The sequence below is a fragment of the Artibeus jamaicensis genome, unplaced genomic scaffold, assembly GCF_021234435.1.
Source record: "Artibeus jamaicensis isolate MK-2021 breed Jamaican fruit bat unplaced genomic scaffold, CSHL_Jam_final contig_3176, whole genome shotgun sequence".
Lineage (NCBI taxonomy): Eukaryota > Metazoa > Chordata > Mammalia > Chiroptera > Phyllostomidae > Artibeus > Artibeus jamaicensis.
In genome coordinates this window covers 7521508-7665686 of record NW_026521740.1, presented here as the reverse complement: position 1 = coordinate 7665686, position 144179 = coordinate 7521508, and the positions used below count along the sequence as shown (strand labels likewise).

Below are 144179 nucleotides of genomic sequence, written 5' to 3'. Positions count from 1 at the left end.
ACCGCAGACTGGGCGGGTCAGAACAACAGGAACTTAATTCTCATGGTTTTGGAGGCTGGAAGTCCAAAGTCAATGTGTGGACAGGCCCTGCGCCCTCTGAAGGCTCCAGGGAAGAATCCTGCCCCTTCCCCGCTCCCCGTGATGTCCCCTGGCTGACAGTCGCATCGCTCCTGTCTCTGCCTCTCTTTACCTGGCCTTCTTCCCTGCGGCTCTTCTGGGTCTCTGAATCCACATTCCCTTCTCCTTTCTCTTATAAAGACACTAGTCACTGGGTTGAGGGCCCAGCCTAGTCTGGTATGGCAGCATTTAACTTGATTACATCTGCAAAGGCCCTCTGTCCAACTAAGGTCATCTTCACGGATACTGGACGTTGGGACTGGAACACATCTTTTGGTGGGGGCACAATTCAACCCACTTCAAAGGGCGAAGTATCTGCAAAGTTCAAGACAAGCTGCCGCAGCACTTTGGCCAGAGGCCAGCAAAGAACACTGAGGGGAGCCTCAGGGCACATGTTTCTAGACACGAATGTTGTGAGTGTTCAAAGGTGACCACTTACAATCCGCTGCCCTTAGCCCAGGAGCCAGGGCTGTTTTAACTCCTGTATCGTCCACCGCTCAGCCTGTGCCCTCGGCCTCCACCTTTCGCCCCCAGGGCACATGCCTTCTGATTCATCGTCTGTCTTCCTAGCGGTGGGTAGAGCGTTAGACCACCTCTTCCCTCCCTTGGGGCTTTTTGTGAGAAAATTAGACTCCAGAAAATATCACTTCCCCAGAGCCGGCGTTAATCCTAGGAGCTGGGAGCTGCCACAGTTTTAGGGAGATTTTCCAAAATGCCAACTTATTCAGGTTATATAGACACGATCTCACTGTCTCGGTAGATATGTCTCCAGGGCCAAACACCATGGCATTGGGGCCCAAAGTTAACAAGTCAGATACTAGCAACGGGGTGGTGAATTCAGTAGCCGAGGTTCAGAAAGAATAGACTAGGTTTGAGAGCACCCTGAAAACTCATTACTTTTCTTACCATTGGTTGATACAAAGGCCTGAGATCTTTCAAAGGGCAGACAACCTTTGGGAAGTCAGGCCCCTCCCTTGATTAGGGTTCGTTTGTCCACCAACCCGGTAGCCAGCACTCTGGGACGGTCCATGTCCCCAACCTTGTGATGAGCCTTGTGATGGCTCAGAGACAAATTATTTTGACTAAAGAACTCCACAGCCTTTGTTGAAAGAATGCATTCATTAATGACTCAATCATTTTAAAAATGAAAATAATTTTGTTGAAAAAAGCTTTTCAAGTTATTCTTGAGCTGACATGCTTAAGGTGACAATTCACCTTAAGTCTTGCTGAGCCCCAGACATAAGGATCATGTCATGCCTGCTTGGGCCTGAGCCTGTGCCTGACTCTCTCCTTCCCCCCAGAACGTCCCTGAGCCCCAGACATCTCCTGGAACCACTCCTTGAAAGCCAGCAGAGCCACCATGTCCTCCCCAAGGCCTCCTCTGCCTCTGTACACAGATTGGCACTTCCTCTCTGATGGAACCTCTAGTACGGCCACTCTCAGTTGGGCGATTTTGACCCCAGACTTGACAACGTATGGGAACATTCTTAGTTGCTACAATGACACGTGGTTGTGCTACTGGTAGTGGACAGAGACCGGTGATGCTGCTGAACCTCCTACAATGACGGGGACAGTTGCCACAGCAAAGGGTTATCCAGCCCAAACGTCCACAGCGCTGCGGTTGAGGAACCCTGCTTTAGTCTAACAGGTACTGTGTGACTGTGGCTCTTGGTTCACAGTCGTGTCTCCACTTGCTTGGGGCAGAAACTTCTTCAGCTGGTGCTGTTCAGCCTGGTGCAGGGTGTGACCTGACATTGAAATGTACTCAACAGAAGTTTCATTACTGGGACCCCTGCAGTTGTTTAAGATAACATCCCAGGGGGAACTCAGAGGAAGTGACACATAGATTTTATTTAATAAGGTAAAGGTGTTTTAAATTACATTGTGGGGCTAAGCCAGTAACAATGGCAATTGGATTATTGGCTAAGCCACTGTAGCAGTGACAGCTGCTTCTGTACTTGCTTTTCTTTGTGGATCATGGGTGCACTTGTTCCTAGTGATGACCGAGAGGGTTGTTGTACTTGTCCCTGTGGCCCTCTGACATTTTTTTTTTTTTTAGTGTTTTCTGGGTGTGAAACATTGCCGCAGTAAGTTCTAATAGTTCTATCCTCATAAAATTGTGTTTATAGTAATAATAATAATATAGTGTTGAGCACTTACTATATGCCAGGCACTGTTCTAAGTACTTTATGTGCATTAATATAATTCTTAAAATATCCTTACGAGATAGATAGGATTATTATTCCTATTTCACATATAAGGACACTGAGGCACAGAGAGGTTAAATGATTTGCTCAAGGTTACACAGCCAGTAAGTGACAGGGCAGGCTGATTTGGAGTTTATGACACCTAGTACAGCCACTCTCACAATTGCCTGTCACAATAACCTTAGATCCTCTTGGGGTTCTAGTCAGGCCACCCCAAAATATGCCACTATGGCATCGACACACTGACCACCCTGTCCCCCAGACTTCCTCCTAAAAACAGGAAATAAGTCTTCCAGGTGAAAATATCCCCCTATACCAGGAGGACAGAAGGCATTCTTGTCACCAGAATTGGGAACTCAAGACTGAGAAAGCTGTGTGAACAAGCTTTGCTGCTTTCCTCATTAGTTTGCTACCCCAAATAAAGCCCTTTGTTTTGTCCCATCTTCACAAATAATGCTATCTTTGTCTAAAAGTAGTGTATAAACAGCCTGCTTTAGCCACTTTGGGGTCCTATTTTCATGAGACCTCTGTGTGTGTGAATTTGACTTGTTGTTTTTCTCCAATTACTGTCTTGTGTCAATTTAATTGTCAGCCAGCCAACAAGAAATAAGAACTAAGAATTTCCCCCTCACCTGACAATCCTTTCTCATATGATTCAGCAAAATAAATTTCAGATCATGATTAAAAACCTGGTTATAAAAAATAAAAACTTCAACTTTATAGAAAATATGGGAAGCTGTCTTTAAAACCTCAGGATAGGGAAGAATTTCTCAAATGAAATTCAAACAGCATTAAGTGACGAAGAAAAATGAGCAGTCTTTTTTCTATTTTGTTTGTTTATTTTGTTCTTTAGATTCCACATGCATGTGAAATCATGTTTATCTGTCTCTAATTTTACTTAGCATGGTACCCTCTAGGTCCACCCATGTTGTCATGAATGGTAAAGCTAAGATTTCATTCTTTTGATGGCCAACCAGTATTCTGTTGTATATATGCACCGCAACTTTTTTATCTACTTGTCTATCAATCCAATAGTTTTGACTACACAGAAGTATGCATACCTGCAGGCCCAGACCATCATAAACAAACTAGGAGATAAGTATCAGACCTGGAGTGGGTAGTCCGGGCATGTACAAAGAGTAAAGAATCAGTATGAAAGAGGTATAAAAATTAATATCGATTAATAAGAAAAACACTATACAATAGGAAAGTGAGTAGAGGAGGGAAAAAAGAGGACACTTGCATGGCCATTCAACATATGAAACAATCCTCAAGTTCACTAGCAACCAGGGAAATGAAAGTTAAAATAACCATGAGAAATGACACACCATTTCTTACACATTACATAGGCAAAAAGCAGAGTGTCTCCTACTCCCAAAGGTTGGTGGGGAGACAGAAACAAGAAGTCCCCCATGCTGCTGGCGGAAGAGTCTCTGGGGAGCAGCCGGGGGGTATCCAAGAGGGCTGGACCTTCGCAGGTCCGTTCCGCCAGTGCAAATGCCCTTGTTTCGTTTAGCTCCCTGAGAAAATGAATTGTACTCGGAGAGATCATTCCTGGTACTCATTATGGAGGGAAGGTGGCCAAGCCAGGGGTCCTGGCCTGGGACCATGCATGGGCTTCCAGGGCTTCATGAACCACTAAAAAGGCATCACATGCCACCTATCTGTGAGTCTGTGTACTCCTCCCTGGGGGCAGGTCTGAACACTGGCATTTAGGATTTGCTGTCTCAGCACCTCCAGGCTGCTTTCTGAGAGCACAGACCTCTGCCTCACCCACAAAAGCCTGAGGGGCAGAAACAGCCTCGGGGTAGACTCAAGACCACTCTACACTGAGCAGGAGGGTGCGGTCCCACTCCACTCGCCTCCCTCTAACTGCTTTTACAGCTGTGTAGGCAGACCCTCCCCCTTCAAGGGCAAAGTTGCTGCCATCTCTTGACCCTCTCAGTGGCAGACTCTACTTTTGGGTCAGCAATATTTTAAGTAAAATCGTTACCTCTGGCAGACCTTATTTCTTGTTTATTTGGAAACAAATAGCCTAAATCATAGTCTATTGTATTCGGCTTCCCAGAGTCATGGCAGCTAAGTCATTTTTTTTGTTTTGTTTTGTTTTTTAATATATTTTTTTATTTTATTGATTATGTCATTACATTTCTTCTATTTCCCCCCTCTGTTCCCCTCCACCCTGCACACCCCTCCCCCACCATTCCCCCCCTTTAGTTCATGAACACGTGTCTCAAGTTCTTTAGATTCTATATTTTCCCTACTATTCTTGCCCTCCTCCCATCTATTTTCTATCTACTGTCTATGCTACTTATTTTCTGTACCTTCTCCCCCCTTCTCCTTCTCCCACTCCCCTGTTGCTAACCCTCTACATGATCTTCATTTCTATGGTTCACTCCTGATCTAGCTGTCCTCTTAATTTGCTTTTGTTTTAGGTGTGGTTGTTAATAACTGTGAGTTTGCAGTCCTTTCACTGTTCATCTTTTTTATCTTCTTTTTCTTAGATAAGTCTCTTTAACATTTCATATAATAAGGGCTTGGTGATGATGAACTCCTTGAACTTGATCTTATCTGAGAAGCACTTTATCTGCCCTTCCATTCTAAATGAAAGCTTTGCTGGATAGAGCAATCTTGGTTGTAGGCCTTTGGTTTTCATGACTTAAAATACTTCTTTCCAGCTTCTCCTTGCCTGTAAGGTCTCTTTTGAGAAATCTGCTGACAGTCTGATGGGAAGTCCTTGGTAGGTGACTGTCCCCTTATCTCTTGCTGCTTCTAGGATTCTCTCATTCATTTTAATCTTGGCTAATGTAATTATGATGTGCCTTGGTGTGTTCCTTCTTGGGTCCAACTTCTTTGGGACTCTCTGAGCTTCCTGGATTTCCTGGAAGTCTATTTTCTTTGCCAGAACGGGGAAGTTCTCTTTTATTATTTGTTCAAATAAGGTTTTCACTTGTTGCTGTTCCTCTTCCCCTTCTGGTACCCCTATAATTCGGATGTTGGAGCATTTAAAGATGTCCTGGAGGTTCCTAAGCCTCTCCTCATTTTAAAAAAAATTTTATTTTGTTATTTTTTAAGTACAGTTTTTTGTCTATTTCTCCCATCCCAGCCCCCCTGCCCCATCTCCCTACCTCCCTCCCATCCCCCCCCCCCCCAGTCCTCATCCCTGTGTCTTTCATACTTGTTCCTCAAAATCCCTCCCCATTTTTCCCCCTTAAATTCCCTTCCCTCTCCCCTCTGGTTGCTGCCCACTTGTTCTCTATTTCAGTGTCTTTGTTTTTACTCTGTTTGCTTGTTTGTTTTGTTGTTTAGCTTCCTGTTAAAGGTGAGATCATATGGTATTTGTCTTTCAATGCCTGGCCTATTTCACTCAGCATAATGCTTTCCAGTTCCATCCATGTTGTTGCAAAGGGTAGTAGCTCCTTCTTTCTCTCTGCTGCATAGAATTCCTCTCCTCATTTTTTTGAATTCTTGTTTCTTCATCTTTTTCTGTTTGGTCATTTTTTTTCCTCTTTCTGGTCCACTCCTTTGATTTGAGTCCCAATTTCCTTTCCATTACTATTGGTTTCCTGTGCATTTCCCTTCATTTCAGTTAGTTTAGCATTCATATGTTCCTCTAATTTGTGACTAAAATCAACCAGTTCTGTGAGCATCCTGATCACCAGTGTTTTGAACTGTGCATCTGAAAGTTTGGCTATTTCTTCATCACTTAGATTTATTAGCTCGGGGGCTCTGAGTTGTTCTTGAGCCATGTTTTGATCTGTTTGTGCCTGTTACGTGTGAGGAGAGGTGCCTTAGATGTTCACCAGGGCGGGGCCACCCAGGTCGCTGGTTTGTGACGCTGTATGTGGTGGCAGGGTCAGACTGGGAGCAATGGCAGTCCTCTCTGCTCGCCCAGTCTTCCTCACCGCTCACCCCCGCCAGTTTATCTGAGCGCAAATGTACGAGCCCACTGCCCTGCCCCGCTGGGGCCTTCACGATCTGTCTCAATGCTTGCCTCTTCACTGGTTTATCTGCACGCAAATGCGCAACCAACTGCAGACAGCCAGCCTCTGCCTCTTCCCTGGGTCCCCCCGTAACTAGCCCGCACCTGGGATCTGCGCCCTAGGCTGCCTGTGCACCACCTGGGTTAGGGGATCTTTTTTGCTCAACCCACTCCGCTGCTGGCTTTGCCCCTCTTCACCAGTTTAGCTGAGCAGTTTGTTCTTTTCAGACTCTGTATTGTTCGATTTTCTGTGTGGTTTGGTTGCTTTTATTGTTGTTAAAACTTTATTGTTTTTAGATTTGGCTGTGCGAGGAGGCAAAGTATTTCCACCTATGCCTCCACCTTGGCGGAAGTCCGCAGCTAAGTCATTTTAGCTGTAGTGGAATCACAATGGGGTTTCTGTAAATCACATACTGTAAAGGCAGCATACGTTGATTCCTATGCAGACAACCGAGCAATAACTGGTCAATATAGTGTCTCCAAGATTTCAGACACAGAATTCTGGGGCCTCTGCCAAATACTTGCTTGTCTGTTAGTTGAGCAGGTTCAAATGTGTCTTTGCAAAGCAGTTTGGTGATGGCCACCATAGTGTCTGTCCTGTACAGAGATGCTAGTCACCTGGGGTTGAATATAAATCGGGATTCTTGAGTTTCATTTCCTGGGTCTGTCTTTTATTGAGTGCGCAGCATGGTGGCCCTTGGCCCTCTCCTCAGAATTCCTTCCTTACTAGCCTAGGACTAAAAAATATGGGACTTAGTCATGTGGCATTTGGAAGAGACCATCCAAGGTGCCCATTGGCAGTGTCTGTAAATTCTGTTGCTTAATCGGCTAGGTGATCAGAGAACAAGGCTCCCAGACTACGTTATAGTACATTTCCCCATAGAAACACCTTCCCCAAGTTGAGGTGTAACAACTCAGCTTTCACTGAGGCTTCTGATGAAGAATGGGCATTTGAAGACCCGCCTTCCAACACCTATAGGATTGGATCTGATATGTTATTCATTGTAGATTTCTACTAAAATTTAATACCAGGATATCTCCTAAAAGCCCAGCATGCTCTATGAGGGGTTTGGAAGCTGAGAGGCCCTGTGCTGGTATAAAGAGTGTATTTTGGAGCCCACTGGGTGGTCCTGGGTTTCTATCCTGCCTTGGAGTGAACTTGGGCAGTTTAGTTTCTTTTTCTCAGCCCCAAAGACCTACCTCAAAAATGGAAATAATTTCTATGCCTCCCTGGAGATTAGGACACTTTGATGGAAAGTACTGAATATACTGTAGATGCTGATGAATGGTAGCTGTTATTAGAAAATCCATCAAAGTTCAAATCAGTGCTTAAAGTGACAATTTTAACATAGGTTTCTAGTAAAATATTCTTCTTTTTTCTGTCTTTTTTTCCCCCCTTTTCTTTCTTTATTTTGGACAGGTCCTGCCTCAGGTTTATTTGCACAAATAGCACAGGAGGTCACCAGTCCCATGCAGACAGAGCTGAGGGGTCAACCAGTCCTTCCATCCTGGTCAGCAGACAGAGTCCTCTACCGTGGAGCCTTTGTGGGGTCCTGGGCACTTTGGAAGCCTGAGCCTGACTTGGAGCCTGAGCTGGAGGCTGAGCTGCAACCACATCTGTAGCCTGGGCCTTGGTTTGAGCCTTGGTCTTGGCCTTTGACCAGCAGAGCTGGAGATCCTTGACAGTGCAGGCACAAGCATGTTTCTCAAGCTTGGGGCCAACTGAACTGTGGCTGCTGCCCTTTGGGATCTTGGGGGCCTGAGTTCCTTGCACTTTACTAGAGCCTTGACAGCTTCAGCATATGCATTCATGGCCTTGACATTGTTGGCCTGCATCTTCGTCAGGCCCTTCTTATTGTGCTTCTTGGAAAAGTGAATGCCCCTCAGGAACTTGGGGTCTGCCCCCTTAAGAGACTTGTATCTTCACGACCAGGGTTTCTTGATGCCATTTCTGTGCCATTTGGGGGACTGGGTTTTGCGTGGTATGGTTCTTATACTTGGCCTTGTCCTCACCAAAGCCTGCAGCTCCTGAAGCACCTGGGACTGGAAGCTCTTCTTTTTTCTAATGATTTCAGATTGTACTTTTAATTTTTATGTCAACTCTCCCATTCTATATTGCAGGTGGCCTCAACTCTTCTGTGGGAGACAGATGGGGAATAAAGAAAGAAGAGGAGCACATCCCGGTTCACGTGTGCCCTTCTTATTTCCTCAGCACCAGCTCTAGTTTTTAAACCCAGCCCAGTCAATTGGCTGATGTGTATCCTTGGACTAGTCAATATGGAGGAGAGACAGTTCCATGATGTGACTGCCAGTGGACCCTCAGTTAGATCCAAGCCAAAACAGAGTCTGCTTCCTGTAAATCCCCTCAGAAACTGCCTGATGGGCCCCTGGCCTGTGCGGCAGGCGTGCTGGTTCCCAGATTCCTGGAACAGCCCATTGCCCTACCCCCTGCAAGTCTGTCAGGCGATTCCCCTGTATCGGGGGCAGGTCACATCCAGGACTCCTACCCACCGCTCTGTTATACATCATTCTTCAGCACCTGCCACAAGGGGAGGAGGATATTACTTCATCTTGCCAAGATGCACCTCGTAAGTTCCCTGGAAAAAACCTTGATGCAGTGATGGAATAGTCAGTCTCTTTCTTCGGTCCCGGGCCCTGGGAAATTTTCCCAACAGTCACTTCAAAGACATTGTCATTTGTTGGGAGGCGGGCTGCTGTATGATTTGATTGTGTTCTTTGTCTTATCCTGACCCCTGATGGGCATCCTCAAGTGCAGGAAATAAACATAGAGATCGGGGTCTGTTGCCCATACCCATGGAGGCTAATGGCAGGCCAGACTGCAGAATGGGTCTGGGGTCAGGTTCCTCAGGCACGGTGACAGAGAAGCAGCTGCCCACCCCATACGGGGCTGCAGCGAGGGGAGCCCAAGGTCATAGCCCTGACAAAGGCAAGTGCCCTAGTCCCCCAGCCCAAAGGACTTGGTGACTTTCTTGGGACTCTGCACATTTATCTATACATTCATTTCTGGTTTCTCCCTTGCTCTGACACTCTTCACTCCTACATGCTGTATTCTTCTTATAAAGTTAGTTGTGAGCCCTGACCCTCCCCCCCCCCTTAGGAGTATCAGGGATCAGTGGCTCTTAGCTGGAGGCCTGAGTGGGACCTTGGAACCAAAGTTTCCACCCTTGGACTGTTCATGGTTTGTGCTTTGCCATCTGTGAGTCCCTCCTGGCTTTGCTGTGCAGCCAGCCAGTGCCCTCATTGAGAGTCCCTTTTGCATGTGGTGGTTAAACTTTGATTCAGTGACTCATGCTGGGGCTCAGGCTTGAAATCTCCCTCCCTCATTTGATTGCTTTCTTCCTTTTCCTTTTTTTTTTCAACCCAAAGCAAAAGTACCTTTGCAGCTGAACGTGACTCTGGCATCCAGGAAGTGGGGCTGTGGCATAAAGTTTCTCCTAACGGCCATGTGGCCCAGCTGGGCACTCCCCTGGCTTTAGTGACACCTGGTCTGCTGGGCGGAGAGGAGCAGTGCAGCAGCTGCTGGCAGCTGGGCGAGCCGAGGGGAGCACAGGAGTCACTCTGCTGTGAGGACCGGAGCAACACACTCTGCTGGTGAGTGCATGTCCCCTGACCATCGGTCTGTCTCAAACACTGTACAGACTTGTGTGAAGAAAGACAGAACTATGTGGGGGAGGGGTGTGAAGTTTGAAGAGCAGTTCTTGGATGGGGACTCTGATTTCCCATGCCTTAAATTGTAAGTGCTCAGATAAAAAAATAGTAAGCACTTTAAATTTTCCTTAGGTGAGATCCTTGTTCATTTTAGCAAACATCTTTAATTTCAAGATGGCTTTTGTGGGAAAAAGATTAATTGGAGAAAGCTCCTTGGTTTAAGTAAGAAATTCTGCTGTAGTCTTTGAAGGGGTTTTAAAATTTTATTCAATCAAAAGGCATAGGATCTCAGGCACATTTGAAGCCTGTCTCCATACTCCTGAAAGCATCTTCTAGGCTAGAGACTGGCGTGGGGGCGCCCAGTCTCCTGGCAGACCAGGAACACAGAGCAGCAGCTCCAGACACCGTCTCCTCTAGAGGCTGCTTGGTAGGCTTTGAGAAGGCGTATGAGCACAGTGAAACCAATCTTCATCTGATGGCTGTGAAGACCCTTTTGGCTAGTTCTTTGCTACCACTGGAAACCTCAGCCATAGCCCCCCAAGTCATAAACTCTTCTTCAAGGACCAGTGATGCCAGCTCAGGGGTGCCAACATGTGAATAGGTTGGGAGTGAAATATAGTAGAGGGTTTTTTTTTTTAAAACTTTGGTTTGGAGTTGCCCAGGGCTCTGGATCAGGGCTGTAAATTCTCATGTGTGCACCTGGAGTAGTCCATAGTGGCACAGAAGAGCAGGGGACAAGTTTGAGGCAAAAACAAAAGGCCAGGCCAGTCCATCCACACTCATAGCTGTGTTATTCATAAAAGCCCAAAGATGGCAGCAACCCAAGTATCCATTCATCATCGGATGAATGGACAAACAAAATGTGGTATATATAGTACACGTAATGGAATATTATTCAACCTTAAAATGGAAGGAAATTCTGACACATGCTACAACAAAGGTGAATCTTGAAGACAAGGTGCTGAGTGAAATAAGCCGGTTACAGAAGGACAGATACTATATGATTCCATGAGAGACAGAAAGTAGAATGATGGTTGCCAGGGGATGAGGGAGAGGGGATAAAGAATTAGTGTTTAATTTGTATGGAGTTTCCACTGGGGAAAATGAAGAAGTTCTACAGATGGCTGGTACCAATGGTTGCTTAATGCCACTGAACTGCACTCTTAAAAATAGTTAAAATGGTAAATTTTATGTTATGTACATTTTACCACAATTAAAAAATTTGTTCATTCTCTTAAAAAATAAAATAAAAGCCCAGGCATGGGCTGAAGTCTCTGCCTCTCTGTAACCTCCCCAAAATCCATCTGAGTCCACTGAGGGGCTCCAGAGCTGAGCTGAACCACAAAACTTCTGCCTGGACTCTATTTAGAAGAAGTTTCTCGGCATCACGGTGGGTGAGCTCTGGAAGCCGTGTGTGGTGGATTTCTCTGGAGCTGGCAGAGGGGGCTCAGGGATATGGGTTGAATGTGCTCATTCTGGGGCTGATGTCTGGGTTCACCCTGCCCTGTGGCCCTGAGGGGCCCTCGGTAGCCCCTCGGACCTGGGAGAAGGCGGGAATCACTGCTCTTGGGAGTCTAGTCTCCCCAGTTTATCAGCTGTGGGACCTAGGGTATGTCAGCAAAACTCTTTTCCTCAGTTTTCTCACCTGCAGCAGGAGTAATGAGGTAGCTCTTCCTACCTCGCAGGGATGTTAGGATTTCCAAAGATAACGCATAAGGAAGCACCTTGCAAGAATGAAATCCTGTCCACACGTCGAGTTACTGGCCTTCCACAGGTCTCACTCTCACTTCCTCCTTCTTGTTTCCCTTTTATCCTTTTCCTGTGGGGAGCTCTTGTAGTCAGCGTTTGCAGACCTTTGGTCTGGACTGGTTGATTCTAGAAGGATTCAGATTCGGCCCGGTTCTCACCGTTCCACACTGTGAGGTTCCACTTTCCTCCCTCTGGGTCCCTGCCTTCCCTCCACGCTGTTTGGTTAGGTCGCCTCGAACTCCGGCTTCACTGCGAACACGCCGCCACAGTCCTGGGGGGCGGACCCCCAAAAGCTGCCGACCGTGGGGCGAGCTCATGAGGAGACTTTGAAGATTTGCAACGAGTCACCCATCACCGGTGCTGTCTGTGACTTCCAGTCAAGATTGCGGAAGAAAACTAAAATGAACTTGCTCACACTGTCAGGTCTTAAAAATAGAAAGGAAAAAGAAGCCGCGGGCAGGGCTGCTGGTCCAACTCTGAGACCCGCAGGTCCGGAGGTGGGCGGGCTGTCCTACGAGGGCCTCAGCAGGCTCCGGAGAACAGCCCCAGGTTTCTCCCTTATTTAGAAGAAGTTTGAAAAGGAAATGAAATTGACTTCGATGTCTCAGGGGGGGAGAAAAAGCCTCTGAAGTGGGAGGATTATTTTCAGTTAATTCTCTTCAGCAAAGTAGCTCTGTCGGAACCTGAGGGCCCCTGTGCCCAGCGCTGCGGATGGGGCCTTAAGTGGCCACGTGCTCCCCACTCCGCCCCCTGCCCCCGGGTGAAACCACCAGAGGGTTTTTTTTTTTTTTTTGCATTTATTTTATTTTGAAAACGTTCAGGTTTCGTCCCACCAGAATGCAAAGTTATAAAAACTGACACGGACTCTCCTCGCAGCTACTTGTGACCAGAGAGAAGTCACCTGACCCAGTCATGTTTTGGATTTTCCGCCTCTGCAGTGACGAGATGTTGCCTCCGTCCTGAACGCGGCTCAGAGCCACACGTGGTTTTCGGCATCGCTTTCCTGTCTGTCGCCGCCAACTGGCTCTGTCACCCTCACTCTGTACCGCTCGGAGCCTCGTCGGTCTCTTCGCCCCGCCAGAGATCCCGGGAGGTCCAAGGAAGAGTCTCGATGTGAGAGCGACGTGGAAGCACTGAGGACCCATGTGAAATGAACTTTTATGTTCGTGCTGCCTGTTTCTGCCTTTCTGCTCCTTCCTTCTCTCCGACTTCAGTTCCTTCTCTTTTCTCTTTCTCCCAGTCTTCCTTTCTCCTCCCTTCTCCCTCACGCATCCCTGCTGAAATAGGTGCTCCCGCGCATGCGTCAGGGGGCGGGGCGAGAGCGGACCGGAGCTGGAGCGTTGGACTCTGGGAAGGCTCCAGGGAAGACAGGGCGGTCGGGTTAGGTGGAGGGGAGGAGGGTCGGCGCTCCAGGCAGAGGGAGCCGAGAGACCACAGGCCTTTCAGGGACAGTGAGCAAGTCCTGATGTGAGGCTGGGCCGCCAGATCAGGGGAGTGACCTCTTCCTCTGTGGAGATTGGACCCCAGCCCGACCCCAGCCCAAGGGAATGGTGTTCTGAGAAGGGACTGGTCACTAGTTAAGAGAAAAAGGAGAGGCTGGACTGGAGGTATGTGACCAAGGAGATTGGAAAGTGGTGGCGGATGTTGTCGCTGCCGAGTGTTGACCCTCACTCTGCAGAGGATGGAGGCACATGGACGTTTTGGAGAAGACACAGAGCTTTTTGATCAGTGCACTAACTTGACTGGAGATGTGGGTGAGCCTTTGGTAAGGGGGCCCTCCGGGAGCCCTCCGGGAGCCCTGGGAGAGAGGTTGTGGCCCTGCTGGGATTGGGAAGGGCCACTTCCTCCTTTGCTGTCCAGGTCGGTGAGGGCCCTTCTGGTCTCTCCTTTTCCCCAAAGGATGATAAATCATTCCTCACCTGTGTTTTGAAAACACGTGTTTATACCAGAACTGTTGTGCCTATCATCATAACTTATGGCTTATTTTTTATGTTTTTTCCCTCTGTTTTCCCAAATAGGTTGTAAATGAATTGAAATGAGACTGTATTATTTTGTTTTTATAGAACTGGGTTGCAGCTCAGTGCTGGGTGCCTCCTGTGTGATCAGTATTTGTTACACGAGTGAGTGAGTGAGTGAATGAATGAATGAATGAACAAACTAGGATGGTGGTGCTGTGAGTGTAAAGGAGACGATGGTTATGGAAAATGTCCAGGAAGTAGAATTAATGGCCAATTGGATGTAGAAGTGAGAGAAAGGAACAGTCAAAGGTGACTGAGGTTTCTTCTCTGGGTGGATGCCATTCAATGAGATTCAGAACCCAAGAAAAAAAGTATATGAGGAGAAAAGATAATTTCAGCTTTGGACATTTATGAAAGAAAAATCTATTAAACTCCTCAGCTAGACTAGGCACTATGCCAGATATTGCTGATTCTGAGGCAAGTAAGTCAGAATGCAGTTCACAGGTTCTTGAAAAATATTTAGATAAATGACAATTCACTGAGTCATAACAGGTGTGAGCAAAGTGGCTAGTGGAGTTGTAACTCATTCTGTCTGTGGAGTTAGCAATGACCACTTTGAGTTGCATTTGAGCTGAATCTTGAAGTTTGCCAAACCAGAGCACATTCCAGGTAGAGAGGAAAGCACAAACAGAAGCACAGTGGTGAGAATGTTCTAGAATACTTGGGGAGCAGGGAGAGATTCAGCATGGCTCTAGAAAGAGCGGGTGGGCAGTGAGGTGGACAGGGACCCACACTGCTTTGGGATAGCTCAGCAGCCTGCTCAGCAACTGGTGCCTTTCCTGTCGACACGGGCTCAGAGGGTATTTGTAAGCAGTAGGCGACATGGTCAGACTTGTTCTAGAAATACAGTGCTGGCTACAAATGGGGGTGGCACCAGATGGGATTTCGGAAGGGAGACCTTTGGAGGTGGCTGCTGGGCACTGTGCATGGGATGAAGAAGGCAAGACTGAGGCTCGGGTGGGGCAGGTGGGCAGTAGGAGATGAGTATGACAGGGGCCAGACTCAGCGAGGGAGGACACTGGGCCTCTGTCCTGGGCCCTGGGTGACATGTCTTTAGGCCACCCACACAGACCCATCTATGTGGAAATACTTACTGGAAAACTCTGAAGTTAAGAAAAAACCTTTTTAGTTTTCAATCAACCTTTCACTCTTAAAAACTGTTAAGGACCCCAAAGAGTTTCTGTTTATGTGGGTTCATCTGTCTATCTGTCTGTCTGTCTATCTATCTATCTGTCTAATCTATCCATTATTAGAAACTAAACTAAGAAATTAAAACATATTCATTCATTTTAAAATAATAAACCAATGACATTAATATAAATGGCATATTTCTATGAAAAATAACTACTTTCCAAAACAAAAAATTTATAAGAAGACCGGTACCAATGTACATTTTTGTAAATCTCTTTACTATCTGGCCTAATAGAAGAGAGCTAGAATCTCATAGCTGCTTCTGCATCAAACTATCAGAGTATCACAGATGTGTAGTCTCTGGAATACTTCATGGTACACTCTCGAGAGGAGGGCATTGTTATGGAAACAGATTTTAACTTTGCAAATTCCCTGAAAGGGTCCTGGGTGCTTCCCGGTTTCCCTGGACCACACTTTGAGAACCACACTGAAGTAGACTCAGCAAATGTCTGGTAAATTACAGTGTTCTGAGTCCCCATAACATTTGATTCAAATAACACATGTGACAGTTATTTCACAGATAACCGTGTGTGCCTGGTGCTTAGTAAGGGACCTGAGCCAGAAGAGCAGTTGTGGGCTCATTTATGTAGGGGCTGGGGAGACATGAGAGGGAAGAGAAGAGGCCTGGGCAGGACCTCACCATTGAACAAGTGAGCAGAGGTCAAGGAAAGAACTGGAAAGACTTAGGAAGAGACTCGGGACAAGTTGTGCAACCTAAGGGAGAAGAGAGAGTTTCAAGCAGGAGGTTTTACAAACATTTTTGATTTAAAATAACAAGGTAGAGAGTTGTCCACAGTGTCAAAAGCAATGGAGAGGTTGTACAAGGTAGGGAATGGGAAGCCGCTATTGGACTTGGCAGGGAGGGGGTCACTCGTGACTGTGGAGGGCCGTTTGGGGGTTCCGGCAGTCAGTGGGCCCAGGCAGAATTGGGGGTGGCAAATGGGGGCAGCAGAGGCCTCTCTGTCTAGGAGGTTGGCTGAGAAATGCTCTTCCCCTTCCAGCCCCTGTCCCTGTCAGTTCTGTTTGGGTGCTAGCACTGTAGGGGGACGTTCGGCGTGAGGATGAGAAGCCAAGCTGGGAACCTAGAGGAGAGATGGGAATACTGCAGGGGGCTCCAGTGGGAGACTAGGAATTGAAGGTCAAGACCAAGATCGATGGGCACAAATGTTCCATGGTCCATGGTTTGTAACCAGAGAAAATGGAGGACAATTTAAATTTTCATCATTTGGCATGTGACTAAACTCCATCTATCCATCCATCCATCCATCCATCCATCCATCCATCCATCCATCCATCCAACAAATGCACTGAAGTTCAGGTGTTCCAAGCTTCTGTTCTAAATGCTGGAGATACAGGGACTGCAGCACAGATAAACAGGTGTGGAAAGAGTTACCAAACTCATTTTTATTAAGAAAAGCAAGTTGCTCAACATCACATACAGTATTACACTTTATGTAAAAACAATCCCCCTAAATAATATATGTGTGTATCTGTTACATATGCAAGGAAATGCATAGAAGAAATGCTGGAGGGTGTGGACAAGTACTCAGCAGGAGGGACAGGTGGGATTGGGGTGTATATGGAGAGACAGTATGTCCCTTTAGTCTTACACTTCTGCATTGTTTCAGGTTTTCAGTCAATTTAATTTCATGAATTTTCTAAATGGTTTTTCAAAAATGTTGTTCTTTGTGAGTAGATAAGAAGGGGACCCAGTCTGTCCACAGTGTTCCCGCTGGTTTGATCATCTTTTTGTAAACATCTGGCTGCAGGCCCTGCCTGCACAACACTCCCCTGCCCCCCCCCTCCAAAATGTAGGCCAGGCAGTGATGCCTGGAGGAATGGATCACATTTGAGTTAGGACCTTTCATTCTAGTGGTTCAGTATGGTCTGAATGAATTGCTAGGGAGAGCTGAGCCAGTACACAGAGCTGAATTTGGGCACATTTGCTGGGAATAAAATTTACTAGGGGACACTTTCCCCTGTTTAAGCCAAGGAACTGTATTAGTTTATTAGGGCCGCCATAACAAAACACCGCAGACTTGGTTATCTTGGAGATATACATATGGTATTTTATATAATAATATATACTATTCTATAATAATATTTTATGTTATTATTATTGTATCACAGTTCTGGAGGCTGGAATTCTGAGACCAAGGTGTGGGCAGGGTCGATTTCTTCTGAGGCCTCTCTCCTTTGCTTGTAGACGGCTGCCTTCTCCTTGTTTCTGCACTTGGTCCTCCCTCTGTACCCACCCGTGTCTAAATCTCCTTTTCTTACAAGGACGCCAGTCCTGTTGGATCAGGGCCCACCTTAATGACCTCATTTTAACTTAATTACCTCTTTAAAGATGCCATCTCCAAGTATAGTCACATTCTGAGGCATTGGAGGTTAGGGCTTCAAAATATGAATTGGGGTGGACACAAATCATCCCACAACAGAGCCTCAGAAACATTTCTTCGGCCTGTGTACAAGTGTCCTGAGCCCTGGGTGGCCTTCTCAGAGGCCCTTGGTGCCTCTGGCTGTGTTGGGGGGTGGCTCTGTGTGGGGTGAAGGCCTGGGAAAGAGTGCGCTAGTAGAAGCAGTGTGACTGCATCTGTGGCTGCTCAACCACACTGAGCAACTGAAAATCCCCACGGGGACCAGGCGTCCTCAACACGATTTCCTGACAGATAAGGTGTGGAGGGAGCACAGATCGATTGCCCTCAGTAACCTGACAGCCAGGCTGCCCAGAAAACAACTGATGGATGCTCTTTCTCTTTAGCTCATGCTGGTGGGGCTCTGCCAGGAGGAAGCAGACAGCAGGACCCTTGCCAGGGGCCTGGCTGGCACAGCATGGAGCACTCAAGCAAGATGGAGTTTTTCCTGAAGCTAGGCTACAACCGGGAGGACGTGCTCAGGGTGCTGGACAAACTGGGCGAGGGCGCCCTGGTCAACGACATGCTGCAGGAGCTGATCCAGACAGGCAGCCGCCCCGGAGCCCACCAAGGCAGCCCTGCACCCCTGCTGGTTCCCCGGGGCTCCTGCGGGACCCCGGACTCCACCCAGCGTGGGCTGAGGACTGACCCTGAGGAAGACTGCGGAGACCTAGCCAGTTCCTTGAGACCCATTGTGATTGATGGCAGCAACGTGGCAATGAGGTATAGCTTTCTTCATTCCATAGTGGAGGGGTGGGAGAACTGCCCCTCTTTTCAGTGGTTTGGTCCAAACAACTTGGGGCCGGTGGATGGGGCTTTGAATCCCTCTTCTACCTCTTAGTAGCTGTGTGGCCTTAAGTCTGTCACTTAACCTGTCTGAGCCTCACTTTTTCCATCAGTACTGTTAGTATAAAACCTCCCTAGAAGGGAGCTGCCCAACATGCCTAGGACAGTACCTGCCACACAGCAAGGGCTCAGCAAGTGGTAGCTGTTATCATATTAACCCCAGGAGAGGCCCTTTTGTGGGGAAGGCAGTGGATGGCTGCGGAGGAGCGGCTTCTTGTCTGGATTCTGTCCCTGACCAGCTGTGTGATTCTGGGAAAGCTGTGTTTCTTAAGTTTCCGGTTCTGAGACACAGGCCACTAGATAGGACTTCTGCTTCCTTTTGAGGGTGTGAGAATCAGACGGGAAAATGTACTTGAACTTCGTTGGAAGCCCTCTGCTGGGGTTATGTGAGAAGGGGTGGTGGTGTGGTTTCCTAGCTGGGTTGGAGAGGTGAGCTCATGGCCCGAGCCTGCAGACTTGGTGGTTAATAGTTGTGTGTTTTGGTGATCAGAAGGTCATGCCCTGCCTCATTGTCTTTCCTGGAGGCCAAGTTTAGCTGTCAGAGAATCTCTGCAGCCTCCCCAACACTCCTCGCTGGGCAGCCTCACCCAAACAAGTGCATTATTCTACTACTTGGCTTAGTGACAAGGGGGCAAAGGGCAGAGCCATAGGAAATTGGTCACTCACAGCTGCAAATAGATACGCTTCCCTTTTCAAAAGCTCAGCCGTGGGTGGGAATCGAGAAAAACCGTGTTACAGCAGCACTGAAGGTGTCAAGAGGGCCCCCTTTGTCTGACAGGCCGGGTGGTTTTCTCTGGGGACTTGGTCACACTTAGCATTTGTCACGGCAGGACCTAAGTTTGGAATGGCTCACCCCAAGATGGCTCAGCCTCAGGGGCTGCTCCTACATGGCCTGCCTGGCGTGTGTGGGGTCCGCCTTAGCCAGCCGGGGCTCCCTGGGCTTGGTTAGGTCTAATGAGCCCTTCCTTCTCCAGGGCTTAGAAACTGGTCCTCGGGGGTTTCTAGGACCTTCAAGCACAGGCTCTTAGCCAGCCTGTGGGATCTTGTTTTACTCAAGATCTCCGGGGGAGATAAGGGACTTTTAAGAATCCAGTAGGTTTTGAAGGTCCTAGATAGAAGGTCTAAGGGTTGTGAGAGGGGCCCTGGCCACTGTCTGGTCTGGCACAGCTCCCTCTGAGCATTGATAGAAATGTAAGAGGATATGGCTGCAACCGAAGACCTTTGCAGGCCAGGGTTTTCAGAAGCGCTGAGATTCCAGATCAAAGGAGTAGAATGGCTGTAGGAGGAAAAGACTCCTTCAGGTGCTGCAGGAAAGTGTAGGCGTTCTCTCTCTGAGGACCAGATGGTTTTTAGGAATTGCTGTGCTGGGGTGGCGGTGGAGGGTTTCCTTTTGATGAAAGTCTCTGTTGCTGCTTGGAATTCAAATTGCAACCACATCCTCTATTTGCACATGAGCACGCCACGTCCTGGTTGCATCCACTTGGTCCCCCCTCTCATAGCTCCCACGATTGTAATCAGATTGATCCCTTCCAGCTGAGTCTGTGCAAGGTACAAATGACAGTCATCCCTCCAGATATTATTAAAGGTCTGTCACACCTGCTGCCTACAAGTCTCCTCAATCAACCAGAACACGTGCATTTGTAATGTGTTCTCAGAAGTCCAGCATAGACCTCGATGGGCTGAAATCAAGAGCCATGTTCCCTCTGGAAGCTTCTTGCTTTTTCTAGCTTCTAGAGGCCGTCTGCATTCCTTGGCTCATGGCCCCTTTTATTGCCAAAGCCAGCAGTGTCCTGAAATGATACATAAATGTGGCATGTGTGTTCATGTGTGTATTTCTCTGGGCAAAAGATCCACAGCTTTCAGTAGGTACTTAAACTGTCTGTGATGCCCCACATGAGAAGAACCACTGATGTCGAATGAGAAATTACAGATAATGCCACGCTTTATGGGAGGCACTGAGCATGGGTCCTCCATTGGCACAGAGAATGTTAGAGCTTGGACACCTGACCTTGGCTGAGTGAGGAAGAAGCTCAGGAAGGGACTAGATGGGCTTGGCCAAGGTCAACACTGGCTCTGTCAGGTCCTGGCCTCCACCCCTGTGCTCCAACCATCCCATGTTGTGTAGAAGCTTCCATGGGCTTCTCTCCTCAGAGCTTCAGAATGTGCAGCCTGAGGCTGTGTGTAGTGGCTGAACCCAGTGGGCCTGGGGCGACTGCTTGGCAGCTGGGTCACTGGCCAAGTGCCTTGTAAAAGAAGTGGAGTCTATGTGTTTGGGGCACACAGATGGGCCTGCTTTATGAAACACGTACTGTCGTCAGCCCATTTAAATAGAACAGCACCACCAAACTAAAAACCTTCCATCTCTTCGTCGTAACAGCAGAGGGAGTCCATTCGGCTCTGGTGAGCCCGACGGATGGCTTTGTTTGTTGTTTCAGAAAGGATGGGTCAGCTTCAGTGAGGATTCTAAGTTGCAGTGTTGGGAGTGCACAGACGGGACCCGGGAAGCCAGACCTTCTGCCTGCCCCATAGTTTGGGTGAATCTCTCGTGTTTCATGTAGACAGCCAGGTCAGAGGCAGGGGGTGGAGCAGGGAGCTGAGAGTAGGAAGACCTGAGTTGTGACCCCAAACCTGGGGCTGTCCCGTGAAGCCCCCTGGAATGAACAGAAGCTCTGTACCTGCGCTGCTCGTTATGGTGGCCACTTGCCGCTTTCGACTCCCTAGCACCTGCAGGGTGGCTGATGTGACTGAATGGATGCATTTTCATTTTTTGAATTAACTTGAAATGAAGTGCCAATAGCCTCCTGTAGGGAGTGCGTATTGGGCAGCTCTAGCCCTTCAGCTTGACAGCCATGTGACTGTGGTGTGACTCGCCTTTTTTGAACCCTATTTATGTGATTATGAGGTCAGACTAAATACTAATAATCTTAAAGGGTTTTTATCTCTAACATTCTAGGAATTAAGGTGATTATTTTATGCATGGCTTGAAAGAAATGAATGCATTTTTCTCCTTCGACAGAGGTTCAGAGAGAGCAAATAACTGGGCCAAGGTCACAGAGCATTAAGTATGGACTCTGGATTCCTTGCTGTTTCCAAAGTCCTGCATTTCCTGCAGCACTGTGTACCTCTGGCTTTCCACATGTCCAGCCCTGGAAAGGGTCTCACCCAGGCGGGAGACCCTGACGCACACAGGCATTTATCCTGGGGCCAGAGTCTGCCCATGGTGACCCCTGGACTTGGACTTGCCGGCTCCTGACAGGATGTGCTAAGCCTCCCATCCTTCACCAGGGCCCAGGGGCCTTCTGCAGGACTGGTGCCAAGGATACCTCTCCTGCTGCTGCCCACCTTCTGGGGACCCTCAGGGCATCAGGGTGTATTGCATGATGGCTCTGAGCGGGTAGCATCACAGAGACTGGCTTCCAAGTACAATCCTCACACCTTCAGGGTGTGTACATGTTGCATGTGTGTGTGTCTGCATGACAGAGGGAGATTGAGCTGCATACTGTATACCTGGACTTTAGAAGAATGTCTGGGAGGTTTTAAAAATAAGGTGGCTTTCATTGAAAGCACATTACAAGCCACATCACGGTGACTGGGAAGGACACTGGTTCTCACGTGACAGCCGTCACCAGCATTTCCGTGCTTGGGGCAGGCAGGGGCACAAGTGTTGCATATTCCGTAGGCAAATTTAGGAGAGGCATGATGTGAAGGATCAGTGTGGGGGAAATCCACCTGATAATTTCACATCCTCTTACTGCCTTGGGCAAGGGTTTCATTTGAATGTATCTTCATTTGGGGTAGAGGGATTTTTTTGGGGGGTGCTGTTTATGTTTCTAACCTCAGCAGAATCTGGCTCTTTTGGAAGGGAGTAGTCTTCCATGGGAGAAGCAGGCCCACTGTGGGAGGTCTTGGTCTGGCCCCTCTCAATGGGTTCCCAGTGGCTGGTGTGCTCCCGGGCTGGGGGCCAGTTCCCTCTGACCAACGCTGGCCTTGGCCTCCGACCTAAGTCTGCACCCAGTCCTCCGTGTGTAGGGTGATGGTGCTCACAGCAGTGCCCACTGCCCCGTCTCTTCCTTCCGACCTGGGCTGGGGGGGGGGATCTCTCGGTGAGAAGGGCCATCACTCCAGGTGCAGAGTGCTTACAACTTGACCCCAAATAAGAAACAGACAGTGGGGGTCCCTCCCATGTCATACCTTGAAGGGCCCGTTCCGTGAGCCGCTAACTTCTGCAGAGACTTCTTGGGCAATAGTTGAGGACGAAGTGGTGTCCCAATTAGGCTGTCTGGTTACTGTAAATGGTGACACCCTGATTGTGGCTGTCCTGCACACGACTGTCGTGTAGGCAAAATTTGTCTCAGGCACCACCCCACTTCCCCTTACCGCTCTCCCTTTATTCAAAACCTGCCACTCTTGTTTTCTTTTCCCAGGGCCTGGCTCTCAGCCTGTTGCCTGATAAACTGGTTCACGGGGACTAGTAATAAGCACTGAGCTCCCTCCCCAAAGCGCAAGCCTTTGAGCAGCAGCTAAACTTAGGCCTCAAGGAAGCTGCTGCCTGGGTCGCAGGGGCAGAGACTGGGGAGGGGCAGGGATAAGTGGAATCCATGTGGGCAGGGGAGCAAGCGTTTGCAGCCCCGAGAATGAGGCTCTGAGGTCTGCTGCCGGGTCAGCGAGCTGGGCACCTTCTTTGCTTCAGTTTCCTCAAGGGTGAAATGGGACGAAGGTCACTTTCTCAAGGGCTTGTTGTAATGATTAAATGAGGATCATGTGCAAAGTGGCCAGGTACACTGGGCTCTCTGCCAGTATTAAGGATGAGCTCCAAGAAGCAGGGGTGAGCCCTGTCTCGTTCACCTTTCTCCCAGCGCCCCTCCCAGAGCCACGTGAAGTAGATGTGCACAAACAGACTTGGGGTGCGTGGGGAAGCACAGGTGGAGGGCTGCCTTTGGGTTGGGTACTTCTCTGTGTGCGGGGAGTGGGCTCCCGGGGTGGCCACGAGTGTTATTGCTTGACCGGGGTCTTCGCTGGCTCCTCTTAGAGACGGACCCCCCCATGGCGGGAGCTGACTCCTGCCTAGGGCATTGAGCTGGCAATTGCCCAGAGCTTTCTGTGGCCTGAAATAGGGGTCGCCATAATGGGGTTTGAGGTTGGCAAAAAAAAAAAAAAATGTGGCAAGGATGGAATAGACCATCTTCCCATCTCAAAGGATACCAGAGGCTTATGAGTAGGGTGTGTGGGAATTCAGTTCTGCAGAGCAATGGACCCGCATGTAAACCTTCTATTCCATGCAGACCAACTTAGGGGGCGGGAGGGTCAGCTTGGACTCCCCTGTGCCTGGAACCAAAGCTGGAGGAGAGGACACGTCCTCGGGAGGGAGGGAAGAGTGGGCTGTGATGGGCTACGGGCTTCCCCTGGTCTTAGCGCAACTCATCTGCCCTTTGGAGACTCTTGGCTGAAGGTCTGCATCGTGGAGTCTGGTGTGAGAGAGGCCACGGGGCCAGTGCTTGCTGCACAAGGCTAACGGGGGCGGCTCTTCCTGAACTCTTGAACTCCCGAACCTCCGAACCCTCCCGTCTACATGCCCCCAGCCAGGGCCACTGCCAGCTGGGGTCCTGACTGGAGTCCCCAGGACCCACACCGGCTCGCCTCTGCCCCCTCACAGGGATTGGGGTCAGTTTCTCTCCCTGTCCCCCAACCACATGCCCATCAAAGGTATTAGGGGGAAAAGGTGGGCTTTTCAATGGTGTAGTCACAGAACAGAGAACAATCAAGAAGCAGTTTTTGAAAGAAATCGTGGTAGTGACATTTTACTTGAGAACGGACTGAGGACAGACTTCTCTGCAGCCACAGATGCATGTGTTTGGGGTGGGGGGTGTCAGTTGTTCACATTACTGCTTCAGTGTGCTCAGGCAATAGATCCTATTTTCTAGGGCAGATATAATCTCTTCCCCACCTTTTAGGTGTGGGGAGGGGCAAACTTTAAATTTGCCAGTTTGGGATGTTTCGGCATCTCTGAATTCTTGGAGACTCAGGCTCTGTGTTTCCTCCCCCTCCCCTTGTCCTCTCCCAAATGGCATCTGGGGGCTTTGAGACCTGGTGTTGGCTGGGAGAGGGCGTCTCAGGGTCTCCCTCTGTTGCAGAGTGGCAGGGCTGGCCTGGCTTCCAGGTGGCTTTTGAGTCATACTGGCATAAAGGGCTGTCTCTCCCATGGGCCTCTTTTTCCATCGCCAAGCCTCAGGCACCCCACCAGGTCTGCGGGTGTGCAAGGGAGCAGGCGTGTTGCCTTTGATCACCTGTCAGCCACTGTGGCGCTGTGGGGTGCTGTGCCCACCAAGACCATGATTTCTGAGAGGCTTGCAGCCTGCCCAGGCTGTGCTGAGGCTCGAGCCTTCGGCCTCCTCTTCACATCCGTCCTGATGTTCTGCCATTTCCCCTCTCCTCATGGCCCAGTTCGGGGGAGCAGGCCTGGGGGATGCAGGGCTGAGGACCCTGTGTGTGACCCGCTGTCCTTCTCCCTCCATCTCCTTTGTTTTTTCAACTTCCGCTGGGAGGAAGGGGCTAGCTTCCCACTTCCTCTTTTTACTTTATTTTTTAACAACAGAGACAGCTCCACTGATGTTTTCTCCTTACCGTTTGCCTCACAGCTCAGCCGCAATGGCCAAAGCGCTGTTTTCTCTAAACTGGAAGGCACAGCAGACGCAGGCAGCCAGGCCTGGTTCCTGATCTCCCGGAGCGGAAGGAGCTTAGAATTCTGTCTCCATCGAGCCCGACTTCCAATACTGTTTGGTCATGTTCCCAAACACTCCCTTTTCCTCTTCACAAACCTGGACCTCCCCTAATCCCCTCTGAGGGAACAGCAGGAGAGGCCACAGACTAAAGAAAGCACAGAAATGAAAATCCGAAGTGGCATCCTCATTCAGACTTGGGCTGTTTCTGCAGGCCAGGCCTCTTGGGAGCGTCTGAGGGTCCTGGTGACCCCTGGCTCTCCACATTCCTACCCTGCCTCTCCCATCTCACCTCTACGACTGTCCCCTTTGCTCACCCCACAGGCTACAGTCACACAGTCCCGTTTTTGGTTCCAAAACACGCCAAGTCTTGCCTGCATCAGGTTTTCCAGCCAGCTCTTTCCTTTGCCTGGGTGGTTTCTCCTCCAGTTGCTCACAAGACCAGCTTCTTCTCAGTCATTTATTTATTCAGCACATTTTTATTCAGTCTGTACCAATTGTCAGGCCCTGTGCTAGGTGCTGGGAGCTCACTGGAGACCAGAGGAACCGTGTGACTTAGGGAGGGCCAGACCTGATTCCTCCCCTGGTGAGCGTGACCGTCCAGTGTAATGAGCACCAGAAAGGAAGGAGGAGTCTGGTGCTGGAGGACTCATAACAGGGAATCCCACGGGCTTTAGAGTTGGGGAGGTGCCTTTTTAGAGCAAGCAGAGAAGAAGCCAAGGCCTGAGGGAGGAGAGGGATGGACTGGCCAAGAGGAGAGGACAGGCTGGTGAGGCAGCTCTGTCGGGGGAGTGGAGGAAGGTGCAAGGGCAGGACAAGGTCCGGATGAGGTGCAGGTGGCTGAGCCTGAGGCAGTGAGCACCTAGTGATCTCATCTTGAGGCCAGGCTGCGTCCCATTCACAGCTAAGTCCAAGTGGCTTTGCGTTCTCAGTCATTCAAATCGATCCAGCAGAACACCACTGACCTCACTAAGTCCAAGGGTTGTTTCCAGACCTCCTCGGTCCTTTGCAGCAGCATTCGGCTGCCTCCTTCCTGTGGCTTCCACGATGCAGCACTCTTCTGGTTCACATCCTTTCTCTCTTTCTGCAAGATTGCCCTCCTCTACCTGTGACCAGCTGTTGAGTTCTAGAGTGTCTCCAGGGCCAGCTCTAGGCCTCCCACTCTATCTCCACGCAACTGTTTCCATGCTGCGGCTTCAGCTGCTGCTTGCACCCACTGTTTCCACACTCATCTCCAACTCAATATTTGTCCACAACCAAACTTGGGATCTTTCCCTGTAAACCCTGTCCTCCAGAATTCCCTGTCTCAGTGAAAAGTTCACTGTCCAGTTACACAAGCCAGATGTCTATATCCAATCACCACGTTCTGGAGATTTTGCCTTCTAAATATCTCTCAAGTTCACCTACTCCCTTATGCACCAACACACACTTGGCCCAAGTCACATCCATTTTTGTCTTGATGAATACAACAGCTTCTTAATTGGTGGTACCCCATGCCCACTCTTGCTCCCTCCCAACTTATTGTGTTCTGTGCTGCCAGATTGAACTTTCTGAAACATACAGTGGATCACATCATATCATATCACATGTACCCCCAATCTTAAAGCCCTTCTATGACTTCTTGTCCCTCTTAGGAGCAATCAAAGTCTTCAATAAGGCTCACAGGCTCTGCCTGGTCTTGAACCTCTTCTCACACCCCTCCCTCCTTCCTGCCATCATCAGTGTCTTTGATGGAGTTTATGGGGCATGTTGACCTCCTTGATTGGACATGAGGAGACCAATAGCATAGTCACAAACCTCTCTTAGTGTGAGTGTTCTGAAGATGACAACTCACATCCATGTTATGTTGATTCTTATTAGCTTCAGTTAGTAAGAGAATCTGGTCAATTAGTCCTTGGAATGCTGTCACCCTGGAGTGCAAGACCCTCTATAAACCATCAGAAGCTACGTGGTTCCAGTTAAGAGATGTATTTTGTGCAAAGAATTAACTATTTTTAAAAATGTAGCGTTGTCTGATTCCCATTGATTATGACACCACGATTCAGGATATTCCTGGGGGAAATCACTCTCTAGAACCCCTTTCTATGTCTCTACAGATTCTTTGTTTTCTCATTGTAGCCATGGAAATAAAGAAGCCTTCTCTTGCCGTGGCATCCAGCTGGCTGTGGACTGGTTCAGGGAAAGAGGACACACCTACATCAAAGTTTTTGTCCCGTCCTGGAGGAAAGAACCACCGAGAGCTGATACCCCTATTAGAGGTATGCGGGGGCAGATACATGCTCACGAGGTACCAGTCACCTTTCCTTGGTAGCACTCCTGACTGTTATTTACAGTCTGTTTTCCACGTGGCTATTTGTTCGCTGATGTCCATCTTCCTTACTGTTGTTCTAGGAGCGCCGTGAAGGCACGGACTCTGTGTGCTCACCTAGCATAACACCTGGCATTGAGTAGGTGCTCAGTACCTCGTTGTTGAGTAGATGAATGAACAAATTGCTTTATTTTTTAATGTGAATTTACGTTTCAAAAATAATTATGTTTTACAACTGTTAACACTACAGGAAGATCGGATCTGTATCTACCCCTCATAGGATCTGAAAGAGACATTCATTTGGCCTGGTGATGCCATATTTATTTATTGAATCCATAGTCTAGTTTCTTCATTTAAAAAAAAAATGGGAGACAGAGTCCAGGGAATTCTTTATTTTTAGTTCTTAGGTAGGATTATTTAAAAGTATATAACAAGAAGTCAGATGCTGCGCCATTAGCCTTGTTTCAGCCAAGTCCGTGAGGGCAGGGTTCACCTCCTGGTGATTCTGGGAGATTTCTCTGACTTTGTCTTCCAGCCTTTTTACCCCAAATTTTTGCTTTTAATACCATAAATGGTTACCAATTGCTTCTACTTCTCTTTTGGAGTCTCTATTTTGTAGATAAAATGCTATTCTTATCTTATGGATACAGTATCTTTTTCACCGTCTCTGTGATAATTCTTTACTATTTCTATAGACCTTCACAAATTATCTTAGGTTCCACAAATTACATTTATTTTCTCTCTGGTCAGTTCCCTTCGTTCACCTCTGCTTGTAGCTCTTTCTTTTTTGTGCTGTTGTGTCTTCCTCTCAAAAATCTGGTGATCTTTTGGTTTCCAGTTTTTACTTCTGAGTAAAAAACCAGATTGGTTAACTAACTATTTATATACATACATATCTGTGCAGTTGCCGTCGGCTTTCTCTCTTAGAATGCGGACCTTTCGCTGACGGTGGCGCCGCCCGCTGGTGCAGGGTGGGCAGGCAGCTGGGCGCCCACAGCCACCACACTTCCGGTGCCACGGTGATGACGCTTTTGCTCTAGGGCAGCAATTTTCAACCAGCGTGATGCAAGCAGTTTTAAACACGCCATACCTGACACCCACTAGTCATCCAGTGTGTCATGGCACACCCATGTTTTAAAAATTCTTGCAGCCCATTGGTCAGAAATTACTGCTCTAGGTGGTCAAAGGCCACCTGGGAACCTCCGCTTCCCTTTTCCTCGGGCGTAGGGAAAGGGGGGTGCAGCTGCCCACGGGCAGCCCTTCCGTTAGCCCCCTTTGGTTTTGCGGACTCCCTTCCCCCTTCGTGGTGCCTGGAGCCCGGGGGCTTTTCAGAGAAAATGGCTCCAGCTCCTCTTCAGCCTTCTTCACACATTCCTGTCTGTGGCTCCTTTGCACTGCAGGGTCAATACGATTCTATCTGCTTCCTATCTTCCAAAAATGTGTCCAAATCCTCGGTTTGCTACTGTCCCCAAGCCCATTAAAAAAAAAAGATTTTATTTACTTATTTTTAGAGAGAGGGGAAAAGAGGGAGAAAGAGAGGAGAGAAACATCGGTTGGTTGCCCTTTGCACATGGCCCATATAGGGGTGGACCCCCCAACCCAGGCATTTGCCCTGACTGGGAATTGAACCCGTGACTTTTTGCTTTTGGAAGGAGACCCAACCGACTGAACCACGCCAGTCAGAGCTCCCAACCCATTTTTAATGTGATCGAGGGTCCCCTCCCGCTTTGTACTTTTTTACTGCCATTTCAGTGGGATTATGAGGAGCAGGGCGTGAGTACTTGCATCCAGTTCTCCATCATGAACTGGTCGCCCCAGACTACTCTGCATGGTTTGGACGTGGGGACTATTCTGTATGGTCTGAGCAGCTGTCAGCAGCTGTGCAATATTTAAATCTAGTGTGGGTGAAGAGTGGGGAAATCATTTTGGGGTAGGGAAGGAATTTTTAAACAAGCTACAGCAAGTGCAAATGTGTGGGAGAAAGATTCATAAATTTGACTACATTAAAATAAAAGCTTCTGTTCATTAGTGTTACCACAAGAACAGTAAAATGAAAAGGCGCGCCTCCAACTGGAGATGCTAGACATCACATATTCCCGATAAAGGATGACTGTCCAGAATTGACAGAGAATGTTAGGGAATATCTCCAGATTAATAAGACAAAGACAAAGGACCAATAAAAAGATGAGCAAAATGCATGGATAGGTTTTTCAGAGAAAACATAAATTGGCCAATAAACATGAAAAGATGCTCAATCTTGTTAGTAACTACAGAAATGCAAAATCAAACCACAACAAGAAGACACTTACACCCACCAAGTTGGCTAAAATTAAAAAACCTGAGAATGCCTAGTGTTGACAAGGTCGTCTTGATGCTGGGTTGGGCTGTTGGGTATAACCTGGTGTAACCACTCTGGAGGACCACCTGGCATTATCTTGTAAAGCACCTTTCCCTGTCACTCAGTCATATCACTCCCAGAGTGACACCCTTGTATTTCTATACCCAGAGACTTACGTGCAAAGCTGACAGCAGTGACTGTGTCACTGTGGCCAAACCTCACCGACACAGTGTTAAATGACTGAGGCAGAGAGAAGCCAAGAGCCCTCTTGACCTGCGGCAGCTGGCTTATTCTGCTCAAGACCTCCCCCCTCTTCTGATGTGTTGAGTTATAGGGCAGGGGAGGCGGGATTTGGCTCAGAGGGGATCCCCGAGTTGCCAAATGTGCTCTGTGATCTTACAGTGATTCTTAGGGGTGGGCAGTCCTCTGGGAAAGCTGCTACATGCTGTCCCCCGCCCTGTGGCCCCCAGAGCAGCACGTGCTGGAGGAGCTGGAGAGGCAGGAGGTGCTCGTGTACACGCCGTCTCGCAAGGTGAACGGCAAGCGCGTGGTCTGCTACGATGACCGCTACATTGTGAAGGTGGCCTACGAATGGGACGGCATCATCGTCTCCAATGACAACTACCGTGACCTGCAAAGCGAGAACCCTGAGTGGAAGTGGTTCATTGAGCAGAGGCTGCTCATGTTCTCCTTCGTCAACGACCGGTACGTGGTGGCCGAGGGGGCCTGGCACGGCTGGGGTAGGGGGTGACGGGAAGAAAACCATTTCACCTAGTGAGGCCCCGCGGGGCTGGCCGTCACAGGCACACCGTGCTGGAAGCAAAGGATGCCCAGGCACAGGGACAGCTGGTCCCTGGTCGCCCTCTCCGCGCCCCCAGGCTGCACAGCCTCAGTGTCTCTGCGTCTCCTCACTTTTGTGACCAGCTTTCTCCGACAGGGCCATGTTGCCCCAGCTGTCCGTGACCCTTCTGCTCCCTTGTCCACATCGGGCTGGTCCAGCACAGAGGTGTCCAGCAGGTGGGCCAAGCATGGGCTTGGGGGCACCGTAAACTTTTTGTTTTTATCTTGAAAGAATCTAATACTTCCAATAAAAGCACTAGAACAGATATTAGGGGAGAAATCTGAATTTTGTTGTACTTTCTCCCGCTGTTTTTGTTTTCCTTTTTTTTTTTAAGTTTTCAATTTTAGAGTGCAGTAGGCAGCAACGTCTTGGGGCTGTCAGGATCTTGGAACTGACTCTGTTTCAGTACCTCTTGGTAGAAATTTTCAAGAGGATCTGCTTGGTGCATCTAACTCCTAGCTTGGTTCCCCTGCGTCAGGTCCATCCTGGACTCACCAGCTACTCGAGAGCCACAAGGCACAAGTGCATTAGCAGATGTTGGGCGAGGGCCCCTAGACCGAGCTAAGCTGGGGAGAAAGCAGTGACTGATCCACTACAAACGTGCTCAGGCACGTGGAGGGCACGGCCTAGGGCCCCGCAAGGGTGGTGCGGGTCTGAGACTAGCACAGGGTGGGGTGAGGTGCGGAGGGCGAGCAAGCCGGGACTTCACTCCCACCTTATTTGTGTTCCAGGCCATGAGGGCTCGGTCCTCATTTTGGGCTCTCCCACTGGCTTTTGGGAATGTGGTTTGAGACAAGCTCCCCGACTCTGTAAAGGCAGGCACTGTATCTCATGTGCCGTGGCCCACACATGCTTGGCACATCACGGGCACTCAGTAACTGGTTATAGATGAGGGAGTGGCCACAGTCTGGGGAAGGGAGAAAGGGGAGGGAGGAGGCGACATGTCAGCTGGGTCCGGCCACTTGCACACGGCAGACCAGCCCCTGACCCAGAAGCCCGGGAAGCAGCCTGGTGTGGTGGAAAGAGCTGGGGCCTTGGGAGGCAGGAGGTGAGGCTTCAGACTGAAGCTCTACCATTACTGGCTGTGTCATGGGGAAATCACTGAGCCTCACTGAGCTGAATGTTCTTTATACTGCATGAACTGTACTTGGATTAATCACATGTCTGAGATGGTTGTGGGGTCGAGAGAGAATTGTACCCAGTTATTCTCAGGCTAGGCCAGGAGGCAGGCCTCCAGGGGATGCTGTGGCCCCCACTAGCCCGTGGCCACTACAATTGTAGAGGTGGAATACGCCCTGAGCCCCAGGCCAATGCTCGTGGCAGCTACCCTGTGGTAGCCCCTGTGGTCATTTGCACATACACAAGGCTGGTGGCTCCCTCCCCCTGGCTTAGGCCTGGAGGACTCTGGCAAGTCTGGTCTCTGTGGGTTCCAGAAAACCCTCACTGAGGTCGGAGAGATCATGGCTGCCTCTGGCCTGCTGACAGCCCGGGGCCCAGGCCAAGGTTTTTTTGACGCACAGGCCTCTGCTGAGGGTCTGCCAGAAGGTCGCTTGGCTGCCAGAGGCAGAGCCCGCCGGCTTGCCTGTGGGCGCGGATGCCTGCCCCAGCGCCTTGGGCACGTCCGTAGGGCCCTCTTAACCCGCTGGCAGCTGTGAGGCCGGGAGAGAGCAGGAGGTGAAGCCTTTGAGAACTTTTAATAACCGCAGTGGGCGGCTCCCCAGATTCTTGGTTGGGGCCCAACTCGGAGAAGCCAGCTGTGTAGCTGGGATCTGAGCTGCAGAGGCTGCTCAGGATCGCCCAGCTCCAGGCCAGCCTGGTGGACAGGGTCTGCAGGGTGGGACCCTAGGGGGACACAAGCTTGTAAACACAGACCCTCCATTTAGAATCCCCAACCCCTCCAGCAGAGCCTGTTTGCGACCTGGGCGTGTCCCCTGGGGAACAAAAGTATTCCTATAAAAAGTGGGTGGCACTCAGCCAGGGGAGTTTTCCTCCTCAGGAATGTTGTTTTCCCCTTTGAGCTGTGAGCCCCTTGAAGATGCACTCCCTTCCTTGTTAGACCAATGCCAGGGAAGAGGGAAGGGGCAGGCAGGGTCAGGGTGGGTCAGAGGTCATGGTCCAGGTCAGGCAGCTGGGAGCTGAGGCCTAACCCACCCAGAGCCCCAGCTTTGCAAAGGAGGCGTAGGCCTGCCGGGGGGCGGGGCTGGGATTCGTAGCTCTGTGGACTCCTAGAGGGTGTTCCAAACTCTGTAAATAGTGATCCTCACCCTGTATGTGCCACAGCTGTGGGGGCGACGCTGCAGAAATGGGGTGTGAGCCTCCGGGAGCTCAGAGGATGAGGGCTGTTGGTAGCCCCTCGGAGGTCTCCGACCTTCTCTGTCGAGGACAAGGGGAGGCAGCTCAGAGTGGCTTTCAGAGTACGACCCAGGGGACCCAGAGCAATTATGCCTCTGTTTGAGAAGATAAAAATCACATGGGCATCGTTGACATGCAGATTACCGAACAACTCGAGATTCCGAGTAGGTGGGTCTGGTAGGAAGCCAGGGACCTGCATTTGAAAAGGACTTGCTGGGTGATCCCAGTCCTGCCGGCTGGAACCTCAGTGGGAGAAAGTCTTGGAGGAGGCCCAGGGGCTGCTGTCCTGAGGTTGGTGAGAGGAAGGGTTGTGCTGCTTCAGCTCCCCATGACCCCCTGGGGGCAGGGAGAGCCCTGGCCGGTAGCCTGCCTGAGGCTGTGTCTAGGGCTGCCGCCCCCTCGCTGGGTGCTCACCACGCAGGTGGAATTGTTCAGTCCCCGTTGCCCCCCCTGTGCTTGTTTTCCAGGTTCATGCCTCCTGACGACCCCCTGGGCCGCCGGGGACCCACCCTGAGCAACTTCCTGAGCCGGAAGCCAAAGCCCCCAGAGCCGTCCTGGCAGCACTGCCCCTACGGTAGGTGACACCCTGCGCCTCGTGGGCCCTGCTCAGGGCCTTGGGTCTTAATGGCAGTTTCCTGGCAGGGCTGTTCTAAGGATGATCGACATCCGCATGCCTGTCGCATGGAAGTATTTTTTGGGGGCGGGATACAGGGGTCACACACAGGGCAAAGCCTGTCTGGGAAGCAGGGAGGTTTTGTGCTCCCCTGGTCCCCTTTCTCCGTCCCTGCACCCTGGTTCTGTTCTGTCCCGTGAAGCTCCACCCCCAACCCTGCCCCTTATGGACGTAGGTCAGTGCTTTCTGTTCAGAGGCTTTTGTCCAGAGCCCTTCCAGGAGCCGGCCTTCTCGGCAGCTCTCACAAACTTGCTTTGGCAAGTTACCTAATGTCCCCAGGCCTTGGCTTCTGTGCCCACAGAAGTTCAAAAAGCCGTAGGTGATAGGTAGAGTCACTTCATGTGAGAATTAAGGTGACATACATTTAGGTCTGTGCATTCTGCTGCCTTTCACCCTCAGAGGTGCCCAGGTTGTGATGAGAATTGTTTGATCACCTGTTAGGACAGTCTGTCGGGAGAGGGCAATGGTTAGCACAGGGATGTGGACACACAGGGAAACTGAGGCAGCACTGGAGACACAATCCTAGGCCATAAGTGCCCACTGCCCTCTTCCTCCTCCACCCCAAGCTTGGCATTATCCACAGGTTCCTGGGAGAGTGGAGGTGGTGGCCATTGGATCGAGACATTGGTCTCAGTCCCTGGCCAGAGGGAGTTTCTCAGATGAACACTGGCCCACCTGATACGGAGTCACTGTGCCCAGCGCCCCATAACGCAGGAGGCGGGCACTGCGCCCTGGTGCGGGTCCACAGGGTGCAGTGCCCGCGCACCGTCCCCAACCCCGTCCTGCCTAATCCTGATAACTCTGAGGCCTGGGAGCTTTACCCGCACCATCTTGGAGAAGAAAGGCTGCAGGGCCCCCGCACCAGGCCACACAGCCTCTCCTGCCTTGGGTCTCACCCAGCGCCCTGTCTCTGCCCTGCCCCTTCCAGGCAAAAAATGCACCTACGGCATCAAGTGCAAGTTCTACCACCCTGAGAGGCCGCACCACGCGCAGCTGGCAGTAGCTGACGAGCTTCGCGCCCAAACTCGGACCTGGCGGGGCGCGAGCGCCAACGAGGAGCGGCCAAGGGGCCGGAGGGAGCACCAGGGAGTCCCCGCGGCTGCCTGGCCCGGCCCTCGGGAGCCTGGCACTCGCAGCCTACCCTCAGCCAGGCGGCCTGCCGATGTGGTGGACCTCGAGGACGGCCTCTCGCGGCTTGCCTTCAGCGATGATCCGGGAATCCTCAGGGCGCCCTCGCCAGGCCCCGGCTGCGGCCTCGCACCCGGGTTGCGGGACTGGGTGGCCCCTAGGCCTTCGTTGTGCCTGCCAGTCTCTCCTGGCCTCCTGAATCCCCAGAGCCAGTCAGGCCCGCTGGTCCAGGCGCAGGCTGGGGATCCGGCTGGGGACCGCCCTCGGGACCCGCAGAGTGACCTGCTAGCCCACCGAAGGGGGCCTACCGATCCATGGGCCCTCCATCATGGGGCCACTCGGTTCCCGGGACGCTCAGCCTGGGCGCAACTGGGCTGGGGTGAAGGTGCCTTGTGGGGGCCCTTGGGGTCAGCAACAGGGGCCCCAGCCAGTGAGCAGGACTCACGGGCGCATGCGTACACAGCGCTCTGCAGCATCTTCCCGCCCCACCAAGTGGACCGGGTCATGGCCCTGTTCCCCGCTGTCTCTGACGTCACCAGGCTCATTGACCTCATCCAGAGATGCCAACAGTCTGGTTCGCCCATGGGAAACCCCTAAAGAGTGAATCCAAGCCACCGCCAGTGATGTCCCTGACCAACCACTTGGCCTGTGGTTGCCCGCTTAACACCTGAGTCGTCCCACCTGCGGTGAGCGGCCTTTTTTTAAGGACGGTCAGGGAAGCCAGCCTCTTCACCGTCACCCATGCTCACCATGGCACTTGGTGATTTGTTGACGACGTAGGGCTGCTGCTGGAGTTCCATGACCTCCAGGGAACTTGGCTACCTCTGTGGGGGTGTGATTTCTCCTCCTGCCAGAGGACTGAGTCCCACCCGGCTCCCAGGGCTCGTCTGGACGACTCCGGGCTGTTTCCGTCAGCCTGCAGTTGGGACCCACAGACCAGTCACTAGATCAGTGTAGCGGGTCCCACCAGAAATGCAGTGGAGCAGGCAGTCTGGGAGCATACACCATATAATCAGGCTGAGCACACATGAAACTCATTTGTTATGTGTGTGTGCCTGTGTACCCATGTGAATGTAATGTGCGTCATGGGCAAAAGTTTGAGAGAGCCTGATAAGTGGTCTTGAATTTCATTGCATCAGATTGTGTTCAAAGCTGGTAGTCAGTTGGCCAGTGGAGGCTTTGGTGTTTGTGGTTGTCACATGACCTTTTTCCCTTACAACATCATGCGGGCAGCACAGAGTTCCAGCCTGGTGTTTGGGGAGCCACTTGTCACTCTGATGTGCCAGTGCTGGTCTTTGGAGGTGTGGCAGGGGCACATCGTCCCGACGTCCTGCCGGCACGGCCTTCACCCCCTGCACACAGCATACACACATGGACACAGCTGGATACCTCATCTGACTCAGGGACAGGGGGTCCAGCACAGGCCCTCCACTGACGGAGGCTTCTGAACCACACCTCACAACCCGGACCCTTTTGCTCAGAAACCTCCAGATTGGTTGGAGGCGAGCTGGGATGAGACTCAGTAGTGGAGGCTTACTGCCACCTCGCACTGTGACTGTTTTTTCCAGCAGCTACTGCTTTGAATTTTGGGGAGAAGTGATTCACCCATGTGCAATGGACATGAAATTACCATTGCACATGATGTTGCTGGAGCATGGACCCTGTGTCCTCCGGCATCTCTGAGCGGCATCCGCCCTTTGGTTCTGGGTTACGAGTCCAGCTCTGCAGGTCTGGGCTGGCTTGTTCGTGAAGGAACTTGGTGGCTGGGCCATGGCAGAGACTGTGAGGCATCTCCCATTGGAAAACCAGCTCCAACTCCTGCAAGCTTCCTGCAGACTGTCAAGAACGGGGGAAGCTCTTCTTGGTGTGTTACTGGCTGCACTGTTGGTGTAGCCCAGGACGCACCCCAGGAGAATCTACTCCTGGCCCTCTAATTCATGGTCATTGCTGCCATTGGAGATATGGTGATGTTGTGTCTGTCTGAACCCATGCACCCTTTTAAACTGGATTCTTAACATGGCTTCAGACAGACCTGTCCCTTGCCTCCCCCCCCACCCAAACTACCTTGTTATATGGGAATCCAGGCCTGAAGAGGGGCCATCACTCTCTCTAGATAAATTGGATTTCCTCTTGGTCTTTCTTTCTTTTGGCAATTTCTTTTATTTTACTTTATTATTTTTGGTGTTTTTGATTATTTTTTCTTGTGACATGACAAGCTTATTTTAGAGCTGCGTTTGTCTCCTGATGTGGACTCATTGCATTGCTGATTTACAGGTAGAAGTGTGTAAACTCCTTCCTGAGAGGACAAGTTTGAGTTTTAGTAAGCTGTAAAGCTATTTCATTTGGTTGCTGTGACTAAGACAAGCACAAAACAAGTGAAGAAACAGCACATTTCAATGTAATCCCCTTTGGAATTTTTTCCAAAGTCTTGGTATGTCTTTGTGACACAAAACATGGATGAACCCTGACTGGTGTGGCTCAATGGATTAAGCACTGGCCTCTGAACCAAAGGGTCGTCAGTTCGATTCCCAGTCAGGGCACATGCCTGGGTTGCGGGCTAGGTCCCCAGTAGGGGGCACATGGGAGGCAACCACTGATGTTTCTCCCCCTCTCTTTCACTGTCCCTTCCCCTCCGTCTGAAAATTAATAATAAAATCTTTAAAAAAACATGGATGGGACGGGCGAATGAAATGTTCTAAGCTGCATGGCTCTTACTGTGCTCCAGAAATAAATCACTTTTACCCACACCTGGACTCTTCACGGTCAAACGGCATACCAGTTCTTCCCAGGGCGCCTTTTCCCCCAGGCTGGTTTTTTGTGTTCAATATTGTGGGTGTGGAGACTGAGGTTATTTTACGGCTGCTTTATTCCGTGTTACTCCACCCCTGGGGGGTGGGGAGGAGGCCGGAATCTGCCTTTTCTAGGAGCAGCAGCGAGGCCCAAGGCAAGGACATGCCTCTGCTGGCTGTTCTGCAGGCTGTTTCCCGGGACACGGGCTGCTCGGCTGTGTCTTCACAGAACGACGCTCCTCTTGTGTGAGCCTGCAGCGGGTCCCTTGGCTGCTCTGGTCTCAGGAGGTGTGGCTGCCACGTTTACACTGGTGCCGCTTCCCCACGGCCGGGCGGGGGGGGGGGGGGCGGGGAGGTGGTTCCAGGCAGGACTGCAGAAGGTTGGGGTTGAGGGGTGGAAGCCAAAGAAGCCACTTGTGTGGGCTTCCTTCCAGATAAAATGAATCCCAGTTCCCAGGATTTTGCAGAGCACTCAGAGAGGGAGCCGGGAGCTGGCTGCCAGCTGGCTGCCTGTGTGACTGTCTCCCTGCCTCTGGGAGAAATGTCCCCTGAGAGGGGAAAAGGAGTTGTTCTTAACCAGACGTTAAGGGATGGGGCATGGGGGAGGGGGCTCTGGGAAACAGGGCAATTAATTGGAATCACAAATGCCACCAGGAGGGAATGAATGGAGCCAGAACCTATTACACGTGGGCCCCATGCAAAATTAGAATGGAAAGCCCCTTGTTCAACAGTGATTGAGAATTTCAGGACGGTGACAGCAGGGCCTTCAAACAGCTGTGAGGTTCTTCTAAGTGCAGGGCCCTGTGTGACTGACTGCACAGGTCACAGCCCATGGAACCGCCCTGTGGGACAAGCAAGAATCTTCCCCCTTCGGAGTGTGTGTTAGTAACAAACACTGAGTGAAAGGGGTTGAAGCCCCAGAGGAGCCACGTACACTTTATAGCAGATGCTGGTCCCCTGGGCCTCACCCTACTGCATCTGCTGAGGACTGAGTGGGCCTCCTGGTTTTTTTCTGCTGGCCTGTCACGCAAGAAGGTAAAAAGGGGAAGTCAAGGGTCTTGGGCAAACCACACACTGAGTCGGCCTCTTCCAAATGGCTACAAGATGTCAGTAGGGGTAGCTCTAACGAGGCAGCAAGTACACTGGTCTGTATGAGGCCAGGCGCTCAGGTTACAAACCAGGTGGCAGGAGGCCAGGTGAGGAGTGGAGGCTGCTGCGGGGTTGGCTGCAATTAGGAGCTTGAACTCTGTCAGGACTCTCCTGTTTTCTTCTGCGTGTGGGATTATTCTCTTTCAAAGGTGGGCAGGCCTAGGCACAGGTCCCTCTAGCTAAAGTACTCAAGAAGCGGCTTCCGGAAAATCCTGGGGAGAATTCTGATTGGCTGGCTTGGGTCATGTGCCCACCCCTGGACCAATCAAATCACTGTGAGGTGCTACCCTCGGTCCTTTCGGGTCTCAAGCCCAGGCCTCTGGCAGCATGGGGGCACACACTGTGACTGTCAGCTTCCCCCTGACCCCCAGAGTTGGTGGGGGTTCAGGGCTTGATGAGGATGGTGAGCAGTTCCTTCAGAGAAGTGGAGACAGTATCTAGGCGGACCAAACAAATGCCCACAATAATGTTCAAATCTGGGGATGCACCAGGGTTAAGGATGCTCCCCCCACAACTGTGGTTCTAGCTAAGAAAATTGCTACTGTGTTTATTCTCTTTTTCCCTTAGGAAAAAAACCTGCGTTGCCCACACACAGACAACAGAGCTTTCCCCAGAGGCAGTTGGAAGGGCCTGCAGCTACAGGGACCGAGGTGTCCCCGTGGGAGTCTGGTCAGTGCTGAGCTTGTGCCCACACCAGCACTTGGTGTGAGGCTGACAAAACCCACTGGGGAGCGGCCTGTCCCTTCAGGGTCCACAGGCGACCGTGTTTCCTTTGACTCACTTCTGAACTGATGTCCTCTAGAGCTCAGAAGCTCCCAGAGCCAGCAGCCCAGCCCTGCAGCTGACGTAGCTGAAGTGAGGGGGCCAAGGCCCCGACCCAGCTTAGCCATCCCTTTGTTCTGAGTTCCCCAGGCAACGACATCCGCTCTCTGTCCTCCTGCAGGGATGCCACACCCACCTCTGGGTGCAAACGCAGGACAGGTGCTGGGAACGAACAGAGAGGCAGACGGACACACTGCCCAGGAGCAGCCCAGTGCTGTGCTCGCCGACGAGCTACCGGACTGACAGCCCCGGACTGACACTGACCGACTGACAGTGATCGACAGAGGGAACGAGGCCGACTGCAGGCCTCACGAGGTCGGAAGTGCAGCCCACACCTGTAGCTGCTGGGAGTGATTGCTCAAGCCAGATCAGCAAACCACGAGAGTTTTGACTGTATCTGAAGTCAGACCCGCTCTTGAAAACAGCATTCGTGTGATTGAAACAAAACACTTTCGGCCTCCCAAGGCAGTTTCAGCGATGCCATTCCTGGCCAGGCGGCTCACAGAGGCACCCTCCCCCGCAGGAAGGGCGGGGCCCAGGGCGGAGGCGAGGTTCCTCTCCACGCGGTGGCGGTTTCTCCCAGCCTGGCCCCTCTCTCTCTCCGGGCCTGCCTCCAGCTCTCACTCTCCAAACCCCTGCTTCACACAAAATCACCTACTCAGCAGTCCTCTGGGCTCCCTGTTTTGCTTGTTTGTAAGGCCTTTGCTCTGCTACCCTCCTGGATCTCTTGTTCCCATCCCTGCCCTCGAATGCCCCCAACCTTCAAAGGCCTCCGCGGCAGTCCTCCTGCAGGAAGTCAGCCCAGGCCGCCCCAGTGCCCAGGAGCCGTCCTTCTGCTCCGGCCGCCCCTCTCAGTGGCGGCCTGCCAGGGCCGGACCTGTCGACTCTGCGTGCGACCGTGCAACAGCTCCGCTTTGAATGCCGATTTGCTGCTCTGTATTGGACCCTTTCCTTGTGTTTAGGCTTCTAGTTAAGACCACACACACTTGGAGGATTGGGACTCTTTTTTTTAAATTGAATTTATGGGGGTGACTGGTTGATAAAATTATATAGACTTTAGGTGTATAATTCTATTAATACATGTCTATATCGTACTGTGCGTTCTGCTCCTTTCCCCCTTTCTCTTCCCCTTTGGTAATCGCCACACTATTGTCTGTGTCTATGAAATTTTTTTTGCTTAATCTCTTCATCTCTTTCATCCAGTCCCTCTCCCCCTTCCCTTCTGACAGCTGTCAGTCTGCTCTCTATCTATGAGTCTGTTTCTATTTTGTTACTTTATTTTGTTCATCAGATTCCACACGTGGATGGGACTCTTTAACCTTGTCTCTCCATCAGCCCCGAGGCCAGTCCATTACACGGTTGTCACAGAAACCAAACAGTCCCCCATCCCAACAGCTGAGACCAGAGTCGGCTGCCCCATTGTGCTGCACACCCATTGTTGGTTGGCTGGGGCTGGGCTGGCAGAGACCAGGCTGCAGGAGGCTCTGTCTCCAGCTCCTCTGTGGGCTGAAGCAGGAAAAGAGAGAACGTTCTCAAACGTCATTGGCTCTTAAAGCTTCTGTGTGGATATTATCTCTGCTCATATTCCACTGGCCAAAACAAGTGACATGGCATTATTAACTCAGGGGCAAGAAAGTGCAGTCCTACTGTGCGTCTGCACAGGGCAGGTGTATTGGGAGGATGGCAGTATGATAACCTGCCTGTGGTGGGCTAGCGAGAGATAGTTATTGACTGAAAACCTGGAAGGAAGGGGTGAGTTACTTGAAGCATGGCTCATTCATTTAGCAGAATCCTGCGAACCATAGTACAGTGGCGTTGCAGGAGGAGGCCAGTGACATATGAATGTCCAGTACATGTTATGAAGTATAAAAGTAGATTCAATAGAATATATGTGGGTGGGGGCATTATAATTCCAGGTGAGCATCTCCCCCTTTTGGGCTCTCTCTATTTTTCTAAATCTTCTACAGTTAGTAACTTTGGTAACAGGAAAAAATTTTTTGCTCAACAATGCTGCCTTTTAAAAATGATAAAATATTCATGCATTATGAAAGATTGGGAAATTCAGGCCCCTTGCGTTGACATCCGATCACTTCAAAGCTCAGGCTTTCAGGACCTCTTTCCGTGGATGTGGGTGTATATCACTGAAAGAGAACACCCGCTGGCCAGGGCTGACTCAGTGGCCTCACAGCCCATGCATGAGAGCCTCAAGCTGGTTCCAGAGCCAGAGACAAAGCCCTGTGCAGGCCCTGGTTCCTGGGCAGGTTGGAGGTTGCCGGGGGCCCCTCTTCCCTCATGCATGACTGCTGGCGGCAGTGGCTGTTCTGTGGAAGACCCTGTCACCTTGGGGCGGGGGAAGGAGGCAGCCCTCCCTGGGTACAGCCCAGCCCTGGGGCCTCATGCCCTCATCTTCTCAGCCTTATCACTCAGGAGAGGAGGGAAACGAACATTTCCCTATTCTCTGTTTATGTTCTTAGGTTGATTCAGTTCCAGAGAATTTTTTTTGGGGTCAAGTCATGTTCAAAATAACTCTTCAGGATCTGTTTGGTGCAAATGCAATTGATTTATGATTCCGCTGCCTTCTGGTTGGTTGGCAAAGCCTGGCTGGGCCCCCGGGGAGGTTTTCCTTTGCGTGTTTACCCAGCATGATTTAGGAGCAGCAGGGCCAAGAAGGTCTCCCTGTTCCTTCCGCCCCAGAACCTGCCCTTGTGACTCCTGCCCTCAGGGCTCACGCCCTGGTCGCCCAGCTTCATATTTTACACAGAGTGGCAGTTATCCCTTGGATGCCCTGGGCCGCGTCACTCACATCTCCGGCTTGAAATCCTTTTCAGAAGCCCCCAGGGAGGGCCTGTCTGGTTGACTGCTGCCTGCCTCTCTCCGGGCTCCTGCTGCTTTGTTGCAAGGGTGGGGGAGGGGGAGGGAGGCCTGACCCAGAGACTGCGGGGTTATTCACGGTGATTCTGAAGGGTTGGCCCGGTGAGTCCGAGCACAGCCAGACCTGCAGTGTGAAAGGAGGAACTGCTGTGCGTGCAACAGGACTGAATCTCCAAATAATGATGCTGAGGGAAAGAAGCCAGTCAACCCCAAGTTCGAACAGACTGTGCGATTCCATTGGTCTCAGTCTCTAGAACGTTAACACATCTGTAGTGCCAGAGAGCAGGTGAGAGGCTGCAGGGAGGTAAGGAAGTGGGAGGGGGCAGGAGGGGGTTTCCGAAGGGCAGGAGGAAGCTTGGGCCGATAATATATCATCATCCCGATTACGGTGGTAGTTTCATGGTGTAGGCACATGCTGAAACTCATCACTTGTACCTTTTAAATATGTGCAGTTTATAGTGGTCAATTACACCTTCGTAAAGCTCTTTCTTTAGAAGAAGAATAAAAAAACCTGCGTGAAAAACGTGCTCCCAGAACAACTGACTCGCAGGGTTTGATGTGGACGCGCTTTTGCTGTGAGTCCTGTGAGCTAGGTCCCAGCTTCTCCCTGACACCATTCCGCCCAGTGCCAAGCCCAGCAGGAGGTCTCCCTGCCCTGTCTGTCCCCATCCAGTGTGCTGCCCTCGTGTGGGGTGGACCCACCTCAGCCTCAGATGCAGGTGTGGGGAGGCCTGTGGACAGACCCTGGGGCTGTGCTGGCTGTTCCAGGGCTGTCCGGCCTTGGGGCGGGTCCGCTCATGGCTGGGCTTCACAGTTAGGCTGCTGACCTGATCCAGGCCCTGCTCTGGTATCCAAGGCCTTCATCCCTGCCCTGTCTCGGACACCCAGGGGGAGTGGGGAATCCAGAGTGTGGCAGCCCCTCCCAGTTCACTCCAGCTCCCAGAGACCCCTGGAGGATGTTTAGGGGAGAGGCAAGAAGGAAACACAGAGAGCTCCCTAAAGAAGTGCCTGAACAGTGGACAAATGGGGTGGGGGAGGGAGAAGGCAGGAGCACAGGGAAGCAGCCCCTTCCGGGCGGGCTGTGGGCTGCGGGCTGTGCCGGCCTCCTCCTCGGCTTTGCTTGCCATTTCTCCCTAACTGGTTCCATACCTACCCATTTCTACCTAGCCCTTTTCAAGTAGTAGTGTCTGTGAGGAGCTGGATGCATATGCTAGCTGTATTTTCCCCAGTACATGTTAGAATAAGTAAGTAGTGGAAGCTATTGGTAAAGAGACAGAAAGTGGATTAGTGGTTTCCTAGGGCTGGGGGGTGGGGTTGCTGAGAGAAGAAAAGAAATGATGAGCAAAGCTTGTGGGGTTTCTTTCGGGGGTGATAAAAATGTTCTAGATTTGATCGTGGTTTTGTTTGTACAACTCTGTGAATGTATTAAAAACCATTGCATTGTACACTTTAAATGGGTGAATCATACTTCAATAAAGCTGTTTCAAATTTGAAAAAGAAAAGAAAGCTGAATCTTCCCTGCACCTCTCAGTGGAGCAAGGGTCAGGCTTCGGCAACACTTGGCTTCCTGGTCCCTCCAGTCGTAGCATCTCAGAGCTGCACGCTGGGCGAGAGGTGGGCGGGGCCAGCGCGTTGCATTGGGAGGGAACTGACCGTGCTCAGCTTTCCGAGGTAAGTCAGCAGCAGCCCGCTGTCTGGCAGCAGCAGAGGGCACAGTCTGTCCTGCCCAGGCAGGGCACCTTGCCAGCAATCACCTGAGCCTGGCCGTGGGTTTGTGGGAGTCGTGCCCCACAGCAGTGTGGTGGCCACCCCAGGGCCGCAGACGCAGGGTCCCAAAGCAGCTGCCCAAATCCATGGTTGCTGCACCATGGAGAAGAACCCTTGGGACCCAGAGCTGCAGCAGACCCTGGCCATGGAGCCGTTCCGCCATAAAACTGTAGGGCACTTGTATGTCCAGGGCAGACTTGTTATCTACGTGGAGGGAGGCAAAGAAACTGGGCCCCCTGAAGCCCTTGAGACAGGGCAGGGATCCTTGGATGATAATCGTCCAGGTTGCTCAAATACAGCACTGAAAGTCCCACATCCCAGGGAAACCCTGCAATCCTGGGTCACTGGACCGCTGGTTCCCTGATTCCTCACCAACCCCTGGAGGCACATGGCCAGGCTGAAAGGCTGCAGGAACTGGCTTCCACCCTCCTTCCGCTCTAATAGCTACAGTGACTGCAGCATCTCCTGCAGAGGAGAGGAAAAGGGGCCTAGCCACAAGCCTGGCAACCCATTTTCCAGGAGCACGAAACAGCGAGAAGCCAGACTGTCGGGAATCAGGCCCCTGGCCAGGGCAGTGTGGTCACTCTGAGGTCTGGGGAGGGTCCACGGAACAGAGCCATCTGTGGGGCCCGGCGGGCCCTTGCCTTCCTCAGCGCCTATCCTCACCCTCGAGGAGGTTAAGCAGCCCTCATTGTGATGGTTAATTTTCATGTATCAACTTGACTGGGCCCCAGGGGGCCCAAATAGTTGGTCAAATATTATTCCGGGGTGTCTGTCGTGGTGTCTGTGGATGATTAACATGTGAATTGATAGGTTGAGTAAAGCAGATTGGTCTCCCCAGTGTGGCTTGAGCAGTACCCCAAAGCTGGCCCTCTCAGTTGGAGGGAGTTCTTCCTGCCCGGTCGCTGTCAAGCAGAAACTCTGGCTCTTCCTGGATGTCAAGCCTGCTGGGCCTTGGACAGTCACTAAGTGGTCAGCTCTCCTGGGTCCCCAGCTTGCCAACTCATTCTGCAGATCTCAAGGCTTCCCAACCCCAGAATTGCGACAGCCAGTTCTGTGCAATATTTCTCTCGCCTTCTCTCATTTGTTCTGTTTCTCTGGGGAACCCTAGTAGGAGGTCTGTCTGGGCAGTCCAGCCATTGCTAATACAATGAGAACAGCTTGCCCCACATCGACGTAACCGGGCAGCCAGCGATAGTGGGCTGGAATGTGCATCGGTGAACAATGACGACTTCACTGTAGTAGTTGTCGGGGCTGGTAGACACTGTTGAGTGAGCATGTGTACTGTGTGGTCACCACATTCAAAGTGAGCAAGTAGAGCAACCAGTCTGCATCCAGCTTTACATTAAGTCTGAACATTCCTCTGTGAAAACTATCCGGATGATCCAGAAGGCCACAGCTGTGGGCACCTGCTGGTTGGCAGCTTCATCACAACAACACAGGCATCATGTCTCATGCAGAGTTTTTGGTGAAACATCAAATCACCCAGGTGTGAGCCCCCACAGCCCAGATTTGGTGCCCTGCGACTTCTGGCTTTTCCCCAAACTAAAATCACCCTTGAAAGGGAAAAGATTTCAGATTGTAGATTCAAGAAAATACGATGGGGCAGTTGACGGTGATTCCAGCAGAGGATTTTGCAGTGTTCTGAACAGTGGAAGAGACCCTAGGAGAACTGTGTGGGGCCCCAAGGTGCCACATTTCAGGGACACTGAGGTGTCATTGTCCTAGGTACTATGTTTCTTGTATCTCGTATCTACTTCAATAAGTAAGGGTCTCTATTTTCCATGGCACAGGGCTGGAGACTTTCTGGACAGTCAAAGGAATTGAGCCCTCTCCTTGCACTCACTCACTCAGTGACTTTCAAATAAAGATGGTGGTTGTCAGTAATTTTGAAAGGCCCAGGCTGGTGATGATTTCTGTGTTGCAGCAAGTGAGCAGTTCTGTTAGTGGCTTGTTATTGTGCAGAAGTAGAGAATTTAGGAATGGCTGTGGGAGGAGAAAGGCCCACTCACCTCCTGGTGTGTTGTCTGCTCAGAAATGCACAGGCAGTTTACTTGTCCTGTGTATGGTGCTAGAAATACTAGCGTTCTCAAATCAGTATTGTTCTTAGATGCATGTACATTCTAGGACATTTCAAGACACCAAATGCCTGCGGGGAATGGGCAGTATGAACACTAAGTAAGGTCTTGCGTGGCCCTGATATTCTATGATTTTTACCACGCCCCTGCCCCCGACATTTATACAACATCACTAAACAACTTGCTTTGGAATGGAACGAAGTATCCATTCCAAAGCAAGAACTGACCTTCTCACCTACCCATAACTGACAGTCTTACCTCCCCAGATACAAAAATATTTTTTCCCCTGAAACCTCACTTCAAATGTGGGTTTGAGGCATTATTTTTAAAGGGCTTCAGACACTGCCTTGGGCTTGTGGAGGGTGCTTGGAGAAAAGTTCAGGACGCAAAACGAGGCTCACTTAATTCCTAGAATTCTCAGAACTAATTTAGATCTTCTGAGGGTGTTCACCTGCTTTAGTCAAACTGGGACGGGAGCTCATCAACTATAATCCACTGCAGCCCGAGATCTTTTTCTTTTCACGAAACAGCTGCGGTTGGAAAGGCACCATAGGCAGCGTGCTTCGCTCGGCTTCCAAGCCTTTCAGACCCAGGAGCGCATGTAAGTACCTATACTGACCGTTAGGTGTCACTGTTGTACACAACATGTATCCACCTGGGTTCCAGACGGTTGATCTCGCTGTCCCAAGTTTATCTGCCCTTGACTTTCTGCGTCATGACGGGGTTCCCACAAGCCTAGCCATGCCCAGCCTGAGTCCAGTAGCCAGTTGAAGAGATGGTTATAAAATACAGGTATTGTGAGACTCACCTCTACTTGCACTCGGTAATTCCAGCTCTTTGTGATGGACGATGGTAAAGCAGTGGACATCACTTCTGACTGGAAAGGCAAATAAAAATCCACTTTTATGTCGCGTTTCCAAATTCTGTTTCAAACATACAGACACGGAGAATATTAGAACAGACACTTGAGTTTCATTTTAACAACTGCTATGTTTGCTTCAGCGTTTTGTTTTAAAGAAAAGAAACATTGCAATAACAGTTTCTCTCTATTCCTTGCTCTCCAGAGAATTACTATCTTGAATTGGTGTTTATTCCTGTATTTTTGTATGCCCTCACTATATTTATATGTAATAAATAGTATATAGCATCATTCTGCACATTTTCCAGTATTATGTAAGTGTTGTCTTTTATGTTCTATGTATTATTTTGGAAGTTGTTCTACTACCTCAGCTGTTCTTTTTCATTTTCGAGGTTTATTCATGTTGGTATAAGTAGCGGGGTTTTGAACCACTGTATTGCATTCAACTGAATCTCTGTAATAATCAGTTTAGAAAATTATTTGCTCTTTCTAATGTTTTATTGTTGCAGATAAAGCTGCAAAGATAGTTTTGAGACTTCAGTTATAACTTGCATAGCACATATATAGCCCACCCACTTTGTACACAGTTCAGTGAATTTCAGTAAATTTACCAAGTCATGCGACCATGACCAAATCAGGTTTCAGCCATTTCCATCACGTCGACAAGATCTGGTGCCCGCTGACGAGGGATGGATTCCTAGCGCAGCCGACAACTCGCTGTTCTCACACAGGTCTCTACGCAACAGTTTCTCCCTCTACCTAAGAGTGAACTTTCGGAGGCCGTGAGCATGTACATTTTCATCCTTATGTTTCACCAACGGTTCTTAGGCCACATTACTGATACAGTTCCTGTTTTTTTCTTTAATTTTGTTCCTTTCTTTGCCAATCTGATTTGTGTAATTCTGTTGTTGTAATCTGCATTTTCTAATCTCTGCTTTTTGGTGTTTATTCACTTTCTGAGTGTCGTCTTCTGTGAATTATCTGTGTATATCGTTTGCTCATCTCCCGATGCATTGTCCTTTTCCTGTTGACTTGTAGTAGTCAGTTACATACTGCGTAACATTTTTTTCCAATAACTTGCTTTGGAAATATCTTCTCCTAGTCTGTGGTTTATTTAAACTCTAGAAACTTCTGCTGAACAGAAGTTGTAAATTTTTATGTAGTTATCGACAGTTTCTTAATAGTTTGCTATTTTATGTCTTATAAGAAACATTTCCTCAGTTCAGTTTCACAGGGATATTTCCTCTGTAGTTTCTGTTAAAAGGTTTAAAGTTTTACATTTCACTTTAGATCTTTATTGCTTTTTGCGTGTGGTATATTCCATTATTAAGGAAATAATACTCATTATAGGAAATGCAAGAGATGTAGAAAAAGGACAAGAAAAAATCAACCATGTAATATTTTTGGTGTATTTCCTTTGGTACACTTTTAACATATATTTTTTGTTGCTGTTGTTGGTTTCTAGATGTATGGTTGAAATCATTCTCCAGATATAATAAAAAATTGCATTTTTCTCCCTGGCTGGTGTGGCTCAGTGGATTGAGTACCAGCCTGTGGACCAAAGGGTGGCCAGTTGATTCCCAGTCAGGGCACGTGCCTGGGTTGCAGGCCAGGTCCCTGGTGACAGCCATGTGGGAGGCAACCACACACTGATGTCTCTCCCTCTCTTTCTCCTTCCCTTCCTCTCTCTCTAAAAATAAATAAATAAAATCTTTTTAAAAATTACATTTTTACAATTATAACATGAGCACTTCCTTATGTTATTACAAACTTTGTAAATGTCATCTTTTGTAACTACGTAATATTTTTCACACTGAAGAGCTACAATTTATTTAATTTTTTGAACATGATTTATTTATTGCTATTATAAATATAAATATCTTTGGCATAAAACTTTTGCACCATCTCAGAATTTACCCAAAGTGAAATTACTAGATGCAAGCAAGGTAACTGGCATTTTAAGGCCTCTGAAGCCTATTGCCAAATTGCTTTCCGAAAAGGCATGTAAATTTATACTCTCACCAGTGATGTGCGAGGCCCGGCACTGTCTCACCTCCCCACCAGCACGAACTGATTAAAAACAAAACCCCAAACCACCATCAGCAGCGCCACACCAGTAATTTGATAGGAGGGCCGTTGAAACGTCCACACCTTTGATGAACTTTCTTCCAGGTGGTTGTTAACACGTCTGATTCTTCTTTGGCGAATTACCTGTCTGTGCAAGCGTTTCACCCCCTTGGTTAGCAAGGTCTTAGTGCTCTCCATTTATTCACTGTAAGAATGCTACGCATGCTGAAAACAGTATTCTCCTGTCTTTATTTGTTGTGAACATTGCCCTCTGTTTGCTTTACGACATGTGGCTGTTTTGATACACAGATAGTTCGAGATCTCCTTTGCCTGCCCCTCTCTTTGGCTCTGCTTGACCTCGAAGCGCAGGAGCGCGCTGGTCCCGCAGGCCTTTTCTTTCCAAGGGCCACGTGCCTCCCGGATTGAACCATCATTGAGGGCAGGCTGCCTCCCCAGCCTGGAGCACACTCTGGGGTTCAACCGCCCTCTGACAGCTCAGTTTGGATGACTCACTGGTGCCTGGGACTCAAGATGCTCACACTTATGTCCTGAAGTTCCCCCCACGTCCCCTCTATCCGCGCCCCATCTCCACTGTCCACCTGGCTGCCCGAAGCTGGGAGACACGCCCTTCCCGCTTCATGACATCGAACGTCCTGTTCATCTGCTCCCGCCCTGTCCTTTCTTCATCCCCACTGTGATTACTCCTGAGCAATTCTCTCCAGGGTTATCTCCTCCATCCTCCAAACGTTCTTTTTCCTTTAAAAAAAAAAAAAAGACTTTATTTATTTTTAGAGAGAAGGGAAGAAAGGGGGAGAGAGGAAGAGAAACATCAGTGCAGGAGAGAAACATAGACTGGTGGCGTTGGGTGCCTTTCGCACCTGCCCGTGTCATGACTGGGGACAGAACCCAAAACCCAAAACCTGGGGAACAAACTGCAACCGAGACATGTGCCCCAACTGGGAATCAAACGAACTCACGACTCCCTTGCCTCCCAGGACAACATCCAACCAACTGAGCCATACCAGTTAGGGCCGAACTCTCTTAGTAAAAAAAATTAAACATACACAAGTGCAGAAAATGTTATATACCTATGTATCTTCTGTACAATTCTGATTTTATAAAAGCTAATGAGCCATTAGCACTCTCAAAGGGTGAAACTAGGGCAGACAGAGTTGAATCCCTTCCTGCCTCTCAAGTCCTGGTGTGCCCTTCTGTCCCCAGCGGTAGCTGCTGAAGCCTCCGATCATCACCCGCCTGCCTTTTATCCTTCCATCGCATCCATGTCCGTCGGCAAACACATGCTGCTTTGCATTTAAAATGTTATGTAAGTGGTACCAAATGCCATGTAATCCTTCTGCCTGCAATGTGCTTTTTTCACTTGATATTCTGGGATGAGGCTCCGTTAGCACAGGTGGCTCGAGTTTATTTTAATTGCTGTACAGATTCCAGGGTATGAATGTATCCCAATTCACACAGCTATAGTCCCCTGTTGGTGGAAGACGTGTAGCCCCCCAGCCCCGCCACCTTTTCTCCCGGATCACACACTATGCTAACGGACTTTCTACACCACCTTCTCCAGCCCACGGACGAGTGTCCGTAGGGCCCCTTCCTAGAAGTAGGGCTGCTGAGTGGACAACATCCTCAGCGTCACTAAACTCTGCCCACCCGCCCACCTGCCCTCCCGCAGGGTTTCAGACGGAGCTTGTTTTTCCACCTCCTCCCCAAAAAGGGCACTGGCAGCTTTTCCACTGTTGCCGACTCGATGGATGTGAATCTCCTGGCACTGCAGTTCTAGCTTGCACTTTCCTGTTTATGAGCGCAGCTCTGGTCCCTGCCCTTGCACACTGGCTGTGGCGCTGCCTCTGCAGTGCTGCACCTGTCAGGTCTGTGGTCCCCACAATCGCCTCTCGCTCCCCCTCATTCATTCTCTACACTTGTCCCCCAAGGGAGCTCCTGGAAAAGGAAGCTCCGGCCAGGCACCAGCTCTGTTAACACCCCTGGCTGCTCCAAGCTGCAGGTTCATAAGTGGCCTGGGATCTCAGGGCTGCCCCCCACCCCGTTCAGGCCACACGCCATTCATCTCTCTGCATGCCAGGCTGCCTGGATGTTTCTGTTCGTTGCCAGGCTCTCTCCTGGCACGGGGTCTTTGCGTCTCAGTCATCTCTGCACCACCACCTCTCCCAGCTCCTGAAGTTCTCCAAGCCCAGACCAGGATAGCACCTCAGGTCCCTGCCCCAGGGAGCTCTCCTGAGCCCTGTCTGCACGCTGACAGCAGCCTCTCCTGGGAGCCACACAGCTTCCTTGAGGTCCCAGGCCCCTGCCTGGCTTGCTTTTGGCTGTGTCCACAGAGCCAGGCACTGTGTGAGGCATGAATATTGACTGAGGAAGAAACTGAGGCTTGGAGCATATAAGTGACCACCTGGTCACTTAAACCTAAGGCCACCTGGCTGACCTCCTTAGGCTATGATGCAGCTACTTCATGAATAAAGGGCCCTAACCCTTCCACATGGAAGGCAGGGGGTGAGGAGTGCCTCCCCCCTCCCCACCACACACTCATTTCAACTGCAGCATATTCACTTTGTATCTGCTTTATACATGGGGGTTTTGTTTGGAAAAAGTTCAGTTGCCACAAGTGTATAGAAAAGAACCGCTTTGGGCCACACTGGCCACCAGTCTCCTGCCTGTTCACGACAAGCTTCTATCAGTGAAGTGCTTGACCGGGGGCAGGGTCTTCCCAGAGCGGGTTTGTGTTCTGATGGCCAGTCTGCCTGCCGAGGAGCCTGCAGCGGGGGTGGGCGTCTCCTTTGTGCCAGGAGGGGCCAGACTCTGGAAGCCCCTTTGCAGCACTGGCAGATCAGGAGTTAGGAAGAGTGGGCACAGTTTCAGCCGACAATGGGGAGACTCAGGATGGGGGAGATCAGGGAGTTTTAGCGAGCACAACACAGAAAATGGGCAAAGAGGCTGGTGTGTGCTGCCTTTGTGAAACGGTCCTTGTGTCGCAGGCCTTGTGCCATGCTTTTTCTGTGTTAGTATCCTGACAGCCTCAAAACCAATCATAAAGTGGATTTTATGGCTGGAAAACTAAGGCAGACAGGGGTTACATGGCTTTCTCAAAACTCTCTCCCTTTGCAGACACCACAGCTGCCTCTGCAGCTTTCTCTGGACCTTGAACATGCCCACGGAAAGGCACCCCGCCACTGCTATTGTGTGCTTCTTGGGAAGCCCGTCCTCCTTCTCAGGCAGAACATGATTTGGGGAGTGCTCAGACAGTGCAGACGTAGCTGCAGTTAAAACCGTCACAGAACCACCCAGACTGATGCGCAGGGCTGACCCGTGTCCTGTTGCTGGCCCCATGAGCCAAGGGGCCTCCAGTGTCACCTGGACTGTCACCGTGAGAGATCTCCCCACTCTCACGGCCCCTCAGTGAGCTCAAGCCACATCTGCCCCTGCCTCCTAGCCCTTGCTGAATAAAAATGGGCAAGAGTTGGGAGGAAAAGATAGAGCATCCAAGTATGTCAAGGCTGCACGCTCTTACGAGGTTTAAAAATGCATGGGACGCTGAACATTTGCACCAAAGCTGTCTGAGGGCCCACCTCGCTGTGTGCAGTCGTGCAAGTCACGCTCCTTTAGGGCTGGCGAAGGCCTTTCTCAGGCTGAGTCAATCTCGCACACACCCTTCGGCTTCACAACAGTGCGGACCAGCCCCGGTGCTGCCTGACCTCTGCCGGCTGACAGCATTCAGTTTCCCCCGCCCCCGTCCCCAGCCGAGGCCCTTCTACCGTCATTCCACTCGGTTTCTGAGTTTGGCTTCTTTTAGATTCAACACATAAATGACATCACACAGTATTTGTCTTTCTCTGACTTACCTCACTTTGACCTGCTCCGGGATGAGTCACCTGGCTCGCCCCTGGCCAGGAAGGGCATCCGGTCTCCACCCGCAGTGAAACACCTCCGGAGGGAGCTGTCTGAGCTCGTCTCTGAGGGTCCACTGTTCTCGCAGCTGATGGTGGAGAAGGGAAGGCATCGGGAACCGACTAGAAAAAAGGACTTAGCGAGTTGGCTTTGGTCAGACGAGGTTCTTGACTGCCTAGAACTGGCACGATGGGCACACGAATGGAGAGCCAGGGTGGCAGTGATGGTGGCGATGGGCGTGCCTCGTCTGGACTCTCACTAACCAAGGCCAGTCTAGCTACTTACTGCCCCTGACTTTCCAGCCTGTCTGCTCAAGGCCAATGCCGAGCCCTTGGTGTGGTCCTCTTCCTCAAGGAAAACAACCAACCCCTCAGAAGCAAGCGAGCCACCCCTGGCCCATCCTGTCCTGGAAGGGCCGGCGGTTCTCCCCGAGAAGGAGAGACATGCGTTCTCGCTGTGGGTTCGCCTTCCTGCCTGTAGAACTTCAGGCAGCTCCTTTGGGGGCTTCCCGCGTGCCCATCCGAACCCAGCACAGCACGCCACAAGGCAAGGGGGCCCCTTCACAGAGAAAGACGGGCGGGCAGGCCCTTGATCACGAGATCCGCCGGGGACCTCCCATGCTGCACTGCCCGGAGGCAGCTGGCTTCGCAGAGCACCGAAGTGTCCTGGCCGCACAGCTGCAGGGCCAGCTCCGTGGGACGCGCAGGAGAGATGAGGCACCTTCCTTTGGGGCGGAGTTCTGGTGGGAAATCGGAGTCTCCTGAGGCTCTGGGTCCCCAGTAAGAGCACATGGGGCCGGGGAACACAGGGCTGACCCAGGTGGCTCCACTCGCCTTGCCCACCAAGGGCCCTCCGAGGAGGCTGTGTGTCTCCTTCCCCCACCTTGGCCTCTGCGAGGTTGCAGGCCCTAGCCCAGAAAGGGGTGCAGTCTGGCCAGAACGCACAGCATGTCCCACTGAACTACAAGGTGCTGCTGCGGCAGGCTCTTGACCCTTTGTCCCCAGCAACTAGCAGGCGAGGGGTCACCATCACCATCAGTGGGAAGAGGCTGCTTTTTAAAAGTGGGGCCAGGGAGGAATATGTGCGGACTCCTCACACCTCGCTGTAATTGTTCATAGACGTTTGCAGCCCCTGGCCGAGAGGGTTGTGGTTGCCAAGGATGCCTGGAGATGCGCTGAGGGAGGGCTGAGGGTGAGGGGCTCAGGATGGACAGTGGAGGAGGGAGAAGGGGAGTGCCATTGGTGACCTGGAGGCCACCTGCTGGGTGGGAGTTGTAGTTTGTCCCACCAGCCTCCCTCCTCAGGAAGAGGCCAACGGGAACTGTGGCTTTGCTTCCAAACCTGGTGGCTAGTGGAGATCCAGTAGGCATGGCTGGACAGGGACAGCCACAAGTGTCCTGCCCGGTGTCCTGCTGTCGGAGTGTAGTTGGCCCCATCTGAGGCCCCTGTGGACCCATCGCATTGTCACTGAGGATTTCCTACAGGCCACATACAACTCCCAGCCAGGACACCAAGCTGGGTGCTAATTCGGACCCGTCCCACGAAGATACAGGGCTCTGCCAACTGCTGGAGTGAGACTCCCCACGGCCGGGCTGCAACTTCCTTAGACCTGTGCCCCCAAGTCTTCCCTCCCCCTCCTTCCGGGGGTCAGAGCTGCCGCCTGCTCCACACTCTCCCCACTTCCCCTTCCCCACCCTCCCTCTCCCCTCCTGCCTCTTATATCCTAGACCGTGTGAATTACAGAGGTGCTCTTTGGGTGTTAAAGCGATTTCTCGAGAGGGGATGGTCTATAAAGAAGTTTAAAATATGAGACTGAAAAAAAAAGGAGCCTTTAAAATGAAATCAAGTTTGTTTTATGAAAATTGGATGCATTGTTCTCGTTTTTCTTTTTTGGTCACAGATCACTGAAAAACTCAGTTCTGAATCGGGACGAGTTTAAAGCTGGCACCCGGGGACTGCAGGTATAGAAACATGCCTGCTGGGCTCGCCCGGCCTCTTCCACGCAGTGGAACTCCGCCTCGAGATTGGGACACGAGGTCTGTGCGCACATTACAATAGTTTACGCGTGTTTTTCCATTAGTGCTTTGTGGAGATGGTAGGGGCGGCCCGATCCAAGTTTAAACGCCGTAACTCAGACAACTTGGGTTGGTAAAGGTCCGTCGCAGGAAGATCTTCCCACTCGCCTTGTAGAGTGACGGCTTCACATGCATTTTTGGTCCCTTCTGGGACGGTGTTGAGAGATGAGTGTGGGGGTCTGGAAGCCGATGCTCCCTCTGGACCCGGACCCCCACCCGCGTGGTGTTCGAGTCCTACCGGCGGGTGCTTTGCAGCCTGCGGGACCGCGTCGTGCTATCTTTTAAAATCCATCAAAATCTTCATCTTCGGCTGGAATAGTTTCTTTTGAACTATGGAAATATGAACTCTGTAAGAAAATATGTCTGATTGGAAAACTGAAAACAGCTTAAACTTTTCTCCGTAAAGTTTTTTCCAGGTGAGCAATGTTTTCAACTTAAAAATGTCCCGTGTAATTATGCCTGTGCGCGTGTCCCTGCTGCTCGTGCCCTTGACTTCCATTCTGTCGACTCGGCGGGAGGAAGACGGTGGTTCTCCTGCCGCTTAGAAAGCAGGACAGCGGAGCCCAAGGAAGGACCCGCCCGGGTGCTGTTCGCTCCCCACGGCAGCATTTCAGGTGGACAGGAATCATCCTTTTGAGATAAGCTCTCTTCCTTATTAAAGAGAGCAGTTCAAGGAAGACAACAAGAAAGAGAGAAAAAAGGATGCCAGACTCAGAAATCCCTCCAACTTAACGAAAACCCGAAGCCGCTCAGCACGGCCCATGTGTGAGAGGCGCCCGGGGCCGCGTCCAGAGCAACGGTTGCCGGCCTTCAGGGCGCGGTCCCCCCAAACCTGTTTGCTCGCCCATTCCCTTCCTCACCCCACCTCAGCAGCTTCCCCACTCGGGTCACAGCTCAGTTCTGAAGTGGTGAGAGCCTAATTTTTGCTGCATTTGGCAACACCCCTGACCAAAGAGGTTCTTTACTGCGTGTGTCAGAAAAGCAGAAGTTAGAAAAGCACAGTTTGCTCACATTGAGAAATTTATTCTTTTTAATTTGAGCATCAGAATCTAAAACCAAGATGCCCAATGGCTAGACCGCTCTCAAAGGCCCCAGGCAGTGCACAGAGGAGAATGACGTGGTGGGCAGTGTGACAGGCCAGGGCCACGAGAGGCCTCCGGCACGGCCAGCTCAGCTGCCGCTGGGTCTTCCTCACTGTCGTGTCCCCGAGATCTGGAGGAACACTTGGCATGTATGACTGCATTTTTTGTGAATGAGCCACAAAGAAATGTCTAAATGCAGGTTTAACTCTAAAAAGGAGAAACATCTGCGTTGTTTGGGATTTGTTGGACCACAGAAGATGCTGCATGGTGGCTATAACCAGAGATACTCATATTATATACAAGAGAATTGCTATAATTAAGCAAATTTTAACAAAAAGCTGTCAAAACGGGGAAAATGAAAGAGAGGTAGCTCTCCTGAGGACATCTGTTTATAGGTCAGAATTCAAGGTTCGAGAAGGCCAGAGCCAGTGCCCACGGGTGTCCACTCCTGATGCTGGGGCCCCGTTACGGGGCATCGGATGGTGGCTGTGTGGGGGTGTGAGCGCCACCAGAACAGGCAGCCCTCCTTCCTAAGAAAGCGCCATCCTTTGGAAGGACCAGGAGAACCGAAGTGCTAGGGTAGTGCCAGTCTGGGTGGACACCTGGCACAGGGCACTAACGTGCACCCATTCCACGCTGCGCTCCCTAGAAGAGGAAGATGACAACACGATGCTCCTAAACGCAGGGTGGCCTCGTCCAGTTACACTTCTTGGCATTCATTCGATAGGGTTGTGGTTGGGGAAGAACACCGACCAGATATGTTGGTCCCCGGATATAAACATGATATATTATAGAGGAATTGGTATACAGGGCCTGGCAGAAGTAAGGCCTGCTTCAGTGTGGTTGCTAGGGTAATAATATGGGTGTTATAATTTATAGTTTTAATTTGAATGCTTTGCCTAAAATGTCATACAGTGGGCTTGAGTGTGGTATTGTTATGTTAGAGAATTACATGCTTATGATTTTGGAATAAAAGGGGGCATTATTTGTGCCGGACCATGTATATACTACTCATATGAAATTGTACATAAAACACGGGTTAGCAACAGTATAGACAATGGAAGTTCTCAGACGGAATGTCTGTTGCTGGGAACTGCCCTGCCTGGTTTCAGAAGCTTTAACCCCCCATGGCTAAGACTGAGTAAAAAGACCTTGGGATCCTAAGCCACTAAGGAGACAAAGCTTATCTTCCTGGCAGGGGTGCTGCCTCTGCCCCCTTTACTTCACCCTGCTTGGCCCTGGAGGTGTAACAGGATGCAGCCAAAGCGGGGGGGGTGGCCCAAATGGGGATTTGTAATGGGGTCCTGGACTCGGGGTGTCCAGGGAATATTAGAAAAAAAAATAGGATGTCCTCACCCCCACAAGTCTGAGGTGGGGGATGGGACACTTGGAGCAGGGCCATTGAGAGTTGTTTTGAATAGCAACAGTTTTGCAGCTAACCTCTGGAATGGTCATTTAACACATCTATAACCTTTAGCTGGTTTTGCAGATATGTTAAATAGCTGTGGCCATGGTTTGAGTCAGGGGGATGGGAGTGACTTCAACCCATGATGCAACGGGGAGGCAACTCACCCTGGTTACAGCACCTGTGTGACAGCTTGGAGATGATTGGCTCCAATCATCTCCACACCTGGGTGGAGATGGGTGTGGCCCCACATGGGCCACACCTGCCCGGAATTACTATGCCAGCCCAGTAAAGCTAGAAGAATATGGGAGTGCTGGCAGGTGTAACTGATTGTGGGAGGAGTCAGGACTGGGGCTGCAGGGGAAGATTGGCGCTGGGATTTAAAACCCAGGCACCACAGCCTTGCGGGCTTTTGGGGACCACGCAGCTTTGGTGAAAGTTGGGACCGTGCGGCTTTAGGGTGCACCCTTTTTGCTACATGGTTTTGGAAGCAAGAGAGACTTTGCCTGGATGAAGAGGAGTGAAAGGATTCTTGCTGGTGAGCCATGAGAAGGTGCTACCCGGGTCTGGATTAACTGGAGATCGCAATGGTGGCATGGCTGATGGTGCCAGAACTGAGAAGCTGCCTGAACCACAGACTTCCACTACTTTTCCTGAGATACGGTACCAGGGGCTGGGCAAAGGGGAGAAGAAGGACTGTGCCTTTGTGGGTATTCTAAAGGACTTTAGTATTTTTAATGAAGATATTAAGTCATTACTCTAAGTCTGTATACCTTTTTATATAGATAATCCCTTCCCTTTTCACCAATCTCTGGCATTGAGAGACGTCTTTCCCTGGCGGTGGGCAAAGCAAACCTAGTACAGTGGGGGGAGGGGGGGCCCGGAGCACAAGGGTGGGCCCATTTGGTAATAGTATATCATTCACCACCCCATCCCCCCATCTGTTCTGTAACAGAGGGATGACCTAAGACAGGCAAGGTCATGAAGGAGCCCTCAGGGAAGGACTTGGGGGGCCATAGCAAAAGGGGGTGATGGACACTCACCCTTTGGCTTTGACATAGCCTGAGTCCTCATTCTGTCTATAAGAAATCTTCTAATCTCTTGGCTGCCTTACGTCCCCTGCCTGACTTAAGCCTGAAACAATGCTGGAGGGGGCCGCAGCCCTGGGCAGGAATAGGTGGTTCCCCTGGGGCAATCAGGCCTAAGAAAGAATATATAACATCCTGTGAAACCTGCTTTGCTAAGTATGTCCTCAATTTTCTTTCTTTAAAAAAATTTTTTTTTAAATTTATCTTTAGCCGGGAAGGGAAGGAGAGAGGGAGAGAAACATCAATGTACGGTTGCCTTTCATGCGTCCCCTGCTGGGAACTGGCCTGCAACCCAGGCATGTGCCCTGACTGGGAATCGAACCGCATTTGCCTGGTTCGCAGGCCCGTGCTCAATCCACTGAGCTATACCCGCCAGGGCTTCAATTTTCTGATAAGGGTCCAAGCCTGAAAGGAGTTTGTCTTCCAAGGTTTTATGGCCCTTTAGCTAACTGACCACGACTCAGAATAAGCCCTCATAGTTCTTTGAATGTTACGTATTGTTTGATCATCACTGCCTGACAATGATTGATGAGATTTGCCTGCATTCCTATGCAAATTGAACCCAATAAAAGTCCATTGAAGAACAGACTCCTGCCCTTCTCCTTTGAGAGATTGGCACCTTTCCTCCCCAAGCAGATTGGGTCTCGGTAGACTTCCTTTCACCCACAACATCCGGGGTGGGGTGGGGTGGGATGCGGGCTCTGCTGGACAAAGCTCCTCCACAGTGTGTGAGTATTTAGCTTTAGATAAGACAAGTTTAACTTTATTCCTGATCCGTTACCAAGGATCTAGTTGGTAACTTGCTTTCTTTCTGCTTTTCTCTTTGTTTACCTTGTTCATGTAAGTTTGTTCATCAGGATGGGAATATGTATCAAATCATCAGATGTCTCCTCCTCTAAACCTTCATGTAAAACAAATTTATTATTTAATTTATATAAATACATTAATAACTTGCATCATTTTTATGCCAAATGTGTCCATTTTTAAATGAGTTTTGACAAATGGATATGCCTACATAACCTGCCACAATCAAGATGTAATATATCCATCTCCCGAAAAAGTCCCCTTGTGCTGTTTTTAGTGAATCCTACCCCGCCGCTATTGATTTGTTTTTCCCTTTCTACAATTTCATGTGAACAAAATCATGGAGCATGTACTCCTGTGTCTGGCTTCTTTCCAAGGCTCAAGATTTTCACCCCTCTAGGCATGTCCATGAATGACCACGGTGAGCAGGCAAACTCACAAACCGCGGAACCCGAGAATGATGTGGCTGCTGGTACATGCGGGTACTGTGTTCCCTCCTGTAAACCCTCCAAGGTGCTTGCTGTTTTCTCCCACATTGTCTAACACGCTGCCTGGCCTCTGGGAGACAGTGGTACGGAGAAGCATTTTGGGGGAGATGATAGGAAAATCAAGTTACACTAGATTACCACATTATAACTTAAAATTTGCTGTGCACCTATTATGTGCCAGGCCCGTGCTGGGAGCAGGACGTACAGTGGTGAACAAACTGAGAGACCCCATCCTCACACATAAGGATGCGACTAGGAAGATTGGCAGAAGGAGGAAGTAGCAGAACTTGAAAGGCAGATAATTTTAGAGACTGAGAGGTGATAACATATGTAAGCTACCTTGGCATACACAGAAATAAAAATCAATTTGCAGCCACCAGGAGAGGCTGAGGGCAGCACATCACAGTGGTTGAAAGCACAGTGGTTGTGGTGGAGTCATGCTGCTCCATCATGAATTCGGCTCCAAAGGGCTGTCACCTCCGGTGAGTCCCCTCACCTCTTTGCCCCCATCCCTCTTGTGAGCAATGGGGACATCATGCTGTCTCCCTCAGGGCTGTTAGAAGGATTATGTAGGAATATTTGTAAAGCATCTAGAACAGTGCCTAGTACAGTAATAAGCATGTATTAGTTATAATTTAAAAGGTTATATACTAAATCTTGTCAGATCAATTTGTTTTTGAGAGAAAGAAGTGAGTGGAGTAAGAGGTAGCTCCTCCTACTTGGCATCCTCATTGCTGGCCGGGGAATGCAGTCCTGCCCACGCAGGTGAGCAGCCTGGGTGAGGATGAGCTGTGCAGAGATGTCCAGACACTCACCGCAGGGCCGAATAGCTGGGCTAGGCATGGCCATGGCCATTGTGCTCGGTTCCTTGGTGAGTGACATACAGACCTGCTGAGAAACTGCTCAGATATGTAGAGAAGGATTAACTTAGAATGGACTATTAACAATAAAAAAGAAATTAAAGTTTAAATAATGTACCTTAGCAAAAAATGATTCTATAAAAATAGCATGAAGTCCATGAATTAAAGTCACTGGTGGATTAAACAAAAACAAAAACAAAAAATGAAAGTAGAAGCCGGAGGGAGTGACTGATGGGATTGCACAATTCTAAGGTCAGCTGTGATGAACGCCGCCGCAGTGGGAAACGTCCAGGATGCCCCTAGCACATAATCAAAAGCACGCAGAATGCAAGAGCCAGAAACAAGCATTCAGCCCATTTTCTGAATGAATCAGGAGGCCAAAGGTTCAATGTCCAATCGTAATTCATAAAATGTGGTACAGGAAGCTGGCCCCTAAGGGAAATAGATTGTTTGAAGAAAGACTGAAGATACTTATTCTATCTTGAGAAGAAAAAGCTGAAGTGTTACTTACTTGCACTGAGAATGACAGGGGATTTCCCCCTTCTGTATCATGCCTGTAAATAACTGCTAATTATGTCAAAATGCTATGAAAATGAAAGTCCAGCCCTGGCTGGTGTGGGTCAGTGGACTGAGCAGCGGCCTGCAAACCGAAAGGTTGCCAGTTTGATTGCTAGTGGGGCACATGCCTGGGGTGTGGGCCAGGTCCCCAGTGGGTGGCGCACAAGAGGCAACCACACATTAATGTTTCTCTCTACCTCCCTCTCTTCTCCTCTTGGTAGAAATAGATAATATCTAAAAAAAAAAAACAACACCAAACAAACCCCAAAAAGAAAATGAAGCCCTTATACAACTCTAAGGGGCAGGGGGTGTCTCAAGATTTTTTTCCCCTTTAACTCACATATTTATTTGACACTGAAAATAATAGCTTTCATTACTAGTAATATTATGTGATGTTTTGAGAGTATGGAGTTGGTCATTTGGTTACATAATTACTTTAAAGTATATTTTATTGATTATGCTATTACAGTTTTCCCAGTTTCCCCTCCTTTATCCCCTCTCTGCCCTGCACCCACCCAACCCACTAGCACTCACCCCCTTAGTTCATGTCCATGGGTTAAACATATAAGTTCTTTTAGTCCTGTTTCCTATACCATTTTCGATATCTCCCTGTCTATTTTATGCCTATCAATTATGCTTCTTCCCTGTACCTTCCCCCGCATTCCTTCCTTCCCCTTCCCCACTGAAATCCTTCCTTGTGACATCCATTGCTCTGATTCTCTTCCTGTTCTAGTTTGTTTAGTTTGTTTTTGTTTTTTAATTTTAGGTTCAGTTGTTGATAGTTGTGAGTTTGTTGTCATTTTACTATTTATAGTTTTGATCTCCTTTTTATTACATAAGTCCTTTTAACATTTCATATAATAATGGGTTGGTGATGATGAACTCCTTTAACTTGACCTTATCTGGGAAGCACTTTATCTGCCCTTCCATTCTAAATGATGGTTTTGCTGGATAGCGTAATCTTGGATGTAGGTCCTTGCTGTTCATGACTTGGAATACTTCTTTCCAGCCCCTTCTTGCCTGTAAGGTTTCTTTTGAGAAATCAGCTGATGGTCTTATGGGAACTCCTTTGTAGGTATCTGTGTCTTTTTCTCTTGCCGCTTTTAAGATTATTTCCTTATGTTTAATCTTGGGTAATTATGATGTGCCTTGGTGTGTTCTTCCTTAGGTCCAAATTCTTTGGCACTCTCTGAGTTTTCTGGACTTCCTGGAAGTCTATTTTCTTTGCCAGATTGGGGAAGTTCTCCATTATTTCTTCAATTAAGTTTTCAATTTCTTGCTCTTCCTCTTCTCCTTCTGGCACCTCTTATGATTTGGATGTTGGAATTTTTAAAGTTGTCCTGGGGGTTCCTAAGCCTCCTCATTTTTTGAATTCTTGCTTCTTCATTCTTTTGTGGTTGAATGTTTCTTCCTTCTGGTCCGCTCCATTGATTTGAGTCCTGGTTTCCTTCCCATCACTGTTGGTTCCCTGTACATTTTCCTTTATTGAACTTTTCTTAGCCTTCACTTTTTCCTCTATTTTGGGACCATACTCAACCAATTCTGTGAACATCCTGATTACCAGTGTTTTGAACTCTGTATCTGATAGGTTGGCTAGCTCTTTATCACTTAGTTGTATTTTTTCTGTTCTGTTGATCCATTCTGGTTTTGATGTTTTTTTTCATTTGGGCCTTGTTTTTTTGGTCTTGGTGCACCTGTTATATAGTAAGGGGTGGAACCTTAGGTGTTCACCGGGGCGGGGCAACCCACGTCACTGCGTTATGACGCTGTACGTTCCCTCGGGGAGGGGTCCTAGAGGAAACAGTGCCGTTTGCTCAGCTCTCTGCTGGTTTTCAGTCACTTCCCCCGCTACCCACAAGCAAATTGGGACCTTCTGGTGCTGATTTCCAGGTAGGTGGTTTTGAACATGTTCTAGAAGCCTCTGGGTCTCTCCAATGAACCCTCTTGTGAGACTGGGAGTTTCTCCTGGTGCCTCAACTCCCACAGGTGTTTTTAGTCAGAGGTTTGCAGGCTTTATTTATTTGCGCTGGGGCCCTGGGTTGCGTGGTCTGTCTCACTCCCCAGTTGTTCCTCCTGGTTTATCCGCACGCAAATGTGGGACCCTGGTTTGCCAGCTGCTGACTCGTCATGAGTCCTCTCTCTGCCTGGCTGCCCACCTCCACCCCTCCTACTGGCCTGGATGAATGTTTCTTAACTCCTTGGTTGTTGGATTTCCATAGTTAGATTTTCTGGCAGTTCTGGTTGCTTCGTTTTTAAATTTGTTGTTGTCCTTCTTTTGGTTGTGCGAGGAGGCACAGTGTGTCTACCTACGTCTCCATCTTTGTCAGAAGTAAAGATTTCTGCACTGTAACAAGTCCAGATGCTAAGCTTATGAGCTCAGAGGGAAGAAAATGACTGTTTTCAGTGAGTCCTGCTTATTTTTTATTGCACTTGTCTTAGAATGTGGGGGCCATTTGTTTCATATAATGTGAAGCCATTGCATTTAACTGTGGCATCTTAATTGTCATAAAACAGTAGAAAAGAAAGTTTGTGGTTAATAAAGAGAATACAGATTGCAAATTTTAAAAACTGCTGTTTTTGTCATTTGATAGTAAATATAATTATGATTTGGGAAACCTCACAGTCTTAGCAGAAATCGCCTATTACCATGCACCGAAATAAAATCACTTCTCAGTCAGTAGCTTAGCAGTTTGCTTGCCTGGGTTAGTAAACGAGTGTTCTTAGACGTGTGGACTGTCCTGTTATGTAAAGAATCTGGCACTTCAGCAAAAGGGTCTTTGAAATCATTCTGTTAAGACCCCAAAAGGTAACAATTAAGACTTCAAATCAAAAAATACAATGTACACCTCTCTCATTGCAGCCGCCATACAGTGACGTGGTTAACCACAGCCAATTCATAGGTATGCAGACAGTCCCTGCTTTCTGTTACTCCTTTCATCGGAAGCCTGTGTTTTCCCATCTTTCTTGGGAAAGGAGAGGAGAGGGTTATTACACACTTTGCATTCGATTTCCTTCTTTCCTCTTTTCTTGACCAATTTTCTCAGAAAAATACTCCCCCATACCTCTCTGCTTTAATTTTGAAGGGAAGAATAAAGATCCTTCTTAAGAGCAAGACACCACTCAAACATATGTATGCAAGAAAAGGCAAAATTTAGGCTTTGAAGTAAAATTGGATTTTAACAGAATCAGGAACCTTAATTTTGAGTGCCAACTTTCGAACTTTCCAGAATATCTATGAAGGTCTCTAAGCTTCTACCCTCTTCTAGAACCCCACAGAAGACAACAGAGACATTCTCTGCTCACAGTTACAGTTGCACATCCCAATAGTACTGTACCTTATTTCTGTATTTCAGATGCAGAGCATTTCCACTGAGCAGCGGGTTGGCCTGGAAACCCGTTTTAGTACTGGTTCTATGTGGAAATGTACACCAAGTTCAAAATGGCTGCACCCACTGATTAACTTGGCCCTCACCACTTACCTCTAACTATGCCTAAGGGTATTTATTGTGAGGGACACGAAGGGATGTGTCGTAATACCCATGTCAGTATACAAATGGGGAAGTCTAAGTAGCAATGAATGCCAAGTGGGCAGAATATAGAGCAAGTGCCATGAGGAGGTGCAGTTTGGAAAGGTCTCATAATCTTGCCCTTTGGCCTGATCCTTGAAGGTTAAACTTGAGTAGAGAGAGGGGAGAGGGGATGGACAGAAGTACATTAATAGGAATGTGCAAGATTAAGGGAAGTGATTGGGCTAACTCAGTGTAAGAATATTCTGTTGGAAAGCAACACACCATCCTGGAGAGGTAGGTAAGGATCAGACTGTATAGTCTGACAAGGTTCCTGAGCAGGAGCGTGTGGGCTTCACTGGTGCTACGTCTTTGGGTGCCGAGGTATGAGCCAGCTGGAGGGAGGGACACCCATCAGATCAGGGCGTAAAAAGGCATCGAGCCCGCTGAGAACAGACGAGTGTGGGCTCGCAGGTGGGAATGAAAGTCCTCCTGGAAAGCAGTTCCGCAGTGAGGATGCTGCAGTGTGTTCACTGTGCAACGAGGATCAACAAGCACTTCTAGAACACAGCATCAGTAAGTTGTAATGGTTCTGTTATGAGGATGAGGTCAGAGGAAGGATGTGTTCCTGCCCTCAGAAAAGGAAGAAAAAGGAGGTAAAGAACATCTACAGAGAGGCTAGAATGAAGTATATCTTGGGTCAGTTTTAGGCTTGAGGCAAATATGGAGTCAAGTCCTTTGAAGAAGGTGTTTATTTTCCTGGAGAAATAATTTGCTATGCTTCATCATAAAATATACATTCCTTAGGTAACTGGACATGTAACAACGTACTTTAGGTCAGTGTGATTTTTGCCTTTGCAAAGCAAGCAACCTTTAGATAAGGTTAAAAAATTCAACTGCAGTAACTGAAACATTAAATTCTGGTCACTTGAGATCTCTCTAGACCAATTCAGAGAAATAGCAAATATACTGAGTTTTTGTTCATTAATACTGTGGAGAAAAGTGCCTGAAAACCCCTTTATGCAAGAACATGACCTACTAAGATAATCCAGTTCCTCAGAGAGAAAGGTTTGGCTCAGCTCAGGTAGCTTACATTAATCCCCTAACACCCTGTGAGGTGGGTTTAACATGCTGAGAAAAACAAGAAAATATCCCAGGGTTTCAGAGTAAATCTGGAGAGAGAGCAGAATTGAACCCCAACTGTCCTCGCGAGATTTGTGAGGTCTATCTGGGAAGCATCGTGCCACAGAACCTTTCCAAGCAACTAGTCAAACTATTATACCAGAACATGCCAATTCTGTTTTTGAACTAATAATATAGGATGGGATTTATAGTTACAAAATACAGTGCATTTGTATACCAAGCATTTTTTAAATCCTTACCTCAGGACATTTTTTGTTTTCATTGCTTTTTAGAGGGAGAGACAGAAACATTGATGGGCTGCCTCCCACACATACGTGGCCCTGGACCATGTGTGCCAAGACTGGGAGTTGCACACGTCCAGAGGGAGGGCTGAACCCTCAGCCCAGGTGTGTGCCCTGACTGGGAACTGAGCCTGCAACCTTTCGGTCACCAGGCAATGTTCCATCCAGCTGAGCCACACCAGCCAGGGCCCAAGCATTTTTTATGATTAATTACGCTCCATCAAAAAACGGAAATCCAAACAGCTTGCCACATGCAGAGTGGGGAAAACCCCCATCTCAACAAATATAAAGCTGCGAAATTGTGTTCTCTTTAGAAAACGTCCTTTCTTTTCTCTCGGTTGCCTAATTATATTTTCAGATGGAAGCAATGAAAATTGAAATGTAGCCCTGAGCCATTTTATCTTTGAGTGAAATGGATATAATTGTAGCTTCTGAAAACCGGAGCCCAAACTGTGCTCACCTATCACAGAGAAATAGAAGTATTTTGTAATATTACGTGGGACACTCCACCGAGAGCCCGCACGGAGATACTCCACCCGGAATGGCCTGCTGCGCGCTACAGATCCAGTATTTTCTGAGGGAGTACAGTCCACTTTAATGACCCACGGACTGCACGTCCTATTGCACACGGTTCATTTCTTACACCTATCATTGCTCACCAGAATTTCCCACCATTAAATTGGAGAGAAGAAAGCTTTGAAATGTCAGTTAACTTTACTACTTATAAATGCTTTGATTAAAATATAAATTAAAATATCTATGGTTTTCTACATAGAAAACCATGGTTTTATTTATCCAATATAAAGTCTGTTAATAGAATTAGACTGCAGATGGATCCAGATTATTTAAAACAATGAAAATCTTAAAAGAAAAATAAAGTTTCATTTTTTTCCACAAACATTTGCAATGCAACACATTTGTATACTGTATTAGTACCAGTTATGGGGGTATAGATACTAGTCAACATTTTGTTAACATAAAGCTTTTCCTGAGAAATCCAGTTTACATGAACTGCTTGCTAACTAGCCACCTTCCCTTAAAATACTGAGAATGTTAGCACCCAGAGAAAAGATGAGAATCAGAAGTTCATCCTCCCATTTGAAGTTTTCAGTACCGTAATTATACTTCAGTGCAATAATCCCTTAAAGGTGGCCTCCAGTCCACCCACACGTCCAGGCCTCACACTCCCCGGGAAAGAGTGTTTCTGTCCCACTAGATTTAAAAGACCAGTTACAGCAAGGCGGGGTTTTCTACACTTATGTCAGAGCGATCAGTAAGTGCCACTTTGCTCTTTTCAAGCTCAGAAAGACCAATTCATAATTTTTTGAAAACTTCATCTTCAAGAGAAATACCACATCCTCAGCACCAATAAGAGCAAATATTAACTAAATGACTACTCAGGCTAAATGAGCCAAGAAATCACGTTTTCAACCATGGGGTAAACTTTAAAAGCCCTAACACAAAGGAAAGGAAAAGCTATAACAAATTATGAAAAAAGAAGGTATATTCATTTTTCTTATGTCTCAGTTGAAACATGGTTTCTTTCATCAGTTCAAAAGCCTGGGGAAATTAATAAAAACCACCCAAGAAATGCAGTTGAATGCCATGATGTCATGAGAAGACTCTAGAGAATGAGTTTTCTCTGGTTTCAATTAATTATAAATTATCTCCTATCCCACAAACCTTAAAAACAAGTCACAAAATCCACATTAGAATATAAGTTTTTTAATTTTTATAAATAACTTATCTGTTACAAAGATAGTTTACCCAGCTAAATCACAAAACCATCAACTCAAGATATCCAAATTACGTTTTATTAATAAAACAAGTAAAAACTGATTTATCAATCTTCACATAGAACTGCAGATGAAGCTGAAAAACAAGGCCTATTTTTAAAGCAAAATGCACCAAATGTAAGGGCTTTGGGTCTACTGTCTAATTAACTAGGATTGTCATACTTCTTCCCATATACATAGCACAACGCCTAGAAGTCGAGGCTTTGACATTCATGTTAGATCACCTGTAATAATCCTGTGTGTTTAAAAATATCCATTTGCAAACATTTACAGTGGGTGACAGTCTACATTACCTATCTTTTGCTAGGTCTCAGCACTTCTGTTAGCCCCATTCTAAGCACTGATATATAATTTCATAATTCTGTCTTTTTAAATGCATACTGTTATTTTTTCTTGATTTTATTTAGTTATATACATTCCTGATCATCTGAATATTTATTTTACTTATAAAAATATATCATCAAAATAAAGAGATGCTTGAGGTTGCTTCAGTGTTCAAGTTTGCTTGTTTTTTTTCCAGCTTTTCTTCAGTTGTCCTAAATACGACCAGCCTTGTTTTATAAATACACACGATACTGCCACCAAGTCAGGTTTAGAAATGAACTGCCCCAACAGTAAAGCATTTAAACTTCTTTCTCTCTCTCTCTCTCTCTTAAAAAAAGGGGGGGAGGGGCTGTAGGTATTGCTGCTGTTGCTGGTTTTGAAACTGTACTTTCCCAATAGCAATGCTTGGTGAAGGTTCTGTGGGACACCAGGCAGATGAGGAAGTTTAACCTTGTTGCTCCGTCAGTGGGTTGGAAACCTTTCGTTTTACACTTCCCTGGGGAAGACAAAACACTGTGCTATGTTGTCACCCACTGCTAAAGGCAGGGCACAGTGTGACCTACAGACAGAGGTCTTGTAATTACATTTCCTGCAGTTCACTGCGCAGCATTGGGATGTCTTCACAGAGTGTTGGCACTCATGAGGGCAAAGTACAGAGTAAGCAGAGGAAAGTTATTTTGTGCATAGTTTCAATTCATTAATGCTTTTTTATTTTAAGGCATTGCTTCTTTTGGGTAAGGCTTAAAAAGGGACATGATCGTGCTTAATCACTAAAAGGAAATAAGAAAATTAGTTAACAAAAGACTATTACACTATACATATAGAAATATAAGAAAATAATAAAGGAGAAGAGAAATCGCTTAAAGCAGACTTGAGAGACCTGTACAGTAGGAAAAGCTCTGGGATACTTCACGGCGTGTTTGTACAGACAATGCATGCTGCTTCCTTTTCGTCTTTAGACCTAGATGCTGGCTTCAGAGTGGAGACGTTTTCAGGGAAGACAAAGACAAGGCCAGGAGTACCACAGATTTGTGAAGTTCTTCCCCTATCCGTTGGCACTATGCGGCAGCAAAGTTTTTAAATAGTTAAACCTTGTTCCATTTCTTCATGTTTGTAGTGTTTCACTGAAAGCTTTAAAAAAAAAAGCCATCATTTTATTCCTTCCTCCTGTCAAAATTCAGTAGTGACATGAGGGGAAAAGGTATGGGAACACCTAGGCGTTAACACATTGAGAATTATCTGAAATGGGCTACTGGTAACACTGAACGTGGTTAGGCAGCGGGCAACCAAGTCTTTCAGCAGATTACCTTTCATGTGATGGATTTCAACTGCCCATGACATTAGACTGAGGTATTATTAGCTCCGTGGGCTGACATTTAACATTAGCACAACACCATCTTGTCACACCTTCCATTTGACAAAATCCTATGTAGCAGTGAAACTTTTCCCCTGATGGCAGACTGGTTTCTTGAACTTCAGATATGGTTCTGGAGAAGATACAGGCCCTCTGGCTCAGAAATGCCTTGGCATCTCACACTGTTCACAGCGGATTAAGGCGGGATGGTTCAAGAAAGTACAGGCAGTACAATTCCACTGAGCCCCCTCATCATCTTCCGTATCTTGAGTCTTTGGTGTTTTGATGGTGGACCTCTGATCTGTAAGGAAGCAAAACAATCACTTTAGAAGCAAACAACACAAAGTTATCAACTACTGGCAATCTCCACCACTGCTTGTCCTGCATGGCACTAAGACAGTTGTTAACCAAATGCAGCATCTAACTGAAACCCACACACATGCTTGGTCCTCACCCGCTTCCTTCAAGCTGGTACTTCTCCGCTGGGGAATACAAACTTGGACATGATGTGTTACCTCAATACCTTATTAAAGGAGAAAAGAGCATCGTTTCTCCAATTTACAGCAGGAGAAAGGGGAAATCAATCCATATGGTAACCAATAGCAAAGATTCCCATAGTGTCACCTATGACTGTGAAAAGGTGTCCCAGTACAATACCGACAATGAATTTATGTCTCATTACAGTTAGAGTTTCATGTCTCAGAAAAGTAGTATTTATAGTTCTGTTTTCTACCAGGAATTAAAGTTTTTGTTAAATGTTCTTTATCTGTTGAAAATGTAAGCCCTGAACACACATAAAATGTAAAGATGAACTAATTTCTATAATCTTATTAACTATCAATAGACCCTGAAGAAGTTAGAGTAAAAAATTTTACCGTATTTATTTTTCACTTTTAACAGCAGAAAGAACACCAGATTGAGGGTTGTGAGAATGGGGTTCTGCATCTGGCTCTGCCACTAACTCCTGATTTCTCTGTACTGTGATCTGAGATAAAGCATATAGCCTCTAGGTCTAATCTTTCTTACTGATAAAGTCACTGTAGCTTTAAGAGGCCAGTGTTCTAGCGTGTTTGAATAAACAGAGGTATCTTAAATATGAGGAAGTTATATTCTTTCAAGGTTGTAGCTAAATGAAATTACATTAATAGAACTTTTTTTGGGGGGGAATACCATTATAAATTTAGAACAGTATTCCTAAACTATTCTGGGGATGATGTCTCCTACCAAAGTTTATAATTTAAGGATTTAAACTATTAAAACAATGTATATTAATTTGCAAATTTCAGCTACTATCATTCAGTTACTGAAATGGTAATTAAAGGATATCTTTTCTGCTATTTAAAAAGACTATTAGATTAAAATAGAAAGTTTTATAACAAATTTTAGATAATTAAGTGCTATCTGGTGCTCTGGGCCCCTTTAAGCAGTACGTTAGTTAGTAATTAATCTTCAAGAGCATTTTATTGCGACATTCCCAACTTTAGGCATTGGTCACAATTTTTAGGCACCCTCACAATTTTTGCCACATGCATGAGCAACTTGGAAAATATTTAAAAAATCAAGGGTCTGATAATACTAGTGTCCCTTACAACACATTAAAATAAACACAGTTATATCTGAATTTCTTTCACATTCCACACGTGAGAAACATGTTACAGAATGACTGTTCTAATCTGAGGATCCAGCCTGCTGCTCACTAGAAATCTGGTCTCGCTGGTGGGTTAGAAAACACCCTAACCTGCTTCACTTTCAGTGAGACTGTCTGTTCTTGGTGTTTAACTAACAAAGGTGTTTTTTCAGTAGGAGGTACTACTTAACCTATGACACTTCCATCCATTTAAATACCAGCATCTACTTAATTGTTTAAATTCTAAGGTAATCAGTGGAGGATCTACACTTTTTTTAAAATAAAAAATAAAAAGTCTCCAATGGTTTTCTTACATCTGCACAATTTCATTTGGCAAATTATGAATCTTTTTATTAGTGGTATTTGGAAACCAAACCATCAGAATTGAAAAAAGAGGAAGTTACAATGAAAAAGAGAATTTGTAATTTTAGCTGTTTAAGAAAACTCACTGCCCTGGCTGCTGTGGCTCAGTGGACTGAGCACCAGCCTGCGAACCAAAGGGTCATCTGTTTGATTCCTGGTTACGGCACATGTCCAGGTTGTGGGCCAGGTCCCTTTCCCTCTCTTCGAAAATAAATAAATAAAACCTTAAAAATAATTTAAAAAACTGCATTGTGAAGCAAATCTGATTTTGAACTAAATAAACCTCTATAAGTGAAACTAGTAACTCCTCATTTTAGCCTTAAGGCAAAAATAATTGATTTATTTCCCTAAAAATAGCCAGGATACAAGTTTCCATATTTTGTAAAAAAACTGCTTTCAAGTAATGAAATTTTTCTTTTCTTTTTTACCATAGAAAATTTCAAACACATACAAGAAAAGTAGAGAGAATGATAAAATAAACCCTCGTGTTTTTTATTTTATCTATACTCTACCTTTCTCTCACCCTCAGCACATAAAGTACTAGATTATGTTGAAACAAAACAGGGTATTTTTATGAGAAAAATTCTGGTTTTTGAAAGTAAAATACATATACACAGGGAACTCATTCAGCCTGAAATATCTACTTTTCTTATTTTAAGGAGCTAGGTTACACCACAATTTTCTTTATTTCTTTGTTCAGTTAGCACCTAATAGCATCTCCAGTGTCTGAATACTCGCCAACGGTGCCAAATGCCCTAATCTCACGTTTCCTCCTATGTAATAACAATTCATTACATTCTAGCTATGTTTAAAAACACTTAAGTAAGAAAAAATAATATAAAGATTAACTATGCCTAATTAAATTATACTTAAAATATGGAAATGAAGAGAACAGGTTCTTGAACGAGAATGTTAAAATTCTTGCAACAAACCAAAAAACCAGTAACAGTCTTATTCCCGTATTTTTATGCCTGGAGTAAAAAATTCACACATATATTTTGACATTTTGTAGTTTGGAGTACGTACATCCTGTGAATATCAATGATATAAAATGCTAGTAGGTAACAGTTTTCAAAAATCACTCATTTGGAATTTTGAGTATTTGATTATACAGAATTATGCGTAAGTTAGATAAAACGAGCTACTCATGGAAAATAAACTGACTTCCCCATGGTATCTGCCTCATCATTTGTCTACAATTTTAAAGAACACAGACTTTCCACCTGATTTTTTTAAAACAAGGACTTGCTATTTTGTGAGGGTATGACGAATCCTAAGGACATCTACTACTTTTTAAGAGCTTTCGCATCCTCCCCAACACCCAGCATGTAAAGAAAAAAAAAAAAATCAACAGACGTATTCCTAATGAACCCATCCAAGAAAGTCTAAGTCTGAAGCACTTCTAGAGTGGAAGGTTGCTAAAAATAATATTTTTTAAAATAGTGCTTTTCAAAATGTAACAGTTTCACACTTAATGGATACACTAACCTTTGGGTTTTGGTGGCACAGGACCTACAAATCCAATATTGTCATAAAAGTTATGAATTGCGCTGGGATTAAAATGTGGCCCTGAAATATATAAAAAGTAAATATATCAATGTTTATAGTTAAAAATATTTTATTTTTTAAAAAGCAAATATTTTATTTCTAAAAAATAATTACAGAAATGCGTTTCAATTATTTGTACCTCTAATCTCAAATTATATGGAAGGAGTTTAAAATGGCCGAGGCAGGCCTAACAAGGCCCTCATACCAGTGGCCTAAGTGGTAAACTGGGGAAGAGGTCATCTTAATGCTAGTAAGACAATAACATGATTAGAAACAGATCCCTGTTCTGTGGGACAAATATGTAATTTTAAATGACCCCACATGGTCTTAAGCAACTAAATAATTTGGTCACAATTAAGTATAAAAGCTTTGCACTGATGTAATACAATGGTTCACATTTTAAACAAAAGGAACAAGTTCAGAATTAGTTTCTAGACAAGCCCTAACTTTCTGTTTTCTCTCCAAAGTTAAATTATGGCATTTTCTACGAATGTTTCAAGATAAACAGCTTATGAATCATCTTTTTAATGGATTCTGGCACACAGTCAAAAGTGTGACTGAAGGACTTCCTTTTTTTGTTGGTTTCCTTCCCTTTTCTATCTTTTCCATTTTATATATTTCTATTATTTCCCCAACTTCAGAGTTAGGTTTAAGTTATAAAATTTCCTTTTAATTGTCTATGGAACTGAATTATAAACTTTTTTTTACTATAATAAGCAATGATTACGTCTAAATAATAGCTCAAGTATAATAAATTATCACTGTTCTAAAAATGTGTAAGCTACATATTTATTCAGTTCTCTGCTTTGTCAATTAAGATAGTGCCATTAGGGTGGGATGGCTTTTAAATTATGTTTTGAAAAGCATAATTCTTGAAAGGTAAAACAGAAATACAAAAATGATGTATGAGTACATACATTTTAATCTTAATAAATGTTATTGTAACACATTCTACTAGTACATAATAGCAAAACTTTAGCAACACAGCTAGAGATACTAATCCTTGTCTTCCTTTAGCACATCACTACTAAAGAAGATTTGAACAATATAAAATGTATCAATTACTCCTCAACTAAATATATTATATATTTGGGGGGGGGCAGGGTGGGAGAGAAAATTAAAACCCAATAGTTTTCTAGCATTATCTGGCTCCAAAGTCAAATCTGAGACTGTAAGATTATGACTAATAAATCTGTTTTGAGCCACAGGAAAAGAGCAGGTATATTTATACAACAAATTTCTGCTGAGTATGCACTGAAGTTTACCTCGGGCTTGAAAAAGATCAATTTCTTTGGTTAAGCAGTCAATGTCAATCTGGAGTTGTCTATTACAACTTCTCAACTGCTGCATTTCTTCCAGCTGAAAGATAATTCCATGTGAGAAGGATCTACATTGAATTCTCATGTTATTAGTTAACAAAACAAAACGAAAAAAGTTTGGCAGGGGAAGGTAAGATCAGAAAAACAAATATGAATTAAGAGCTTTTAAAACCAGATCAAGCTTTTATACTTCTGATAAGATTGCTTATTCACATGTTCAAGCAGAGAGGGCACAAGAGTTAACAGAAAGACTTACTGAAGGTATTTGGGATATGGAATTCGATCTTTTCAGACGCCTTCGAGTTAGATTATTTTCCATTTCATTGACCTCAGATTTTAGTTTATCCAACTTTTTCTTTTGAATCTCAAGTTCTCTTTGAAGTCGTTCCATTCTGGCCTTCTGGTGTACCAACAGAGCTGCAATACATATTAGTAAACGTGAGGACCTACTCACCTGCTTTAGTCATAAGCAGCCTTGGGAAAACAAAACAAATTAATATTTGTGACAAGAATTTGCCAAGAATCCCAAAGGTACATTAAGACAAAATATTGTAAATTTAAACATTTGAAATTCTGAATCTTAACTTGAAAATTATCTTAATTATTTCAGTGGACAAATGTCACTTGCTAATTTTTTTAGGGTTTGGATAAACCTATTTTATGGCCAAAGATACAGCATTTTTATCCTATTCCTTCCCTAAAGGCTCCAAACTAGTCAAATAACCTACTTACTACTATTTAATTTACATCTGACTTTCTGAAATAAGCACTTCTACTGCAAAAAGTATAGTATGTTTGGATAATGCATATGGTATTTTAACAGAAACATTTTATAGATATTTTAGAAAGGAATGTGGGTTAGATTTAATCTATCTTGATGTATGCAACAAATAAAGATTGATTTGAATCCACATGAATATAAACATTAAGCTACTGAAATTGCAAAAATAAATCTATACTATTTAGAGAAATCAAACACATGCATTTTCTAATATTCTATGAAAATGTTTCCCTAAGATTTTTAAAAAAGAAAATAAGTAATCAGCCTTGTAGTATGAATGATGAACTGCTTGGGAAGCCCATCGAGCCATAAAAATGGACACGTGTTCTTCCGATCCATCCCTGGACAACCTGAGCCTCCGTCCTTAGGACACTGAACTGAAAGTGCAGATGCCTGGATCTACTTCTGTAGGAAGGCAGCTTGGGATGGTTCTACCACCAGAAAACAGGCAGGCCTAATTAGAAAAGAACAATAACTAACCTTTACAAATGAAAAATAGTAATTAAAATTAAATCAAGCAGGTTAAACCAATCAGATTAATGCTGAACAGTCATCCTCAACTAAACCAAAGGTTCTATGAATCTAAAAAATAAGGAAAAGGCTATGACATATTAATGTACATTCAGGCCATTTAAGCTAGTAGTTTATTCTAGAACCAGAATTACAGTGTGGGGTGGGAATCCTATTAGACTCAAGGACTTCAAAATCAATTTTAGTTGATAATTTTTCCCAAGAAAAATTTGACACTGATATAATCTGCAGATTCTGTAATTTTTCTCTCTTATTGAAAGAAACAAATATGAGGGCATTATGTTTCAAGTTTTAAAAACCATGGCTAATTCTGATAAACTCTAAAATTCTGGTAGCTTCTCTGCCATTTTAATATATATATATATACACACACACACACACACACACATATATATATATATACATATATATATATTCTGTAATGAAGGGAGATGTCTGTAAGGTACACAAAGTCCTGGTTAAAAACTTGCTGCATCTTTGCACATCCATACCTACCTAACCTTTTTTAGTCAAGCTTATATTAGTTTGGTTTATTTTACTTGAATTGCGTTAGAGTTTATTGTCCTAAAAGAAGATGAGGATGTGGGTTTTATTTTTTGAATGGGACAATCAGAGAAGAAAAGATGGAAGCAGGAAGTGGTATGAAGTACAAACTAAGGGTATATACTTTCCTTCATTTCTGAATTCCAACCACCTACCAACATATCTCGAGGCATTAATTAAACATTTGTTTAAATTAATAATTATTTTATTTTAAAGTAGCATTTCTTAAAATGCTGAAGATTTGTAAAAAAACACATTTATTTAGTAGTTCTAATAAGATGGTTTGTTTATGCTGAAATTAGAAAATAAGATATACACTTGAGTTATCCTTCAATATTATACATGGAGAAGGGATGAGAATGGATTTCCTGAGAAACTGAAATGGTTTATACCACACTTGAGTGGTCACCATTGATACTATAGGGCAAAGTGAGACTTCAGAGTTTTAAATTATTATAATAATTAGCCCCAGACTGGTGATTTCCTTGGGTGCTAGGGTGAAGCAAATGCAAACTGTTCCTGAGAGTCACTTCCCCTACCAGGAAAGCTATCACTTACGGGATCCATAAAGGAAAAATACTCAATGAAAAGAAGGTCTTCAGACTTCTGGCCAAGATGGAGGCGTAGGTAGACACATTGTGCCTCCTCACATAACCAAAAAGAAGGACAACAATAATTTAAAAACAGAAACAACCAGAACTGACAGAAAATCAACTGTATGGAAGTCCAACAACCAAGGAGTTAAAGAAGAAACACTCATCCAGGCTGGTGGGAGGGGGCGGAGTCAGACGGCTGGGGGAGAGGACTCAAGGCTGGCAGAGCAAGCGGTCCCACATTCTTGTGCAGATAAACTGGGGGAATAACTGGGGAACTAGACAAACCATGCAACCTGGGGTTCTAGCACAGGGAAATAAAGCCTCAAACCTCTGATCAAAACACCTGTGATGGTTGAGGTGGCAGGCAGCAGGAGAAACTCTTAGCCTCCCCGAAGAGTTCATTGAAGAGACCCACAGGATCCTGGAATGAACACGAATACACCCACTGGGAATCAGCACCAGAAGGGCCCAATTTGATCGTGGGTAGCGGGGGAAGGGACTGAAAACCAGCAGAGAGCAGAGCAAGTAGCACCATTCCCTGTCAGACCCCTTCCTCATGTACAGCATCACAGGGCAGCAACATGCACTGCCCTGCCCTGGTGAACTCTTAAGGTTCTGACACCTACTACGTAACAGGCATACTGAGAGAAAAAATGGTCCAGATGAAAGAACAGATCAAAGCTCCAGAAAAAATACAACTAAGTGATGAAGAGATAGCCAGCCCATCAAGATGCACAGTTCAAAACATTGGTAATCAGGACACTCACAGAATTGGTTGACTATGGTCGCAAATTAGATGAAAAAATGATGGCTATGCTAAGTGAAATAAAGGAAAATGTACAGAGAACCAACAGTGATGGGAAGGAACTGGGACTCAAATCAACAGTTTGGACCAGAAGGAAGAAAGAAACATTCAACCAGAACAGAGTGAAGAGACAAGAATTCAAAAAAATAAGGAGAGCCTTAAAAACCTCTGGGACAACCTTAAACATTGCAACATCTGAATCATAGAGGTACCAGAAGGAAAAGAGGAAGAGCAAGAAATGAGAAACTTATTTGAAAAAATAATGAAGGAGAACTTGCCTAATCTGGCAAAGGAAATAGATTTCCAGGAAGTCTAGGAAGTTCAGAGAGTCCCAAAAAAGTTGGACCCAAGGAAGCACACACCAAGGCACATCATAATTACATTAGCCAAGATTAAAGACAAAGAGAGAATCTTAAAAGCAGCAAGAGAAAATGACATAGTTACCTATAAAGGAGCTGATTTCTCAAAAGAAACCATGCATGCAAGAAGGGGCTGGAAAGAAGTATTCGAAATCATGAAAGGCAAGGACCTACATCCAACATTATCTAGCAAAGCTATCATTTAGAATGGAAGGGCAGATAAAGTGCTTCCCAGATAAGGTCACGTTAAAGGAGTTCATCACCAAGCCCTTATTATATGAACTATTAAAAGGACTTACCTAAGAAAATAAAAAACATGAACAGTAAAATGACAACAAACTCACAGTTATTAACAACTGAACCTAAAAAAACAAAAACAAACTAAGCAAACAACTACAACAGGAACAGAATCACAGAAATGGAGATCACATGGAGGGTTATCAGTGGGGAAAGTGGGTGGGGAAAGGGGGTAAAAGGTACAGAGAATAAGCATAAATGGTAGGTAGAAGATAGACAGGGGGAAGTTAAGAATAGTAACAGAAAATGTAGAAGCCAAACAACATATATATGACCCATGGACATGAACTAAAGGGGGGGAATGCAGGTGGGAGGGGGTGCACAGGGCAGAGGGGAGTAAAGGGGGGAAAACAGCATAATCAATAAAATGTATTTTTTAAAAAAAGAATTTAAATTTAAATTAAATCAACTGTGTTCTGTGGAAGCCTCTTATAAGATGTGAGAAGGCTTAACCATCCTTGAATTATTTTCCCACTCCTGGTACCTGTTTAAGGGAATTAATTTTTTATTCATTTTATCTCCTGATTATTATTCTATAGCCTACATATCGAAGAAAATGATGGAATGCTGATTTCATTTTATAAAAATTCCATTATCTGGATCCTAATACTAGGAGCATATTCATGCATGTGCACAAAAGCACACATGTGTACACCCCTCCCACCCATATACTTACAGCTGTATACTTAGAGATAAATAAATAATATGTTTTGTAAATTCAAGGTTGCTTTATTATGATTTTTCTATTTTCCCGTTATTCATTTATGATGGTAAGTTTCTCTGTCTTTTATCCATTACCTTAGATATTAAAACATTTGTAGATTTATTATTTTTAGTAAAACATTTTTGCTACATCATTAGTAATAATACTGGAATCTTAGAACACTTTATTTATAGTCTTCCGGTATTTTATGTTTTTCATCATACATGTTAATTTCACAAATATTTTAAATATCACAAAACAGATTAAAAAAAACCATGGTAACTTCAAATGTATTAAAATTAAGTTGATTTTAAAATAAGGACATATACCTTGCCCTTGATAAAAAATAAATATTTTGCTTTTTAAATTTTCAAAAACAAAAAAATGGGAAAAGGTCTCAAGAGAAAAAACTGACCAAACATGAAAATGACCTATCACGAGTCAATGGCTCAAAGGAGCCACCCAAACATAAACATTACATAATAGTCTGAAAGACACTATGGAAAAATCGGTTTAAAATGACTACAGTAACACCAGGAGAAAACAAAAATATAACCAAAGATATGGCACTGTGAATAAGACAACAGATCAGGAAAAGTACCATAAACAACCCTGTCAAATGAAAACAGTCACTGGAATGAAAGGGCCAGGCGGATGAAAACTTAGATCGGATGGAGTCACAAATGCAGCCAGTGACCTGGAAGGCAGATCTGAGATTACTTCCCAGGGCACACAGAGACGAAGTGACAGAAAACATGGAAGAGAAAAGATGTTATATAAGCCTAAAGAGGAGCTCTAGAAAAACACAACAGAAAGAATGGAGGAGAGGTGAAACTGGAAAGAGACTTGCTGAAAATTTTCCAAAACTGAAGAAAAAAGAAATAATAGAATTCAGAAGGTAAGAGAATAATTTGTCCACCTAACTAAATTAGGGAGGTATGGATGATTAAAGACATTTTCAGACAAAATTTGGGAGAATTTAGCAGTCACAGACTACTGATGAATGAGCTACTAAAGATTTTCTAAGCAAGAAGGAAGTTAATACAAAAGGGAAAAATAAGGTGAATAAATCTTAAAAAGTTCTAATTATAAAACAAGGAAAAAAGACCATGGCAGTGGGTGGGGTGGTACAGATTGTTTAAAACAAAGTAAAACTAAGATATTAGAAAAGAATAACAAAGACATCAGAAACATGAAGATCAAAGGAGAAGCATTCTAAGTTTTTGAAAGTGTTTAGGAAGAATACTCCCAAATGTCGTTAAACCAAATATACATGTTACAGATTTAGGGATGCTAATTTAGAGAATGCTAAATAGAATGCAGCTTCTAAATGAAAAGACAGACCAAGAGGAAAACCAGTAAAATTTGATTAAACTTAGATGGTAGAAAAGGAGGGGAAAAAAAGGGAAGAATACAAAAAACAAACAAAAAATGACAGCAATAATTCCAAATGTATCAGTATTCAACAATAACTACAATCTAATTAAATGTATCCATTAAGATACATCAAAGCAGCAATTTAGAAAATTTAGCTGTATGTTATTTACAAGAAACATGCTTAAAACATAATCCACTGATTTACTCTTTAATATAGTGAGAGCATACAACACATATTATGTGTCAAGCACTGTTCTAGACACCTGGGAAATCAACGAGCAAAAGAGGCAAACATCACTGCCCTGCTAGAGCTTGTACTACAGAGGTAGGGGTTGGTGTTGGTACAACAAGGCTCTAAACAAGTGCTTAGCAAACCATGGCCAAATGTATCTTACTGCATGGAACACAGCCATGTTTACTCATTTGCTTTTTTGTCTATAGTGGTTTTTGTGTTATGACAGCAGAGTTGAATAGCTGTGACAGAAATGGTTTGCAAAATCCTACATAATTTATTATCTATCTGGCCCTTTATCAGATCATATGGAGACTTGTTGACCGTATCAAGGACTATGAGTAAATGGGGACTCATCACAGAAAGGTAAAGAGTAAAAGGTCTAAAGTGAAATACGTTTTGCACTTTAGGCGCCGCTGTGACACAAAGTAAGGACACCAACTGCTGGAGGTTTTTACAGACCGCAGTGCACTGAAGGCAACAACCAAACCCAAATCCAGCTCCACTCCTGACAAAATCGACTCACAACTCATACTAACAGCCTGACAGAAAGAGAGGCGTTCTCATTGCTGGGTGTAAATATACTTTATCTTAGTCTCCTCTGTCTGCCCCCAACTCCCAGCAGCAATTGGCGTTCAGTAGGAAATTATGAGACACACAGAAAAGCAAGAGAAAATCCAACTTATCATCAAGAGTGGAAGCAATTAATAGAACATACTCAAAGGCAGTTCTCAAATGCTGGAACTACCTGATAGAGAATTTAAAACTATCGTCAGTATGTTAAAAAAAAATCTATCTAAAAAAGATGGACAACGTGAAGGCTTACCAACACTGTGGATACAGAAGAATCACTGAGCTTGAAGACAGAAATCACCCAAATCAGAACACAAAAAAAAAAAAAAAGAAGAGGAAAGAACAAAGCATCCAGCTGGTGAAGAAGAAAAAACAAGGCAGAAGAAATACTGGAGGGAATAATGGCCAAACCAGTTCCAAAATTAATATAAGACAATAAACCACAGATTGAAGGAGCCCAGAGATCTCCAAGAACTATTAATAAAAAACCAAAATAATAATAATAATAATAATAATAAAAGAACAAAAAACAAAAACAAAATAAATCCTAGACACATCAGAGTCAAACTGCTGAAAACCAAAGATACATAGAAAATCTTGAAGGCAGCTAGGGAAATAATGCAATTTATATACCAAATATAAAAATGAAATAAAGCCAGTGTAGCAATATTCATTTAAGAAAAAAAAAAAAAAGGACTTTAGGGCACAATATGTTGTGATATAAAGTTCTTCGGTTAATGATAAAAGGAAAATGATACTAGCAAACAACTCCCATTCTGTATGGAAAGCCATAAAGGTGTATTCCAATTTATTTTCCAACTGGTGCATATTTCAGAACATACATTCCAGGACAAGGGTTAAACATTCTCCTAGTCACAGATAGCTTCATTAATAATCCTCAATACAATATTTCATGTTTCTATCAAAATAGGAAAGTAAACCTCCAGCAAGTAGCAGAAATTTGCTTTAAAAAAGATTTAGGAGCAATGAAGGAGCTTCAAGTTGTCGAAAGTATGATATAGGGGATGTTTTGAAGTTAAAGACTGAATAGTTCTGAAACAGAAAAAAATATTACATCCCTGGGAATTCACAAAAAGAAAGGAGTTTTTGCAATGGCTACAGATGTAGCTTGCCTTTTGGAATTAAGGCAAGATATCTCCCACGATTAAACTGAAGCTTTAAAGCAAAGTATTCTATTGCTGTAGAATTTAAGAGGTATTTCTTATGAAAACAAAATCTTAAGTGTTATAATGATTATATTACTTAGACATGGCAAATCTACTTTATAGACTACTCAGGATTTCTTAAGTATGTCTGTTAATTATAAACATGCTAAAGATGCTCTGAAAAAGGAAGGAAATATGATCTTTATTTCTTAGCAGTTCTTTCTTCTGTGTGCCTAAATTTTTGTGTGTCTAGTTCAGTTTTCATTTGTGGTTTGGGATTTTTAGATAGAAATGAGAGAAAAATAAATTACAAAAAAATAGTGTCAAGGTAAATTTATAAAAATTGCTATGAAAATTCAGCTAATTTTTTCTCTAGTTGTAGTTTTTGCAATTTAAACCTTCACCATACAAAATATTATGGAACACGTATCCATTTAGAAACATTATTAGATTCATAATGAATACTTAAGAGTGTTTCCTTATAAAGACACTGTCCTCTGATCAGCTTCCACTAAATGAGACAGAGCTGGGTGCCAACTGAGAAGAACAAACAAGATAGTTGTATTTCCAGGGTCTATAAAAAGGGGAAGACCTGGCAAGAGACTCAGGAGGGCTGACAGAAATAAGGGCTACAGTCATGGGGTGAGGTTAGAAAATTCTACCTCTGTTACGGGAAATGACTGTGAACAGGAATTAAGGAATCCCTTAGACTGGCCTTTCGGGTTTTGTTTCTTTCTTTTGGCATATGGATAAACTGTCACAAACAAAATCATACCAACTGTATATACCCATGAATTAAACTCATATACATCTGGTAATATGTACTTATATAGAAGGGGTGATTTGTTACAGATTCCAGCCGAGGGAGAAATTCTCTCTGTTCCTGTTATTTATATATAGACTAATATGGACTTAAAAAAGCCAAGCTATAATTAATCAATTATATTAGTTAGGACTTTCATTTAAGAATAGTTGGCTGAGCACTGCATTTATATGTATATATATTCTTATGCCTTCTGAAACCCCACAAAAATGAGAGGAATAAAAGTGGTACAATCCAATGATACAAAAGGAAGAAGGCAATTAATGGACAGGAGATTTCAGCCAGTTTCTGGAAGACTGAATGGAATGGCAAAGACTAATGAAGAAGTCACAGACAAATAGAGAGAGCACTTAAAATAAAGAGGCAGAACTTGCCCTGCAGAAACCCAAAGAGGCTGGACTTTCAAGAATGCAGGTAAACAGGAGGTAGAAGGGAGGAAAGGGCTGGAAATCAGGGGCTTAATGGGACATCTGTTTATTGAATGGTCAACCTTTTACTATCCAGTAACCATATGTTCACTTGTAAGGTGCCCAAACACATTTCTAAAGTTGGTCCCCATATACAAAGAATGCTAGGTGGTGATGGTGGACTGTTCTCTTGTAGCAGGTGGCTCCTACTTATTCAACACAAAGCAGTCTGCCAAGTAACAAATCTCATTTCTTATACAGGGTTTCAATTAGTCTCCAAAGTTTTTTCATTCTTAAATATGAACCAATAGACAAGGATCACAACATATCTGAGGAACATCTTAGAAAAAGATCTAGATAAACAAAGAGAAAGACTAAATCCCAGATTAAGTGGAGATAATTCCAGAGAGAACCAAGAACTTAAATTCTAATAAACATTATGAACAGATTTGGGACAGTAATGCACCCATAAAACAAAAATCTGCTATAACCAGAGAACTAGGTCTTGGAAATTAAGAGACATCATTGCTGAAATTAAAATTTCATATATACACTGGAATAAAAATTAATTGTACAATGGAAAGAGAAGGCAGTGGAATATACTGAAAAACAGGACAACGTAAAATAAATAAAAAGTTGGCCCAGGCTGCTAAATGGCCACATAAGAAAAGTTACAGAAAGAGAATGGAGAAACTGGGAATCAGAACGGGATTTTCATGGCCCGAGGGAGACACTAGCTTTTAAACTGAAGGGGTGCACAGAGGTGAAACAGATATTAAAAAAGACCTATACCCAGACACATCATTGTCTATATATAGAAGCAATGTATACATTGTGTAAGTGTATGTATACAAATATGCATACCTTGATAAAATTAAAATATCCAATTACATACAAGTATTTAAACCACAATGAGGTCTGGGTAAAGACTGCTGCAATTTCATATGGTTATTTGCACTGAACCACTATCTCAAGAGCTTACACATTATTTGTATTTATAAGTCATTATCACACTAAGTTAATTTCATTTATACTTAGAAAAATTCAGCATTTTAGAGTTTTATCAAGTATATTTCTCAATTAAGCCTCAAGTTCCTTGAAGGTAAATACTGTTCAGTTTTGTACCACCTAGTATCTAGTATTAAACCTTGCAAATCATAGGCACTTGATAAAATATTATATATAAAATGACACCAATTTGACTTATAATGGACGGCAGAGTAAAATTTTAAGTCCAAGAAATAGAAATATTGACAGAACGTGAAATCAAGATTTATTTTAAAGTGTCCTTCAATGTTCAGTGTTAATATTTTTCACCTATTAAGATTTGGTATGTTTTGAAAAATGGCAAGACTTCTAGGTTGTGAACATTGCAGGAAGGTGACTTTTTTATATGCTAGTTCTAACAAGGAAATAAGTGATACAGTTGACATCTCTATCACACACTGACTTCTTTAGTTTTTTAAACTTACCTATCTACTTTCTAAACTTACCTATTATCTACTTTGCCCTCTAAAGCAGAAAAAAAAGAGAAGAGGTAGAAAAAAATATTTAGTACCTTTAAATCATTTTTCAGTCAAAATTAACATTTAATGGACAAAGATAATTTAAGCATGCAACTTCCTCTTGTGGTTGTTAAAACCATTAGTTAATTCAAAACCTAGGGTTCTTAGAGCACTCTGGTGTGTACTGGATGTTTTTTATACAGCAATTTCAGAAAGCGCAGTCTTAACTTTGATCAGCTTCTGATGAACAATGAAGACAATTTTTTCATTTAACTTTATTTGTAATTAGAAAAACATATCTGAAGTTCCAGATGGTATAAGCTTTACTGATTTTAGGCATTCTAGTGTAAATGTCTAATTTCTCCAGAAGTTAAAAAAGACAGAGAATGGAATGTACATATTAAAAAAAAATACCTTTGCCACTGAAAAGTGTACAGCTATCTTTGAATACAAAGATCTCAGGCTTTTAAAAAAACTGTCCTTGTCCATGTGTCCTTCATGCATGTCCCCAACAACTCCTCCCCATCCCCCCCACTCCCCCCTCTCACCTCCCCTCTGGTTACTGTCGGTTTGTTTTTAATTTCAGCGTCTCGGGTTCTATTTTTCTCGCTTGTTTGTTTTGTTGATTAGGTTCTACTTATAGGTGAGATCATATGATATTTGTCTTTCACACGGACAGGGCCAAAGGGGAGTAGGATCAAGGGTGGGAAGGAGAGATGGCTGGGGTGGAGGGGAGTGGTGGGAGGGAAAATGGACACAACTGTACTTGAACAATAAAAACAAATGTGAAGAAAAAATGTACACCCTAGATTTTAAAATATATAAGTAACACTGCATGGAGTTTAATATTAAATAAAGTTGAAGAATAATGTGATTCTACAATACATTTAAAAAACATAATAGGCAAAAACTAAGCAAACAACTAGAACAGAAATAGAATCAGAGAAATGGACATCACATGGAGGGATTTCAGTGGGGAGGGATGAGGGAGGTAATGAGGGGAAAAGGTACAGAGAAGAAGAAGCATAATTAGTAGGCCTAAAATAGATGGGGAGAGATAAAAAATGGTATAGAAAACAGAACTCCAAAGAACTTGTAAGTACAACCCAGGGACATGAACTAAGGCAGGGGGATGCTGTAGGGTTGGGGTAGATGGGGAACAAAGGGGGAAAATTGGGAAAACTGTAACAGCATAATCAATAAAAAATACTTAAAAAAAGAAAACAGGTACTTATTTTTTTTGCCTGTACCTGCCCAAGTCATTGTACCTAAAAAGGTACAATGTCAGCTTCTAAAATAAATCAAGATTTTTCTAGACTGTAACTGTTGACAGCAGGAAGATCTGTTTTGTATACCACTGAATAACCAGTCGCTTATTTGGTGATTGAGTCACAAAAGATTTAGAGATGGCAATTATTCTAAAAGAAAGCCTCTTGATGTTTCATTTATTTTGTCACTTTTTAAGGTCAGTCTGAAATGAGATCTTGCAACAGTTTTGCAACTGGGCCCATAATCTGAAGAAAACTATGTTTAACCTCTGTAATTATTTTTAAGAAATTTAAACTATTTACACATTAGCATTAATAAGTAAACATATGGCCTCTGCTTTATAATACTTTGTTGGCATTTACTTGTATATAATTAAGATGCTGCATGCAATCTTAGAGCATTAAAATACAGACAAATGTCTAAAACTTCTGTTTTAGAGAAAAAGAAAAGTGAGGCCCATACATATCAAAGGAGTCTCAAAGGTGAACTAGATGAACCATTATAGAAACTGGTACGGTTTACAGCTTAGAAAGGTTTGTACTTTAAAAGGAAATATGGTAGCTGATTTCAAGTTTTTGAAGGTAGGCCGTATGAAAGAGAAATAAGGCCAGTCAATAAGGTTTTGAAGAGTATTATAATAAAAAAAAGACACATATAAGATTTTGGTTGTTTTTTTCAAAATATTGGAATGGAGAAGAGCTTTGTAAGTAAGACATAAAACTAAGTCCAGAAACCAGAGGAAAAAAAGATTGATAAGCATGAATATATAAAAGTAAAAAACAAAAAATACTTTTATTGACCAAGTTAAAGTAACATTAGAATAAACAGACTAGGCATTCTATAAAAAAACAAGTTCACAAAATAATAAATACATATGGCTTAAAATATTTGAAAAGATGTTTAATCTTACTCGTATTTAAAAATGTAAATTAAAAAATACCAAAACATTTTTATCTACAGAATGACAAAGATGTATTTTTTTCAATCACCTGCATAATGATGGGTGGGGTAGGATGAAAGAACGTTCTTAAAAATGCTGCCTAAATGTTCCCCATTTATGTATGGGGAAAAATTAATATTCTACCAGTTTATACTCTGGTAGAGGAATGTCTTTAGAGTCTCAAAATTAAAATTGGCAACATGAGTGGTGCCCTTCACCAAGTGTTTCTGGCTCTCTGAATGTCTCCTAGGTAGTAGTTTCCCCATATTTGTAGTTTCTTTCACTTTCTGTGGTTTCAGTTACCCTTGGTCAGCCATGGCCTGAAAATATTAAATGAAAAATCCCACAAGTGAACAACTGGTAAGTTTTAAACTGCCTGCCGCTCTGAGTGGTGTGATGGAATCTTGTGTATCCTGCTTGGGATGTGAACTGTACTTGCCCAGCATCTCCGTGCCATGACCTCCTTCCTACCCTTGCGACTCACTTCTTGGTTATCAGATAAACTGTAGTATCTTAGTGCTTGTGGTTCAAGTAACCCTCATTTTACTTACTAATGGCCCCATAACATGAGAGTGGTGATGCTGGCCATTCAGATATGCCCGAGAGAAGCTGTAAAGTGCTTCCTTTAAGTGAAAAGGTGAATACAGGAAATAAGATACAGAGGGGGCGGGAGGGGAGAGGAGACATTCACATAATTTTCATTACAGTATATTGTTATAATTACTCATTTTATTATTGTTGTTAATCTCTTGCTGTGCCTAACATATAAATTTAACTTATCACAGGAATGTATGTACAGGAAAAAATACAGTGTATATACAGCATTTGGCACTATTTGCAGTTTCAGGCACTCACTGGAGGTCTTGGAATATATATTTCCCACGGACAAGAGGGGTCTCTGGCACACTGTAGAACTGAGCTTCTCCATTCTGTCTGAATTTGGTGTGGCTATGTGGCTTCTCTTAGCTAAAGAGTCATGTATGTTGGGACAGAGACTTAGAGTCAGTGCTGATCTGCCGTTTTTCCTTTGTCTTGCCTGAACAATCCTGGAAACACAGAGACTGAGATCCCCTCAACCTAGATCCCTGAGTGAGGATGATATATAACAGAGCCCATCAGCTAATCTATGGCAAGTGAGCTAGAAATAAACCTTTGTTGTTTTAAAGACACAGTTTGTCACTGCAGCACAACCAAGCCTACATGAATGATACATCTATCAAAATTAGAAATACACATATCCTGTGACACAGTAGTTCCATTCCTAGGAATCTCCTCTGCTAACATACACACAAATACACACACACACACACACACACACACACACACACACAAAACTTCTACTGCGGCAGTTTGTAAAAGCAAGACTTTAAGTTTTTTTATCAAGAAATATCTGGTTAGAGATTATGTACAAAATACTATGCAGCCATTTCCTAAAAAAAAAAATCAGATCTAAACTTGTTGCCCTAAAATATTAAAAAATATTTTTAAAAAGGACTAAAGACAGAGCAAAATACCATGTTCCATTACATAATTTCAATTTCCAGAAGAATACAAAATGAACTGTTCGTGAATAGCTATTGGTTGTCCCTGGAGGCGAACTTTCCCTATACACCCCTTTGTTCTTACATATACTTGATGTCTTTAAAAAAATTTTTGAGTGTAATAAAATTTAAAATGGACAATTCTAGAATTTATATGGAATAAACAGACACCTCCCGAACAGCCAAAATAGGTTTGAAAAAGAAAAAAGTACAACTTACGTGTCCCAATGACAAAACTTATAAAGTAACTAACACTAATCAAGAGTGTAAAACTGGCGTAAGGATAGACATAAAGATCAAAGAAAAAATTAAAGAAAAAACAGTACTAAGGTATCATTAAGAAGGTTTATAACTTTACAGGAGTAATTTTTAAAAACACTGCAGTTTACTAGTTAGATGAATACCACAGATGGATTTCTGTAGAGATAACACAGAATGAGAAGTCAGTTTTGGCAGCAATGTTAGTTTTGTAAGAGCCTCTGGCTATTATAATGAAACACAGGAAACAGGCTTTCTCCCCAACCCAAGAAAATTGGTTTGAATGAGTTGTCAGTATTAAAAAAAGCATAGTTCTATAAATGGGAGAAAACACCAGAAAGTCTCAGAATACAGTGAATGACTAAGTATTTATTGGTACTTTCCAGAAATTAGGTAGAGTCAGGTGGTATGACTGGAAGGGAAAAAATGTAGAGATACCTGGTCAGCATCCCTACTACTGGTAAGCAACTGCATTTCAATATTTGTTCTTAGTAGGTAAAATAACAAGAGACTCTTCTTTATATCTACAGACTTTTAAGCTACAATTTCTCTCTAACCTCATAGTTTTTTTCTATTCGGCACTCATTTTTGTCGGATTCCTGTAGTACTTAAAGGACTCAAATGTAATTTAATTCCTTTAGATTGGTGGTAGATACGGTGGCAGACTTGGTGATGGGATGAGTAATGCCCTGGCAGAAGTTTCATTAACTCACTTCTTTTTCTTCTTCTCATTCTATAGAAGAGGGCATATCAAACAATATAGTTCTTACGAACATAAATTCTTATTTTTGAAATTTTTATTGTAGCATTTTTAGATTTCAAATGTTAGATGAAATATAAATGTAAAATAATGCATTTTTGGTTACCAAATTTATTTACGTATGTTCCCTCTTGAATTTCAGAAAATATTTTCCTGTGAGCTTAGTACCTGGTTCAACTTATTTTTCCACTCCGAAACAGTATGTCCCCGGAGCTCTAGGAAGATCAATTTCACTGCAGAAGGCAGAGATATTTCTTTTCCCCTCACTACCCACAGGACACAAACTAGAGTTCAGGAAAGATCCTGGCTTAAAGATCAGTAGTATTACTTAGGACACCCTATTCTGTACTGTGAGTGCTGTGTAAACTGTAAAGCACCACACACAAGATATTACTACAAAAAAAGTACTTTCCAGAAATGAACAATTCTTTGATTTCATTGGAATAAAGCCAAAGAAACACAGATAGAGATTTTGTCAATGAGTGATACATAAACCAGGGTCAATGCCAATTCCACAGTAAACGGAAGGAAGCGAGATGAAAGGCTGCAGAACAGCACCCACCCCCAAACCATGTGCCCATACACAGATAATGCAAAGGCAGAGAGCCCTGTCTATGGCCATACCACCCTGAACGCGCCCGATCTCGTCTGATCTCGGAAGCTAAGCAGGGTCGGGCCTGGTTAGTACTTGGATGGGAGACAAAGGCGGAGAGCGCTATGAATGTTAGGAAATTCCATATATTATGTCAGTATGTATAAAAAAAGTGATCACAGTTGTTAAAGCTCTCTGAAGGTTGTTAGCAAAGAAAAGTAATTTGAGTGACAGATTCTGGGGAACTCTGCTTTTCTGGGGAGACTTTGATCTCTCAGCCAGAGCCTTCACTCATGAGTACTTTTTTAAACTTGTATGTGCTTTTATAAGGTGTTCTCTGCACCTCTCCAGGGCCTTACTTTATTGATTTCTAATTATATCTATATATTGTGATTTCTTTCTCTATAGCCGCCTGTTTTTGTTTTGTATTGAGTGATCTTCTAACTTCGTGATTCTCAAATTGAGTCACCTGAGACCCCCATGGTGGTTGCACCAGGGGTTATATGAAGCTACAATTAAACCTGGAGCGTCTTTCCAGAAGCTTTATTTTGAAGATCCAGAAAGCTGTTACAGTGTCATGGTTAAGAGTGTGGGCTCTACTGCCAATTTTCTAGGTTAGAATCTTGACTCTGCCTCTCAACTTTTGGCAAGGTACTTAAACTATCTGTTCCTAAGTTTTTAAATCTGAAAATAGAAATAATGCTACTTCCTACTTTAGAGTTGGTTTTGAGAAACTGGCTTTTGGAATAGTGCCTAGCACACAGTAAGTTTTCAGCTGTTATTTGTTATTATATAGATTAAAACTAATCACTTTCCCCCCTTGAGGAAGGATGGGAAGACAGGAAATGTTGAGATGTGGATTAACATAGAGAGACCAGGGACTACTTCACTGAAAAGGTGACTTTTCAATAAAGACCTGAAGGGAGTGACGGAGTTAACTGGATTCCGGAAGAAGAGAATTTAAGACAGAAGGAACAAACAGCAAGTACAAGGGCCCTAAGGTATGCCTCCTTTGTTTAAGGAACAGCAAGAAGCCCCACAGGACTGGAACAGTGTGTGTGTGGTGGTGGATGAAAGGAAAAGAAAACAGGGCAGGGACAGTAGACCATGTAAGGCTCTACAGCTTCTACTCTGAATTGAAATAGATTAAGTAACATGTGGGGAGTAATATGATCTGCCTTACGTTGTTTAACCATATCTCCTGGGTTCAAAGAAGACCATAAGGAAAGCAGGTATCCAAGAAGACCGGTGAAAGCAGGTAGGCTATCGCAATAATCCATGTGAGAGAGAATAGCCGCTAGGACGAGAGTCATGTGAGTGACGATGAGGGTGGTAAATTAGAGTTGATAGGACCTATTGTTAAATTAGATGTGAAAATTTGAAGTTTCTGGCTTAATCATTAAATACAAATTAAGTTGCCATTAACTATGATAGGAAGAGAAAACTGGAGTGGGGGGTATGAGAAGCTGGAAGGTAGATAGAATGTGAGAAGCTGTTTAAGACTTAGTAAACTTGAGATGCCTAGTAAACATTCAAGTGGAGATGTTAAGTAGATATTTAAATAAACTGGCTTGAGATTCAGGGAGTAAGTCCAGGTTAGAGTTATAAATTTGGGATTCATTAACATATTCTGGTACACTCACGGGTCACTTGATGAGGACCTGTTCTGAGATATGTGTGGTCAGGCAATTTCACTGTCACGCAGACATCGTGGAGTGCACTTACGTAAATGGAGATGGTATACTACACACCTAGGCTATACATAGAGCCTACTGCTCCTAGGCCACAAACCTGTACAGCGTGTTACTGTGGTGAATACAACAGGCAACTGTAACACAATGGTAAGTATTTGTGTATCTTAAGATATCAACATAAAAAAGTTCACTACAAATAAGGTATAAACTATAAAGTGTGTGCTGTGCTGTAGGGGCGTGGAGAGGTAAGGACTGTGTAGGGAGGTGCCATCTGTGGGACAGCAGACACCAGAGGAGGGGGGAGCAAGAAAAGAGGAAAGGGAGAGAAGGCAAGAGAAAGAGACCCAGGGAGATAAGGCCCGAGACTAGAAATAATAAAACAAAGAGACAGGAGAAAGAGAGAAAGAACCAGGACTGGGGAGAGACATAAAGAGTAATGGAGGGAAGGGAAGTGAGCATGTCTGCAGGAGAGTGAGGGTGCGTTGTGTGCATTGTGTGCCTGTGTGCGCATGCAAGGGTGCCCAGCCCTCTCTCTGGTTTCCTCACCAACTCTGGATCCCAGCCACGGTAGGGTGCAAATGGATACCGTGCTAATAACACAATTTGTTTAAACCACACGGAGCTAGCAGTAAATTCAACACCTTCGTCAGGTCTAGCCTTTTCTTTCAATATCCACTTTAATCTTATGGGACCACGTATGTGTGGCCCAGCATTGACTGAAATGTTGTGATATGGTGCATGACATTTAAAGTCACGAGACTGAGTGGGATCATCTAGGACACAGTATGGACAAAAAGAGAGGCCCAAAGATTGAGCTCTGAGATTCTGACCTCATTTCTTAAGCAACAGTATGTGAGCGGGCAGAGAGATATGGAAAACCCAGCAAAGAATAAAAGGAGAGGTGGAAAGCCTTGTGTAGAATCTTGGAGGTCAAATGAGCAAAATGTTTCAAGAGAAGCGAGCGCCCAAGTGCGGCAAATGCTGTTGATACAAACATCAAGGACGATGAGAGGGCTGAGAGACCGCCACTGGGTCTAGGAACGATGCTGTCACTGATGACCTTTCCAAGAGCAGTTTTGGTTGACTCATGGAAAAAATTCTGATTAGAGTAGATTTAAGACAGAATGGGAGAGAAATTGGTAATAGCAAGCTTAAGCAACTTTATTTTCACATGTCACCTAAACATGAATATCTTATACCTAGTTCAATACAAAATTCCCTTTGCCCCTTGTCAAATTATCTTAAAAAATTTACTCTCCTTTTAACAATCAGCAATTCTACAATCACAGGAAGTCTGTTATTTTGATGGAAATAAGATAGAAGAAAGAGGACTTTAGGGGAAAAAAACAGGAATGAAATCAATGGAACAAATAATGATATATTAAAAATCACATTCTGCTAACAAAAACGGTTCTAGTCACAGACTTACAGGGGAAAATGTTTTAGCCCAATTTCCTGTGCAATCAGAATCATCCATGTACCTTAAAAACAAACAGGCCTGTAAGCACACCCACACTCAGGCTTCACCATTCACAAATTCTAACTGATCAAGTCTGGATGAGCTCTGGGCATTTTCATTTTTTAAAAGCTCCACAGGTGATTATAGAATCCGAAAGCACCATAGCTCAGGTTGGGTTGCGAATCACTAGAATTGTTTAAAACATTAAATAAGCTCAAGCTCCTCTAAGAAACTCAGCAGTAAAATCACTATTTTTAGAAATTTAAAAAAGGACATGTGGTACTTGCGGCAGTAGGGGCTGCATGCTGCAAGGGGGTGAAGATGTAGCACACTACTTGGGACAATTCATTGGGGATCCAAAGATGACAAAGACATGTTGTTATTCTGAAGGGCTCAGAGCTAACCTTCAAACCTGCATCAATATTCAAGAAAACAAACCCTTATCCTCCACCTTCTTATCTGAAAGAATTTTCTCACTGAAGACTGAGCAACTTAAGGGGTCAGATAAAATAATCACATGAAAAAATGATCTCTACTTGAATTAATAATTATATTTTAGTACTATGCCAATATCGACCAGTCTATTACAGAAAATATTTAAGTGAGATTAGATTTAAAACCTTCTTATTGACAATTCCAAATAAGAGGAAAGGTTCCATTATCTTATTTTTTAAGGGACTGGCTGAAAGAGACAAATATTAGGAAAGGATTCAAATTTTTCTTTAAATTATTCTAGGAGTCATAGTGATAAAAACTTTGATACAAAATAAGACTAACAACGTGGTATTAAGAGAAATGAAAACAATTCGACTGGTCAAAGGCAGATTTACTATATTAGTTCACTAGCTTATTAAAATGTGTGTTTTTACAAATTTTTATTTGCAGAAATTTTAAAGGGAAAGTAATTATCACCACAGTTAAGATGTAGCTGAAAAGAACATGTATGTTACAAACATTAAGAGAACAAATAAGAGTTGATTATTCTGAACATCTGATAATTCTATCATTCAAACTTCAAGTTATACCGTAATAAAATTGAAATTTAAAATTTATATAAACACTGGCAAATATTCTTAAAATAGTATTATTTAGGGCAACATTTAGAAGATGAAATAACGCCGATACCCATTTCTGCAGTGAAATCAAGGGTACAATAAGCGCAGCATGGAAAATGACTCCACCTTCAGCATCATTACCTTGTGTGTAGGCAGCATCGTCAGATCCCATACTCAACTTCCGTGCTTCACTTATTCTATCCACATGTGCTAAAGTAGGGTCCGTGAGGTGCTGAATATTCTCTGTTTCTACATAATGATCAGGATGATTTAGAAGGTTTGTAAGTTCAAAGGTAGGGGACACAACCCCTGGTGAAACAGCAGGGGGTTTATTGGGAGAAACTGTAATTTTGAATGTATATTTTGTATTGGGCTGAGTGACCACCACTCGAGGAGAAGTTGCAGAGTTATTGCCTATTGCTCGACTTTTGGGAGGGTGGTGATGAATAAAGGCAGGACACATGCTCACTTGCCCAGACATATTCCTGGAGGCGGCAGATGCTCCAGAGTTTGTGGATATGACGAGGGTAGGCTGATTCCGCATGACCTGCTCATCTCCTGTGGTGGCATTAGCTGAAATATAGACCTTAGATTGACTCCGGGGCATCACCTCATCAGTATTTGGGGGACTGGTAGCAAAGTAAACAGTGGGCTGATTTCTATTTAAAGTCTGGCTGTTGACAGAAGAGGAACTGCTGGAGGTTCGAGGTCCAGAAGAACGTAATTTTGAAGAGTTGTTCCTTTGTGGAGGTTCAAGTTTGATTTCAATCTGGTTTTTTCGAGATCCTGTTGAAATATTCTGAATGTTATATTGGCTATGGGCAGAAGACTGTGAGCTACCAGATGAATGAATTGTTGGTGGCTGTGGGGTAGTAGGTGAACTGATGGGCATGTAGACATGAGAGGTCTGGTGGCCTTGTTGATTTGGCTGCTGGGCTGAGGTATGTGACAGAGGATTAGATGCAGGATAAGTAGTCCAGGGACCAGGTTGTGAAGGTTGATAGACTTGCTGAGAGTTCATGGGATTAAACTGAGATACCCAGCCAGAATGCTGCTGTGTCTGCCGAGTTGTACCACTAGGAGTTGTAATGTAAGGCCTAATATAGATAGAATTTCCTTGTGGACTGTTAAGCACTGGTGGAGGTACACCATGTATATGCAAAGACGTGGGAGTATTACGACCAGTCTGGATATTTGGGGCTAAAGTTACCATAATGGGATTAAATCTGGGAGTATGTTGAGAAAGGTTAGATGTTCCTTTGCTGCCTAAGTGAAATCCAAGATGTGGTGCTGAATTTGAAGCACCAGATGTACTGGATATTCCAAAAACATTAAAGCCTTGGGGAACTTGAGCTGGTGCTGTCTGTGGCTCCTGCTGAAAGAGTTCATTATTGGACTGACCACCTTGAAGTTGCCCATCACTAATGCTGTGCGTCAGAGTCCTACTTCCATTCATTCTATTTCCTTCTCTTCCATGGTGGTAAACATTCTGTGACTGCAAGTCCAAGTTGAGAGAAGTCATGTGATTGCGCAGACCAGAAATTCCGGAATCGTCCGAAAAATTCAAGTCTCCTTCACCGTAAAGATACCTTGTACTCTCCTGAGAGAGAACTGCACAGCAAGCATCCAGGTTATTATTATTCTATGAAACAAAATAAATACAGCTTGATGTTAAGACCAAACGTGAATGTTTATACTTACCACTACTTAAATATGACACAATTAACAAAAATTTAGTTTAAAATAACATATATTTGGAACTTCTTATTTAAAAATGAAATCTGAGTACCAAACAGTCAACTTAAGCATATAATATTTTACGGTTAAATATTTTTTACATTAAAGTACTATATAAATCTTTTAAAAATGACCTTTTAAAGTTAAAAAATTCTAAAATTCATAATAAAGAATTTCAATTCCTTATATGCTTTTTCCTAACTTGTGTTACAAAAAAAAATAAGCACACATATATAAATGAACTATATGCTCAAAGTAGACTCCTGAGTAACTGAGTTCATATCTATCTTTAGAATAGATAGCACCGTATAAAAATCTCCAGAGCTTAAAAAAACAAAATAAAAACAAAAAACCCAACCAGTTTGTTTCTAAAGAATCCTCAAAAAAGACTAACAACTATTCACAAATCATCCATAAAAATATTTACTGAACAGCCCTGACTGGTGTGGCTCAGTGGGTTGGTTGTCATCCTACAAAACCAAAAGGTTGTTGGTTCAATTTCTCTGCATGGCACATGCCTGGGTTGTTGGCCAGATCCTGGTTGGGGGTGTCAAGAGGCAACAAATCAATGTTTCTCTTGTACATTGATTTCTTTCTCTCCCCGCCCCCTCTAAACAAACAAACAAACAAACAAACAAACAAACAAACAAAATCTAAAAAGAAAAAATAAAATTATTTACTGAACATGGAGATTGAGACTGTGGAAGACTTAATGACACATAAAATCAAATTTTTCCCTAGAAGAGACTGTAACTTGGGCTTTTGAACCATGGGCTTTTGAAAAGGTAACATCACTAAAATGTCGAGTATCTGCCAGATAATAACTGGTACTGAAGTTCAACAGATAGTAAATTTTGTAGGACACTGAAGAAAGGAGAAAGGACTTCTGTTAATGAGGGGGGTAATACTTGATGGATTTCATCGGATATGTAGGATTTGGCTAAAAATATTTTTGGTGAAGAAAATGGCATGAGTAAAGGAAGATAAATATTAAGTAAAAGCATGTTCTAAACAAGGTGATTATAACAGATTTGGCTGAAGTTAAAAGGTTTATATTGGATATTTTGAAGAATAAGTTGTCAGAAAAGCAGACTGGGATGAAATAATTGAGGACTTTGAAAAATGAGTCACACTGGAGTTTGGACTTTAAGACAGGCAATGGGGAGACCCGCTAAACATAAATGAATAGAGAGGTGGAGACACAAAGGGTTTTGGGAAAACAAGTCTATTGATACAAGACCTGTTAGAAGATATGACATAGCAGACACTAAAAGTCAACAGTCAATAAAATGGGCTTACCAGAAAGAGAATTCAAAGAAAACTTGAGAATTAGAAGCCTGACAGAATGGAGGCAGTTTTAGATATATAAAAAAAGATGAATAACCAAGTTAAAATGTCTATAGGTATTTTGATGAGATATAATCTTGTTACAGAAAACTGAACTAAAAAGGCATTTTGAATTCTTGTTTAAGAAATGACAGCTCACAGTCTGATCAACAGCACAAAAGAAAAGGTGGTTTTATTTTTTCTCCCACCCCAAATCAACAGCTTAGATCTCTCATGCTAGAAAAATCCTTTTATCGGACTCCTAACTCTAATGTTAGTTTTTCAAATGTAATTTAAAAATTCATCAATCTTTTATAAACTCATTACCCCTTATTATAATTAGATTGTATCTTTAGCCAAATCCAATTGGTGCTTTTTGCTTCAAGCTAACTATTGCTATTCCTTGTAAATTATTCTCTCTTCTAAGCCAAAGCCCACAAAGACTCCAACTTCTCATCTTTGCCAACATTTCCAAATTAAAATGTACATTCTAAACCAAATCCAATCCTGAACTTGCTTTCTAAAAGCTGGCACTTATCTTTACAAAGTCTTCCTCTCTAATTTTCTTGAGCTCTCAGAAATCCCTTCAATCCTTTATAATCTGATTATTTAATATGTTCTAGTCCCAGATATGCCATAACTTATATTACTTTCTTACCAGCAGCACATAAAAGAACTTACAAGAATTTTATAATGCTACAATAGAATAAATAGAATATAACAAATTCCTCTTTATCCATCATCCATCATCTTTAACAGTATTTGATATGTGGCAAATCTTTTTTCATCCAATGTCTATGACCCAAATACTCTCCCCACCAGGGTAACTTAAGTCTTAAATGTTTTGTTTTCATCTGTAAATACGTCTATATGTGTCTTTAAATAATCAGAACTTAAAAAAAAACCCCAAATAACCACAATGCCATTATCATACCTTAAAATAATTAATACTTAATATCATCTAATATCCAAAGAGTTTATAGTCCCCTGATTGTTTCATAAATGTCCTTTTAGTTTGTTTAAGTCTGGACTTAGGCAAGGTCCAATTATTTGGTTGATATGCTTCTTATGTTTCTAATTTTTTTTTAGCCATATGTTGGAAAACTTGGCCATCTAATGGACTTCCCCATTTGGACTGGCTGACTGCACCCTGTGGTAGCAATATCCCCTGTATTTCACCATAAACTAGTAGTTATAATTCTATAGGTGTGAGCAGGTTTTGTGTGAATGTTTGTCCAGACCCTTTAGAGGGTTTATTTCTTATTGTGTCACACAAGAAGCACAACAATGTCTGACTTTTTGTGATCTTGAAGCTGACTGATAGATTCTGATGTCAGCTTGATCCAGCTAATGATTTTTAGCAGGTACTGATGATCGCTCTCTAGAAACTTAATTTTATTAGGGGTTGCAAAATGGTGATAGTGGTGATATCCCAATTATACGATTCCTTCTTCCTCATATTCCTTCATATTTTAGCTCTGATTCTTTCTCAAAGAACTTGCTTTCTTTAACTATTTGGTTAGTCTTTGCCCAGAAGAGGCAGAATACATATATTATTTTTCTTTGCTAGTTTTTAGAGTAATGAATTGGTACCCCAACAACCTCCAAAGCTGACCAAGATTTATTTTTTGTATCATTATAAACTCCTATATCTTTAACATGTTGGTATGTGTCAACTGATTGTGGTCATTATATCCTATCTTTAAGCTAGTGGGAATAATTTCAAGTTGGTTTCCATGTACATATACTGTGAACCCAGTAGTTTTTCATAGATAGCTGCCTTGCTTTCTGTATGACAACATGTCCAGATCACTTTGTCCACTCCCTACCCCAGACCTGGAATCAGCTAGTTCTCAAATAAGCCCTAAGCACTTTTACTGGGGAACTTTAGAGGGTTCCTTTTAAGTGTATCAAAACAGGTGGGGTCAAGTTTTTAAAAGGTTGAGAATCACTGCTTTTTTGTATATATACAAACCTACATTCTCTTCAAAGTTGTAGAAGAACCTGAATTGTAATTCCAGTTCCTTGTTCATTCTTCCCCAAGCTTCATGTGCAGACATGGAGATTACAGATGGTAATCAAAAGTAAGTATATACTGTGATCATCCTTCTCAAACTCTTACTCATTCACTCCTTCAACCCACTCGGCAAGTAGAAAGAAATACAGTCACTGTTCCTAAGGATCTCACAATCCAGTGGAAGAGATTAATGTGTGTATAAATATAATACGAAATGGTAGGTGTTTTAACAGAAATACGGATAAAGATGGTAGGTAGGAATCATCTGAGAAGTTATCAATTAAGGATATGATACTTAAATATTAAATTTTAAAAATGCCGAATGAATACTATTTAATACATTATTTTGAATAGAAACAGCATTTCTAAACTTATACAGATTCAACTGTATTAAAAGAATAGTGAAAAAATCAGTTAAAAAAATCCCCCAAATGCCAACTATGCTATATTTTCACACTATTGGAAGATTTAATCACTGAGTATCAATAAATTTTAAAAATATGTATTATGCCTGATGATAAATAGCTACTTTAGAGAATCTAGAGCACAAGGAATTGATGTGAGTAGTTCCAGAAACAGGGGTGCATTCTTGTTCCATCATCTAAAAAGCACATTACTGAGATGCTCAGAATGATTATTAACTCAATATGAGTATGATCTGCTTCACAGGTAATTGGCAAGCAAAACAGGACTCATTTTGGTGAATCAAAATAGAATTCAACTATTTATTATTCAATTTTTGAAAAAATAATTTCTTTCCAGCTTTACTGAGGTACAATTGACAACTAGAAATTGTATATATTCAGATTATAGCATGTTTTTAGATCTACACTGCAGTGATGTCATATATATGTCATATATGTAAAATTAAACAACCAAGTTAATTAACATACCCACCACTTCACAGAGTCAACATTTTTTTTTCTTGGTGGTAAGAACACTTAAGATCAACTCTTCCAGCAATGCAATATTATTAACTGAAAACATTTTCAATACTTTATTATATAAAGAGTCAGGCATGTTGGGAGAATTCCAATCAGTTGAGGATGACTACAGCATAGGTTGTGAGGAAGAAGGAATGGGCAAGTGATCAGGCTGCAGAAGGCAGGATTCCAGATTCCAGACCTAGTCAAGATATGAACTTTATTCTGAAGGTATGGAGAACAACAATGAGGTTCAAGCAGGTAAATATATATTAAAATCTGCATTTAGAAAGACTTTGGCAGAAGTAAGGAGGATGGATGGCAGAGTAAAGGCAGGTTCACACAAATGAATGGTACAGATAAAAGGTAATAAGGGTGTTAGCAAAACATAGTCACTTAATAGCAAGTATAAATATTGAGTCTTTAAAATTTTCATACAATTTCAAACTTTAATTTGTCAAGAGTAAATATGTCTTGAGTCCAAATTACTTTTTTATATCTCTATTTTAACAAACTGAAAAATAGTTTTTGATAGGAAGACCTCCAGTTTAATCAAATGAGAAGGCACAACCATTAATAAATATTTAGAATCATGGATTTCTAAAATTGTACATACTAAGAAAAATAAAAAAATGTGTTAGTTGTTTAGTAATATTAATTGGAAAACTTACAGATTAAATTTAAAAATATAAAAATGAACTTTTTAGAATTGGGATCTTAGGCTTTGTCTAGTCAATTTCCTTCATTTTTACAGAAAAGAAAACTCAAGTACAAAGAAGGCATAGTACCTGCCAAATACGCTTGAGATGCCTATTTAGAATTAGAACCCCAAAGTCTTGACTCCTATTTAATGACTCTCTCACTTTCACAGGAAGATCTGGAATTCTCCTGGCAAAATAGGAGGGGGAAAAGTAAAGCAAGCTCACAGTAAGCATAAACCATGTATCAAAGCTTTCTATTGGGACCTTGTTTAATTCTCACATTTACTTTACAAGGTAGGTACTGTCCACATATTGTCCGCATTACTGATGGGGTACAGAGACTACATGACTTGTTAAAGGCCGCTGACTACCAGACACCAAAACTCATCTCTTTTCATCATAGCACATTAAAGCCAGTAAGAAGATTAAAAAGTTTTCTTCTCATGTTTAAAAAAATACCAGGTTTGTATTAATAAATTCAGAAATCATTGAACACTGACCTGTAACATGCACCTGGATACAACAACTTCAGGTACTTCAGGAAATTTTTGTCGCAGGTCATGTAAAACCTGAAAATCAATTTGGTGGCTTCCTTGGGCCATTCGTATATTGCCTGATCAGGACTATTTGTACAGCAGGCAATTCTAGGCCTTAGTGGAAATAGAACTCATCTCTTCTGTCCAAGCATTTTCTGTGAAAGAAAGAAAAAACAATTTAATGAGAACTGATTACAGAATGAATACTGCTGTGAATTTAAAATTTCAATACAAAAGGATATTGTGCTCTAGTATAACATATACTAGATTTAATATAAACTATAAAAATATTACTTAGTCCTATAAAGCTTTATACCATCTTTTCAGTTTATAATACCTGATGGCAAACTTTAAATTGTCTATTTCCTACATATTTTTATGCTTTATAATGGCTATGCCAAAGGTATTTAAGTAAAGAATTACTGTCAAGGGGGTCTTCTCTCATTCTTTTAAAAAGGGAAACTGAGTAACTACTGATTTTTTTTCCTTAATGATTAGCAGACAGCCTGAGGAGAGTAATTCTCATTCTACACAAAATTAGGATCCTAAAAACGTTTGGTTCTGGTTCTGGTTCTACAAATAACTTTGCATACTTTGTTTAAAAATGATCTATAACCCAATACATTTGATATTTTCTCTTATTTTCAGATATATTTAATCCTTAAATGTATAATCAATTCATTCTCAGGGGCTTAGTAGAATTTTATTTCATGTTTCTATTACACCAGTATTTAAAAAATACTAATGCTTGCCATGACCCCCTACCCCACCTGAAGGGTTCTGATTTAATTGGCTGGGGAGGAGCCTGGACATACATATTTTTAACAGTTTCTCAAGTGATTCTAACATGTAGCCAAAGTTGAGAACTATCTGCCTTATTTTTATTTCTAATATTCCTAACATAAACCATGCTGGTTCTTGAAAGCTTTTTTGGGACATAAATAATATATAAGTATATTAAACCTAAATAGCTTATTAAAAGATTTAAAATCATGGCATCTGCTTAATAATTAAAATATATTGCCCTGGCTGGTGTGGCTCAGTGGATTGAGCGTGGGCCTGAGAACCAGAGGATCGTGGTTCGATTCCCAGTCAGGGCACATGCCTGGGTTGCGGGCCAGTTCCCAGTGGGGGAGACATGCAAGGCAACTACACATCGATGTTTCTCTCCCACTCTTTCTCCTTTCCTCCCCCACCCCCAAAACAAACAAACAAACAAACAAACAATTTAAAAATATATATATTTAATTTTAGAATAAAATTTAACAAAAAGACAATCTCTTTAAAAACAAATTTCTTATCTGTAGTACTTCTTTCAACCACATAAACATAAGCTAAAGTAAATAGAAGCCTGTACACTCTACGAATGTAAGAACTGGATCCCTGACCCATTATTGTGTATCTAGAGCTTTGAAGGCAGTTTTCAGCATAACAGTAAACATTAAAATATTTTTGAGTAAACTTAGTTATGATAGAACTTCTGAGTCCTCAATAAAATAAAGGCTTACTTAGATAGCATGCATAATAAAGCCTTTCAGCTTTTTATTATCATTTGATTAAGTTTTACTTAATTCAATGGTACTTTGGCTCAGTTACACATCAGGTGAAAGCACTGCCAACCAAATTATCTGCATTCTAGATTTCCCAAATCTATTTCTATGTAAAACACACACACCCACACACGAGTTCAGTACTTAAAGTCTTTCTACAATAGTGTTGCAGAAAAAAGTATTGAAATTAGTAAATGATATATTAAAATTTTTAAATTATTTTTAGAGAGGAAGAGAGGGAGAAAGAGAGAGATAGAAACATTAATTGGCTGCCTCTTGTACATTCCCCATTTTGCGGACTGATCCTGCAACCCACCCAGTTATGTGCCCTGACTGGGAATCGAACTGGCGACCTTTTGCTTTGCAGGATGGCACCTAACTCACCGAGCCACACTGGCCAGGGCAGTAAATAATATTTAAAAATAATTTAAGGGGTACTGCTAATCTTGAGAAAGCTGCCCTTGACTTCAATCAAGCTATCCATTCTCTGCCCCTTCTTCTTTTGGGCTAAAACTGCTGGAAAGGATTGTTTATATTTATGTGTCATTTCCTTCCTCCTCATGTCTTTTAAACCTACCACAATCAGGCTTTCATAGTTTTTCCTCCACTGAAAGTACTTAACAATCAAAGCAGTTATAGACCTTCAGGTTGTCAAACCCAAAGGTCAGTCTTCAATCCTCATCTTACTGAATCTCTCCTTAGTCACTTCCTCATTCTTTTAAAAATTTATTTATTTTGTTAGATTCTAGGAAGTGGGGGGATGGGGGAAGAGGAAGAGAGAGAGAGAGAGAGAGAGAGAGAGAGAGAGAGGCAGTCTGACAGACAGACATTTATTGGTTGCATCTTATATTCAACACGACTGGGACCAAACCAGCAACCTAGGCATGTGCCCTGACCTGTAATCTAACCCGTGGGACAATACTTCAAGGAACTGAGCCACACCAGCCAGGGTCACTCCCTCATTCTTTAAACAATTTCTTCTCTTGGCATCTGAGATTTATACTCTTCCGGCTTTCTTCCTACCCACTGGCAGCTTCTCAGTTCTGTCAGATTCTCTTGCTTTTCTGGAAATCTAAATGTTGGTGGGCTATGGAGGGCAGACCTAGGGTTTCTTTTCAAGGTAATCCATCCAAACACACTGCTTTAAACAGTCTTTGCAAATTTATATTCCCAACTCCAAGGGAGCTCTCCCTCTTGAGTCCCAGACTAATGGAGCCTGCTACCTGCCCGACGTCTCCTTCTGGGTATCTAAAACTCTTCATTTCCCCCCATCTAAACCAATTATTCCCCAGTCCTTCTCATCTCAGTAAATAATAGTACGATCATTCATCCAGTTGCTCCTTCTCTAAAGTCCCATATCCAATCCATCATCAAGTCATCAGAAAACCAATATTCTGAATCTGACCACTTTCCCCATCCTAACCTGCCCGGGTCTCCTCAGCGGTCTTCTCCCTGCCTTCACTGTTTGTTCCACATGCACCCCTACTCTAGTGAGCAGAGTGATCTTTGTGAAAAGTAAACCCCTTTTCACAGGGGGAAAGCAATCATTCCCCCTGCTCAAAATCCTACAACTGGCTAACTGCTACCCCTCAAACTTCATCTACCACACTCCTTGTTCCCTCAGTTCTGAACTGAGCTTTTGGTTCTTTGATTTCTCAAAGAAGCCCCAATTTTAGGGCTTCTGGACCTGCTGTTCCTTGTACCCGGAACACTTTCCCCTCAGATTACTTGCATGGCTCCTCCCCTTACTGCATTAAGATCTCTGGCCAAATATAACTTCCTCCGAAATCACTTCCCGACCAATCTATCTAAAATAATGCCACGCTTGTCTACCCCCACCGCATTCTTATACTCTTGCTTTTGCTTCACAGCATTTTATTTATTTTCTACGTAGCTATGCCCACAATGTTCGCTCCAAAGGATCAAGAACTTTGAGATTTACTGCTATCTCCCCAGAACCTAGGTCACACCTTTCAATGAAACGAAGGTTTTCACTATATGGTTTCTTCACATTACTTTGTTTCAAAAACATATTCCTATGAGCTAGATTTGGAAACATATACAATTTGAGGGAGAGGCAAATAAAATTCAACCTAATCAGGACTACTTTTATCATTTAAAAGAGGATGAATCACGAAAATAAATTTAAACTGCTTCCATTATTAAAACATATAAAGAGATTTCTAAAATTCTTTGTGAAACTCATCACACTTGCTTGCTTTTCTAATAAAAACTATCAAGTACACAAATGAGGAAACTGTTCAAATGTATAAATGTATTTGAGGGCTCCATTCCCTGTAATGACTAAGCAGCTCCTAATAGACCAGCTCTCACCACGAACAACTAGAAACAATAGACAAAGTATTAAAAAACAACTACTTGAAGGAAGAAGGCAACAAAGAAGGGGTGGTGGTGCTGCTGCTGCTAGGGGTGGGGAGAAGGGACTCAGTACTTAGAAGATGGAATGAGGTGACTTTCCAATTTTTAGTGGCTTTCAGCCAGAGAGAGCAGAGGAAACACTGAGACAGAAAACCTGCAGTTTTACTCAATGAACCAAAGGACGGATTGACATAACCATAGCAGCTGAAAACCTACTCAGTAAATCACAAAAAAGAAAAAAACAAAACAAAACAAAAAACAAAACCCACAAGCATTGAATTCCATGTATTCTATACACTGAATAGAATCAGTGTATAGAATCAGGTGTACACACTTCTGATCCCCAAACTACATGTATGGGAGTGATTCCAAGCAGCCAGGCTAAGGCTAAAATAACAAAACTGAGATTTCAGTCTACAGTTAACATGTAGACTGAGTTTAGCCATGTTAAATAAAACAGACAAGAGAGTAAACAAGCAAGCAAACCAACGAACCAAACAACACTCACTGGAGGAACAAAACAGAATGCACAATCTCCACAATCTGGCATTCATAATGCCCTTGCTCTCCAGGTCACAGAAGCTCCTGGATTACAGGAACATCAATACAAGTTTGTAACTAAGATAACTATTTTAACTTGCCCACTATTTTATCTTCTGTCTTCCCCCTTCTGCCACCAGATCAGATGCCTGCCATCTCAGTTTATCTTGTTGCTATCAGTCATTTTTCATCTCTTTTTTTATTATTCAAAAACAGAGATTCAAAGGCAGCATGGAACATTAAGAAAAACTGTAGAGAATAGAGCAGGAAAAAGGTAGGGCCTGAATCATGAAGTGATTCAGTGGTCTTACTATAGGCCATTACAATTTGGAGGTTTTATCTTTAAGGTAATGGGAATCCACTGAAGGATTTAAGCTCAAAGTCAGGGAAGGTGACATGACAGTATGTATATGAGGCCTGTCCAGAAGGTATCCAGACATATAATATGAAAAGTAGAGACACTGATTGAAGAAGATACAAGAAACACTGTACACAGAACAATGTGCCTCAGTCCCCTTCAAAGTAGGCACCTTGAGAGCTCGCACAGTTCTCCCAATCACCATCAGGAGCCCTGTTGTATTTTTCTGAATCTCATTGATGGTCTGAAATATCTTCCCTTTCAAAGGTGATTTCAGTTTTGGGAAAAGCTGTAAGTCGCAGGGCACCAAATCTGGGCTGTAGGGGGGGCCAAGTCACGCAGGTGACTTCATATTTCAAATGAGATGTGATGCACAAGCAGGTGTATTGTTGTGATGAAGCTGCCAATCACCAGATGCCGACAGCTGTGGCCTTCTGGATCCAAATAGTTTCTACAGAGGAATGTTCAAGCTTAATACAAAATGTAATGCAAATTTGTTGCTCTACTTGCTCAGTCATTTTGAATGCAACAGCCACACAGTACACATGCTCACTCAATGATGTTTACTGCCTCCACTGACTAGTACAGTGAAGTTGTCATTGTTCATACATGTGCATTCCAGTCCACTCAACTTGGCTGCCAGGTTAATTGGATGTTGCACAAACCATTCTCATTATATTAAAAATGGCTGGACTTTTCCTGGACAGATCTCATAAATGGAGAATGGCAATAGTGTGGAGAAAAGGGTAAAAGGATATGTGAGAAGCCCAGTTAGAAAACTACTACTGATGTAGCCTAACCAGGAAATGGTAATAAACTGTAACTGTAGAGTCAGCAATGGAGACTGAGTAGAAGAAACTTAAGAGATACTTAGGAAGTAATAATTAACAGCACTTGGTGATGGACCAGATATTGGGGTACAGAAGGAGGTGTCAAGGTTGATTTCTCATATGCTCAATAGTATGGCAGTTTATAGTATGTATAAACTAGGGAACAATGGAAAAGGTCTAAGACTATATATAAACTACGGGGTAGATTATAGTTTGATTTTGAATGTGTCGAGACTAGGGAGGGAACATTCATTCATTCATTTATTTTTGGCTGATTTTTTTTCAATTACGGTTGACATACAATATTATTTTAGTTACAGGTGTATAACATAGTGATTAGAAGTTTATGCAACTTATAAAGTGACTTCCCCCAATAAGTCTAGTATCATTTGATGCCAGTTATTATAATATTATTAATCAATTCCCTATGCTGTACTTTATATCCTCATGTGCCTTTGAAACACTAAAATAGAGATATCACAAGAAGAAATTGGAATATATGGGTCTGGAACTGAGGAGAGGTCTGGGCTGCAGATAGACATTTGAAAAGCATCTTTGGTTTTGGTGTTTATCAAAACTTGAATGCAGATGAGGTAAGATAATCCTACCATATAATTTAAGAACAGTTGAAAACATTCTTCTTGATTATAAACATTATAAAACATTATACGGTCATTACTAATTTCCCCTGCAGGCCAACATTCCTTACAGCTCAGAGGGACAAGTTTGCCACCCTGAAGCTGCTTTTGGGAATACTGATTTTAAGTTGTTTATTAAAACACAAGATTTAGAGAAAACTTTTGACCCTCCCCCTTTCTCACCCAAGAGGCTCAGACAGAGAAACCTGCTTCACGAATGTCTTCAGATGTGCCGTTAGGCTGGCTACCATACATCCATCCCACTGTTTGAGTTGCCTAGCAAGAATTTTCCTGCCATGTATGTTCCTCTCTTCCTCAACTAACTGTAATTGCCAATTCTTGCTTCTGAAATCTGATATCCCCCCCTTTTCCTGTACCCAAAAATGTCTTATATACCCAGTGTTGCCTTACTGTCTTTGGAACTTACATGGGAATTTTCATGTCTATGTGAATTCTCATGCACATGTATTAAAACTTTGATTTTCTTCTGTTAATCTGTCTGCTAATTTGATTATTAGCCCAGCCAGAAGAATTTTGAGGGTGGGGGAGAAATACTAATATTTTTTAGGCCCCTATAAGCTCAAACAAACAAAACAGTACATATACAAAAACTGATTTTTAAGTGTCTTAACTTTTTTGTTCAGGTAATAAATTTTAACATGACATACACTACAATAAAAATTTAAATAAAATTAAAGAAGAAAACATGTACATAGTTTAAAAAGTCAAATAGTACTACAGGGTTTCTCAGGGAAACCAGCACATTCCCTGCATCATGCCTCCTCACTCTTATTCTGTTCTGTAGAGGTAACCACTGCAGAAGGCTCTGATAGATTCTAATGCTAAAGTTTTAGTATATGTAAAACTACATACATATCATTTTATCTTTGCCCCTTTCTTACATGGCTGAGTTTTACTTGAACACAATTATGTTAACAGAAAAATACAGTTCATGCTGAATATCAAGGAGAAATAAGATGTACTAAAATTCATTTCTCAAATGCATTAGGATTCTCCTTTAGTTTATGAAGAAGGAGGTCTTTCCACTTTAACATATATACCATGGTAAAGTTTAATTGTGATTTTTACAGTAATTATTAGAGGATCATTTCTGTGAATACTGGAATCTTGATTTACACAGGATCCTAGGAAATTATCCTGTAAAAGTATGTAATTTAAGAAGAGGTTAGAGATAGGCCACATTGCCTAATAGATTCCTTGCAAGACTCCTCTTTCACACATCTGTCCAATTTTACCTCTTAGAACTGAACCTTGTCAACAACTCCTTTAAACTGTTAGTTCCAAAGTGAAGAAAGTAACATGTTCATTCCTGTACCCTAAACACTTAGAAAGTATATGGCAATTAGTAGATGCTTAGTAACTATTTGCTGCAATAAATCTCTAAATATGCATCAGAATACATCTAGATTTAAAGACCAGTAAAAAAGTGGTGTCCAGCTCTCCAAACTGAAGTGTTTTCCTTACCCTCAGCTGTAAGTCAGTGCTGCTATAATACCTGTTTTGAAACTGCAAATCTGTTCCAGTGCCATTGATATATTAGTGAACAATTTGAGCATCAAGTAAATTTGGTTGCCTTGGACATGGACAACAGTGGGTACCTGTGGGGTGGGATGGTAGAGGGTATGGGATGATAAATGGTGATGAAAAAAATTAAGTCAATTTGGCTGTGATTTTGACTGTGAGAAACACTAGATGAATGCAGAAACCATACTTTCCTGAAACAAGCTATATATGAACACACACAATGTGAATATGAACACACCTCAAATGTCTGCCAGCCACCTCTCAGCTCAGAGCACCTGCGTGCAGTCTGGCACACCCATCCACATCTTGTGACACAATTTTCCTTCTAATTTCAGAACCCCCCCTTTGACCACTTCAGAATAATAAGCTCATTTCCATAAGCAAACTTCAGGCTTTTTCAAAGCAAAGAACATTTATTGTATAAATACTGCCTAAGTATTTACATGTTTTTTAACCACTTAACATTTATACTACTGTGTTTTTTGTAAAAGTTCCTATCTTTTTTCTAAATGTTCACCAATGAAGTTTTGAGTGTTATACTCTGAATCCCATTTTTCCCACAAATCTTGTGATGTGTTTTTTGCACAATTTAACAGAACTGTCTGTACTGCAAAGACCCTCTGACCTCAATGATTATTAACACTAACTTCTCCAGAATGTTTAATGGGAAGGTAGAATCTTTCAACTTATCTCTTTGCTTGTCAATATGCTGTTAACAATTTCTTATAACTATAAGGTGTCTCTTCTGTGGTTGCCTGACATTATCATACTGCACCTGAGTTACTCTTCAAAGAATATTTTCATTATAGACAGAAGCACTGATATGAAGTAAAAATAGCTGAGTGACGTTATAACTTTTAAAATTAAAATGCCATTTAGGTAATAGTTGATGCACTTCACATTTTTACCTTCAAAAGAATTTACAAATGTATAACATGAAAAATTTCAAAGTTATTTTTAACAGCATATTATTAGGATTGTATTTCTTAGAACATGATGTTACAACTTTATGAAAGCAAAGGAAACCTTCCCCCCAAAACCTATAATATCAAGTTATTTTCCTACAAGTTCAAATATAAGAATTATAGCTATGTATTTAAAAATCTAAAATTCAAATACTAACCATTTAAGATTAAAAATAAGATCATTGTAACCCATCTTTACAATAAAATAGCGGCCATATTTGATCATTTTATATAGTTAACCAGTTATTTGCAAACATAAAATAACAGAAACATACCAAATTGGTCATTTAAATGCTATTTACTTCAATAGCAGATTTAGTGGCATTTACAAGCTTGAAGGGAGCAAAGAATTATGTTACCAAACAATGGATTTCTCAACTTCGACCCCTATAATAAATTACTTTCTAAAGAAAAATAATAAACATTAATATTGAAGTAACATAATGATACATATTACCTCTTCTTAAAAAAAACAAAACTTCCCAATTTTCTCATTTAATACACTGCCTCAAGTTCATGAATGTTGACCATTTCTCATGGTTAAAAGGCTTACCAGTAATAAGTTCTTCTAAAAGGAATGTGCAAGTCAGCCACACTTGGCAATTTATGTACTGTGGTTTTGTGGTGAGTGCTACCATTTTCTAAGGATCAAGAAAAGTGCAATAAATCTAAGGCAGAATGGTTATAATTCATCAAAACATATTATATAACTAGCTTTTTGTATATTTTTCCAATTCATATCTCATTATTTTCTAATACATTAGGGCTTTAAGATAAAAACAAGAGTTACTGTTCAGTGCCTCTTTCTTTAATTAAATTTTGGGTAACTCATCCTCTGCATAGATGTTATCTTTAAAAAAAGATGATATAAATGTACTATGACAGTAAGTTCCTATAATAGGTTAAAAAGGAGAAAGATAATGAAAGCACTTGAAAGAACCAATTTTCATTTCACATTAACCATAAATATTTGTAATGAACCAATTATCGCAATGACAAGTGAAATTAAAATAATTTGGTTAAAATATTAATATAAAATGGTATTTTCATATGAAGATTCAGAGAAAGTTATGAGAAGTTTCACCACCTGATCCCTATGCAGTTGCAATCCCTTCCTGGTTTCCCTGTTTTTCTCCTAACACCTTGCCCTTCTTTCTAACATCATGGCCCTCAGCTGACTTTCCCCAGGTGGGACTGCTAACCAGCTGCTAATGTGTGTTGTGGCACTGGGAGTGTGACAATTAAGTTCCTGAGTTAGATATAATGTAAATGGATAGTTATTAGTGATATCATAAAACCTTTATTAACTAACAAAAAGCTAAATTTGACTATTGTTAAATTATACACATACACCTGATCGGTCATTTGATAACTGTGGTAAATTATAAGACCATTAAGCCTGCTAACAAAAATAAAATCTGTGTGTAAACAGAAACTTTTAAACAAAGATTTCACTACTAAAATGGTACTCAGAATCTTAAAAAGAAGAATTCAAGATGAGCAAAGTTAAAACTGACAAAACAGTATTGTCACTGCAACAAATTTAATTAAAAAATTAGACTGAATCAAGTCTCTAAAATATAATGTGTACAATGCAATAATTTTATGAAATATGTGTCAGTCTTTCAAATCTAACACTTGCTTGTATAGATGGCTAGTAGTCTTATTATAATTATAGTGAATGAAATTTTTGTTAGCTGGTCAAGAATAACCCCAGAACTGTAGAGAAACTCTTATCTCAGCAAATTTATTATATATAAATCTGTTTCACATTTCTCCAAACAATTATAGATACCCTTAGAGAATATTTAATGTTTTTAATTGTATAACTGAATTAAAAAAAATCAGAATATGATCACATAATACTTATCTATAAATCCAGAAGGACTTCCCTAATGAAATATGAACTTTGAACTGCAAACTATATGAAAGTGGTCATCTAATTAACATCTTTATAAAATAACATTTTCTAATGTATTATTTTAATATATTTTCATATGTATTATATTTTAATAAGCTCACTGAGTGACTACTACTTAATACTATAATGGGTGCTGAATATTCAAATTAATAAAAGCACAGTTGCTTATGTTCAAAACTTTTCATTTTAGTAGGAGACAAACATCAACAAATACATGTAATAACTGAGTCGGAAGTGCAGTATATAAGGGAAAAGGAGGGAGCAGTCAATTTTGATATAAGGGTAGAATTTTAAAAGAGGATTCAGTAAAGGTGACAACTAAGCTGGGCCTTGGAAGATGAAAACATATTTACTAGGTGGGTACGTGAGAGGAAAAGAATATCTTAGACATAAGTTAACTGCACCCAGAAAAAGACTTAAAGGAGTAAAACAGAATGGCAAGTTTTGGGAAACCACAAGTAGCTGGGCTATTGGTGAAGTGCAGGTAGTAAAACAAACAAGGAGAAAATGGGATGAAAGATGAGGATGAAAACATGGGACAGGTAGGGTTACATCACAGAAGATCTAATTGACCTCCTTTGCACCATGTATACCGCATCCCACAAGTCAGCAAAAACATGCCCCTCCCTTTCTCCATTCAGATAATTTATCTCCAAAGTTCCAGGCCCCGCCTGGTTCTGTGACACCCCACCAGGTCCCAGAGGCGGGCATACATTCATTCAGCAACATTTACTCAGTGCCATGTGCAGGTGCATAACCTGCAATGGAGGTCAAAAGAAAGAAATGCCAACTCAGGAATTAAGGACGGGCAGGAAAAACTTCGTGAAGACTGTAGTGCTTCAGCTTAACCATGAGAGATGAGTAATACAAGTCTTGCAGGATGTCAATGACAACTGTGTTGGGGGAAAGGTCATGAAAGAACATGATAAATTTAATCAATCATGGTATAATGCAACTGGGAAGTGAGATGAAGTTGAAAAGGTGGGAAAATTTCAGTGAAAAACACACAGATATCAGGTAATGTAAAATCTACATATAAGAAAATTTAAGTGGTCTGCAACTTTCTCCGAGATATGACCTACTTCTTGGTTCACCATTTCTGGTGTCCATTCCATAAACATTGCCCACTATATGCCATGCAATGTGCTCTAAAATATGCAAAGATGAATGAAGTATAGTCAGTGCTTTTGAGATTAAAATCTAGTAGAATTCAGATTTATATAGGACTTTTTAAAAAAAAATTTATTTAGTTTTAGAGAGAGGGTAAGGGAAAGAGAAAGAGAGGAGATATTCATCAATGCATGGCTGCCTCTTATATACCCCATACTGGGGACCTGGCCCGCAACCCAGGCATGTGCCCTGACTGGGAATCGAACCAGTGACCCTTTGGATCGCAGGCCCATGCTCAATCCACTGAGCTACACCAGCCAGGGCTATATTGGACTTCTTATAGCAAATATTTGTTATCTCATTTTACCTTTCCCATATATGAAGCAGAGAAGACAACTGTTATATCATTTTTCTTAAACTAAAAAGAATTAAGGAGAGACCTATTAAGATATATATATCCAGTTATCTGCAATCAGTTGCGAGATGGGTTGAATGAAATTAGTTAATAATAAGGTACCAGAGTTCTATCTCTTTATTTATGTTTATATAAATTAAAGTATCTAATCTAGAGACAAGCATATGTGTTCAAAGAGGAGGATATAAGGATGATCACACCTCACTGTGTATTAGTAAAAACAATCTAAGTGTCCACTGAGGAAAGAATAAGTAAATTATTGTACAGCAATAATAAGGCATGCCATTCAACTGCTTTTTTAAAAAAGTGGAGTAAAATATCCAAGTAATTATATGGAAACACCTATTAAACATTTCCAAATGAAAAAGATGCAAAATCCATGTATAACCAATTTGTGTTTTTTTAAAATAAGGATACCAAAGAGAGATTTATAGAAAAGGTTCTAAAAGGATATCACTAATTATTTTGAAGATGGGGCTGGGGAAAGGGACCCATGGATGGAAGATGGTCCAAGGAGGCTTAGTCATCTCTATTATGTTTTTATTTTTATAGGAATATAGATGCAGTAGTCAGTATAAACAACTGAAGATAACTAGAGCAAAATATTTTCCTTATAAAATTATTTCCTATATATTTCCACATAACATTACCTGTATTCTGATATGTGGGTAAGGAGAGTAATAGTAGAACGGAATGAGTTATTTGAAAATACTTGTACTTAGCCAACTATATGCACTTTTAAATACTTAAAGATGTTACCCATGTTGAAATTGTTAATGATATAGTTAACAGATGCAGCAATTATCAATTTTCAGAATGCTTGACAGGTAAGATGTACAGTTATATTTTATGTTTTAATTTAATTAATTTATCCATAACTATCTCTATGCTTAGTCTCCTAATTCATAGTGTCCTGTTTATAACAACAACAAAAAGGACAGGTCTCTCTCTCTCACCCAAAGGCTACCTCAACATGAACTAATGCGCAGCCTTCAAACTGAGTAAGCAGTACCTTCTACCAATGAGATGGTATAAATGTTTGAAAGAAAGAGGTAAGGGGTAGTAGAAAAAGAAGTTTATTGTTACTATCTCAAGCTTAAGAGTCTCCAAATAAATGTGGCACTGTTACACAAATTTATCACAAATAATGGTGGACAAGAACACTTTTTTGAGCTTATAGTACAGTCAACAGAGTTTAGCACTTACTATAGACCGGGTCCTGTGCTAAATGATTGACTTGTATTATTTCAGTTACTTCTCACAACATTCCTGTAGTAAGGATTAAATGAGACATTGAAGGTAAAACACTTCATACACAATGCCTCACACATATAATACTAAATGCTGTCCTTTATTAGGTATTACTGCTGCCTAATCTCTTAACTTTATCAAGCAATTCTCCCTCTGCCACATCCAGCTTTTCAAAAGACTCCGTGATATATGTGAACCAGGGCCAGAAAATCTTCAATGGAGCTCTATTATTTACTGAATTAAATCAAACTCCTTCACTTGACATTCATAAGCATACACGGCACAGTTCTATCTTCCATCATCCTGTACCTTACTATTTTTTAGGCACACTGGACTGCTGACAATTTCTAGGATATATTACACATACTTTCATTTCCATAACTTAGAAATACTCTTGCCACACTCTCTAAAGAATTTTTCTACCCTTCAAGGCTCAGTAGAAACAGTACTCCCCCCCCCCCAAATTGATTCTACCTGGTATCTTCAACTATCTTGTTTGCATCTTATGATACTTTTACTTGTCTATAAGCTCACTCAAAGTTAGGTTTATTCTTCTTGACAACCTCACTGTGCCTAGCACCATGCTTTAAACACAATTTGCACTCTATAAAGACTTTTACCATTACTAACAGCCCCAGTGATAACTAGTACGATTTGAAAATCAGATGCAATTCCCTCTTCATCTTTCCCTTTAATTCACTTAACAGTAGTAATGCTCCAATAATTCTAGTAGTAGCTCCCTTTCCAGTCCTAATTCAACACTCAGATAAAATTTTTTCAACATCAAACAAATAATGTGGCACATAATCAGTGACTTAATACTGACTAGATTGGCTGATTTTAAATTCTTTATGCATTAATAATTGAGGGAGGAATTTAAAGCTGGAGCTAGAATATTAGAATCATCTCTTAAAATCACAATTGGAATATTAAATTACTCTGTTTGATATTGGGTAATCTCTAACCTATCTGAACTGAACCTTAAAATCAAAAGATATGGTCCTGGCTGGTGTGACTCAGTGGACTGGGCACTGGCCTATGAAGCAAAAGGTCACCAGTTCGACTGCCAGTCAAGGCATGGGTTGTGAGCCAGGTCCCCAGTTGGTGGTGTGTGAGAGGCAACAGAAATAGATGTTTCTCTCCCTCCTTTCCCCTCTCTTTGAAAATAAATAAATAAATAGCCCTGATTGGTGTGGCCCAGCAGGTTGAGTGCCAGCCTGTGAATCAAAGGGTTGGTGGTTTGATTCCCAGTCAGGGCATATACCTGGGTGGCAGGCCAGGTCCCCAGATGGGGGAGCATGAGAGGCAACCACACATCGATGTTTCTCTCCCTCTCTTTCTCCCTCCCTTTCCCTCTCTCTAAAAATAAATAAAATCTTTAAAAATAAATAAGTAAATAATGCTTTTAAAATAAAAAGATATGATTATCTTTTTTAGTAAGTAAAAATCATCTTTATGGATTAATTCTGTTTCTAAATTTATACAAACTGGTAAAAGAGATCAATATCCTTAAAAATTAATTGACCTTAACCCTCAAATCATTCATAGGTAGTTTCCCCTTGGTTAAAATCTAAGGCAGCAAGAAACGTCAGTTTTTAGTTTTCTTGTTACATTTTGCTGTTATAATTCCAAACAGTTGTAACTTTCTAGTATGGTTATTTTTTTTTTTGAGCAATCAAGTAAAAATAAGGTAAATATTAGTTATATACTTATATTTAAAATTAAATTCTTCGGCAAACAGTTCCATATAATACATTATTTGGTTGTATCCAGAACTCTTACTTATCATTCCCAATTGCTGAAGAATATATTAACTCTTTACATGAAGGCATTCATTCATAGTATAGAACTCAGGATGGAGAAGTAGTTTCATTTATTTAATTCCCTTGATGTACATTACTTGCTCTATATGTAAAACTCTTAAAGGAAGATAGTTCTATTGTGGTTAATGCTTACTTTTCAGTGGAGACCAATTACTTTTTGTATACATTTACAGGGCTTAACTCAACAGCATTTCAAATTTATTTTTTTAAAATTTGTTTATGGATTAGTTTGCTACTACTAGCAAACAAATTAAATTAGAAATATTCAGGCAAAAGGTATGTTAAGGTCAATACTAGCCACAAGTTACCTCAATGTTAGGGATGCTACTATACTTTAAAGCAAAAGGACCATAAAATTTTAAAGTTTTGGTTATTAAAGATATCATCATAAGGCAGTTACATAGGCTAAGCTTGATGGGTGCCATCCACTTTAGCATACCTGGAAACAGAAAAATTCAAATTGTAGCTGTTCTTGGTTGGCCCATTGCCATTTTTGCAGCTTACAAATTTTTAATTAAGTAACTGCAGTGAGCTCATCTCTACTGGATACTTCTTTTCCAGGGCAGGTCCAGGAACTGGGTCTGGAGCCTTGAAAGCAGAAGAGAAACTAGAGTAAACTAGAGGTAGGCAGAACAAAAAACGTGACCAGATAACATTATGAGATCTAACAGCAGTTAGGCAGTCCCCAATGTCTCTCACATAAAATATTCCGAAGTGGAAAAAGGGTCTCTTAAGTTACACGTTACCAGAAAATGCTATTTACATTAGTTAAGTCATTATTTTAATTTACCCAACTCTATTCTAAACTCCCAATCTTGAAACTGAAACAATAACCTTTGTAAGATCTCTACTGGCTTTAGCAATAGACTGTCCAATATCAGACCACAGAATATAACAGAAAGAGAAAAACAATAAACCCATTTTCAACCGTAAAACTTCCCAAAGTCCTCATTTTCAGGTCATTTTGCTTTTCTCTTTTGCTATCCTATTTACAGTCCTCTTCTAACTGTGCACCTAATTTCTTAAATTAATTCTCTTGAGGTTAAGAAATGCTTTAGATATAGCCAAACAATGAATTAAATTTCAAGTTCCAATTTGAAAAAAATACTTGGTAGTTCATAAAGAGGGAAACAAAGAACAGCTCATAAGACATGGTTCTTAACCACACTGGAAATTCTCTCTTCCGTTACCAAAATAGATTCAATGATGAAAAAAATTATTTTTGGTTAGGTCCATATTGAAAAACAAACAGAACAAACAACTCTGCAACTACAAATGTTACAGAAATGGTAGGATCTGAAAAGTGGTAGACTATTGCATGAATTAGATCACCAGGGCCGGGAAACAATGTCCTTATGCTTGGTGAACTGGCACCCTAAGGATTTTCTCCAAGAAACCAATCCCACAGTGGTCAAAATACACTGAATTGCCCGCTGCTGCCAAATGATAGGTGATTATGAGAATTATAACAAGACAAAAAAAAAGTGAAGACAAGGATTCAAATAACGCCCCGCATCTTTAGTAATCAGCAATACAACAAAGAAAGACAGAATTAAGTAGTTTTTAAGAAAATATAAATTTTTGATCTTTTGTGATGGCATACTGTTGGTAGAAAAAACCTGGTTTTGTAGCATTGTCTTGGACAAAAATTTTCTGCAGAAGTTTCTTTTCTATTAAATGGGGCACCACTGCACACCTCACTGGTCTGCCATGAGAATTAGCTTAAGTATAAAAAAAAAATCTGACAATCTGGCATATAGCAGGTATTCAATACGTTATTACTAAAAGATAAAACATTTTTTTGTTCTCAACATGGGTATAATTCCATTTCATAAATACTAAAGCAACAGCTATGTAATAAGCTTTAGTTTTAAATAACTCCTCTGCATCATATCCTAAGAGATAAAACCAATTTATCATCACTGATTTCAGAACTACAAAGTAGATGTGTTAGAGAGCTCAATTCTGAGAACTAATAATAAATAAAAATATAACAATTTACATGTAGTGGCAAACAAGAAGACATGTAACTCTTTTCCAAGTAGAGTAGAAAATAGTTTTGTCAACACACCTCTTGTTAAGGTTAAAGATCTGGAATACAATGCTTTTTAAAACACAAAAGAAGCAACAACGTGATATAACTTGGGTCTTGAAGTCAGGAAATGCTTTAAGGGCAAAGAAAAGTCTTATATTTGTGCAATCATTTTCCTTACTGATAGAACAGTGGGCACCACAGAAAATTATTATTTACTAAATATGGCTCAAAGATCAGATTACACCTTCTCTGACATTACCAAGTAATAGTATCACAGCCACAAGAAATTAAAAAAAAATTCCTTAAAGTCATTCTAAATGTATTTACTGCTACAATTTTATTTCAAAGTAGTTTTTAGAAGTTAATATAAAAAGTGTCTTATTCAAAACAGGCTGTACTTTTCTTGGCGATACAGTTTGTTGCATTCCCCTAAGAGCAAAACAAAAAAACCAACAAAAGCTATTTTAAGAATGAAGATTCCCATTCATTGACCCATATGAATAGGCTTTCAGTTTAAAGGACATAAAAGGAAAAAAAAAACACTAAAATCCACTTTAGATTAACTTCTATCATACTGAAATCTCATTACTCATGGTAATACTTCAGTTGATTCTTTTGGCTTTTCCACATATAGTGAATTTGCTTCCTTCCTTTCAAATAATTACATCTCTAATTACATCTCCTATTTTGGGTTTTTTTTTTGTGTGTGTCTAATTATATTGGCCAGCATTCTCAGGACAATGTTATATAATAGTAATGCTGGCCACATCTTTCTTGATTCATGGCTTTTTAAAAGGAATTTCGCTATTTCACTAAATACTGAAATAGGAATTCAACCATAAAAAATGCTGACTTGTGGTCTGAGATACATAAAATCTTAGGTATATCAATTTATTCTTGTTTCACTAAGGATTATTATCAGAAATAAATGTTGGTTGTTTTTCTCTTTTTGGTGTCCGTTAGTCATGATCCCCCCTCACCTACTAATATGAATTTGATTTATCACTATGTTCCTACAGTGAATCCAATTACAGTATTACTCTGTTAATGTAATGATAGATTCCATTTTACAGTTCTATTAAGCATTTTTTACACCAACTTTTGTGAGATTTGTGTGTGTGTCTTTCATATTTTATCATGTGATGCTGAATTTATAAAATGAACTGGGAGGCTTACCATTTTTCCTCTCTATATTCTAAAATAGTTACCTGGTGCTTGATGTTTTAAGGAATTCAATGGTAAAACCTCCTAGGTCTGGTGCTTTTTTAGGAGAAAGAAAAGTCTCTTACTACTAAGACTCATATTTCTCATTTGTGGCTCCAGATCTTACCACTTTGTTTCACATCTCCCTTTTCGATCTCTCCCTCCCACCCATGAACGTGTTTATATCTTGTTTAGCAATTATTTGTTCACAAAGCTATATATTAAAATTGGTACTTTATTCAAGGTACTGAGAAAACAGAGAATGAGCTGTAGTTCCTGTCCTTTACCTACCCCCTAGTCCAGTAAGAACCATAAACATGCATGCAAAAAACTGCAATAGCAACATAAAGAATGAATATGCTATGCCAGTCCATGTATCTACCATTCAAGTCTTGCCAAATGTACCTACTGAGTAACATACACTATGGCCTCAACTTTGTTTTAACCTGCCTTCAAGTTTCCTCCCTTAAAACAGTTTAATTATAATCACCAAATCCAACCTCTTAAGGATCCTCACCTACCTTTTTCCAATAATGTTAAGTTCATAAATATTTTAAGGTTTATTAGTCATTTCTACTTTACCATATCATTTGATCATTATGAAAATCACTGCACCGAGGAAGCCTAGGTAGTTATTACTCTCCCTTTTTTGCAAGGCTCAGAAAACTAATTTACTGATTATCAAATCTCCGATAAACAGCAGAGTCAGAGCCAGAAATATATTTGTGGTTTTCTAATTCTAGGTCCAGGGTTCCTTCTCTATATTGTTATGAAATTGACTGAATGATTACTAACTTGATTAGTGATCATTATCTTGAAAATGTTTACTGCATGTTCTTCTAGTTTCCCAGGGTCCTTATTTATATGTTTGTTCTTACTGTCTGTCAAAAGAATGTTAAGTGTAAAATTATGACATTCCTTCTTTAACTTCTTCCCCTGGTATCTCATTTATACTTAGAGCACAATCTAAGGAGAATCTCCTTTGAATTGTGGTTTAAGTTTTCTATTCTACTTGATGAAACTTAAATACTTAGAATTGTAGAATTTGATACTAAAAGAAGCCTTACAGATTATCTAGCCCAACATCTGTATTTAATAGAAGAAAATCAAAGTTCAAATCATACAAGTTGGTAGCAGAATTTGAATAAAAGTTTAATACAAAATTTGCCTTTTAGAATGTATGAATCACAAAATGCATACATTTGTACACAAATAGAAAGCAATAAAACTAATTTTAAGTATAATTACTGGACCTTATTTCATTTTTGTCAAAGAAACAGTAGTCCCTATTTCTAAGAGTTTTTATTTATATGACAGCATTAACATATTGAGTCCATTTATCAAAGTAGATTTTTAGAAATGTCACAGAACTGCAATGCAGTTAAAACTTACCCAATTCTTTATATTCATGCATTAAATATCTGTATTTCAGATTTTTAAAGTGAATTGGGAATCAAAACCACACCACTATCTATGGTAATGCTTCCTAGCTAGGGTGATACGACCCAACCCACAGGGCAGACACAGACACCACTGGACTGCTCGCTGTGAAGCACTTAGATCAGTGGCTGGCACATGGTACACATTCAAAACATGTCAGCTACTACTGCGGCTGCTGCAGCCATGACTCCCTTTGAATATATTCGTATTATATAAATAAGGCCATATTAACGACTCTACAGAAAAGACTACTGTTAGGGGACAAGCACCTCACTGTACTCCTTTCAGTCTACTTTCCAGGTGAGCATGGCCCTGATTCTTAGTTATCCAGGACCACCTCTCTCAGCCTAGAAGTCTGAAGGCTCTGAAAATCCAGAGCTTATTTTAAAAGGAAGTTTTATAGTCCAGTACATCTGAGCTTTTACTTCATCCGTGATATGAAATACATGAAAATTAAAAGGGAATCTCATGTGAAGCAAGTTTAAACTTACACTCTTTCCTAAACTAGCGTCCCTCAACTTCTCATTTTTTTCAGAAGTAGCAATTCTCTTTTTAGTCTGAAAACAAAAATTATCTAAGCTCTTCACATGCCTCTCTCAGCTCCTTTAACTCTCATCCATTTAATTATCATCCTCGTGCAATTTCTAAGAGTCTCCTCACTGGTTGTTACCATCAATACAGTCTACACTCACCTGCACAGTACTAAAATCTAGAACGTGCTGAAGATCTTTTTTCATGCAACTCCACGTCAAAATTTATCTGGTAGTGGCAAAAATCTGCTTTGAACTAATATGAGGCTATTTCTGGGCTTTATTTGGCCTACTTTACTGTGAATATTTCCATGTTTCATTGCAAAAATGTTAGTGTTTAATTCTGAGTGATATCTTAGATCTTCCTGGGGGTGTTACATAATATATACTAAACATACAATGTTACCTTTCAAAAACTCAAAAAAAAAAAAAAAAAGTGAATTCCAAAGCCCAGTTGGCCTCTGGGTTTCAGATGAGGTATTGTGGACCTGTACAAGATTATTCCAAGAATCCTGATTTAAGCATCTTACTCCCTTCTTTCTGATATGTTCTCTTACATCACTCCATGGATCTTAGCCTCACTATTTACCACTCAGTCCTGTAAGGGGACTTGGACTTGTCAGTTTTGCTCCACTGCTACTGCTCCCACACTACCCACCGATCGATCATCCAGCATCTGAATGACCAGACCCACAGCTTACCTCCCTGCCACACCAAGGTCTTCCCACTTGACTTATCAAGTACATTATAGCAGATTAAGAAATGTTCCTTCATAACCACTTTAAATATTTTACTGCTGTGAACAAGAAATTAATAACCTGGAGCAGATAAACAATAAGAGAGTAAGAAAAGTAATTGTGGGATCACAGACATATGTTGTTTTAACTGTGAAACCTTTGTTTATCTACAGTTGTGAGCCAAAAAGAGGTCTTCCCTCTTTTTAAAAATGTAATAAAATTTAAAATTTTCTAAATTAACCTACATTTATTCTGTAATTAAAACAAACAAATGAAAAATTTACTAGGCTCCTTTGCTTGTATAGTTTTCAATGCCTTCTCCAGTATGGTTCCACCAGATCTGGCATCATGGACCCCTTAGGCAGTCTAGATAAAGAAAGCTACAGATTCCCACTCAGAATGTTTTTAAATATATAGTACACAGGATTACATAGAAAACCAGTTATACAAAAAGTTACCAAGTGTTTCTAAAATCCGTATTTGTAATATATTAAATATACATGCTTATTTATTACCACTCAACACATTAAAATCTAACAGGGTCTAACAACAACCATAATTTTGAAGTAGAAATCTGCATAAATTAAATTCAGAGATGTCACAATTGTAAATTAATATGAAAATATCAGTGCTTTTTCAATTAGTAATAAAGTCAAAGGCACTGCTAAATACTACTGTGGTTATTGCTTAAAATAATAATAGAAGGAATGCTAAATTTCAGTTGCGGTTATTGTTAACGAAAACTTTAAAATGTGATTTTTTTTCTCATCTAATTGCATGGATTCCTCTAAATTCTATCCTCAGACTGCCTTCAAGGGTCATGGAGACTAGTTTAAAACTCTTTATGTTAAACCCACCTACTTTTATTTCCAACTATCCCCCTTCACCTGTAAGAACCCAGTCAGGCTTGTCTGAACACGTTCATCTACGGTTTCTTTCCTGACTATGCTCAGAATGTCATTTCTCCACTTTGATGCTTATCAAAATCTCAACTACCAGGACACATGTGTCCTCACCAGGAATCGAACTGGCAACCTTTTGCTTTGTGGGATGACACCCAACCAACTAAGCCATATGGGCCAAGGCTATTCCTAATACTCTTAATGTAAGGCTTCAAGATCCAACATTTAATTATTTTCTTATGGTTCTACTTCTCTGTCTCCTCATCTAAGGTAGAAGATCCCTGGGGATATGAGCTATATGCTTGTATATAGCACACTGCCTATATATAATACAGGCATACAGAATGTATGCAATAAACTATTATCAGTAAATCAAGCATTAGAGTATCATTTGTTTGGCAAATTAAAGTAGCAGAAAATACATACAGAAGAGGCCAAAAGTTCTACTAAGCAGTTAAAATAGATGTTATAAGGAAAGCTTAATAGTTCATCCTCAATCAGAACCTAAATAATCTTACTATATTAAACACTCGGAAGCTTATTTATTAGGCAGTAATAAATTCCAAATAATAAATCAGAAAAGGAGTACTAAAGTAGGCATAAAACAATGATTCATTTAAAAAATATTTGCTAAGCACCTACTACATGCAAGGCACTATTCCAGATTCCAAGATTCAGGGGTAAAAAAACAAAAAACATCTCACACAGGAATTTTCTGTTAGACCTTGGACTAGAACCTGGGGCTCTTGACTCTCATTCTAAAGCTCTGAAACAAAAAGCCATTTATTTTTCAGAAAATGTTAAGTATGGGGCAGGGGAAATGTTCTTCATTCCAGAAGGCTAAGCTATAAAAACAAAGGTTTGAAGCTATTAAAATATGTATATATAAAATCTACATAGTATATCTAAAAACATAAAAATCAGGCTATATAAAATCTATAAAGGTATAGATTTGGGGATGTTTCAATGATCTTATGTAGAATATTTATTACTTAATGATACTAGATGAATGAGGCATTCCTTACTCATTGATTAATATTTTACTTTATTTATTTATTTATTTATTTATTTTTAGTCAGAGGGGGAAGGGAGGGAGAAAGAGAGGAAGAGAAACACCAATGTGTGGTTGCCTCTCTTGCAGCCCCTACTGGGCATGTGCCCCGCAACCCAGGCATGTACTCTGATTGGGAATCGAACCAGCAACCCTTTGGTTTGCAGGCCAGTACTTAATCCACTGAGCCACACCAGCCAGAGCTGATTAATATTTTAATCACAAACACTTCGTAAAGAGTTCTGACAAGTTACTTTACTTATTTCATATAAAAACTACCAATATCCCAGAAGTGGGGTGGGATGGCAGTAGTGATGGTGATAAATATTATTGTAAACAATCTAATATTTTTCATTGGAGGAAAGGACGCAAAAGAGGACAGTTCAAATGTGGCTGGGAAAGAAGAAACTGCTGGCCACACATTTTAATCTCAATTGCTGATTATCTGATTATGACATCAAAAAGAAATTACTTTTCCTAAAGGGAAGTAAATGAGCGAAGGGGACAGAAACAGGGGCAGGGCTAAAACAAACAAACAAACAAACAAACAAACAAACAAACAAACAAACAAACAGCCTTACTAGCAACCTACAGTCACCTTGCCTAAAACTCAACTCAATAACGTATCTCTATGTTAATTATTAATAATGAGCATGATTCTGAAGCTAGAAACCTCAGGGTCTTCTTCCTTTCCTCCACATACAATGAATAGTGAATTTCCACTCATTACTCTTAAATATTTCTTGTATTCATCCTTTTCTCTATTCCTACAATGTCCTTGTTCTTCAGGTATCTGTTACCTGTACAATCACAGGTACACAATAATCTCTTAGCTGATGACTTACTCCACTCCTAGGCCTTTCTAAGCTGTATTTCACAGTGCTAACAAATTTTATAGCGCCTAAAACTGTATCTGGATCTTCCTCCCCAAGAGAGGTAAGAAATGTTATTGTATAGAGTTTCACTAGAAGGTGGTGATATTGACTGTGGGAATAATGGAAAAGAGGCTAGGAAGGAAAAGAGAGGACTGGAAGACCAAGGACTTACTAAAAAGGGGTCAGAAAAGTTATATAAAATGCAGAAAAGATCAAGACAGCCAATGAAAAAAAAGGCTTAACAATTATTATTATAAATTTTAAAGTTTTTTAATAGCAAAATGTTTTCTATAAATATCTAATATGTATTAAGAATTTAGCCCTGGCTGGTGTGGTTCAGTTGGTTGAAATGTCATCCTGTAAACTGAAAGGTCTTGGGTTCAATTCCTGGTCAGGGCATAGGCCTAGGTTACAGGCTGGGTGCCCAGTAGGTCCAGATGCATACTAGAAGCAACCAATTAATGTTTCTCTCCCCTTCTTCCCTTCTCTCTAATATCGGTAAGCATGTCCTCAGGTGAAGATTAAAAAAAAAAAAGAATTCATTATATGCTAGGTACTGGGTCAAATGATTTATAAAGCATTCATTCATGCTCCCAATAATCATGTAAGGTATTATCTCTACATCAGACTCAATTTACCATATATTGTTCTTTCCCAGGGAGGAATAATGATTATTTTACACATCGCCACCCTCACCTTATTACCCATAATGCCTAACCCAGAGCACTAAACAATTTGAAAGCATAAGGTACAACTCAGAAAAAGACATTTGACCATTATACATACTTTGGAATCTCAAAAACTCATTTACTTTCAAAAGCAAGCAAGTTCACTGGCTTTAAAATTCAGCAGTGTGTGGGTTCACTCATTCACTCACGAATATTTATAGAGTGCCTAATTGCCAAGCCATTGTACTAATGCTGTAAAAACTTACATTTTAGTGGGAGAAACTAAAAAGTAAACACAATATTTATTATACAATATGATAAATCCTGTGAAATAAAACAAAGAGCTAGAGAGTTATAAATTAACTCTGGAAAATATCAGTAGAGTTAACCAAGTTAACCAGTTACAGTTACAACAGAAGATCATGGCATCTTAAAAATATTTTCCAGAACAGTTAAAACGAAGTAAACATATCTGAATGGAACTCAGAAGACCTGTTTTTTTTTTACGAATTCTGTAAACTGAGGCTCACCCTCTCTCTTTTCTGATTTTTGGGTCCAAGTTAGAAATCTAAGTCTCTCCTTGCTAGCTGTTTCACATTCCTGTTGTTACATTTTGATTTTAACCTGGCTGTTCTGTACAAAAAGAAATACTGCCATAGAAAGCCATCCAAGTGCTTAATAATGGTATCAAGTCTTTTCACAATACACACAGAATTACTTCATTTTATAAAGATTTAGAACAATGCTCTGAAATTAATGACATATATCTCATTAATATTATAGCCATCTACCTATCAAATAAGTATGGTTAAATGCATATAAAAATATATATCCCCCCAAATTATCTCCCAGTCACATAATTTCTGGTGCATTTAATGTCAGATACACAACAATCTGGTAACAGACAAAACCAATCCGAATTTTCACAAAGTTCTTCACATGCTAGAAGAATATGGCTTTTTATTAATAAATCTTAAAACAGTACAGTAAAAAGAAAAAGTTTAGATATACTTTTCAATAAATAACACTATAATTTCTCATCCATCAACTAACTCAATTGATGACTCTCAAAAATTTCTACTTCTACCCTGAATCACCTGCCAAAATTCTATTCTGTAAATCAAATTGCCTACTTGATATCTCTAGTTATGTCTACTAAGCCTTTCAAAGTTAACATGTCCTAAAAAATTCTTGATCGCCCAACTCAAACTTGCCACTTCACTGTGTCCCCCAACTCGTTCAACACCAACTCCTTGTAGTCATACCTCGGTATTCGTCACATTTTGACAAGAAAAAAAAATGTTTCAGCCCTTGGTGCTTGGTCGGGACTCATCATACTTACTAGAACTTGTGGGAATCATGAAGCTGGTCCACAAGAGAAAATGCTTCATCTCTTGTTGGTTTCGGCACTCATTGAAAGTTTTAGAACAAATTAACAAGTACCAAGGCACTACTCTACTTTTAATTGTCTGGGCCAATAATCTTGGAGTCATTCTTGACTTCTCTTTTATTCCTCAGCAATTCCTGCCCTCATAGGTTGAAACAGATCCAAAACCTGACCTCTTCTTCTCCCCTTTTCCTGCTACTACCCTGGTCCAAACCACTATCATGTCATTTGGATTATTGCAATGATTTCCAACATGGTTTTCCTGCTTATATCTTTGCTTCATTCCCACAATTTATTCCACACAGAGCAGCCAGGATGAATCTTTAAAAAGTTACTGTAGGAGACCGTTTTGTGTGGCATGGGCCCAGCTCTCACTGGGAGATGCACAGGATCCAAGCCCACGGATAGGTTCTCCTATGAGGGTTCAGGCTTGCTATGTACCTAGGCCGCTTTGAGTCTTGCTTTTTTGCTAAAAACTCCCTCACCTGGATTTGTGGCAAACATGTACTGTAAAGTAACTTCTTAAAAACTGTGCTAAACCTTTCAAGGACCAGTGTGACCGGTTCAACCACTTTTGCCATTTTACTTGCAAATATCCCTCTTTTGTGATGTGATTACCAGCATCCTCTCCTTTGTTTTATGTAAAAGGTAACCACCTAAAGCAAACCTGTGCATAGTAAATGAGGACCATCAGGTAATGTGCTGAGAAATTCAATAAGGGCCAGTCCTGGCAAAGGCCGTGGCTTTTGCTCCCCTTGAGAGGAAGGCCATGCCTGCCCTTTTCCTCCACAGGACTCAGTAGTCCTTGTGAATGTCTCATTTCATCGATAATGACACAGACACTGTGGGCCGGTGTCCGCATCAGTTACCATCAATTAACAGTTTAAAAAAGAAAAGCCAAATGATCATATAAATTAAAGCAGAAAAAGCATTTGACAAAATCCAGTACCCAGTCATGATAAAAACTCTTAAACTAGGAATAGTTTGTCAACCCGATAAACAGCATCTACAAAAAACCTACAGCTAACACTTACTTAATGATGAAAGAGTGAATGCATTCCTCCTTAAGATCAGGAACAAGACAAGCTTGTCTGATTCCACTGTTCCTATTACACATATTACTGGAAACACTAGTCAGAGCAGTAAGGGAAGAAAAGGAAATAAAAGGTAGTGCAGATGAAAAAGGAAGAAGTAAAACTGTTTCTATTCAGACACATTAGAAAGCTCACACAATCTACTAAAAAACTCTTGAGAACTGTTTAGCTTAGCAAGGTCAACTCACAGAAATCAACCATATTGCTATAAACTGGAAATAAATAATTAAAAACCAAAATTAAAAACACAGTAGCACTTATAATTGCTCTAAAAATGTATCTAGGTATGAATTTAAAAAACAAAAACAAAAACCATGTTTAGGGTTTGTGTTGAAAACTACTAAATGCTAATGAAAGAAATCAAAGACCACCTACATATAAGGACAAACTGTATTCATATATTAAAAGACAAAAAAATAAAAGTGTCAATTTTCCAATTGGTCTATGGTTTTAATATAGTTCCTACCACAATCCCAGTAGGATTTGTTTGTAGATTCCAAATTTTTCATGTTAAGGAGCTGAAATAGATAAAACAGTTCTGAAAAAGGAGAATTAAGTTAATTTCATTACCTAATTTTAAGACTTACTATACAGCTACAATATAGTACTAATCAAGACAGTACTTATTGGTGGAAGGACAGCCACAAAGATCAGTGGAACAGAACAGAGAATCCAGAAATAAATTCTCCTAAGTATGGCCATTTGATTTTGACAAAGGTGCAAATACAATTCAGTGGAGGAAGGATAATTTTTTTCAACAAATGGTGTTGAAACAACTGTACACCCACAGACCAAAAACAAAACAAAAAATAAATAAAAACAAACAAACAAAAACAAAACAACCCCCCCACAAAACCAAAAATACCCTTAATCTAAACATCATACCTTTACATAAAAATTAAGTGAAAATGGACTATAGATTTATACATGCAATCTATAAAGCTTTTGGAAAACTTTTAGAAGAAAATAGGAATAAATCTTTGGGACCTAAGAATGAGCAAAGGGTTTTTAGACTTAATAACAAAGGCACAATCCACTAAAAAAAAAAAAAAAGATAAATTAGACTCATCAAAATTATTTTTTTTTTGCTCTGCAAAAGCCCCTGTTAAGGATGAAAAGATAAGCAGCAAACCACTAGAAAATATCTGCAAATCACATACTCAAAATGACTTGTATCCAGAATATAGAAAGAACTCAGTAAACTCAATAAGAACACCATTAGAATATGAGCAAAAGACTGGAACAGACATGTCACCACAGAGGATATACAGACAGCAAAGGAGAACTTGAAAATATGTTCAACATCATTAGCCATTTGGGAAATGCAAAATAATGCTAAAATAAAATGTGACTACATACCCATTAGAATTGCTAAAATAAAAAATACTGATAATACCTAATGCTGACAGGGATGTGGAGAAACTGAATCTTGCATATATTGCTGGTGGGAATGTAAAATGGTGCAGCCACTCTGGAAAAGTAGTAGCTTCTTATAAATTATCACACAACCCTAGCAACTGTACTCTTGGGGATTGATTCATCATAGAAAAATAAAAATGTATTTTCACGTAAAAATCCGTACAAAACTGTTCACAGCAGTTTTATTTTTATCACCAAAAGTCCTTCAGTCAGTCAATGGTGAAGCAAACTGCAGTGCAGCCCTACAAAGATATACTTCTTAGTATATCTTAGCAAAGATATACTTCTTAGTAATTTTGGTGTGATACACACACCAAATTGGATGGATCTCAAGGACATAATGCTGACTGAAAAAAGCCAACGATAACATGTAATTCCATTTACATAACACTCTCCAAGAACCAAAATTACAGTGACAGAGAACAGATCAGTGGTTGCCAGGGGTTAAGATTGAGAGAAAGGTAAGACTATATGTACAGATGGTTCCTGACTTACCATAGTTTGACTTACCAATAGTGTGAAAGCGATACACATTCAACAGTAATTGTACTTGAATTGTGACCTTTTCTCAGGCTAGTGATATTTAGTAGGATACTCTCTCATGTGACGCTGGTTAGTGGCAGCAGGCTGCAGCTCCCTAGCAGCCACGTGATCACGAGGATAAGCAACCAATATTCGACAGTGCACTCTGTAGCCAGCTTTTTGGACACTGTTTTGTGTTTTCACATCCCATCATGTCTACAAAACACCCATCTGTGCCTCTTGCTTCTACTGAGAAGGCAATTATTCTTGAGATGAACCTCAAGATAACTGCCCAACTGCAGGCTAATACCAAGTGTTTTGAGCACATTTAAGACAGGCTGTGTTTCAGCTTTGGATGTTGGCAGCTTATGTTTACTAAATGCATTTTTCACTTAATGGTACTTTGAACTAATGAGAGGGTTATTGGGACAGAAACCCATTCTAAGTCAAGAAACATCTATATAGCTGTAACACAGAGACATTTCTTTTTGGTGATGAACAGTTCTAGTTCTATAGCTTGACCGTGATGGTTATATAAACCTACACACATGATAAATGATATGGAACACACACAATGACCAACAAATAAATTATGCTATAAGTGAGGAGAAAAAAGACAAATAGGTCATGTCTTGAAACCCTTCAGTGGCTTCCTATCTTATCCTTAATAAAATCTAATGTCCCTACTACAATCTAAAGATGCTACAGGAAAAGCACACAGGCAGATCTCATCCACCCTTCTCCCTTTGTCTCAGCTCCAACTGCACTGGCCTTCTTACTCTTGAACACTGCAAGCATGTTCCCACCTAAATGCCTCTGGCATTTGCTATTCCCTTCATTTGGAAAGCTTTCTCTTGATCACTTCATGTAAGTACCTGCTCAAATGTTATCTAATCAGAGTAGTTTTCCCTGTTCCCCCTGCCCCATATAAATGTCATGTCTTCTTCCTCTTTTTCTCTCCATAGAAACTTTAAAATCAGCAAAAAGAATTCAAATATCTTCCTCGCCTGTTACTGCCCCCTGGCATGTTCCTGTACAAAGCAGGGGGAATAGCAGGCATGACACTATACATCCAGTACTCAAGCCAGGGCACAGTACAATCCTTACCTTGTTTTTACTCCACACTCAGGATTCTCTTCTTGAATTCATTATCTACTCCTCTCCTTAATCACAGCCCTATTTCAGCTCCTTCTCAACTCTCACACATCTGCCTCTCTCCCCCAAGCCTAGCTCTTTTCTAAAATCTTTTCTACAATGCAGAGAGACCTGCATTATAGCTCTTTATGGAATGTGAATTTAAGCACTTGCCTTTCATCAATTATAGGATGAAGTCAAATACACTTTTAAAAGTATGTAAGCATCTTCCTACTCCATCCTCTAATTTTCAACATCACTTCCCACTGACTCAGTGCTGGTGCCTAGTGCACTGTGGAACTACTCATAGTTACTGAACACCTATAAACCTTCCTACCTTCTCCATCCTTTGCACTTGTTCTGACTGAAATGGCCTCTCTTCTCCCAACTCATCTCCCCACCCTTGTCATGTTAGCAAAGTACCTGACACATAGTAGGAACACAAAACTACTGGATAAGTGAATTAGAGAGACTAATAAAAAATGCAGAGATGAGACATAGTAGATTTCTTGGACTAGTCAGCTACTTTGAACAGGTAGAAACAGGTGACAGAAGGCATAAGAAACAAACTCTGTGGACTTTCTTGCTATTCTTTTAATAATGTTGATATCCTATAAAAGTTGAAGTACTAATCCTGTGGCTTGGTTTGGCTAAGATCACCAGTTCAATTTTCCTACGAATCGGTTACCTTCCCCAAAAAGTACTTCTTGTTCCACTTGCAGAGCTTCAGCAACTGCTCTGCACAGTCATCCCATAAATTCATACCACTGTTCACGAGGGGGAAATCTCATGAAGAAAATGAGGATGTCTCACTCAGACCAACCCATCATCTCAGCTAGAAAAATCTCAAAAAAGAAAAAAACCTGAAAGAAAAAGTAAGCTAAACCAATACATGTCAATACACTTTTATATATAAAAAAGCAGAGCAGACTATGCAGAAATGAGAATTTTTTGAAACCTCCATTTCCATGTGTTTGTTTTTCTATTTCTTTAACAAATCACCATAAAGTGGTAAACAGTACTTAAGTCAAGTACAGTTCAGGTACATGCTAATCAAAAGGTAAAGGGCAAGTTACACTCAATGCAAATATGCAGTACCTGTATTTCACCAACTTCTGACAATGATCTCTTAGGTATCTCCTTAAGTACTTTTTCAGTTCTAATTGAACTGAATTACCTGTGATACCTACATTCATCTAAGTTCCCAAAAGTAAATGCCCAAGTTTATCAGGTCACTAATTGCTTTTTAAAAACTAACCAAACAACTATACCGTAATTTGTGCTCAAAGGACTAAAATGGAATACACACTGTTTTGAATTCCTTGTATTTTATTTTTTTAATCCTCACTGGAGGACATTTGTTCATTGCTTTTAGAGAGAGGGAAAAAGAGAGGAACATCAATGCCAGGGAGAAGCATCAATTGGTTGCCTCCTGCTGGACTGGGGATGGCGGTCCACTATGGACTGGATGGAGGTTGGACCTGCAACCGAGGCATGTGCCCTCACCAGGAATCTAACCATAACCTTTCGGCTATAGAATGATGATCCAAGCAATTAAATCACACTGTCCAGAACTTCAATTCCTTAAAAAAACAAAAAAACAAACACACACACACATTTTCTTGCCTATACTGTTAAGTTTTCTATTAACTATTTTCTAGTGATGACTTAGCACCAATAAAAACTTTTGATCAGGAAATGCTAGCATAAAAAAAAGGAAAGCATAAAAGAACAGTCCATAGAATGTCAATATGAATATTATTTTTAAAAAAATTCTCACTTGAGGATACTTTTTCATCCCTTTTTTTTTGAAAGGGAGAGGGACACGAGGGCTGAGAGAGAAACATCAGAAACACTGATTAGTTGTCTCCGATGAGCCTGGATCAGGGCTGAACTCACAACCTAGGCATGTGCCCTGACTGGAACTCAAACATGCAACCTTTTGATTATGGAATGATGGTCTAGCCAAGGCTGGATATTAATTTTTAAAGGGAGGTTTCTTCAACTTAAATTTTTATACAATTGATTATTGGTTTATTTGTTACACATAAGACAAACCATTGCAAATTGCAGAAAAGCAAAATTAACTTCCTGATCTGACTATTACTAATATTAAGTGACCTACCTGAGTTTAAAAATGCTCCAAAATAATATTTGATGAAAACAAAAACGAAACTTTTGTGTACATATACATATAAGTAATCCTTCATACCACACATTGACTTTGCTAACAGCAAAGCTACTCAGCATTTAAAACAAGACTGAAAAGACCAAAATATGTATCGCAGTCTTTTTTTCTGCAATCACAAGTTATTTATCTGATGATTCATGTTTGGGTCTTCATCACTATTTGTGCTTCTGGATTTATTCTAAAGATCGCATGAAAACAGCACATGTGGAAGATTAAAGAATACTTATTACCTCCAGAATTAGAGCTTTCACATATCATTATTAAATGTTCTAAACATACTTATTAAAACTCAAGCATTTAAAAAAATGTTTCAATAGAAACTGCAGTAATTAGATTTACATTTCAGTAATAAGCTATCTGTATTACTATACTAACAGGAAGAGTTCTGAAGTTTACAGAATAATCAGTAAACAAATGGTATTAACATTTATTACTGGTAATATGTTAAATATTATGTATACAAACAGTATTTAATATTAATTAGTAGAGCAAAATATAACAATCACACCAGTCTATTCAATGTATTAAGATTTAAAAAATTTAGGAAAAAAATCAAAGAGAAAAATCACAATTAATCCAGTAATAAATACTGGGAAATTTTGCACTATGTCCCTTTTGACTGTAAACATGGACACAGGAAAGAGTATTGTTGAAATAACTGAAAAAGAGATTAGCAACTTAGAACAGAAAAAGTATAAAGATTATTTTATACAGATAAAGTGGCACAAGTTTTAAAGTATATTTGAGGTGTTTTTAAAATCTGACCCATGCCAATTTTCTAGTGCTTTTCACACAAAAGAATTAAATTATGGGTTGTACACTACTTTCAAATTGAAAATGTATAATTTTTCACAAGAATAGTTAAGAAAAATACAAAGAGTTAATAATGATTTGCATGTTTAGTTTTCCATGAAAAAAGTGGTATTTTGTTTACTTCATCTTTGGTCTAAAGAGTTACAGCAAATTAAACAGTACAGAAATTATTTCTTTTCCATCTACCTGTTGAGGAAAAATGAATTCAACAAATACCCTGAGGGAAAAACTGTCTAACAAAGCAAAATTTCAATAAAATTACTTACCATTATTTAAGCTATATATTTCTAATGTAACTAGAACTAGAATTCACCTTATTCTAGTTGAAAGATTAATACTTCCAAAAATTAAACTTTTTAAATAGAAGATGCTCAAAAATGAAAATATTAAGTTACAGGGAAGAAAAACTTCAGCACAGAATATTATAGAATGTATTTTTACATTTTGACTAGTTTTTATTGATGCCTACTAGGTTCCAGATAGGTACTAAGCCAGCTACGCTAACATAAGAAATACAGATAATGTAGTTAAAACTACCAGGAACAGTAGGTGTTATTAGACATATGTATTTTCCTAAAGAAAAGTCCTAGGCTCAAAGAGTCTGAGTGATGAGCCTAAGACCACATAGCTATAGTTAGCAATAATAGAACTCATATTTGAGCTTGGGTTCATCTGACTTTAAAGCCCAAGTCTTTTCTTGTTACACCTCACTGACTCCCAACAAGATAAAATTAGAAGTATTTAAAGGGATGGAGGTCAACAAGTCAACAGAGGCCAACTCAAAAGCAGTATTTTCTTAGGTTGCTGAGAGAATTAAAACCAGGTAAGCTCCCTTCTACTCCTTTCTCTCCAGCTCATAACAGAATTACTGTTTTTATGTCTTTGACTAAACAACACTTGCCTGTGTGAGGACTATGTTTTGCAAGGTCAAGATGCTGATTTCAAGTTTTTGTTTATATCGCCAAGTATTTTCTCTCACTGATAGGGAATGGAAAATCTACTCAATTACTATTGGCCCTACACTGATGAAACATGCCATATCCGTGGCCTGCCTGGCTGGCAAATTGACAGGAAACTTGTGATATGATTAATTCTGCTAATACTAAAAAGGTTAACAAAGACATTAAAGGTCAAGAGAAGTTTTCCTTAAAATAAATGTTAGAATAAAACTTTAAGCTGAAACTCAAAATAATAGTATTATTTAATAATTCAGATAAAAGTATAGGTAAATAAACCTGGGAATAAGTACAATTGATTAACTGAAAATTACTTTCACTTTTTTTGGCGCAATAATTCATTCTCCCAGAAACTGCCTTCTGCACCAGCTAAAGAGGCAATTTAAATGGCCAAAATTACCCCCCAGAAACTTTCAAGTCTTTGATGGTAGCAGTGATTTCTGTAATAATGTCCAGGAATGTTAATATCCAGGCACTGCTCAGGCAAGGTTGGGGATGAGAGGTTGGATGCAAGGATCACACACTTTAACAGATTAGTTCTTCTGAATAATTCTACTTATAACAACTGGCATTCCAGTATTTCCACCAAAATCTCTGTTAAATTTTATGTATCCTACTCTTCTCCCATCTCTCTTTACAGAACTTTTCCCATTTTATTATTTGGCTCTGTGACTTGTACTAGGACTGTTTTTGTTTTTCTTCTTAAGTCAAACAAGAATGCCATTTTCTTTAACAAGACAATTAAAATACTACAAATTCTTACAATGCCCTCGTCTATGTTGTACCTGTTTGTGGATAAATCAGATTTACTTTCTGAAGCCACTCAAACTAATGTTCAGCAGTAGCATCTTTTTCCAGTGGGAAGTTGTTGCAGTTCAAAACAAGCAAACAGGCCACGAGAGTATTGCGATATTAAATTGTCTGTATTTCTATCATTTCTAAAATAGTATTGTGTCATATCTGATTTGAATATAAAACAATTTGTCCTATACATGTTTGTGGGGATTTTTTTAAAGCCAAGAAATATTTTGTGTAAATGACTAAAGATCTTAGAACTTAAGAGAAGCATTACATTTTACAAAAGCTAAAATTATTATTATTAGGTAGAGGATAACTTGCCACAGAACTGGAAAAAGCTAACTGGTGCTAAGATTTAAACATCTAAAAATGGTTAAAGTTGGGTGGGTTGGGATGTTTTCCCTTTTCTGTGAAAACACCAATATCCCTTACAACATAGGAATTTAAGAAAGTGACTGAGACACTAAATTCACAAAGCCAGTATAAACCTACAGTTTCACTGAAACTGCCTTGAAGAGATAAGATTTAAGTTGTCTTTAGCAACTAAGAGCCTATAATTATGCATGAACTATTTTTTCTACTCTGTTTTCTAAAACTGCTATTCACTTTAATTTCAGCAACTCACAGGGAATGGGTTAACAAATACTAATCTAGCTGCAAATAACTGGTTTCTCTTCTTTCAATTTCTGGGATATTTTTCAAATTTTTGGCTAGATTAAAAGAATGGCATTCAGAAGGCTTTGCATGACACCTTAGTCTATGCTTAAAATTAAAGTTTCAAAGACATGTAGCGTAGCCACTTCTGACTCAGAAGATGCTTACTACCAAAGAGCTATGACACACAGCAGAACTATCAACAGGAACCATTTAACATTTACCACACAGTATTTCTGCAGCTTGTAACTACAGGCCAGGCACTGAAGGTATGGTGAAGTCAAGACCGAAGGCAAAATAAGACATAATCTGTCCTTGAGAAACTCAATTTAGTGATCCCTAATCAAAAAATGGAAACCAATTGCAATTAAATTAGCTATTCTACTTTCTCCTCAAAAAACTTATTCACATGTGCATTATTTTATCTTTGTAAATGTTTTTCCTTAATTGTAAATTCTCTGAATTAACCTCTTTTTGCACAATAAAGAAATAATAAATAATGACAATAACAAACATTTATTGAGCATTTACAGTATGCCAGGCACTATACTAAACATTTTACAAGTATTTTCATGAATTGGAATCTTACACAGTATTTGTGTCTACTTGTTAAAATGCTGAGACCCCACTCATCAACCTATAAGACAAAATGTATCACAATGTTCCTGATTAAATACTATCAGGTTTACTGATACCACACTGACTAGATAACATGTACAAACTCCCCAGAAAGCACCAGTGACTGTTAAGTTGCAGCTGCATTTTAATTAACCTTATGCTATTGGACAAGACTGCATTAGTTGTTCAAATAACTGTTTCATGTGCATGAAACTATGTCCCATACAGTGCTAAACTTCTTGGAAGGATCACCAACTTCTACTATGTTTAACAGAACTCCAGATAGGCAGTAAATGAAAAAGTTGCAACTTACTAAGCCCCTTCCATATCAGATACACAAAATGTGTAATTTATCACAATAACCTTACAGATATTATAACTCATCTTACAGAACAGAAAACAAGCACAGGGAAGCTAAGACATTGTAACTGGCCCCAAATCACAAAACTAGTAAATGGCCACCAGGACAGTAAACTCCAAATTTTCTACTGAGCCACAAAGCAGCTTTCTGAAGTACTAAACACAAAAATTGCTATTAACTGAAACTCTGTAACTCTTAAGTACAAACATAATGGTGTTCCCAAGCTACAAAGTATATTCTTAATAGAAGAAAAAAATTTATGTATAGAATATTTTTGTTTCTGAAAGCAAGGATATCTATTCTAGTTATAAAAGGAACAAATAGGCTATGTTCATTCTCAAAACACCTTTTCTGTTTTTTCTCCACAGCACTTTTTTCTCTAAGGCACACTATATTTTACTTAATTATGTCTTCCACTACTAAAATGTAAACTATAATGTGGACAGAAATTTTGTTTATGTTATTCACTGCTGCATCTGCAGCATCTCAAAGGTCCCTGGCCCATACATAGTAAGTGCTCAATAAATATTTGTGAAATAAATGAAAGTTGGGTACCCAAAAGGCAGTTGGTAAATAGTTTCTTTCTCTTTCCTTTACTATGCAGGAAACACTAAAAAGGCTGACATTAAGATATTAAAGATCAAAAGAAATTTACAACTCAATACCAAATGTTTTACTGAAATATTTAGAAATACAATAGAATTTCTTATTAAAGCTTTACATTAAGAATGATAGGCAAATCAGAAAGACACATTCAGCAAAGCCTCATTTATCAAGCATCGTCAGGAGATAAAGGTATCTACACAAATAAATTTCAAACAAATGCACTTTTAGGTACCAAAACTTTGATCAATTTTCATAGAGATCTTTTGTTGATATATATTCCCACGATTTTTACTTTGTGGCAATTCTTACTGGGATCTCCTTCTGAAATAGCAACTTGTTAGCAGTCTTTTTCTGAGGAGTAAGAAACTAAGTATATTAGTTGAAATGAGTCTAAAAAAAATCAAAATGAAAAGTGTAAGTGAAATGATTAACTTCCATATAGCTGGCTAGAACCAGTACTACTTAGAACTAAACATGATATTTTGAGGGCTGGAATCCTTAGAAAACAAAGAAAAAGACAGCCATTCTTAGTCTGACTCTATCAAGGCAGTCAAGCTTGGTGGTTAACTAAAGAAAATGTAAAAAAATACAGTATTAGCCACCCCTAAGAGTATTTAACTCATGGTTTTGTTTTTTCTTTAGCAAGTGTTCTTGCTAAAAAAAAACAAAAAACCAACAAAGATGCTTAAGCAAGTGTTCCTGACTTTTTAAGGCTCAGAATCATAGGATAAAATGTTCAAATACAGTAAGTATTCTGAAAATATGAGCCAGTGGTAAATAAATATGAACATACATATATTCAAATTTCACACAATTTTACCGTCTACAAATCCTTACCATCCTAATGCAGGGAGTTTAAAATAAGATGACACACAGATTGTCAGAGTCTATCAAAAGATTCAGAGGAAACCTCCTCGGATTCAGCACGATCACTTTCCTATGCTTGGCAGCCACTACAACCTGCATCTCCAAATTCCTAGCTGCCTGAAACTGTTCCTCTAATGCTCTACTAGTATCTATGCCCCGACTTCTCATTACTGTTTTGCCCCAATTTGCACATTTGCCTCTGTTATTACCTCATTATCCTTCTATTTTAGAGCATTGCTGTTTTTGATGGATCAAATGAAGATGAGGTAAGTGAAACAAGGGAAAAGTGCTACTACTGTTCTCTTCTGGGTCATGGGAGCTTAGTTCAGATATAATGGAATAGAAGCCTTTCTGAATTAGTTTTATTAATGAACTGTACATATTATACAGATTATCAAGGGCTTCTTTCCAAAACATCTATAACAAGGCAATTATTCCCCTTTAAAGAACGTTGATGATCTTTAAAAAATAAACTTAGTATTGATCAGGTTATATAATTTAAAAAATGCTGTTTTAAAAAATGCAGACATTTCTCACTGGTTTTGGGGGACATGAAATTCATGTGAGTTTCATGTAAATAATCTACATTATACCTATCTTTCAAAATGCAGTATATTCAGAGATGGGTACATACATTTAATCCTAAACAGTATTTTAAAGATTTTCATTACAGGGAAAACTAGAGAAGTAGAACAAACTTTTATTTCTATCAAGACACACAAGACCAATCATATTAAGACATTTCACAAGTGTAATGTGTTACTAATACTAAAGAAGCAATATTTAATAATGACATAATTGGGGTTCTGGATAGTACCTACCTAACTCTGGGAGTTTAAGACCTCATTTTATGAAGTTTAATAATTGGTATGCAAGTTTTAAACAATATCCTTAGCTGAAGGCAGGTACTTCCTTCCACTGAAGAGAGGACCTAATGTAGGTAACTACTTCAATCAAATGGGATTGATCCAAGGTAAAATTTATTTTTCTGAGAATCTGTAATATATGAGATTCTGATCATTTCCCACTTCTTAATGAGTTACAAAAGCACAGCTTCTACAACGTGACAGTTCACTAAAGAGGGCTGAAAGGCTACATTTCATTATTGTCCTTGGAGAATACTTTCAAACTCAGGAAAAGTTATTCCATGCACCCAAGAGAAAAATGAAATAATGGAGTATATTCAGTGGATGACTGACTCATCTAATTAACACATCAACTTTCAGTTGATCCTTTAAAGATTTAAATCTTAAGCACCTCTATTAAAAACTGAGTAGATTTGAAGGGGGGAAAAACCCCAACAGAAGTTCTGAATCACTGGAATTTTTGTTCTATTTCCTGTTAACATACTGATAGACCATCATTCAATATTAGTCTCATACACACTTTTTAAAAGCTATAGGATTCTTTAAAAACTAGCTTGGCCGTAACTTAATTTGTAGCTCATTTATCTGACAATTTCTCCCATTGTGTCTAATTTAGGTGCTCAGCCAGGGCATACAATAAGATGAGAAGTGTATCTTTGTAAGAGAATGCAACTGGTTTCAAAATCTAAAATCCCAACCTGTCAGCGTTAAAAACCAGTCACGACTTCACTGTTACAAAAAGTTTAAAGGTGGTTTTTTAAAAGTATCAATACTATGCTACTGTATGAAGATGTGGTAAGCAGCAGTTGCGTAAAAACTGAAAGCAAAATCCCATTCCATGCCCACCAAAATTCCGGGCCAAATCTGAAACTGCATAATGAGCATCGTACTCTCCTGAGTAAGCTAAAGCACAAACTAATTCCTTTTATGAAATGTGAATCAACCTGACCCTACACCGCGACCCTTCCCAGACTTACCTAAAACAGACAAAATGGATGCAAAATTACACTGCCTCGCTGTTGCCTCGAGCACCACATTAGCGTTCAGGAACCTCCCAATGAATCGAGGCGCCGCGGACAGCCGAGCCCGGGCACCGGTCTTCCACGGACCCGCGCACCCGCGAGACGCTGCACGCTGCCGGCCTCCGCGCTCCTGGAAACCCCTCTTATCAGAAACATTTGAAGAATTCCTCCCCAACAACGAAGCTGACTTGAAGAATGGGAACCTAACATCTCAAATATACTATATATGGAATGAGACAGGGCCAAACACACAAACACCAACTCCCACGGCCTCTGACACTCGGGTGCACCACTCTGCCCGAGCGACGCCGCAGCATCAGCAACCGAAAGGTACACCTGTCACCTGCGGAGCAGCACCCGGGCCCGTTCAGCCTCCCGGCCACAACCGCGACCTCCGGGGTCCGGGGCTCAGCGGACAGAAAACGACCGCCGTCCTGGGAACCCCAGGGGGCCGCACCATCACAGCGGGGCGGGCTCCCCGCTCCCGCGAGGCTGCACGAAACCAGCCCTGGAAGGGGCATGACGCTCCCCTGCAGACCCCCCTGAACCCCCTCAGCCTCTTCCCCCAGCACCTGGCCTGCAGGGCGTCTTTATGCCGACCCCGGTTCCCCAAAGGAGTTTCCCGTCCCCCGCTCGCATCCCGCACTTGCCCGAGGGGCGGGCCGGGACGCCGGCGCCCGCAGGGCCCCCCACCCCGGGCGCCCTCCCCCACCCGGGGCTCTCCCCGGCGACCGACTCCGATGGGCCTCCCCCTCCCCCTCCACCCAGACTCCCCGGAGCTCAGGCCCGGCCCGATGCTCCCCACCCCCACCCGGGCTGGAGACTTGGGGGGGGGGGGCTCCCTCTCTGCCTCACCGCCCGGGGAAGGAAGGAGGCGGAGGGAGGAAGAGTGAGAGGAAGGCGCGGACGCCCCGAGGGGGCCTTGCGAATCGCCGGAGCGCCTCGCAGACGGAGGGGGGTGCGGGGAGCCGAGGGGAGAGCCGAGACTGGGGAGCCCGCCGAGGCCCGGCAGCGCTGTCCGCTTACCCTTCGCCGCCGCTTCCCCCTCCTCCTCCTCGGCCGCCGCCGCCGCCTCTCCCACTAGGGCAGCCGTCTCCACCGTCGCCGCTGCCGCCTCCACCACCACGGCCGCCGCCAGCGCCGCCGCCGCCTCCGATTCCTCCCGGCAGGGGGGACACCTCAGCCCTCCCTCCCTCCCCGCTCAGCCCCTCCGATCGGCCGCCGCCGCCAACTCCCTCCGGCCGCCGCCGCCGCCGCTCGTGGCTGAGGGGGAGGGGAGGGGGTCGGGCTGGGTCGCCCCGCCGGCGGCTGCTGCCGATCAAAAACGGTGGCTGGGTGGCGTCGCCGCTCCCCGCTCCTCCGCTCGGGCTCGTTCGGCCTCCCTACCTCCCGCTGCCCCCACCCCCCTCACGCTCGCTGCCCTCCCCCCACCCCCCCCAGCTCTCGCTCGCTCTCGCCGCGGCTGTGCCAGCCCAGTGCAAATCAAAATACTGTCACACAATATGGCGGCGCGGCCGCCGGCAAACACCGCGAGATCTGCGGCCACTGCTGAGGCGGCGGTTGTGACGAGGCCTCCCCCCGCCGGGCGGCGGGGGAGCTGCGGGCTGCCGCGGCGTGGGGATGCTCTTTCCCCGCCCTGCACCCCTCCCCCGACGCTCGCAGACTCCACGCCCGTCCTGCGGCGGCTGGAGGGAGGTCGCTGCCCCGCGCGGACTGGACCTAGCTGCCGCCGCGGCCGTGCGTGGGACGGCGCTGCCGCTCACGGCCCGGGAAGGGCCGGCACCCTCTCTCGATCTTTTGGGTCTTTTTGTTTGTTTTTCTCTCTCTCTTTTTTTTTTTTTTTTTGTTCCTGCCGCGCAGACTTTGGAGTGGGGTATAAGTGTGGGGAGAAAATGCAAGGCTTTCCCCTCGCCGAGGCCCATAGCAGCTGGGACCGAAAGGAGCGAGGACCTCCAGCTCACGCCTGCTGGGGCCCGGGGAGCGCTCAGCCTCACGGTGCGGGGTTGGGGTCTCCCACTCCGGGCTCGTGGGGTGGGGAGGCGGACCCACACCGCAGCTCTGCAGCCGCCCGGCGCCTCCTCCGGGCCCCGGCCGCGGACCGCGGCAGGTGGGC

The 144179-nt window shown here is 42.5% G+C and overlaps 2 protein-coding genes across 16 annotated transcripts; one reads left to right on the top strand and one right to left on the bottom strand.

The window, feature by feature from the left end:
* The first annotated feature begins 9702 nt into the window (after positions 1-9702).
* ZC3H12D (zinc finger CCCH-type containing 12D) lies at positions 9703-37293 on the top strand. 7 transcript variants are annotated; one of them, XM_053663452.1, is made up of 7 exons: positions 9703-9918; positions 12663-16310; positions 17698-18073; positions 27031-27170; positions 30029-30263; positions 33219-33325; positions 34353-37293. In XM_053663452.1, exons 3-7 carry the CDS (start codon positions 17769-17771, stop codon positions 35147-35149), a joined length of 1584 nt encoding a protein of 527 aa, XP_053519427.1. In that variant the 5' UTR covers positions 9703-9918; positions 12663-16310; positions 17698-17768; the 3' UTR covers positions 35150-37293. The 7 variants fall into 7 exon arrangements, with proteins under 7 accessions (XP_053519427.1, XP_053519426.1, XP_037012726.2 ...); XM_053663451.1 differs by having other exon boundaries at positions 12601-16310; XM_037156831.2 differs by having other exon boundaries at positions 11229-12837.
* Positions 37294-67858: 30565 nt separating this feature from the next.
* Positions 67859-143181, bottom strand: TAB2 (TGF-beta activated kinase 1 (MAP3K7) binding protein 2). Of its 9 annotated transcripts, XM_053663420.1 has the most exons (11): positions 143093-143181; positions 117757-117905; positions 115450-115512; positions 111351-111438; positions 101957-102147; positions 101544-101643; positions 94894-96394; positions 74743-74903; positions 74433-74526; positions 73108-73188; positions 67859-69930 (listed from the first exon to the last, which is right to left on the bottom strand). In XM_053663420.1, exons 5-11 carry the CDS (start codon positions 102016-102018, stop codon positions 69788-69790), a joined length of 2142 nt encoding a protein of 713 aa, XP_053519395.1. In that variant the 5' UTR covers positions 102019-102147; positions 111351-111438; positions 115450-115512; positions 117757-117905; positions 143093-143181; the 3' UTR covers positions 67859-69787. The 9 variants fall into 9 exon arrangements, with proteins under 9 accessions (XP_053519395.1, XP_053519396.1, XP_053519397.1 ...); XM_053663421.1 differs by lacking the exon at positions 111351-111438; XM_053663422.1 differs by lacking the exon at positions 115450-115512.
* Positions 143182-144179: the final 998 nt, after the last annotated feature.

Bases quoted from the DNA above. Each gene is read 5' to 3' on its own strand.
- ZC3H12D (XM_037156830.2), top strand. From the start codon at position 17,769: ATGGAGCACTCAAGCAAGATGGAGTTTTTCCTGAAGCTAGGCTACAAC. The intron at 18,074-27,030 runs GTATAGCTTTCT...TTCTCATTGTAG, and splicing joins GGCAGCAACGTGGCAATGAG to CCATGGAAATAAAGAAGCCT. The intron at 33,326-34,352 runs GTAGGTGACACC...TGCCCCTTCCAG, and splicing joins CTGGCAGCACTGCCCCTACG to GCAAAAAATGCACCTACGGC.
- TAB2 (XM_053663420.1), bottom strand. From the start codon at position 102,018: ATGACCTGCGACAAAAATTTCCTGAAGTACCTGAAGTTGTTGTATCCA. The intron at 96,395-101,543 runs GTACTATGCCTT...TTTGTTTCATAG, and splicing joins ATCTCAAGCGTATTTGGCAG to AATAATAATAACCTGGATGC. The intron at 69,931-73,107 runs GTTAGTGTATCC...GCTTCCTTACAG, and splicing joins TGTGCCACCAAAACCCAAAG to ATCAGAGGTCCACCATCAAA.